The 134,468-nt window shown below is 37.1% G+C and overlaps 25 protein-coding genes and 4 long non-coding RNA genes across 58 annotated transcripts in view; 12 read left to right on the top strand and 17 right to left on the bottom strand.

The window, feature by feature from the left end:
* The window catches only part of LOC128887837 (rho guanine nucleotide exchange factor 12), a 38,338-nt gene extending 21,882 nt beyond the window's left edge, over positions 1-16,456 (top strand). For 4 of the 5 annotated variants that reach the window (XM_054144213.1, XM_054144218.1, XM_054144216.1 and 1 more), the window contains 11 exons: positions 1,958-2,093; positions 2,482-2,563; positions 2,796-2,848; positions 12,245-12,516; positions 12,667-13,968; positions 14,067-14,183; positions 14,335-14,511; positions 14,733-14,953; positions 15,093-15,240; positions 15,356-15,402; positions 15,640-16,456. In XM_054144213.1, the coding sequence (XP_054000188.1) occupies positions 1,958-2,093; positions 2,482-2,563; positions 2,796-2,848; positions 12,245-12,516; positions 12,667-13,968; positions 14,067-14,183; positions 14,335-14,511; positions 14,733-14,953; positions 15,093-15,240; positions 15,356-15,402; positions 15,640-15,738 (2,654 nt within the window). In that variant the 3' untranslated portion in view covers positions 15,739-16,456. The remainder of the gene's footprint in view (positions 1-1,957; positions 2,094-2,481; positions 2,564-2,795; positions 2,849-12,244; positions 12,517-12,666; positions 13,969-14,066; positions 14,184-14,334; positions 14,512-14,732; positions 14,954-15,092; positions 15,241-15,355; positions 15,403-15,639) is intronic. The other variant, XM_054144214.1, reaches the window with a different exon arrangement.
* LOC128887848 (uncharacterized) lies at positions 3,796-10,511 on the top strand. The gene is made up of 3 exons (XR_008460109.1): positions 3,796-5,036; positions 6,674-7,239; positions 9,676-10,511. It is a non-coding gene; the product is annotated as an uncharacterized LOC128887848 (long non-coding RNA).
* Positions 16,457-18,489: 2,033 nt separating the features above from the next.
* Positions 18,490-19,730, top strand: LOC128887847 (uncharacterized). The gene is made up of 4 exons (XM_054144235.1): positions 18,490-18,715; positions 18,838-18,916; positions 18,980-19,108; positions 19,382-19,730. The coding sequence occupies exons 1-4, from the start codon at positions 18,644-18,646 to the stop codon at positions 19,606-19,608; spliced, it is 507 nt and encodes a 168-aa protein (XP_054000210.1). The 5' UTR covers positions 18,490-18,643; the 3' UTR covers positions 19,609-19,730.
* Positions 19,731-20,235: 505 nt separating this feature from the next.
* On the bottom strand, positions 20,236-25,522 carry LOC128887845 (DNA fragmentation factor subunit alpha-like). Its single transcript, XM_054144231.1, has 4 exons — positions 25,381-25,522; positions 21,896-22,077; positions 21,472-21,784; positions 20,236-21,384 (listed from the first exon to the last, which is right to left on the bottom strand). The coding sequence occupies exons 1-4, from the start codon at positions 25,473-25,475 to the stop codon at positions 21,264-21,266; spliced, it is 711 nt and encodes a 236-aa protein (XP_054000206.1). The 5' UTR covers positions 25,476-25,522; the 3' UTR covers positions 20,236-21,263.
* On the top strand, positions 23,098-25,127 carry LOC128887844 (D-beta-hydroxybutyrate dehydrogenase, mitochondrial). The gene is made up of 6 exons (XM_054144230.1): positions 23,098-23,669; positions 23,864-23,947; positions 24,030-24,204; positions 24,284-24,405; positions 24,467-24,571; positions 24,646-25,127. Exons 1-6 carry the CDS (start codon positions 23,454-23,456, stop codon positions 25,042-25,044), a joined length of 1,101 nt encoding a protein of 366 aa, XP_054000205.1. The 5' UTR covers positions 23,098-23,453; the 3' UTR covers positions 25,045-25,127.
* A 492-nt stretch (positions 25,523-26,014) lies between the features above and the next one.
* LOC128887842 (SH2B adapter protein 1) lies at positions 26,015-29,574 on the top strand. Of its 4 annotated transcripts, XR_008460108.1 has the most exons (6): positions 26,015-26,379; positions 26,647-27,524; positions 27,601-27,800; positions 27,884-28,219; positions 28,306-28,355; positions 29,250-29,390. XR_008460108.1 is itself a non-coding variant. In XM_054144224.1 (5 exons), exons 1-5 carry the CDS (start codon positions 26,024-26,026, stop codon positions 29,385-29,387), a joined length of 1,824 nt encoding a protein of 607 aa, XP_054000199.1. In that variant the 5' UTR covers positions 26,015-26,023; the 3' UTR covers positions 29,388-29,574. The 4 variants fall into 4 exon arrangements, 3 of the variants coding, with proteins under 3 accessions (XP_054000199.1, XP_054000201.1, XP_054000202.1); XM_054144224.1 differs by lacking the exon at positions 28,306-28,355 and having other exon boundaries at positions 27,884-28,135; positions 29,250-29,574; XM_054144226.1 differs by lacking the exon at positions 28,306-28,355 and having other exon boundaries at positions 29,250-29,392.
* A 2,160-nt stretch (positions 29,575-31,734) lies between these two features.
* LOC128887843 (POC1 centriolar protein homolog A) lies at positions 31,735-34,331 on the bottom strand. 2 transcript variants are annotated; one of them, XM_054144229.1, is made up of 6 exons: positions 33,781-34,331; positions 33,193-33,544; positions 32,921-33,131; positions 32,630-32,829; positions 32,285-32,563; positions 31,735-32,199 (listed from the first exon to the last, which is right to left on the bottom strand). In XM_054144229.1, exons 2-6 carry the CDS (start codon positions 33,538-33,540, stop codon positions 31,894-31,896), a joined length of 1,344 nt encoding a protein of 447 aa, XP_054000204.1. In that variant the 5' UTR covers positions 33,541-33,544; positions 33,781-34,331; the 3' UTR covers positions 31,735-31,893. The 2 variants fall into 2 exon arrangements, with proteins under 2 accessions (XP_054000204.1, XP_054000203.1); XM_054144228.1 differs by having other exon boundaries at positions 33,193-33,589.
* A 148-nt stretch (positions 34,332-34,479) lies between these two features.
* On the bottom strand, positions 34,480-38,895 carry LOC128887841 (caprin homolog). The gene is made up of 6 exons (XM_054144223.1): positions 38,738-38,895; positions 37,798-38,016; positions 37,366-37,713; positions 36,554-37,285; positions 36,199-36,478; positions 34,480-36,115 (listed from the first exon to the last, which is right to left on the bottom strand). Exons 1-6 carry the CDS (start codon positions 38,849-38,851, stop codon positions 35,898-35,900), a joined length of 1,911 nt encoding a protein of 636 aa, XP_054000198.1. The 5' UTR covers positions 38,852-38,895; the 3' UTR covers positions 34,480-35,897.
* A 148-nt stretch (positions 38,896-39,043) lies between these two features.
* Positions 39,044-48,810, bottom strand: LOC128887839 (uncharacterized). Of its 4 annotated transcripts, XM_054144222.1 has the most exons (11): positions 48,014-48,810; positions 47,282-47,577; positions 43,988-47,212; positions 43,505-43,911; positions 43,403-43,429; positions 43,104-43,241; positions 42,924-43,045; positions 42,728-42,852; positions 42,350-42,633; positions 42,101-42,283; positions 39,044-42,011 (listed from the first exon to the last, which is right to left on the bottom strand). In XM_054144222.1, the coding sequence occupies exons 2-11, from the start codon at positions 47,328-47,330 to the stop codon at positions 41,760-41,762; spliced, it is 4,812 nt and encodes a 1,603-aa protein (XP_054000197.1). In that variant the 5' UTR covers positions 47,331-47,577; positions 48,014-48,810; the 3' UTR covers positions 39,044-41,759. The 4 variants fall into 4 exon arrangements, with proteins under 4 accessions (XP_054000197.1, XP_054000195.1, XP_054000194.1 ...); XM_054144220.1 differs by having other exon boundaries at positions 43,988-47,572; XM_054144219.1 differs by having other exon boundaries at positions 43,988-47,577.
* Positions 48,811-49,006: 196 nt separating this feature from the next.
* On the bottom strand, positions 49,007-53,839 carry LOC128888236 (general transcription factor IIH subunit 1). Its single transcript, XM_054144937.1, has 8 exons — positions 53,469-53,839; positions 52,401-52,603; positions 51,882-52,083; positions 51,659-51,815; positions 51,051-51,584; positions 50,642-50,969; positions 50,375-50,550; positions 49,007-50,311 (listed from the first exon to the last, which is right to left on the bottom strand). Exons 2-8 carry the CDS (start codon positions 52,552-52,554, stop codon positions 50,189-50,191), a joined length of 1,674 nt encoding a protein of 557 aa, XP_054000912.1. The 5' UTR covers positions 52,555-52,603; positions 53,469-53,839; the 3' UTR covers positions 49,007-50,188.
* Positions 52,565-55,451, top strand: LOC128888237 (uncharacterized). The gene is made up of 6 exons (XM_054144938.1): positions 52,565-52,624; positions 54,019-54,089; positions 54,457-54,638; positions 54,724-54,917; positions 54,991-55,243; positions 55,323-55,451. The coding sequence occupies exons 2-6, from the start codon at positions 54,080-54,082 to the stop codon at positions 55,449-55,451; spliced, it is 768 nt and encodes a 255-aa protein (XP_054000913.1). The 5' UTR covers positions 52,565-52,624; positions 54,019-54,079.
* Positions 55,452-55,787: 336 nt separating this feature from the next.
* Positions 55,788-62,719, bottom strand: LOC128888235 (C2 domain-containing protein 3-like). The gene is made up of 11 exons (XM_054144936.1): positions 62,284-62,719; positions 61,239-62,119; positions 61,067-61,168; positions 60,851-60,988; positions 60,493-60,768; positions 60,157-60,425; positions 59,913-60,062; positions 59,647-59,829; positions 58,573-59,577; positions 58,316-58,507; positions 55,788-58,246 (listed from the first exon to the last, which is right to left on the bottom strand). The coding sequence occupies exons 1-11, from the start codon at positions 62,448-62,450 to the stop codon at positions 56,525-56,527; spliced, it is 5,085 nt and encodes a 1,694-aa protein (XP_054000911.1). The 5' UTR covers positions 62,451-62,719; the 3' UTR covers positions 55,788-56,524.
* Positions 62,720-62,965: 246 nt separating this feature from the next.
* On the top strand, positions 62,966-68,182 carry LOC128887605 (protein arginine methyltransferase NDUFAF7, mitochondrial). Of its 4 annotated transcripts, none has more exons than XM_054143685.1 (6): positions 62,966-63,107; positions 63,419-63,625; positions 63,706-63,813; positions 63,879-64,160; positions 64,232-64,345; positions 64,418-65,043. In XM_054143685.1, the coding sequence occupies exons 1-6, from the start codon at positions 63,051-63,053 to the stop codon at positions 64,910-64,912; spliced, it is 1,263 nt and encodes a 420-aa protein (XP_053999660.1). In that variant the 5' UTR covers positions 62,966-63,050; the 3' UTR covers positions 64,913-65,043. The 4 variants fall into 4 exon arrangements, with proteins under 4 accessions (XP_053999660.1, XP_053999661.1, XP_053999659.1 ...); XM_054143686.1 differs by having other exon boundaries at positions 63,036-63,053; XM_054143684.1 differs by lacking the exon at positions 62,966-63,107 and adding an exon at positions 68,091-68,182 and having other exon boundaries at positions 63,128-63,625; positions 64,418-64,914.
* On the bottom strand, positions 64,919-67,954 carry LOC128887600 (CWF19-like protein 2). The gene is made up of 10 exons (XM_054143675.1): positions 67,695-67,954; positions 67,195-67,602; positions 66,636-67,133; positions 66,436-66,556; positions 66,224-66,363; positions 66,085-66,150; positions 65,713-66,018; positions 65,490-65,645; positions 65,241-65,423; positions 64,919-65,165 (listed from the first exon to the last, which is right to left on the bottom strand). The coding sequence occupies exons 1-10, from the start codon at positions 67,803-67,805 to the stop codon at positions 65,022-65,024; spliced, it is 2,133 nt and encodes a 710-aa protein (XP_053999650.1). The 5' UTR covers positions 67,806-67,954; the 3' UTR covers positions 64,919-65,021.
* LOC128887603 (DNA ligase 1-like) lies at positions 68,073-71,435 on the top strand. 3 transcript variants are annotated; one of them, XR_008460067.1, is made up of 5 exons: positions 68,380-68,492; positions 68,930-70,111; positions 70,196-70,448; positions 70,530-70,737; positions 71,096-71,435. XR_008460067.1 is itself a non-coding variant. In XM_054143681.1 (4 exons), the coding sequence occupies exons 2-4, from the start codon at positions 68,933-68,935 to the stop codon at positions 70,655-70,657; spliced, it is 1,560 nt and encodes a 519-aa protein (XP_053999656.1). In that variant the 5' UTR covers positions 68,073-68,186; positions 68,930-68,932; the 3' UTR covers positions 70,658-71,435. The 3 variants fall into 3 exon arrangements, 2 of the variants coding, with proteins under 2 accessions (XP_053999656.1, XP_053999655.1); XM_054143681.1 differs by lacking the exon at positions 68,380-68,492 and adding an exon at positions 68,073-68,186 and having other exon boundaries at positions 70,530-71,435; XM_054143680.1 differs by having other exon boundaries at positions 70,530-71,435.
* Positions 70,832-74,866, bottom strand: LOC128887597 (uncharacterized). Of its 2 annotated transcripts, none has more exons than XM_054143662.1 (5): positions 74,618-74,866; positions 74,070-74,271; positions 73,705-73,994; positions 72,134-73,633; positions 70,832-72,061 (listed from the first exon to the last, which is right to left on the bottom strand). In XM_054143662.1, exons 1-5 carry the CDS (start codon positions 74,681-74,683, stop codon positions 71,702-71,704), a joined length of 2,418 nt encoding a protein of 805 aa, XP_053999637.1. In that variant the 5' UTR covers positions 74,684-74,866; the 3' UTR covers positions 70,832-71,701. The 2 variants fall into 2 exon arrangements, with proteins under 2 accessions (XP_053999637.1, XP_053999639.1); XM_054143664.1 differs by having other exon boundaries at positions 74,070-74,284.
* A 16-nt stretch (positions 74,867-74,882) lies between these two features.
* LOC128887602 (probable ATP-dependent RNA helicase DDX55 homolog) lies at positions 74,883-77,783 on the bottom strand. The gene is made up of 7 exons (XM_054143679.1): positions 77,508-77,783; positions 77,238-77,345; positions 76,887-77,159; positions 76,444-76,802; positions 76,177-76,374; positions 75,410-76,100; positions 74,883-75,335 (listed from the first exon to the last, which is right to left on the bottom strand). The coding sequence occupies exons 1-7, from the start codon at positions 77,604-77,606 to the stop codon at positions 75,297-75,299; spliced, it is 1,767 nt and encodes a 588-aa protein (XP_053999654.1). The 5' UTR covers positions 77,607-77,783; the 3' UTR covers positions 74,883-75,296.
* Positions 77,784-77,928: 145 nt separating this feature from the next.
* Positions 77,929-85,067, bottom strand: LOC128887596 (ataxin-2-like protein). Of its 2 annotated transcripts, none has more exons than XM_054143661.1 (9): positions 83,536-85,067; positions 83,079-83,187; positions 82,617-82,943; positions 82,302-82,538; positions 81,893-82,220; positions 81,513-81,817; positions 80,924-81,430; positions 80,675-80,843; positions 77,929-80,356 (listed from the first exon to the last, which is right to left on the bottom strand). In XM_054143661.1, the coding sequence occupies exons 1-9, from the start codon at positions 83,571-83,573 to the stop codon at positions 79,818-79,820; spliced, it is 2,559 nt and encodes an 852-aa protein (XP_053999636.1). In that variant the 5' UTR covers positions 83,574-85,067; the 3' UTR covers positions 77,929-79,817. The 2 variants fall into 2 exon arrangements, with proteins under 2 accessions (XP_053999636.1, XP_053999635.1); XM_054143660.1 differs by having other exon boundaries at positions 80,663-80,843.
* A 1,386-nt stretch (positions 85,068-86,453) lies between these two features.
* On the bottom strand, positions 86,454-87,443 carry LOC128887621 (uncharacterized). Its single transcript, XM_054143714.1, has 2 exons — positions 87,125-87,443; positions 86,454-86,922 (listed from the first exon to the last, which is right to left on the bottom strand). The coding sequence occupies exons 1-2, from the start codon at positions 87,392-87,394 to the stop codon at positions 86,611-86,613; spliced, it is 582 nt and encodes a 193-aa protein (XP_053999689.1). The 5' UTR covers positions 87,395-87,443; the 3' UTR covers positions 86,454-86,610.
* A 119-nt stretch (positions 87,444-87,562) lies between these two features.
* On the top strand, positions 87,563-88,420 carry LOC128887628 (uncharacterized). 2 transcript variants are annotated; one of them, XR_008460075.1, is made up of 3 exons: positions 87,563-87,694; positions 87,960-88,023; positions 88,151-88,420. It is a non-coding gene; the product is annotated as an uncharacterized LOC128887628 (long non-coding RNA). The 2 variants fall into 2 exon arrangements; XR_008460074.1 differs by having other exon boundaries at positions 87,582-88,023.
* A 363-nt stretch (positions 88,421-88,783) lies between these two features.
* Positions 88,784-94,530, bottom strand: LOC128887593 (sialidase-like). Of its 9 annotated transcripts, none has more exons than XM_054143645.1 (6): positions 94,303-94,530; positions 94,142-94,216; positions 93,191-94,073; positions 90,126-93,064; positions 89,859-90,017; positions 88,784-89,497 (listed from the first exon to the last, which is right to left on the bottom strand). In XM_054143645.1, the coding sequence occupies exons 1-4, from the start codon at positions 94,495-94,497 to the stop codon at positions 91,260-91,262; spliced, it is 2,958 nt and encodes a 985-aa protein (XP_053999620.1). In that variant the 5' UTR covers positions 94,498-94,530; the 3' UTR covers positions 88,784-89,497; positions 89,859-90,017; positions 90,126-91,259. The 9 variants fall into 9 exon arrangements, with proteins under 9 accessions (XP_053999620.1, XP_053999618.1, XP_053999617.1 ...); XM_054143643.1 differs by having other exon boundaries at positions 90,126-93,073; XM_054143642.1 differs by having other exon boundaries at positions 90,126-93,118.
* A 382-nt stretch (positions 94,531-94,912) lies between these two features.
* LOC128887616 (uncharacterized) lies at positions 94,913-96,011 on the bottom strand. Its single transcript, XM_054143710.1, has 3 exons — positions 95,633-96,011; positions 95,210-95,484; positions 94,913-95,128 (listed from the first exon to the last, which is right to left on the bottom strand). Exons 1-3 carry the CDS (start codon positions 95,942-95,944, stop codon positions 95,008-95,010), a joined length of 708 nt encoding a protein of 235 aa, XP_053999685.1. The 5' UTR covers positions 95,945-96,011; the 3' UTR covers positions 94,913-95,007.
* Positions 96,012-96,949: 938 nt separating this feature from the next.
* LOC128887624 (uncharacterized) lies at positions 96,950-99,080 on the bottom strand. The gene is made up of 5 exons (XM_054143726.1): positions 98,929-99,080; positions 98,500-98,860; positions 97,843-98,420; positions 97,377-97,761; positions 96,950-97,282 (listed from the first exon to the last, which is right to left on the bottom strand). The coding sequence occupies exons 1-5, from the start codon at positions 99,029-99,031 to the stop codon at positions 97,048-97,050; spliced, it is 1,662 nt and encodes a 553-aa protein (XP_053999701.1). The 5' UTR covers positions 99,032-99,080; the 3' UTR covers positions 96,950-97,047.
* Positions 99,081-99,470: 390 nt separating this feature from the next.
* Positions 99,471-101,530, bottom strand: LOC128887604 (splicing factor ESS-2 homolog). Its single transcript, XM_054143682.1, has 3 exons — positions 101,325-101,530; positions 100,010-101,168; positions 99,471-99,933 (listed from the first exon to the last, which is right to left on the bottom strand). Exons 2-3 carry the CDS (start codon positions 101,158-101,160, stop codon positions 99,639-99,641), a joined length of 1,446 nt encoding a protein of 481 aa, XP_053999657.1. The 5' UTR covers positions 101,161-101,168; positions 101,325-101,530; the 3' UTR covers positions 99,471-99,638.
* LOC128887627 (uncharacterized) lies at positions 101,502-103,881 on the top strand. Of its 3 annotated transcripts, none has more exons than XR_008460072.1 (5): positions 101,502-101,627; positions 101,714-102,711; positions 102,874-102,987; positions 103,316-103,431; positions 103,610-103,881. It is a non-coding gene; the product is annotated as an uncharacterized LOC128887627 (long non-coding RNA). The 3 variants fall into 3 exon arrangements; XR_008460073.1 differs by having other exon boundaries at positions 102,884-102,987; XR_008460071.1 differs by having other exon boundaries at positions 101,714-102,987.
* Positions 103,882-104,024: 143 nt separating this feature from the next.
* Positions 104,025-115,036, bottom strand: LOC128887607 (T-box transcription factor TBX10). The gene is made up of 4 exons (XM_054143687.1): positions 112,156-115,036; positions 111,696-112,033; positions 111,221-111,472; positions 104,025-108,048 (listed from the first exon to the last, which is right to left on the bottom strand). The coding sequence occupies exons 1-4, from the start codon at positions 112,286-112,288 to the stop codon at positions 107,539-107,541; spliced, it is 1,233 nt and encodes a 410-aa protein (XP_053999662.1). The 5' UTR covers positions 112,289-115,036; the 3' UTR covers positions 104,025-107,538.
* Positions 111,296-112,298, top strand: LOC128887629 (uncharacterized). The gene is made up of 4 exons (XR_008460076.1): positions 111,296-111,436; positions 111,504-111,702; positions 111,774-111,982; positions 112,133-112,298. It is a non-coding gene; the product is annotated as an uncharacterized LOC128887629 (long non-coding RNA).
* Positions 115,037-115,842: 806 nt separating the features above from the next.
* On the bottom strand, positions 115,843-118,284 carry LOC128887611 (serine/threonine-protein phosphatase alpha-2 isoform). The gene is made up of 5 exons (XM_054143698.1): positions 118,049-118,284; positions 117,136-117,267; positions 116,823-117,053; positions 116,405-116,733; positions 115,843-116,288 (listed from the first exon to the last, which is right to left on the bottom strand). The coding sequence occupies exons 1-5, from the start codon at positions 118,101-118,103 to the stop codon at positions 116,049-116,051; spliced, it is 987 nt and encodes a 328-aa protein (XP_053999673.1). The 5' UTR covers positions 118,104-118,284; the 3' UTR covers positions 115,843-116,048.
* A 12,024-nt stretch (positions 118,285-130,308) lies between these two features.
* The window catches only part of LOC128887623 (uncharacterized), a 4,960-nt gene continuing 800 nt past the window's right edge, over positions 130,309-134,468 (top strand). The window contains exon 1 of the mRNA XM_054143724.1: positions 130,309-131,230. Within this exon, the coding sequence (XP_053999699.1) occupies positions 130,945-131,230 (286 nt within the window). The 5' untranslated portion in view covers positions 130,309-130,944. The remainder of the gene's footprint in view (positions 131,231-134,468) is intronic.

A 134,468-nucleotide genomic window follows, 5' to 3' on the forward strand; every position in this document is an offset into this window, starting at 1 on the left:
CCCTCGGCATACCTACCCCCGGTTGATCTATAACTATCTGTCTGCTTACGGGGTTCAAAAGCGCCAACTTTTTCGCCGCGGTATTTTTAGGTGGTAGGGAAACTCCATTGGATATTTATTCAGCCATTTAAGCTGTACGAGTCCAGGAAAACGCTGACACCTTGTTTTTCAGCGAATCCGTGAACCGTTTGATCGGCTTACTCGTCACCTACGCGAAGCTTCTTGTACAGAGTTCAATGCGAATGACGTCCAGACTGTTTCTGGACTGTATACAATTAATTTTAGGTTAAATTAAAGGTGAAAGATCATGCGAACAAATATTGTTCTACATTTTTAATTTATTTTTGCACGAAGAATAAAATACTTCTTGGTTGTACTGTAATACTGTATTGACGCACCCTGTATATGAATGCATGATATTCGCTCATTTTTTGTGTTATTAAGCAGAAGTTATCGACAAACTTGAAATGAACAATTAACATAGGTACATTGGTTCGAACAAGAATAGTAACGTTAGAAATTTCGTCTGGCTTAGCTGCGTATTACCTCCGTAACTAGGAAATTGTTCCGTTAGTACGTTTTCATTGATTTAGAAGGATATCGATGTTATAAATCAAGTTTGATCTGAATGTTTGTCTAACTAAAGATTAATGTAGCAACCCTATCCACGCGCACTCTCGCGATCTGCTTTTACCCTGAGCCGCATTCCTTACCTGATAAGCCTCCACATAGGACTGGATACTTGGAGAAATGCCAGACACCGCGGTCCGTGTTAATTCGATGCTGGTGCGCATTAAATAGACGAGCGAAATTGAAATATTCGTTTGAGTTTCGTTATCTCGATGATACGGTGCAACTATCGTTCGTGATTTTCAAACAAAACCCGATTCGCTTATTATGTGCCGTTTGGTGCTGTACTTTTTACCAAATGATACAGTTGAGAGAAGTTGTTTCGAAAATTGGTAATTTCCGAGCGATTTGTTATGACTAGACGGCGGATCTTTACGCAAAATAAAATCTTGGCGAACGTGCCTACAAGAATTGAACCTAAATAGGAATTTGTTTAGGAACGCTTTATTTGTTCGTTAGCTGCAGTTCTTCCGTTCGATTCCTTTAATTCGTTCAAAATTTCGATTCTCGTTTCAAATTCCACGAATCTTTATTTTATTTCTATGGGAAATAAACTCGTAGAGCGATACAACGAATGATCGACTGGGTTCTATATGGAAAAATAAATCGAGAAAGTAAAACAAAAATTTTGTATACGGGCTATAGAGCATCGAACAGCCATGCACCCTGTTATAGTATCGAAAATCGATGGCTTCGCTTAAAACGTATCTGCGATGGCCTTTTTGTGGTGCATCGGTGCGAATCAAAATAATTTAATTGTGCCGTGTCAAAGACTCTATCGCGCCATTATTGTTTTTCCTATTAGATTCTTTTATTCACCGGCAGAAAGGAGATATAGAACGACGTGCAGCAAAAGTGCCATTCAATTCACGCGTACAGATCAATATTTATACTACACTGAAACTGAAATACAGAGTATTCTACGAAACTTTATTGTCGAAATGTTTGCAGACCAAAGAAGCGTGTATTAATGAAATTTTGTCTGTATCTGAATTCGGAATAATAAAATAATTCATTATTGAATTATTCGCTCATTAAAACTCTCACAAGACCAAAACTTTGGTTACAGGTAAAATATTATTCTCTGTACGAATAAAATTTTGTCTACGTTTAATAACAGAATAATTGATCGATAACGAATCGATACATAGTATTACACACAAATAATGAACGCCGCTAGTAATTTACTAAATAATCTAATCTACTTAAATGTTTTATCGAATGACGGCCAACTCGACCGTGTACTAGCAAATTACTTGAATGAGTATTAGAGTGGTGCGGGTATGGAAACAATTAATGAATGCGTTCGTTTGTTTCATGTTTTCAGGAGAACTTCGCGGGGGCGGTGTAGCCGGAAACGCGCGTAGTAGTAGCGAAAGAGGACGCATTTCCGCTTACAGCGGAGCCTCCGATCACGCCGATAGCATGGACAATCCTTCCTCGCGAGAAGATATTTCTGAAATGTATGTTTTTCGTATTTCTGTGATATCACTGGAAAGAATTTATTTTTATTTTTTTTTTTTTTTTTATTTTTTTTATGATGCACTCCGACTTACTTTAATAATTCATTTATATCCGGTTACATTGGAACCTTAAGAAAGAGTCGCACAGTTTCAACATTATCAGTTGAACTGATTTAATCAAAGTACATTTAAACGTGCAAAATCCTTCGGACACATTAGTTACATATTCGTTAGAAATAACGAAAGACTTGTGTTTATAAATATACTTACAATTAGTATCGTAGCTAGCACTGTCTCCGCTTTCTTTCTTTTTTTTTTTCATTTGCAGTCGCTTAGCTCGTTTCTGTTATAGATATTAATTTACGCTTAATTAATTACGATTACTTAGGGTGCAGCAAAATATTTCCAGTAAGCCAAAGACGTCAAACATAAACAGGTCTGAAAGTTACAAGGAGCGGATACATCACAAGGTGAGAATTCAAAATTTCTATCGTAATTATTTTTCTCAAGTTACATTCCGTTGCGTAAAAATAGTTTATTTCGTCGACGAATTGGAATCGTTAGATACAAAGCGGGTTAGTCGAGTTTCGCGAAAATTATTTTCTTATTTCCATTGAAACGAAATTCCGATTCGAGTGATACAATCTAAGATGTACGATTAGTATGTGGTTCTAAGTATCGCTGTAACTATTTTCATTGCAGCGACAGTTGCGGGAAAAGAGGAAGACCAGCGATCCAAACCTCTCCAAAACAAAGTGAGTAATATCTTAACTATTTTCTAATCGTACAAATAGATACATATATGTGTTGGGTTCGGAGCAACCTAATACCTTACTTGATACAAATTTCCATGTTTTCATAAAGTTTTCGGAGTTTGACGAAATGCCAAGCTGTTCTAACAATTTTTAAATTTGTGGAAAATGCTAGAATATTCGTATAATTTGTTGTAATCGAATAATCTTTAGCATATAAATTGCACATAGATACGGCGATTGTAAAATAACAAGTACTCTCCTTTTCGTTTATCAAAAGATGGATTTTAATTTCTTTTCTCGTATTTTTATTTATAGACAGCGTTACATGCGTAAAATTCAACATATACAACCATTTAATCGAGGTCTGAACAGTTTACACTCAAACGTTTACTCTTTGTTAACGCTAGTTTTGCGGTACGCGCAGTTACGTTGTTTGAAGTAACATCAACACGTGTACTCTTCGAAAGTCAATAATTTATCCGAAAGAGCTGCGTAATTTTTTCTTCGGCAAAACACTCGCACTTTTATATACATACCAGGAACAAATCATTTATCAAAGTACTCCAACCGCTCCGTCAAACTGTCACTGCTACTTTCTTGCGCAATTGTGTAATTGCCAAAATAGAAACGTTACGAAAAGCGGGGCTATTTCGAACGAATTTGGATTTCGAATTGACATTTATACGGCGCTATGAATAAGGATTATTCTTGAAACGATCAATGGTTCATTTGTACACAGTTTCGTTGTGCGGAAATCTGAAGTCTGATCTATAATTGAGAAATAGGATTAATTACTGGAATTTCTGTAATTTGTATTTTTAAAAGGTGAATTCAATTTCAAACAATTTCAAAAGTTCGGTACCAAATCTGAAACATTGGTAACAATCAAATAAAGGAGAACTCTAAAATTGTATCTACAAATTAAATTATGAAATCGAATAAAATAATTAAAGTCGAATAGCTGACAGTTCTATAATGACTATTTCTTATCGATTTCAACAAATTTCAAGAAATATTAAAAGTTCGCTACTGAAACAACGTTGCTATTTTTGGAGCTCGAATAACAATAACAACTCGATTAAAGAGAAGTTAGATTGTTCGAGTTTCGATTTTACCTTCAAAAGAATGATATCGATTTTGAGAAATCTTCTTTCGAAAACTGCTGATGCGCAAGTTTGCGCAGTTTTTTTAGTAAGAACATCACATCGATGGAATCGCACGTGTACGTTGCATTCCGGCAACCTTGAGGCACCATCATTTTGCGTTTTAGCTTTTCCGTGACTGGCTGGAACGAATAAACACGAAATGTGTCTAAACAGTTCTAGGGCCACGTGATCCAGGAATTCGAATAGTATTAATATCTTCATTGATATTCGTACTTAATTTAGCGGGAATTATGTTCCTTGCAGATAACTGTTAACACTAAAACTACTAAGGTCAACTTACATGCATTCTATATTTTACTCTATACACAACTCCGTTTTTGTAATTAGAGAACTTGTACGATTGGATCGTGCTCAATGGCCGTGGTCTTCAGCGTCTCCGATTGTTTTATTTGCGCGAGGAATTAATGCCCCGCTCGGTGGCTCCGCGGGACGGTCTCGTTACCGAAATCAAACGGAATGTACTATTCCCAGCTTTTACCCGGCCCTGGAATTTTTCCGACACACCGTGTATAGATTTTTGGCAGAGTCCTCCGCTTCTTCTTCTTCTTCTTCTTCCCAAGCGACTTTTCGTTTCTTGACGCTCTAGATCCCCGTCCACGTGCAAACGGCGCAGACTCGACTCCGTTCTCTCTTCCTGTGGCGAAGGTGTGTTTGCCAGCCAGAAGGCCTTCAGTCTGACGTTAAACGTTCAATTCCGCGGATGGCTGTTGCGCGGCTTCGACAGTACGAAACACCCACGCGTCCGCCCGTTACGTTTTCCCCCTAAACGTTTTCGATTTCGATCGGCGATCCCGCGTCCGCAATTTCCTCTCGACGGCCGTCTTTGTCCGTTTCGTCGCGCGTATCGTGCGCCAGTGACGATTTCGACTCGTTCGGATATCGATCAATTCCATCCCTCGCAGACTCACCTTCCGAGACGCGTGACACCTTTTGCGCCACTGTCTTTCGATCGAACGTATCACGAACATGTATTCGGAGAAGTGATTCATTGCTATGGCGAACCTTTAACTTCGTTCGCTTATGTAATTTTTTTCTTTTTTCACGATTTATTTAACCGTTGTTACGTACAATTTATGACAACCGACTACGTAACTGTAGTAAACATTGCGAAATATCGATTGTTATAAGCGATCGTTGGGATTAGGACTATAAAATTGTTTTAGCATTTTATCTATGGGGATATTTATAGGATTTTTGAGTACAGTATTTATCTTCGGAGATTTATTAACCGTGCCGACTGTCTATTTACAATGTCCAACTTTTGAGCTGTTCTATTTCGAAATGGGTAGTTGAAATGTTATATAGAGGATTTAAGGGATTCTTTGGTTTATCAGGCAGCGATGAGGTAGTTTATTTACCATCCTTTCTGGTGTTAGATAAATTACAGAATCTATAGCTTCTGTATTCCTAGTTCAATCGTTTATCTTGAGCAAAATAAAGATCCATTCGACATTTTGTAAAACGGTTTTCTATCTAAACGAATTTGTTTAAGGATCGAGTTTCATCATCATGCACCCTCTATGTACGCTTCAACACGAATCTCGCTCTAATCGACGATGAGTTGTGAAAACGGCGATTTTATAGGGAAGAAAAGATGTGTCGCGATGACAAATGAAGGTATTAAGTCGGCCGGAAGGTTCGTGTCATTTTAGAAATGGTGACTTTAATGCCTTCGCGCGTCGGTAATAAATGTTCGAAACGCTTGGAAAAACAGCGTCTATTCGTCGGACGCACTTCAAAGCCGTTCTCTATGCAAGTCGATCGCGTGTTCGTCGTATCGTTGAAAAGTGATACGAACGCGAGAAAAAGTCAAGTTCAGAAGTTTATTTCCGGAATATGAAGTCGAAGGAAAAGGAAGTGCGAAGAAACGTGCACACGCAGAAAATAGATTTGATAAAAACGAGACACGCTTAGAACGTCCAAAGTGAACGATGATATTAATTTTGTTTTAGTCGAGCTAAATTGTGTTTTGGATCTAGCAGGATTTGTACTTAATGACGCGTCGGTCGTTAGACGTAATTACGTTTGCCAAAATCAACGCTTATTATAGTTCAGGAATATTTCGAAAAATGTTACGGATGCCCATCGGAGCATCTGGTTATCGCGCGTTTCAACCGAACGCGACCTGCTAGATTACGTGATGACATCCACCTCGTTTGGTTTTAATTTGCTTAAACGCTATTTAAATGATTCTTTCTGGGAACGCTTAGTAATGCGAGACGAAAAGCGTGGATCCTTTTCGATATTCGTAAACGAAAACGAGATCTGTTTTAAAGACAATATTCTGACTGGGTTAATAAAAAAAAAAAAAAAAAATTGTACACAATTATTTGGTCCTCGGCGCTAGAAAATATTCATCGCTCGTTGAATTCAGAATTCTTTTACGTTAAACTTGAATGTTAATAAATGGAACAATTGACTGTACTCTTTATTTTGCTCAGGAATATCGTTGTATCCTTGTATACATAATAATTTATTTAGAAACGTCAAACCCATCATTTCGTTTAGACAAATTTCTTCGATAGACATAGAGTACAAATGCTTATAGGACTGGCCTATGATTCGCGTTCAATCCATAAAAAAAAAAAGAAAAAAAGAGAGAGACCGATCAACATCGTATCCAAAAAAACCAGAAAATTCAGAAAAGTTTTGCTACAAGAATTATAGTTCACCTGTCGCGATGATCAATTTTCGCTCGGCCTGCTCACCGCGATGCTCTTTCCAAGTTCCATTCTTCCATTTTATAACGTCGAAGTGTGCCGCGCGGAATATAGGGATACCCCAACGAGTCGGGCTGTTCATTTCGCCAGACATTCATCAACAAGTTCGTGAATTCGCGTGTGAAACCAGTTATCGTCGTGGCAATAGTTTACTGTGAAGGGATGAAAAGGGTGTTACCTAAAAATTGAACGGCGCGCCTCGAGTCCCGTCGATTTCCACGTGCGCCTTAAAATCGTTGGTGTATTCGAATTGTTTTCGGAAAAGAAAAGATACATGGGATTATTGACCTCGTCGAGAACAACTACAGTGTTCACTTTTACTTGACGGAGCATGAAAAGCACGTCGTGGCTTTTGAGTCGAGGCTCGATAAATAAATAACCCGTTGGCGGTGGTGTCTTCGTCATTGTGCGTTTATTACTGGATTTAACGAAACGACGCTAATTCGTGATATCGTTCATATCGAGCCACTAACACGGATACGTTTGCTTCTTAAAAATACAACAGGTTTGTTGATGAATTAAAGCCGATGACGTAGCGAGCTCGCTGCGAAATAACGGAGGTGCCTCGACGGTCTGCGTCGGAAATAGGAATGTTATAAGTCTTCTCGAGACGAAGAGCGACCGAAAAGGAACAATTTTTACGCGCATAGTACGCACTGTTGACATCGACGAGCCAATTTTCATTTTATACCGTGCCGATGTAATTTTCTTTACTTCTCTTATTTTGTACCCTCGGGCAAGCAACCCCGAGGTACCGGGGCTAGAGTCAGAGTTATGTGAATCAAAGTAATGTCGAGAAGAATGTAAATAATTGTACTATTATATATGAATTCAGTGCAATAACTAAATTTATAGTTACGCACTTAAATAAACAAAGCTAGCTTCTTTTTCATTGTAAATTTAAAGTTTGGGAGATACGTGATGAGACTAAGTGAACGTGATCGTAATTTTATAGTAGATGGTATTGGTTTTATTCGAACAGACTTCATTTTCAATACGAACATACTGTGATTGAGTTCATTCGATTTAAGTTGATTGATTTAATTCAAAGTTTATTTTGGAACAACGTCTAAACGGCAAATTCAGAAAGACATTTTTATGGTTGTTCGATACAACATGCAGACGAACATGCTGGATCCTAATTCAAGCGAAGTACATTATGGTTAATTACTTTCTTTTACGGCTTTCTCTTCCGTCAACAATGGTACGATATCTTTCGTTTTTTATCGCTGCGTCCTTTTCTTCTTTATCGTCCTGAAACACTTGATTACATTAACCCAACATGGGGTTAACTGTGTATTCAATTAGCATCTCTTTATTAAAACAAATTTTATTGCATCGGGAGATTCAATCGCGCTGCAATTATTGACCGTTCTTGCCGCTATACCGTTAGTAAAAATAGACACTGGCATTGGATGAAATTAGAAATTCTTTCGCGAAATAATTGGATATACGTTCGATATTCGTAAAAGAAACAAATTTGAGACGCAGCTGAAGCTCGCGACACGCGAAATCGATACGAAGACTATTAGTTCAATGAAAATTATTAAGTCAGAAGGAACGCGCTCCACGTAATGGAAGGATAGGTTTCTGCGAAGAGCAACGCGATATACGGGTCACCCACCGTCGTAATTAAAATCAATTGGTAGCGATTAGAAAACGTACACGATCAATTTCGCTCTATTCCAAATATTATTCATTTCTACTCTAAACAAGTTTCCACCCAGCGCAATTAATTCTACAATTCCAAAGAATTCTAGATTTTCCTCTAATTTCCCAGTACAAAGTGACATTTCGTCATCGAAAAGATTCGCATTCCTGAAAGGATTCCAATTGTAATGCAACGGAGCCGAGGATTTATTTTTCAATCCCTCGGGTATTTTTAGTACAGCCCTATTAATATTTCCCAGTCGTCAGTTGGTTTTACTAATGTATCTGCTTTATTATTATTATTATTATTATTATTAAAAAAAAAAAAAAAATATCGATGCGTGTAAATTGCATGGAAACGGAATGTTTTATACCGTAAAGATTTCATTTCGCCTTTGTTAGCTTGTTCAGGCGCGGTAATGTTTCTCGAAGCACTTAATATAATCCAAGATTGTTGTTTCACTTTGCAACGCACAAAGGAAAAATGATATTCCGTCGCGAGCGTGTTACGCCCTCGTGGGACTGGAAACGCCGTGGGATTTATTTTTAACGTTAAGAGCATATTTAACAGAGTTTCGTTGATATCTCACGGCTATTAGTACGATTCGCGGGAATTAGCCGGCTAATGCGTCTGGCTTTAAAAAAAGATCGATTGCGTACAAATGGGGAGGAAGAAGAAAGCGATCCGTTTCTATCGATCCGGTCATGGTACGTGTGCACGCCGGTAAACGGGGGCCAAAGTGATACCAGGCCAGAGATAGATGTCTTGGCCTTTATTTTTGAAGCAATCGATACTTTCGAATCAATACCATCGGCCGTAGGCTCAGCTTCTTGCAGACTCCTTGCCCTACAGGACCCCGATTCTCCGCGCGAGTCTCTGCCGTTCTGTAATTCAATTGTTTAACAGTTGTTTCTTTTCAAATCTTAAATGCCCTGAACAGAGACTCTTTACAACGTTCAGTGCATTACAGGATGTTCGATCCTGTGGTTTAATTAATAAAATTCACGCGTCTCATCGCAGAAACTCTAAAAATTGATTTATTAATTGAAGTATAAAGATAATATTTCCGTTTCGGAAATTTGTGCCATACACAAAATATTCCTTTGGTTAAGTAACGGTTAAATATTCGAAGGATTCCAGAACGATTTTAATTAGATGGGTCTGTCGGGGTAGAAATCGATGGTAAACCGTACGTGATTAATGCGGACAGAATGTTTCTGGTTGACAAAAAACGACAGTTCTTTTTGCAGCTGTTACTAGAAACATTCATTGAGCAAACGTTTGTTAAAGGAGGTGTCGGTGTACGAGACAGAGAGCTACGTCGATTTTACTCTTTGGAAGAATACAGGTACCATTGATGTCTACGTACGACTGTATGCACAAGGCAGCGTATCACCCGCACTCGATGTCGCTTCTATATCTAGGGGGTTGATTAAAGTGATGAAGGAGCGGCTTCGATAAGGCTTAGCTTGATCGACGTCGATTAAGTTCTCGTTTATACTCGGTACACCTTGCCAGCCACTATTCGATTACTTCGGATAAATGAAAAACCTGGACAGATCCAGCTGAAATTTTCCCGATCGTTACAGATGCGAAAGTGGGACACCGATCGACGGGAAAATTGAATCACGGGAAATCTAATGCGATAATGAACTTATTGGTCCGTAATCGGAAAATGTTTATACGAACGAATACATGAAAAGAATAATTGAAAATTGGAACGGTGATTTTCAAACAAGATCTAAATTAAAATTAAAAGGAATGCTTGTATCGAAATATTAAATAAATGATTACGCTTTGCATCGTCGGGAGTTAAATTAAAAGTTCATCGGAGTACACGTACACACACCGAAAAGCAGTTCATGGAGCGAATAATAAAGATCGGGTAATAGAGGAGTGGCGCCGATTACGTTAAACTGTGACGACAATTTAATGGAAAACTAAGTAAAGCGTACGAAAACCTACATCACAGCTATTTCCGAAACACCTTGTACATTGAAATCTCTACTCAAATTTAACCATTTACAGAGCTCTCTTATAGAAGTCATTGTGCACGTTCTCGATGTTCATATCGTTTTAAGAAAATTTTTAGTTATCGTTATCCGATCGCCTCGCACAAAAATTATAAGAATACAAATTTTCGTAGGGACTCCTCGCCCTTTTAGTGCTCGTGTTGTAACAGCATAAAGGGGTGCGTGTAATGGCATAACGGCGACAAGTCAGTCAAAATGCCAATGCACTGCTAACCGACTTTCAACGGGAACAGAACGCGTAACCTTTAAGCAGATACGATCCTTTTATTTTGCTACTCTTAGGGCTCCAGGTGATTCAGTTAGAAATTTAATTGTCAGGAAAATTTTAGCCTTGAAACGAATTCATAGAACAGAATGTAAAAAAAATTTTACGTTTCCGTGAGATAATGGATAGCGCAGTAACATAATTATTATTCGGGAGATTCTGTGTTAGTATTTGAGAAAACAATTTTTCTTGTTGATATACGTTATCATCGAGTACAGGTTTTAATTACCCTTTCTTACAACAGTTATAATCGTTTAGTTTTGCATTGTACTCGGATCCTTTTGATTGCAGTTAATTGTGTGTATAAATTAAATAATAAAATAGAAAAACAGGATTATGTAACTGAACTCTCATTGGGCACTTTCGTGGGACAATTTTTAATTAAACCAGGACTTACTTCGCACAATGACGAAAAATAAATTAAATACTATTTACGAACAACGCGAGGCAGACGTGTATCTCGGGCTGAAACGCGATACTCGAGGCTTGAAATTGTCCCAATCGAGAAACGTGCCCGTGAGATTTCATCGGTGTTGCGACTTGAACATGTTAAACGAAAACGATCATGCCATTTTCGTGACTCGGCGGCGCTGAGGTATTACCGACCTCGAGGGTAAAAAAGAAATTCAGCGCAGCGTATTCTCGACGTGACGTTTTCGCGCTTGTTTGCAGCAAAAAGACACGAGAAGTGTGCCCTCGCGTACCGTCGCGTTCGCAGTAGAAGGCGGCTCATGCCAGTCAGCTTTACCCCATCGCGGAAGCCCTTTAGGGCTAAGGAGATATAAGAGATGAGACAACGTGGTTCTCGACGCGTCCGTCCTCGACCCAATTCTCGCGGCAACGAAAACCTAACTAGTCCAATATCGTGCACGGAACCGTCTTCTCCCTTCGATCAGTCGAACGATATCTCGCCAGGGTGCTCGAACGTCGAGGACCGACTCTCTCAAGTCCCGAACGACGTCTCCAATCACGAGAGCATCGGTGTTAATGAACGCCGTACGAGATCCGAGAGGTACACATCCGCCACGTTACTTTCCTGTGAATCTATTAAAGAATTATTAAAGAATACTAGGTACTAATAATATTAACGTACTGGGTAATGTATAACTAATTGATATTAATAATAGAAGACAAATTAATTTTTCGAGCACTTAACAGGCTCATACTTAGCAAATTAAGTTCGACGGAGCAGTGCGCCATTCTTTTATTTTCCCATGTCTTTTAACACAATTTCGTATCGATAAAGGTGCGTAGTGTTTCGCACTTTCATAGTACGTATATTTCATGCTGTAATCGTTGGTTCTATGTACCGTTACGCAAACAATTCTAAAATTTGGAATAATTAGAGGATCGTGTAATCGAATCATTTCAGACCTCGATGAAAGTATCTAATATTCGAAATAAGAAAATTCAATTGTAGCACGGTCAACAATGACGCGCGAATGTCACGTAAATCGTATCAGGGATGAACTTCTAAGCATTGAAAAGGTTTCGAGTGGCTGAACCGGCCGGGGTACAGTTTAAACGTAGAATGCCATAATTCGCTAACGATTGACTATAGGGCTGGTTTCAGTGACTGCGAACATACCGGGACATTCCCTGGGAACTCCGCTGGCAGTTCGTCGAACAGCAGCTTGTCGACGAGAAGTCTGGACAGCCCAAGTACCAGCCTGGAGCAGGTGCACCCCTCTACCTCGGCGACGAACACATCGACCTCGTGGGACAGCGATGTTGATGTCGAGCCGGATACACCGGACTGGAGCCAAGGAGTCGCCGAGGATCTGCTCGCGCGTCTCAGCAATGCCGAGAAGAAGCGACAGGAAGTCATTAATGGTTGGTATCGGATATATATATTATTATTATTATTGATATTTTATATATTGTATACACAATTCTCATAGATTTTCTTATACTACTCTACTACTATTTACCTAAAATGGTAAAACATATTCCTAACAGAATGTTCGCCATGCTCTGTTTCAGAACTCTTCCATACCGAGAGGTCGCACGTGCGGGCGTTGAAAGTATTGTCGCACGTCTTCCACAAGCCGCTTCTGGAATCTCAAGTACTTCCATTAGACCAAATACAATTACTATTTTCCAATTTAGACGAGATGGTAACGATTCATTCGCGCTTCAATCAAGCAATGAAACGTAAGAAAAAAGAAAACCCGTGCATGGGAGACGTTGGCGATCTGCTCCTGGACATGTTCGACGGTGAGAACGGCGAGGCATTCGAGAAGGCTGCGTCGACATACTGCGCGAAACAGCAGGTAGCCCTCGACGCTCTGCGTGATCGTCGTCGCAAAGATCCCAAATTGAATTCCTTTTTGAACGAGATCGAATCAAATCCCCTCTGTCGGAGGCTACAGCTCAAAGATCATATCCTGACGGGGATGCTTAGATTGACCAAGTATCCCCTGCTGTTCGAGAATTTGGCCAAGTACACGCCGGAGAGCAGCGAGAAAGAGAGAGCCGCCGTGCTGAGAAGCCTCGATAGAAGCAAGGAGATCGTAAGTCGCGTTAACCAGGCGGTGCGCGAGGCCGAGGATTATCAAAGGCTGGCAGAGATCCAGCGCACCATTGATAGATCCGCTTTCGACAAGTTCGACCATCCGACCGTTCAGGAATTCAAGAATTTAGACATCACCAAGCGTAAACTGATTTACGAAGGCCCGTTGCAGTGGCGCAGAACCGAGCAGAACCGTGCTAAACCCGTCGATTTGCACGTCGTGTTGCTCGACGACACGATATTTCTATTGCATCGGCAAGATGAAAAGTACCTGCTAAAGTTTATCAACACGAATCAAGCGAATTCCGTGTTGAGCCCCATCGTCAAGGTATCCACTGTTCTCGTCAGGCACAACGCCGTGGACAAGAATTCCCTCTACCTTGTCAATACGTCGCAGAACGGAGCGCAGATTTACGATTTAGTAGCAGCCTCGCCCGCGGAGCGTAAACAATGGTGTAAACATATATCAGAGGCGGCCGAAGCGTACAAGGCTCGTGATAAACAAGGTAGAAGACCTACTCCACCCACTACACTGCCAGAAGAACCTGGACCTACGGTCGAAGACACCTCCTCGACTGAACAAGACAATATTCCCGATAAAACGGATCAGGAACAGGAACAAGAAACAGAACCGAAGGATCCTGTTCAAGATACGAGCATTGAACATGAAGGAGAAGCACCTAATACCTCTGGACCTGATCCTTCAACGACTGAACAAACGAAACAACAACAGCAGCCGCAACAACAACATCCAGTCGAATCTTCTGCATCAGGTTCAACTATTATCTTGTGTTATAACGTAGAGACAATAATTACAGAGTATATCCATGTATTTATATTTTTTAATTCGAGATATATTTGTCTGATTTAGGTATAGGAGAACCTCTGCGAATGGTTACTTGTACGCAAGTATCATTAATAGATCCGCTCGAAGTGCACGTAGAGGTACCACCTGTACATGTTGCAGAACCGGTACTTACACCCATAGGTATATTATTTATTTATTATATAATGTAGTCAATATTTCCGGTTGAATGTTTTGTATCTCTTCGCTCTATCTCTAAGCATCGTGATATGATTTACAGAACAAAAAAAAAAAACAGGATTTATACTAAGGAATAAAATTTGTTATTTTTCAGAATGTCTCAGAAGAAAGGACGAAATAATTAAGCAAGCTTTGGTAGAAAAACAATTGTTGGTAGCAGATATCTTAAATATCCCAAAAGAAGATTTTGAGCATGTAGCAGACATGGCGTCCGAGCCATCGAGCATCGAAAAAGAACCTGCTGAGCTTATACTCGCTGCTATTAGTCAAGGTACTTTTCTTTGCGCAATAATAATCACATAGTTTTCTAGAATTATTAATTCTTTCCCGGACAGATGATAAGGATACAAGAAAATATTTTTTGGTCACACACTTTTTTTTTTTATCGAAGCACTATCTATAGAGTAAGAATCGAGAAAGAAAAGAAAATAATAACGAGGTACACAAAAAGCATGCACGTTCCGATTATGGTACTTCGTTTTATATTTTTAGCGAATCAACTAGTAGGAATGCTAAATTCCGCGTTAAACGTAAGCGAAACGGAAACTGTTCTTGCATCGCGTGGTACATCGGCACTAACAACGACACCAAGCTGCGAGGCGACTGGTTGTCCATCGCCACGAGTGCATCCTTATCCTCAGCAACCGATGGTGTCAGTCGCAAGTTTGCAGCCAGTATGCCACTCTCTCACATCTCAGTTGTCACAATTACTGGTGAGTATTGTATACATTTATATACATAGTTTAATAAAATAATGTACAAGGAAGTAGACCCAATAGTTCACAGATTATAGTTGAGAAACAAAATTGGTTACTCTTTTTTTTTTACCGAAAACTGTCCTACGTATTATAGGAAATTATAAAAGAGAGAGAAGAGGAGCGAGAAAGGTTAAGAAAAGAACTACGTAGAAGCAGAGAACGTCTTCACGCTCTGGATGCAGATATACAACGTCGTGACTTTTCTGAAACTTGCACATCAAGCCAAACGCAAACGGAACCCGGTTAGTTCCTCATTTTTTGAATTTTTCAGAACTTAGATTGATAATGTTCGTTGCATACTTCATACATTTTTTGAATGAATAAAAGTAATAAATTAACTTTTTCCTCCGTTCGCAGATGACATTTTAAACAAGGAAAGCAGTATTGACGATACCACTCGAGATGTAAGAAACCCAGTTTAATAATATATCTTATTATATGTTGCTAAATTCCTAAATTTTAATCTAAAATAATTCTAGAAATGTGTTTTTTCTTATTTTTGTGATATTTTCCTTCATATCATACTATTTGCAAATATTCGATTCAGCCAGAAAATTTCTTCAGATAAATTTTTCTCAGGCAGATTGACCTTCAAATGTTAATCTTATATCGTTAATTCAATTTTGTTTTCGTGATATCAGGAATTTGTAGATGCACACGGCGGATCAGAAGTGAACGAAGAATCAGAACACACAAAGCACGAGACAGAGACGGAAGTAATGGGGGATAGTGTCGGTTGACACAACACCAACGTGTTATATTAAATGTCAACTTGGTGCATTTCACGAGCAAGATCGTTTCCGAATGCTCATACTGGAAGAAATCAAAATTATGTAAAAAAAAAAAATACAACAAATGGCGAGTAGCTGTTTATGGAATACAATAATATTATATACATATTTACAGAATCATGGGTCAATGATTAATCATGCCTTTGCCAAAGATTTTATGTAACCGGATTTACCTGACGTAGCGTTCTGCACGTCATATCGCGTCAATGACTAAAAATTATACATAAATTTTAGATAAAGAATAGTATAGCAATGTAGATGTTCTGAAGTGATAAACGAAGGTTATGTTCTTTGGAGAGTTGAAAGGGATCCCCAAGCTGATTGCTAAATCCATTGAAGACTCTATCCCACTACGTTAACAAACCGCGCAACGACCCTCTCACTGTCTAAGGAGAGTTTCCCTCGTTATGCATTGTTTTAAAATTTATATTGCTATACTCCTCTTAACGATACCTATTATATAGAAATTGTTACACCGTGTCTCGAAAGACAGCGATTTCTATCAAATTATTTTATATATAACATCAATTTATATACTTACATTTTTTCCTTGAGATGCTTTTAGGAAAATATGGTCAACGCTCTACAAGTTACTTCGGAACATTTAATTGTTAGCGCATTTTATACAAAAACATTTACACGAATACATCGTACGCGTTTAGAACGATTTAGTTGTTCACTTAAAAAAAAAATATACATTTTGTGATTTACTATGATACATCGTGTATTTGGAACCAACTGTGTTGTCATTATAATGGTTCGATAATCGCGAAACATAAATTGCATTTATACAGAGAACATAACCGCGAAATGTGTCGACGTGAACAAAAAAAGAATGCAAAGCACGTTATATTAGTACTATATAAAGTTTAAGCTTTACTTTTTCTTTTTGTAAAAATATTGCTTTGTTCGTAAACACTGCAAAGTAACAATTTTCGACGCAGTATTATTAATACGCTTCTAGTGCGTTTATCTTACATACTTTCTTATATTCAGTGACCAAATGTTCAGGATATTAAATCCAGAGGCGGCAAATGTCGATTGGTTTCCAAATTATTCAGAGTAACTAATAATGAATCTTACAATTACAATTTTGTATTGATATTCTGCAACATATTAATATAGTGTATTAGTTACTATTTTTATTGTTCTATTTAATACTTCTTCATTTAATTCCTGTTTCTTCCAGTCTTTCTAACTTTAATTTCGTTTAAATATAATCTTTGAAAAAAGTTAAAAATTGCATAAATAAAAATTGTAGACATATTACTTGGTGAAAATTAAACAAGAGCATGTGTGAAGACCATTTCAAACCAACTTGTATTGCAACTAAGACAATCGTGAAAGATTAAAAAAATAATGGTATTTTAATTTGCTATCAATAGATTTTTAATTTTGAAATTATTTTACTTTTTCTTGAAACAAATATGTTTTCTCTAAATTCTAAACGTAAGCCTCAAGAAAAAATCCACTACTGATGAAATTATTAAACTTGAGGAATTTTAATCTGTACAAAAACAGTTGATTATGAACTTTTTAAAGTCAATGTTTATGCTGCAGGTACAATCAATAACAATATTTTATTGTTATATGAAATTTTATGAAACTGTAGAATATAAAATAGTCTAATGAAATTTAATAAATTTGAATAATTACAAGTAATAAATACCATCAGAAATGTAATTACTGCATGAAATACTGAATTTTTGTATTCATCCTGATACATATTTTCTACAAACGGCATTTGCTCTCAAATTTATTATTTGCCTCTTGGTGCTGTACTTGCCTAAGTGAACAAAAAAAGTTCCTTTTTTCAAGTATAATGAAACATATAAATAGAAGCATAAGTAAATGAAACAAAAATTTCTATATATATTACTTATGAAATCCTGAACATGCCTGGTAACTTGAAAATTATCAATATGCATAGATAAGAAGAACAATAGCCAATATAAGATACTCTCACAAATAATATTTGTAAGAAGATAAATATTTATAATCGTACATACAAACAACATACTGTAAGAAATATTCTATTGCTGTTTAATTAATACCAATGCTGTTTTGTTACATCTCCACTTAAAACACACAGTTGGAATAAAAAAATCTACTACTCTTTGTAACAAAGGACTGATAGTGCAAAAAAGACTTACCTGTTTACATAAAATCTTTGCTACTTTTAAACACTAATAATTCCCTAATGGTAAAACACGAATTATTATAATTACTATGTACATGTATAAAATATTTAATAACATTATTAGTTGATATTATTAATTATTATAATAATTATTATTATTATATTATTGCATTAAAATACTTATTAAATTGTAAATTACCTCGTATTTTTTTAACATTCTTTTCAAGTATACCTGAAGAACCAAATCATAACATTACTAAAAACTATTGAGTAATTAGTATTATCATATCAAGTGCTATCTATCATAATTGAATGAAATGGCTACAAAAACATGGCAGAGTGGGGACTCCCCCCGCTCCCCGCCAATGCTTTCGAAACAGTGGCACCATCAGTGGGAAAACGTCCAAGTTGGTAGTAACGTTAGTTCCCACTTTTCACGCTAGATGGCGCCATCTAGCGTCAAGAATAGAACTAACATTACTACAAACTTGGACGTTTTCCCACTGATGGCGTCACTGTTTCGAAAGCATTGACGGGGAGCGGGGGGAGTCCCCACTCTGCCAGACCCACAGTCACGTGGTTTTATTTACGTTTTCAGCTTATTAGCGAACGAAAGAAATGTATACAATGCAAAATATTAATTGACTTTATTGGGCTTGTTGTCTTTTATTGAGCTAACTGTCACTTCCAGAATTTCAAAATTACATTCTTAATATGGATTTGAAGGCTGTTGTTGTTTCTGGAGAAGCTCCAGAATCTGATGATGACAATACGAACATTACCACTGTATGTCACTTCTATCATAAAACAAATTTATCAAATTCTTCACACCTTCCTACTTATCTCATCATTTATAATACACACTAGAATTACAAACAAATCTTGCAGACAAATTATTATTCACACAGGGTATAGGATTTCCTTCTGTGCGGAGTCCCAATCACTGTGGCACTATCATTTCTGGTGAGGCTCCAGAATCTGATGATGGTAAGATTGAACATTTTATTATATAATTACAATTTCTTTCCAATTTAATTTCATCTTTGATAGATGGAACAAGTTTGAGCAGTATCAGTGGAGCAGTCGATGCTATGGCTTGTATGCCTTACGCTGATATCAAAATACCAAAGTCTAAGAAATATTCCATAAAGTACAACAGTTTGTTGCATAAAAAGTTACGTAAGTAAAAATATTCTTATTTTTATTAACATCATTTTATTAATTCTGTAGTAGTACAATACGCATAGCTATTGCTAGAGTATCATCTATTAATTCTGACACAGAAAAATATGTAATAACATAATTATCTGAATAATGTCGATTTCTACCAGATTCAGGTAGTTTTAATCTCACCTAAAACTGTAATTATTTAGAAGCATTCTGCATTTTGAGTATTTTACATATATTTTTTATAAACCACTTAATATGCCCGAGCAAGTAATATTTGAACAGATGAATGCAACGAAACATTGGACAAAGATCTCATGCAAATGACCGAGGAAACGATTGGTACTGCCGTTCAAGAATTATCAAGCATTAATCGCCAACTGCTAAGAAGTGAACTTATTCTTCAAGAGGCTGTCTGTCACTTACGCAGCGCCGGTAATCGAACAAAGGATGCTTCAAGCATCTTGCATCAGCTCGTAGATGCCAACTTTCTACATTCCATTAAAACATAATTTATGTATATACATAAGTATATGTATAAGATAATATGTATGTATATGTATAAGATACTTGTTAGAATATGTTATGGACGTAATATTTCGATTATAATAATAACTGTAATAATAATACAGAATCAGTGTCAATATATTAAATACCAGTATCGATTAAAATAAAAAAAAAATCAGTAAAAAAACGAACTATTTTTAAAGGATTTAATGGGTAGGATATTATTGAGCATTAGTTGTTCTCTTTAATTGGCAGTTCTATTAAATGTATCGACTGTTTCCTAGCACGTCTTAAAATTACAGTAAAATATTACTCGTTTTAATGCGTCGTAAAGAAAGACCATTAGAAATTACATACAGAACGAATATATGATTACTGACGCAGCTTGGTTGCTACTAATTATCAAGTATACATATACTGATCGTTGCATTTTAAATATCCAAATGACAATAAATGTAAATGTTATTTTGTAATATACAGATGTTAAGGTATATATCAAAGAATGTCACGATATTCTGTTAAGAGTGTTTCTGCAAAGAATAAACATTAGCGTTGAACTTGCTGCATTTAAAATCCAAAGTAAATATCATTGCAGAGATGTTAAAGGTTAGGTTAATATTTTAGAATATTAAGTTGGCTTCTATCTATAACGAGTACAGATACAATTATACAAATACTTTAATGCAACATTTGTATGCATATGCGTAATCTTTACAGAAACACTGGCGCATTTTCTTCTTCCTCTGCAGCTTTTTTTTTTTATCAAATGCATAACTTTGGTATCAAAGGCTGATATTGTTTTTTTTTCCTATTACAACGCTAAATTTAGTGTACAATGAATTGGTGATCATAATGGGGATGCATTCTTTCTCTATAAATTCAGTCTTAAACATTTCATCGATCTTCGTTGAACTAAAACTTGGTATAATATATCTACATACAAAAGTTCATAAACCAAATGTGTCGTCTTTTTGCTAATACTGATATGACAACATCGTGACGGAATGTTTTCTTTGACATGATATTTCTATATAGTTTTTTGTTTATGTAGTACACTCAGATTATTCAACGGCTAAATTGCATGTACGCAATAATTGTATTTGGAATCTCATTTTGCAGGAAAGCAATTCCTTATGCCACTTTCTACGAAAAGGAATAACGCTAAAGCGTACTCGTGCCATCGATTTGCACAAAATTAAAAATACTAAAAAATAACTGACTATTAACAAAAAAATAAAACTACATATCGTTATAGTATTAACTTATAATATGGACAAGCATCAACTTTCAATGCGGTTCTCTTTTGCTAATAAATTTCTGTGTTCACATATTTAGTAAATACTTGCAATACTTCAGAAATGATTTTTGACCATCTGTCAAAAATGGGAACTTATCAGTTCCTGTACGTGTTTCTTCACCATTGGATCTTTTCAAATTCTGCATAGAAGAATTTCCAGATTTTCACTGACAATGGAAACATTCAATTTTCATGAATAGTATGATGGTAATAGATGGCGCGATAGATCGTTGCGCTATAAATGTAATGGGCTCAATTCCAGAAAAGGATTAAAGTTTGTTGTAGTTGGCGACCTTTATAAAATATGCGACGTCGAACTCGATACATATTAGCCAATGTGAGGGCGCCCACCCCCCACATGGCCTACGCTCGCTCCATCTCTCCACCACTTGCATACATCTGAAGAAGAGCCATCGACTCCTGTGCTTGTCGCTTCTCAGCCAGAAATCTACCTGAGGCTTCTTTTAATTGTTCCAGGAAAATTCTGAAATAATTCATAAAACATTAATATATGTTTCATTATTCTAAGCTAGCAAGAATTCTCTTGTAACTTTTAAATTTAACTGTGTACCTGTCAGGCACTATATCGGCTAAGCTATCTGGATCCATATCACTGAGTAATTCTAAATCGTTACCACTAAGTAACGATATATGCGATGGATCTCCATGCAACGACGAAACCAATGGTTCTATTGGTGGCCGACGCCTTCTGATTTCATCTCCCCTTGATCCACCTTCTATGTTATCTACATCATCTACAACAATGTAACGAGAAGCAGCTTTACTACTTCCCGCTGCCACCCATTTTTGATCTCCGTGTAGCACCATTAAATTAGTGTTCCTTTCTAATGTTGCAAAATAATCTTCGTCGTCTACTTCGGTGCCTATTAGAAAAATTCCACGTTATAGATTAAGTTACTCGCACATTACTGTAAAAAGGCAATTCATTAAAACGAAAGAACATCTATTTCATTAGTTAAAAAATGTTACTTTACCGTCTTGCTCTAAAACAATCGTAAGTTCAGCATCCAAAGGCAAAGACAGCCGACTTCGTGCGATGCTAGTCAATTCTTTCAGAGATGAAGCAGTAATCCCCTTTCGTTTTTCTCTGGCGTGATCGACAATTTTGTAAGGATTGCCCAATCCTTGCGATATTCCCGCTGTTTCTGACATATTGCTTCAAATTGTAAATGAAAACACAATTTGAAAAAATCCTCGTGAAAAGTCTAGACTTCAATGATTCGATCAACCGTGTGAAATTTATGTCATCAAATGTTTACTTTCTGGACAAGAATCGACTGCACTGAGACCTGATTATCGTCGCACATTGATTTAACGATGCTTACTGTTATCCTCGATCAAAATCGCAACACGAAACACGTCGTCAACTCGACACTGACAATCTTTATTTAAATTACGTTAGAAAAACGTTTGCAACAATACTTAAAACACTAGGTAGACGTCGATGATTCGGGTATAAAGTTGTGTGGTTGGGACGTAAGTAAGAAAGGGCAGTGTTTTGGATTGCATTGGATCGTTGGTTCTTAAAGGGATTTTACTACAATTTTTAACAAGTCACAATATACGAATAAAAAACTTGAAAGGCTTAGACGAGTTACGCCCGAGTGAGTGAACTGACCGTATGTCAACTCAACACTGGGTCAATGGTGCAACTACCCCTCCTATTTATATTCTCTGTAGACTACTGCGTATGGTACGACCAAGAGACACCCACTATGGTATTCCCTCCCAACATGGCACCCACACAGAAATCAATAACTTACCCCACTCCAGTATCATCTTTTTATTACCGCCAGACGAATTGTTTACGTTACTCAACGATAATGACCTCGATGTTAATCCGATGATAAAACACGAGTAAAAATAAATTGATCCCCCGTTCATTTATTTTTACACCGCATATTATTACTTCTTATTACATTTGTATAGAATGTTAGAATTAACAAACTATAATTTTGAATGGATTTTATTTATAATTGTATATCAAAAAGGAAATGAAAAATAATTCTTTTGGAACAGACATGAATGTTATAATACATTTTTATAGGAAAAGAGGCATGGAGTATTCAACTACCTTTATGCCAGGGCTTTACTCTTTCTTCCTAAAGCTTGTTTATAAATAACACTTATTTTCTTCACTTTAAATAATTTAATATTAACATATCATAAATGAAATAATATTTTTTTCGTATACAAGACTCATTTTCTTGCCATTTATGTACTTTAACACATGCAATGTGTACATGCATTTTTACAATAATAATTGTATGAGTATAATTGTAGTTTAATAAAGATTTGAAAAAACTTTAGGATGATTCACCTATACTCCTGAGATAAGACATACAATTTTACTAGGATCTCTGAACTTAAGCCACAGCACTGCAGTTAAATTTAGATCGACGAGACTAGATACTGTTTTAAGTTTAAAGTTAGCTCAGAGTTAGCCCAGTTGGGGCTCTTAGCCGAGCCACAAGTCTAGTTTGAATGGAATCGATCAAATTTGTATAAAATATTAATAAAGCTGCACCAGAAATGCCTTTGCCAAGTGGATATAAAGAACCAGATGACAGTCAGACATGGGAATTAGCAGAAAGATGTCTCCTTCCAATTGCATTCTCGCATGCAATTGCAGTCATCCTAGCAACTGTATTAAATACTTTGGGTATATCGCAAACATCTAGTTTTGTTCTATTCCTGTTGTTATTGGTCATATCCATAGGGTCTACGTTATTCTACCACAATCTAAAGGTATGTTATTTACTTGAATCAATTTTTTTGTCAATCTGTATGCCTAATATTTGCTTGGAGAAAAGCTTGAAAACCCTATAACATATCTTAGAGTAAAAATAAACTTTAACTTTAACTTAACCCCAATGCAAATAACATGCTGGTACAAATAAATATTTTTATAATGTTAGTACATACAGATGTAAATGGTACAGGTAACTGCTGCAGGGAAAGCAGTTCTTATTACAGGATGTGATTCCAGAGTTGGATATACTTTGAGTAAACAATTAGATGAATTGGTAATAATGAAGTTTTATGTACTGTTACAACATGTAATATTATCTATTCGTACTTTTATATACATAAGATTTATTTGTTAAGGGATTTACAGTGTTTGCTGGATTTGGTAGCAAAGCAGAAAATGAAGAGGCAATGCAAAAATTGAAACAAGAGGGTTCTGGCAGATTACATGTGTTACAATTGGATGTTACCAGCGAACATGATATTCATTCAACTTTTCTTTATGTAAATGAAAACTTGCCGGATGGTGCACCAGGTTTGAAATTACATTTTTTTTTTTTTGAACATTCAATGTCATTTATAACTGAAATTATATTACATACATTTTACATTAGGTTTATGGGCATTAGTGCATGCTGCAGCTTGGGTGACCTTAGGTGAATGCGAATGGGTGCCTTCTTCTGTATTGAAACGTAGCATAGACATAAATTTCATTGGTCTTGCTCGATTAACTCAGGTAAGCATAACTTAAGGCACAGTAACTGTATATTACAAACTGATAATATTTTTATTCCAAGGTTTTTCTACCTCTAATTAGAAGATCAAAAGGTCGTGTTGTATTAGTCAGCAGTCTCTTAGCTCGTATACCAAGCCCTGTTCGAGGCATTTATTGCGCAGTAAAGGTAAATTATTTTATGAAATTGACAATACCTTGTAAAAATACAAACATAAAAAATACCTTATATATTTGTAATAGGCTGCAGTTGAAGCATGGGGAGCCTGTCTTAGATTAGAAATGAGAAGATGGGGAGTAGATGTAGTTATTGTTGAAACAGGTGAATACATATCTGGGAATGCATGGTTAAAAGACAACAGTTCATTGTTGGAACAGGCTAGAGACATGTGGACTCAATTAGATCCTCAGACTCGTAAAGAATATGGCCAAGAGTTATTTCAGAAGGAAATGTTGGCTCTTGAAAAATATACTCAAGGTCCAGAAGCAGATTTAACACCAGTGACAAGAGCTTTAACGGATGGAGTTATAAAAACCTTTCCAGTCAGAAGGTACACACCAGTTTTGCGTAAAGAAAGAATACAAGCTTTATGTAGTGATTATCTTCCAAAACCAGTTTACGACATATTATATACAAATTAATCAGAAGTGAAAGTATGATCAGATACAAATAAAAATGTCATAATGTCATCTAGGATTTAATAAACACTGCCTATTGACAATAATAGTTTATGTATCATTACAAATAATAAGACTATTGTGTTTAATTTATTACAATGTATCGGATTACACGCATACAATTATTTATAAATTATTCTAGTCAACAAAGAAAAGTAACAATCGAAATAAGATGTGATATAGTGTACGAAAGAACTTTTCAATAGAAAAGTAAAAAAAACAAAAAAAAAACACGTATTAATTCCACCTAAGCCATTTATTTACAAATAAAAATTACAATAAAACATTCACTTTCTTTACCTCCATTTATCAGCTTTCCAATTCACCAGTTTACAACTTTCAAGTGAAACTGCCATCTTTGTTGATATTATTCCACTATAATTTTTCGAATCCATTTATAACGAACGCAAGACAGATCGCGCTAGTGGTTTCATCGGTTCCGTATTTCACAATGTCGGTAAAAATATTTCCGCAAAACAAAGATTTTGTTACATGAAATTGAGGAAAATAACAATATGGTCGACTCATCGACTCGTTTTCTACACCGTTAGAGGTTAAAGCGAAAATGTATTAATCGTTTCTAACTCGTACGAATAATTGTCGATTGTTTTTCTCGTCGAACTACTCTTCTCAACGAAATATTCAACCACGCGATACAGGGTAAAGTCAATTCATACAGGAAATATTACCTGTTCGTTCTCTCTTAAAAGGGAATGAGTTCGATTACTGCTATCGGTAATTAATACCAAACAATAGCAATATCCGCTACTACGTTGCTTATTTTTATTGAAACGTATATACCAGACGAAGTTCAATACATGCGTGCATGTCTATGCGCTTGTGTGCACTCCACACATAGATTTACGGTTGTGTAAAGATTTCGTGGTGGCTGTACAGTGGCAGGGGGAGGTCTTTAGCCCCCTTCGCGAGGTAGACGCCGGTAATGAGTTCTTATACTATAACCGCGGCGACACCGACAACAAGCACAATATCAACCATAACAACAACGGGGACGACGGCAGCGGCAGCAGCGGTTACAGCGACGACGACGGCTACGTCGGCAACAACAACGGCGCCGGCGGTTGCCGTGTCGCCCGAAGCTGCACCTGGTTGGATAGAATTCTGTGAGAGACACGCCCGCGCTTCAGCTTCTGATTTCGCCAAGGCTTTCTGTACCTATGTCAGTTTAAACCTACCCGAAAGCGCCAGATCCAATCTCTCTCACCGTGACTTTTTAAGAAAATTCGTCGAGAGCTTCTGCGAACACTTCGAGAGCGAATACCTCCGTCGCACAGTCAGGTCTGTTGGAATCCTAATAAACATCCTCTTCATGAGTTTCTTTACTAAAATTTATTAGACGTATACTTGAGTTTTTTTCTTTGTTTTCTTGCAAATTGTTACCTTACTCCAGTCTTTAAAGACGAGACTGAAACTTTCGCATACAACTACAATTAATACATTCCAGCTTTATGTTGTTGTTCATAGAAGAATGAAGTACATACAACATTAGACCTAGATCAAAGTATACGAAACTCCATAACTTACTCCATTTATTCTCCTTTACAGGTCCCCATCTTTGTACAACACAAGGCACATTGCTAACGATAGAGACATCAATGTCATAAGTCAAAATAATAATGCTCCCATTCGTGCTTCATCACATGAAGAATTCAGTGATTACTTTGAACACGATGGAGATGCTATATCTCCGAAGCCTGCTCACAAACCCTTCTTCCGTCGTCTGTCTTTTAAAGGACTTAAAAAGGGTAAAGGTTTCTTTCATAAACAACAAAGCGACGAGGTGGAATTATCTCATAGCGAGCATCGTAGGGATAAACATTCGAAAACTAAGCTTTCAAAGATTGTGGTCGAATGTAGAAAAGAAGGTATTGTTAACTCCTTAATGGGAGAGAATATCGATGGTACGCAGAAATGGGAGAAGTCTAGACTTGCCTTGATAAAAGCGATTGGTGGATATATGTTAGAATTCTATTCTCCTCCGAAAGCGGTGAAACCGCGTAGCGGTGTATTCTGTTCTGCGATAACCGAAGCTAGAGAAACAACTGCTCTGGAGATGCCAGATCATGAAAATACGTTTGTATTGAAGACGCAGAATATGGAATTTGTAATAGAAGCTCATGACTCAAAGGACATGAGGTCGTGGCTAGCCACTATTAAATATTGTATGCGCACAGTACAACAGAGTTCCATGAATCCAAGTTCTGGAGCAGATGCTACAGGAGATTCTATAGGGCATGGTTTGTTAGCTATTGGAAGCGACGGAGATCGATTGAGGGCAAATTCTGCGAGTAAGGGTACTCGATCGGTGATGCAAGAACACGGAGACGAGGCACCCGGTAATCCACCAGAAATACCTCCGAGACTTCGTACAAGAAGTAACAGTAATTTGGAGCTATGTTCGTCGCAGCAAGATATCGAACAAAGTAAGATAATTTTATATATAAGAAGCATGTAAAATTACGTAATTTACAGATTAGAGAGAACTAAACTTCGTTTCAGTGGCTACTAACGACGGTGAAATGGATTTATCGACCAGCTTAAGAGAGTATCCATGGTTCCATGGAACTCTACCTAGGTCGGATGCAGCGCAGCTTGTTTTGCATAGTGCCGCTAATGGTCATGGAGTATTTCTCGTTCGTCAAAGTGAAACCAGAAAAGGAGAATTTGTATTAACTTTTAATTTTCAAGGCAGGGCAAAGGTAAGATTATTTTTTAGTCAAATTATATTAAATTGGCTTAAAATTTTATAAAATAATTCAGATTTTTTTCACCTTTATTGCAGCATTTACGCATGACATTAAATGATCAGGGTCACTGTCGAGTTCAGCATCTTTGCTTTCCTGCCATATATGATATGCTTGAACATTTTCGTCAAAATGCCATACCTCTTGAATCCGGTGGAACTGCGGATGTAACCTTGACAGAGTTTGTCGTGGCAAATCGTGCTACACGGTCAAATCATCACAACGTAACGGGAACAAACCAACAACAGTTACAAGAAAGAAGACCTCCAGCAGCCCCGGAGCCCAGAGAAGTAAGAGTCAGCAGTGGAAGTCTAACTCCTCTTGAGTGAACGCGAGTGGCCAACACCCACAGTCTGAAGTCTAATCTACAGACAGTGAGTAAATAACCAACTAAAGTGATGCACCCATTTTTCGTGCGGCTGGAAATACATGCTAAATTAATATTTGTGTGTCCGCAAAGGTTTCATTGGTTCCTTAGTAGTTCATGTAGTGCCATATTCGGATTATTTTGTAAGTATTCAAACACTATTATTTCTTTTGTTTAAATTGTGAATTGGTTTATATAATTGATACACCGTTCATATATTGCCAATGTTTCCTTTTTATTCATCTATGACGCTAAATGTTAATTACTTAATAAATGATGCAGTTTTACACAAATATGTTATTCTTTTAATAAGTATTGATGTATTCTCGAATATCATCAATTATTCGGTTGAAATTATACAATACTTTGCATTTTTATATTCAAACATAATTTTATACATATTATGTTTTACTTTCTTTATTAATAATTTATTCTAAAAAAAAAACTGTAATTCATGTATTTTCGTTTTCAAATAAATTTATATAAATTTTTGCATACTCAAAATGTTATTATTCTGTAGAAAACAATTATTTTTTTAATATTTTTACCACTCTTTTATTTTCGAATAGTTTTACATCAAGTGTATGTACTCATAAATTTTAAATCCGAATGTGGAAACTTGATAGAATGTAATCGATATTTGTGTATATGTAACTGGTATTATGGCAGGAGTAGTTGTTAAAAATATAACATGCCTCATGTCAAATGTGTGACAACTCTTAGTATTGAAGAACTTTTTGGATATTATGAGAAACAATGGTGCTCTACAAGTATGACCGTGGGGCAAGGAGCTCGCTTTTGTAAATAAAATATTCTTAAAATTTCTGGTTTCCTCTATTTAATAACTCTAATATCATTTTCTACTCTCCTATTAAAGCATCCATCAACGTTTAAATAATACGAATTAATCGGGAAGGAGATCAGCTCACTCATTATTGTTTATTATTATTATTTAATCCAGAAAATTTAAGAAAAATTTCGGTTACTTTAATCGACGAAATTTTAAATTAATAATCGCCTGTTTGTTAATAATATAGGTGCACACATATGGAGGTTCTATAAGAACACGTGTAGAATCACTGGAAAGACTGGAGCAACAAAACAACATTGTGGAACAACAAAGTTCATCATCATCTAGTGGTAGAGCTATTCAAAACACTTACAGCTTTCTTTGACGATGGATTCATAATACTCTGCCATCCAGCTATAACCCAGTTAGACCTCTAGATTAAGTACTTTCCCCGTTAACTCATTCTAAAAAAAAAGGCAGAGCCTTTAAGCTGGGCTTATTACTATTATCCTAAAGGGCTACTCAAAAGTGTATTACTCCACTTACATAAATAATATATTTTCTCAAATTGACTGCTTCCAATTTTTCCAATCTTGCAAGAAACATTTCCAAGAAATGTATTCATTAAAATGTTTTTATCAAATTTTGCAAATACAATGTAAGTTTTCGTATGTGATAGTTCGATGGATTTAATCTTTAAAGTGATATGCACAAATTATTTCAGAATGTATATGTAGGATTTGAAACATAATTTTTACAGGTGTTCCTTTATGCATGTTCAGATATACCAGCTCCTGTTTTCATAAATCATAGCCATTTGTCTTTTTTCAAGCGATTCGAAAAATATTTTAAGACTACAAAGAATAATCCCTTATGATAATTAATTCACTTAAGCGTATGTACTTACACACAATGATAAATGTAAAAAAAACATGTATGTAAATGTACATGCGACTCAGTCTTCTCGTATATGTAAATTTATTGCAGGAAATAATTTTTCAAGTGTGATTCTCTCATTTTTCCTCTAAACTGCAAAACATATGATTAGAAATCAATGTTGATAAACACGATAATCCTGTTAAACTTTATTCTAAGGAAAGTTTCAAGTGTATCAAACTAGTCCCGATATTACAAATAATATTAATCTTGTTATACACCCTTATAAAAATAGATTGATTTGTTACAAGTATAATTTGACTATAATACTAAATGTAAATAAAAGTAAAACAGTAAGTACAATTCTATATTATTCTACACTAAGGTTCTATATTTCATGATATATTGAGTGACCAAAGTATTAATAGAAATTAGTGTATAAGAATTATTCGTAATATTATAAACCTATACGACTGAACGTGCAAAATTAAGATACATATAAATGTGCTAACAATATAGACATTACAGGATATAATTAAAGTGGTTCTTTCTCAACTGTAGTAGTCAAAACAAAACTGAAATACAGAAAGTATTAATAACGATATATTTTCTATAATAAATTTCAAAATTATTATTTGATTATGATTTTAAATAAAAGACAATTGTAATTGATACAATTACAGTTGCAATTAGTTTTTCAAGTATTATTTTATTCTCCTAGTGCAATCGAGTACGCGGCAACTTCGAGATGACAAAAAGCCCACAATGGGTTGCCGCATACTAGGGGCATCCTTGTACCTACGAGATGGCAACCGTACCGACAACCGGCTAGCATTGGTTGCTGCATGAAAGGGGCACATCTGCGCCTACGAATTGATAACCGAATCGACAAGCAGCTTATATATCTAGGGAAATGTTTGATTTCAATATGAACGACGACATCCGTCCTTTAACCTCTCTATCTGTAATTGCAAAGTGTAGTGCATGTACTGAATAATAATATATTACATTTTTGCGACAGTACATGTACATGCACATGTACATTTTTTACTTGACTGCAAAAGATTAATGCTTCTATTAATTATAACATCGACCATTCATAGACATGGTTCATGTTTAAGAAAAAACAATATCAGCCATTTTTGTAAATATGTGACCAAAAACGATTAAATCTAAAATTACTCGTTGAACAATAAATGTGTATTATCGTTTTAAAAAATTAGATAAGAGTTATATCTGGTTCAATTGCAAGTATTCTTCCAGACTTGTCATACAATACACAGTTGCAAAGTGCCACGTCAAATCGTCGAATACATACGGTTATCAGTATGGCATCTCAGGTAATGAAACTTTGAGTATGGTGTAAAATTAAAATGTTTACTAAATAATATAAATTTAAGGTGTACGAATTCAATGTAGAAATGACATGTGAGGGATGTTCCAATGCTGTAACAAATGTACTTAATAAAAACGAAGGTACTGATTATTGTTTGTTATATAGACATGATATTTTTACAACATTAGTTTAATAATTAAATTTACGTTTTATTTCAGTTCAAAAGAGAATTGTATATTTTAATTTCAATTAAATAGTATTATATATATATATATTTATATATATAGTTATTTAAAATATTTGAAAATATTTAAAGTATCTAAAAAATATTGGTCCTTATAAGTACATGTTTTAATCCTACTTAAATTAATTCGTAGGTGTTACTGGTGTACAAATTGATTTAGAAAGAAAGAAGGTATTTGTAACATCCATGCTTCCTTCCGAGGAGCTATTACAAGTCATTAAGAAAACTGGGAAACCATGCCAATTTGTAGGTGTAAAAAAATAGATGTAGTATAGATCCAATTAAACAAGATCATTGAAATAAATACTGCTTTGTGTATACAAATTTTATGACTTAAATATTAAAGAACTTGTTTTCTCTCTGTCACATCTTAAAATATTTCATAATTACAAAAATAAAATAATCATTCAATTTTATAAGTAAAATGTATTTTACTTATTTCCTCAATTCTTCTTCTAATACTGTTAAGCGCTGTTCTAAAACAGTGACAACATCGCGTAATGATTGTACTTGTTCGTTAAGCGCATCCACTACATTACTTGAATGCACAGAAAATTGTTGATCGGGCGAGTCTTTGGATAAATACGATATATTCGTAGCACAACTTTTCTCGCTAGGCCTCTGAATTTTTACATTAATTATTTTCTGTTCTATACTATCTTTCAAACCTGTAAGCTCAGGTACTTTGCAATGACTTCTATTGTTTTGTAAATTTATATTATCAAGTTTTGTATGTATCAACTAAAATAATAAAAGCTTGTAAGTTATATCTAAAATAAATCGTGTAAAAGTTCAACATTAATATATAAAATCGTATAATAATTACGTCCTCTTCGTCCTCTTCTAGGAATATATCACCAATTTTATGTAATTCTTCATCTTTAATGGTAGATGTAGCTTTTTTAGTGGATAAAACTAATTGTCTGGGAATTTTGCGAGCGATATCATCTTTATCAAAATTAGTTTTCCACATTAATAATTGACGATCTGCTCCGCCAGAAGCAAAAAACTCTCCATTGGAAGAGAATGTTATCGACGTTACACTTGTACCATTTGCGTGTCCCTTAAGCGTATAAATTGGACGACCCTCTAATAAATCTAAAACCTATTTCACAATTTCAAAGACATTCGATATAGACAAATATATAACATATAACAACCATATATCTACCTTCATTGTAGAATCAGTAGATGCAGTTAACATAAAATTTCCTTTAGGATGAAATTTTACCATGTTAACAGGACCTTTATGAGTTGCATAATGTTGATACAAAGAAGAAGAACGTAGGTCGTATAATTTTATACTACCAGCCATATTTGCAGATCCGATAACAGAGCCACTTGGGTGAAATTCCACGTATGTGTTATAAGCTAACAAAAGTATTTATGTCGCGTGACAGATTCTAGCGAGTTACTTTTGTGAAAATAAAAATAAAATTGTAAATGAAAGCATACTTTATACCTTTTACATCATTAAAAGTTCTGACACATTGTCCACTATTAACATCCCACAATTTTATTGTTTTGTCATCGCTACAAGAGACTATAAACCTACCATCCAAAGAAAATCTAGCACACCTCACCCAACTTGTATGGCTTATAAAAGACATTAAAAATTTTCTTTCACATACCATCCATAATTTAATGCTTTTATCGTCTGATGCAGTAAGTATCTGTATATTGGTGTATTCGTTAATTTAAATAATTTACAAATGTTAAATTAAATACTAATACCTTTTCTCCATCTGGACTAAAATCTATCGATCTAATAGCCCCTGAATGTGCTTTGAATTCTAGACATTGACCTGTTACTTTAGGGACCCAAATTCTGACAGATCTATCTCTAGAAACACTAGCTATAACTTCCCCTGATGGTGCATAGGTAACATCATTAATAGCATCTTTATGTCCTAGAAATCTATAAGCCCTTACAGACTCCTTAAGATTCCATAATATTATAGTCTTATCCAAACTACTTGATATAAGCTGAGTAGTCTCAGGATGAAAGCATAAACTTGTGATAACATTATCGTGGCCTTTAAAATGCCTTTCAATTGTAGGATCACAAGCGGTTTCAATCATTGTCCTGATATAACAAATAAGTTGAATAAACTTACAATGAAATGCTTTCCTAGATTGAAGACAGAATATATGTACATATTTAATACATATAATATTCTTAACCTAATAATAATTATTAGTGTTGCAAGTTCACGAATTATTGTATATTTTGGAATTGCATTGATAATATATACAATATAAGTATAATTGATTTTATGTAAATGAATCTAAATTTAAAGAAAATATAAACTGTTTAATTACCTTTATCTCATTACAATGATCGTTACTGTGAATTTATTATAATTACTTTTACGAGGATATGAGTGACTGTTATACGAACAGTAAATTGTATGTATATACTGTTTTCTTTGAAATATTACAATATAATCTTTGATGTTAACCGTGTCTTTATTAGAAGCACCATTGAGTTTTAAACAGTTTTAAAATTGTTTTCATATAATTCAAAACAGTATTTGACTACGGTAGTCAACTGATGAACTGATTTCACGATCTGCGAAAACACCAACGTCCATAACCAATGTTACGAACGTCAAATGATTCTTTTAAAGCATTCTTTACAAAGTGAAAGCTTTCTAACTTTCTTAAAGTTTCTAATGCGTCGATGCAACATCCAATTTAAACATCAATTTAACTCATGTTACAAAGTAGAATGTTGCTTACAAAAGAACCAAAACAATGAACTTATTGATAGAAATCATTTGTTACGTTCTGCATTGAAAGGATTAAATAATTTATTTACCTACATCCTTAATTGAAATATATTTGACCATAATCAAATAATATATTTAATTTTATAAAAATACAAAGCGAAAAGTAGGCACTAGCATCTAAATACGATTAATCAAGCACTTTATTCAATCTTCTTTTATTTGAGAACAAGCTGAAGAGTGAATCGTTGCTTCTCAAATGAACAGTGAGTACAATAGATAGGCTAGTTAGCAGGGTTTGAATTAGATCTTTATTTGGAAGATACATAGGTATTGATAGGATATTCGAACATAACTGTAGATGGAGGTGATTAAACACAAATGTACAAACGAAATACAATACGGTACTCCTTTATCACGTGTTTGGCGGTGAGCGTGGCTTTTTTTGTCAGTGGCGTAGTATTCAAACACGCCTTGTCTGGCTCTAGTCAGAAATTGTACACTCAACTTACATGCTAAAGCTCCGCACTATCGCTTCTTTTCTTTTAAAAATAATCATATATATTTTGCGATAAAAAAAATCAGGTAATGTTGCTTCATAAACTTGACATTGCACTGCAATCTCTTTTACTTGACCAACTGCGTGAGCGACCGTGAAGAATTTTGAAATCACACAGAAAAACAGAAGAGGGAGCGACAATTCATAGCAAACAAAACGTTTTTTTCATAAATAACGCTTTTAGAGATTTTTGCGTAATACACAAACTTTTCGTTCCTTTTGACTACTAAATCTCGATAACTTTTTAACTCCCTAAACGCTTCGCAAATTCATAGACCAAAGATGGAATATGAAGTTAAGAAGATATATAGCGTTAGAAGGCATTGCTCACTGTATCCTCTTTTTTCTGACATCTTAAAAAATTCTCTAGAACGATACGCCGCAAGACAAAGAGATGGTCGTGCAGATCATCTATTCGTGTAATCGTTTTAATGTTATTCTTTAAATACATCCTTGTGTCTTTGTGTGAAATGCTTTGTTGTGGGTTCTCATTTTTTTTTGTATTTTTTTTATAATAAAATTATATTTCTAATCTTTGTTGATCAGCTGTTGTTGCCCTGTGAAAACTGCCTTCTGTCACAACACAATAATACTTGCATGGTGGGTTCACACTTCTGAATTTGGTTGATCTCTTCTTGTATCACAATGCATAATCATTTCGTTAATATTAATAGGATCTTTTCCCTGACAATCGCAGATACCAAATTCAAATGCAAAATTTCGATTATTCAATGCCTTATTTAAGAAATATCCTAAGCCGCAGGAAAGTATAGCAAATGTGTCTTTCTTTTCGTATTAATTTGTTCTCATCTTTCGCATCGGAACGATTAAATGCAACGTTTTTAGGTGAAAAATCACGCAATATCACCATTTTCATTTTTTCTTTGTTCAATGTAACGCACATAAAGACACAATTAATAGTCGTTTACGTTCTTTCGTATATTTGACAAAACTATCGGTTAACAATCTTAAACGTTAAAGTTGCTACTTATATATTAAAACACGTATACGACTTACGAGCAATATTTACTTTGCTCAAGCTTTACTCGTGCTGAAAATACGACTTAGGTTCTTTCATAAATAGACCATTGAATTATGATCTTACAGCATTATTATAATGTTTCATTGTGCATTGCTCTATCGCATCTTTATTACTGTTGCGTGTGAGGTTTACCACGAGTTGCATAACTCCCGCGGTTTCCTCCCCTTTGGCCACGAAACTGTCCTCGGCCACCTCGGGGGCCTCCGCCTCTCAGTAAACCACCACCCCTCTTATAGCCGGAGTTGTAACCACTGTTTCCGTCGTTATTTCCCCAAGAACGTTGTTGATAGCCATTTTGATAATTACTGTCATTACGATAATATGTCCCTGAAAAAAAAAATTATTTAATTCAACTATATAATATATGGAATCTTGAAAAGATTAGTAATATATGTTTTTATATTTTTCACCTTGCCCGCCACGTCCATTTTGTTGATAACCACCGCCCCTACCCCTTCCATTGTATCCATTGGAACCGCTTCTTCTCCCACCTCTACCCCTGTATCCACTACGTTGTTGATCGCCCCAAGCCTGTTGAGTCGGTTGTGAATCTTGAGTAGATGGCTGCGATGGTTCCGGTTGATTCCAGTCGTTGGATTCGGTCATCTTACACCAATCCACAGTTTCATTTGGTTGTTCCAATTCTGGTTCAGGTGGCGCCGTTTCTTCTTGAATTTCTTCAGCTTTTTCCTAAAGAACATTTCAACATTAGTCATTATAATACATACAGGAATAATATATATATACCGATTTAATTAAATTTACCTCTGCAGGTTGCTGCTGATTCTCTTGTTGATGTTCAAAATTCTGCGTCTGTGGCGAAGGAGTTTGTTGTGGTTGCTGTTGAAAGTTTGCAGGATGCTGTGGACTATATTGTATATTTGGTTGTTGATGAGAGGGTGGCATTGGAATAGGCGGAGGTGGATTAGGATTAGCGAATCCGGGAATGTGGGACATATCCTGTGGTGGTTGATGTTGATATATCACCTGTTGTGCTACTACTGGTGCATTTGCAAAGTTTTGATTTGTAAATGTTTGCGAGGGAATAGGTGCATTTACAGCAGCAGGAATGTGTGAAACAATGGGTGCCTGTGATGCGACATCGGGTGAATCGAGCTCAGATTCTTGCAGAAAAAAGAAATTCGGTGTACCTATAACATCGTTAATTCTAGGAGCCTGTGGTGGCTGTGGCTGAGTTTGAGATTGCTGTGTTTGTTGTGGCTGTGGTTGAGGAACGAATCCTGTAGCGTTTGTGTAGTAAGATGTTTCGACTGGTGCAGCTGGATGCGGTGGAATGGGTTGCGCCACTACGGGAATAGGACCCGAAACCGCAGTAGTGCCAGAAACAACAGGAATAGGAGTAACTTGTACTGGAAAATTAGGAATAGGAATCATAGACTCGGGTGGAATGTGTCTGTCGCTACTATTGTATTCTTCATTGACTTGTTCTTGTATAGGAGTTGCGGATACTTGTGTCTCTGTGACTACTTCTGTAACCTGATAAGAAAAATATAATAAATTTTTTGTATAATATTTTGTTTTTTTTCCGTATTTAAATATACAATATTGCAACTTACTTCCTCTGTTGCAGCTTCAGTTTCATGAACTTGATCAAAGTAGCCACACTGGTTAATGGAAGAGATAATTTCTTTTAATTTATTGTAAGTTGTACCAACAACTTCTCTCTGTTTTCCTTCGATAATGGCCACATAATGTTCTGCTATTTTTTGTACTTGCTGGAGAAATGTTGGTTCTCCTTCATCTCGATTATGCTTCATCATAACTTCATTATATAGACTATCCAAGTACTTTAATTCCTCTTCTGATAATTTCACAGCACCATTTTTTCCAGCAAGGAAATCTTCTCTAACACACTCTGATCCCATATTCATGAGAGCATCCTGAATAAGAAGAACCTCCCTCACCTATATCAACAACATGCATGCACAATATATCAGAGATACATCCTATATTATGTCCAGATTATAAGAATAGACTCTTAAATTTACTTTTGCAATATCCTGTTGCATTCTCTCAATAGCTTCCTTTCTCGCCAATTTTTTCTGTTGCTTGACCGCATCGTGTGCAATCCCAACAATTTGTTTGTATAATTCCCGTGTAATGTCCAATGTTTGTAAAACTTCGTCATACTTAGCCACCGCTGTTTTTTGATCTGCATTTAGTTCCCTACCATTTTTCTGCAGATCCCTGTAGGACTCTAATTTCACCTAAATATAACATACATCATTAATATTACAAATGCATTTCCTGTACATTAAAAGATATAATACAAATGTATATAATTCATATAAATGTACATGTACTTTCATCCATTTATGTACTGCGAAATAAAATATTAAAATTACAGAAGAGGTGGCTTTATTACCACATTTTCAATAAACTTTATGTACATGAATGGGTATTTAATGATTTCTACGAGAAAGTAATACACTACACGATCTTTTAACGGATTTTCGAAAACAGTGCTCACGGAAATTCTAAATAGAGGCCAGACGAAGAACTATCTACCAATGAATGATAATAGTACTCGAATGTGCGTACTTTTTAATTAGATCGTTAACGTCCTAAAAAGCAAGACGTACTATTACACAATTTCATTTGCCGGTAACGGCTCGAAAGCGTGTCACGTAAAGTTTTGTGCACATCTTTGGAAGATACCGCCATGACACGAGGTTCACAATAGGAAATTTCGGCATTTGAACGTTCGAAGAATTGTAACGTCGCTATAAATCAATTTCGGTAAAAGGAATCCAATAAGAAAGTATCACGATGAGGGTTAGTTGATTTTAGTATAATCATTAGATACGTACGAATTCTCAAGCGTGAGCACATGGCGTATCCAATCATGGCGGATCACACCGTGAAAGCCATCCAACTGACAGATAGTTTTCTCAGCCTTATTTGCGTACGTATCATTCGAATACTCACCTTACGCTTTTCGAGATTCCGTATCTTATGTTCGACAACGATGATCGCTTGGCGTATGGGATCTACGGTCTCCGTAGAGGCCTGTTTCTCTAGTTTAGGGTTGGCAGAAGGCATCCTTCACGGGCAACAAACGCGAACTGGAAATCAGAATAGAACGGTGCCGCGGGGTACAGGGAGCAGGGAGGTGATCGCGGTTAAAGCGCATGCTCATTACGGTGTTGTGCCTAACCTCTACATCAGTGCCGTAACAATGTACATTCAGAACATTTTTTCTTCATATACAAATTACAAATCGAGACAATCACAAATCTTTACGTTATTAACATCGTATCTGTATTAAAAAATAAAAAAAACTCATATTATCGTATCATACAAATTCCAAGAATTCAAACTCTATTTTTCAGTCTTTCTTTTGTTAGAAATGAAGCAATTTTGTTTCCTTGTTACATCTTAAGCTAACGCACACTTTGTCATATTTACGAAGGACTTATAATTCCTATACATGTTAAAATAACATCGAAACAGATAAAACAGTAATATTAAAGGAGTTTCATAAAATTTTCAATTTTATTGAAAAAGATTCATAAAAACATAAATTACGAGTAATATTCGACTATAATATGTATATTTCTATCGTATCTTTTTTTTTTAAATCGTAATCATAAAAATACTGTAACTTCTTCGTGCGGGTAAAAAACTTTATACTCAATCTCTATTATGTTCAAGAAAGCAATAAGGAGTTTATGATTAAACAAATAAATGTACGCTTTTCTGTTTTCAAAGTAAATACAATATAACAATAATATTAATTTCTAGAATTATGATATTAACGATTTTATTGTAAGCTAGTGCTATATATAATACTTCAACTCGTAACTTTTCGACGCATTTACTATTTCAAATTAAAACAAATGACTGATAAAGTGATAACGGACTTCCGATTAAAATGGAATCGAAGATCACAATTTAATTAAAAGATTCGGAAGATGAATTGATATATGTATAAAAGCACCAACTCTTTATCGATATGAAATATTGCATGGCACATATACTAAAAAAAATCTTTTGTAACTGCATACTTTCCTTTATTGTTACTGCGTCAGTATCCAAATGCCCGCATTTTTAGGTTTCAAGTTAATAGTTTCCTCCAATAATTTATTATACAATTCGGGTAAATCCGACAATAATCACTAATACAATAATTTCAATTCATTATAGGCTATGAAAGATGTCTAAAGCCCTATGGCTTTGTTGTAGCAGTCACCTGTCCTTATTATTATATTTTTACAATTTACAAATATAATTTGATATATCGTCTTCGAAAAATACATTCGCGCCACACACGCATATCACCACTCTCGTCTTTAGAGAATATCTTTTTTTCTTAACAAATCTAAAAACAGATCAAAAACTTAAACGATTTACGACTTAAACAATGATAATAATAATCGTAATGAAGATGATAATAATTATTTTAATATAATAATATTAATATGATTTGAAGTATAGTATATAATGTACAATGATTGTTAGTGAAAATTATTCTATCATTAGGTATTTATTACCTACTGAAAAGAAAGCATTCGTAAAAATGTTCGTAGCGAGATAAAATTCTTTTTAAACTTACATCATTTCAATATTGCGATTACCGAGTAGAATGAAAATGTATTAAAATATAATAAACAACCTTTAGGTTCTGATGTGTGTTCAAATAGTCCAACAAATAGTTAAAATTATAAGTTTGGACGATAAAATTAAAAATATCAGAATCAACGAAGTTATCAGTATTTGTATGAAAATACATTTCTTAATGCGACATCCACTCATACTTCATAATTTTTTGTTTAAAATAAATGATTTAAAATTACGTTAATACGTTATTTATATTTTGTAAAATGCGAATGCAGGATTTGCATGTTAAGAATTATTTTAAGATGGAAGAATTCAAAAATTAGTTAACAGTTTGAATTGAAAAGGTACTGCAATGGAAGAAATAATGCATGTAGTTAAAATTATATGTTGAGTCACGAACGAAAGGTTGTACAGAAGGAAATATTCCTAATCTTATTAAAAGTACCTTTATGTACAAATGTTCTACAAGATGTCTAAAGTGTTTTTTTTTTTTTAACAATAAAAGAATGCATATTTTCAAAATATTGCATTTACTATAAATCATTTCGTTAAAAGAATAAAATCTTAAATTCATCACTGGATATCTTGAACGTATTTTATACGCATCAATTTCATGGTTGTATGACTTGCTTATATACAAAGTAACATGAAGATAAATACCGTTTACATTGGTTAAATCATTAAAAAAACGTTAAAGGTAAGTTATTTCGTAAAAAAATGCACAATAATTCAAAAATTACAATTAGAGGAACGAACAGTATAACAGTTTTTTGCTTTTTACAGAGGATAGACCTTCGTGGTTGCAAAGAGTGATGTATCTAAATATGTTACAGAAGGTCACGGCGTTCTATACACCATATCACTTTGTATGTTTTACCCTAAAATCATTTGTCTTTCGTATTTTTTGTCAGATCTTAACACTTCAGACCTTGATATTACATAAGATTATCACGATACAAATGCTAAAACTAAATGTCTATATTCACACAAATATCCGTATATCTCTATTATTATGCTATTACAATGGCAAAGTTTGGGCTCATGTCTAATTCTTATGCGGGGATGAATATTTTACATATGTCTGTTATGTATTTTACATATAGCGTTTATGCGCGATCTTTTTTCTTACTTACCCCGCTGTATACTATTCCTTATCACTATCACTGTAACTATAACCATAGTTTCTTGATTACACATTAATATTTAATTTCACCATTCGTCACAGCGTGTAGTATTAACTTGAATTAAATATTTACCATCCTCAAAATACAATATTTAATTGTTTGGTCTCGAGACTGGTGTTAAGTTTACACCCATAAAATCGATTTATCACTAAACTCGATCTCGTGGCATTTAGAGTTAAACAGAACCAATGATTATCATAGCACCACTAAGATGGTATACTGCTCATTTGCACATTGCAAGACACTGTTTCGGAATTGTCTTCAGTTTTTTGTGTAGGCACCTGTGAATCGGAAATTTTAGCAGTAATTTCAGTTTTTTGCGTTAGTGAAACATTTTCAGCCATTCCTCCCACATTATACACTGAAGAGGATGAAGTAGATTTTGAACACGACTTTGCTTTTACTTGTTGTTCCAAATTATCTATTTCTGCCCAGATCGCTCTAACTTCTTTAAATAGCTAAAAAAAAATGTTATATTTTCCATTATTTATTTTCATTGTAAATGCTTACCAGCATGGATAATTCAAAGAATGTATGTATTACTTACCTGGTTTAACCACGGTTCGTCCGCTAATAATTCATTTAATATAATCGTAGTATCTTTATTAGGATCTGCTACTCTTTTATCAGCTACTCTTCTTGCACACTCCAAAAACATCAAATATTTCTGATGAGCCACTTTATTGAACAGAGCTACCTTTGCTTGACATACTCGGCATAATAAAAAATCCTAAAAATCAAATGGTAAATTCGATCATAGAAATACTCAGTAAAATAATAGTAATAAAAATAGTACCTTTTCTTGAGGTATTCTTGGGTCAGGCGGAGAACCTTCCAACGTAGTCGCATTATATGGTTGACCATATAATAAAACCCTTGCATGAATTTTCGACTGCTGGCAACCAGCACACGATTTTCCTTTGTACTCTATGGATGGTAAATCCTTGAGAACATTGAGACATGGCCAGGTTGATATTGCATTTATAACGTTTGTTCGCCATTTCGTTGTCGACAGAAGACGACGTTTTCTCTCTTCCGTTACTTCATCGACAGTTTTGACGTTTGATAGAAAATAATCATCTATGTAGAACAAGGAAGAAAGATACTTTGTTAGTGAAAATTATGTAAAAAATATTATATCCCTTGTTTACGTAAAAGTAAATGGTAATCGTACCTTGTTCTTGAAATATTTCCGTAAGGAAATTAGAATCCAAAGCTTGAGAAATCAATGTTTGTATATATACTTCAAAATTATCTTGATATTTTTCAGTTTCCTTCATGGATTTATCGATACTTTCGCTAAAATGCCGAAAAAGGAACGTGAATCTTCTTAAATATACCTAATTAAATGATTTTAAAATAAAATCTACCTATCATCAACGATCATTTCATTTCTCAAAAATTCTACCACAGTTTCTGTCTTGCCTTGCTGCCAAAACTTCACCGGAACTTGTTGATATATGTGGCGGTTTTGCGGTGCCCAACCCGAATACTATAAAAGTAATCATGTATGAATGTGAAAACTCGATGAAAAATGATCTATTTCTTACCGTGGATATGTTTCTGTATAAGGTCTTCCCATTGGATTTAAATGGCTCATATTTTTGGAGTAACGTTTTGCCATCTATTCTCCACAGCGGAGGATATTCTTCGTTTAAATCTGCCTTAATTACAACAAATTCTCCAGACTGCAAAAAATGTCCAAGCTTGAAATTATATTAAGAATAAATTCCTTTGGAAATGAACAATTATTAAAGAAAAAGGTATGTAATTTTAATTTTTTATTATTTATTTTTTTATTATTATTATTTAATTAAATTACTTTAATATATTCGTAAGAAAAATTTACCGCATCTTCTGAAATATCCACAATGCGCTGCATGCAACATATGAATATACATTTTTATGTACATATACGTATCAATAGAAATTACTATACTAAAATACATACCTTAAATGGTGAAATATCGATATCTTCATCGCTAACTGACGCTATAAGTTTTTCATCTATCTTACAAGACACCTTTCCCGCGACACTTCCAGTTTTCGAATGTGCTTCGTGCTTCCTCCTGCTCGACTTCTTCGAAACATCAGCAAGAGGGTAGTCATCTTCATCTAAGACTTTCCTGCTCTTTTTGCTTATAACAGGTCTCGTGCGTTTTTTCTTCTTTTCTTCTTCATCTCCAACCAATTTTACAGCAGGCGTCCAAGCAGGATCGGAATCAGAATCACCCTGTTCTTCATCATTATCGAAGTAATCTATACCCTGTTGCCGATCTAAAAACTGTTTTACCGAAGTTTTTTCTTTCGCTTTTCTCCGAGATGTTTCTCGTCTCGGAGGTAAGAGTAGAGGATCCACTGTTAACAAAAATATTCAATTAAGACATATAACACTTCATCGTAATATACGAAAAAGTAATAGTACGTGTATTACCTTCTTCATGCTTTTTCGACGCTTTTCCAGACGACGAAATTGTCGTTGCTTCTGTTTTTGCTGCTCTTCTTTTTCTCTCTGTTGGCCCTCCAGGTTTAGCTGTTTTTCCCTTCTTAGATTTTCCTTCGGGTTTTATAGTCACTATCTCTGTTGTATTAGATGAACTTGTGTTTGTTACTTTTTTGTCAGGTTTTTTAGGAGGAAACAGAAAATCATCATCGCTAGTAAAACCATCGTCGCTTGAATCAAAATTATCTTTCTTCCTCTCTTTTGGTAATGGAAAATATCGGGGATCGTTTGCGTAATCAATTGCCGGTGTTTCTTTAGGTGGTGGTGGCTTTTCTGTTTTTACTGTTTCCCCATTTGTAGAACTTCCAACTGGTTTATTAGGTTCGACAGGAATATAAGGTTTCGACCTATTCCAAGTTGCTTTTCTTCCACCGCGAACTGCAGGTGGAGGCGAGGGTTCCCTCTCACCTTGTAAGAATTTTAAATAACTTGTCATGAATCCTGAGTTAGGATCTTTACTGGACCGTTTGAAGTCTTTGTTTATTACGCTCACAGTTTGAATAGGTTGCTGATTTTGCTGTAGAAAACCTAATTCTTCTTCAATATTAGGAACAATTACTTTAGGCTGATCGTCTCTGACTTCTTGACTATAATTAACATTTTGATTTACTGTATTTTCACCGAAACCAATAGGCGTAATTTCAATGGAAGACTGAAATTCATGTGGGTGGTGATGGCTTGGAGGGATGTGAAAAGCGGGAAAGTATGGTATAGGGGGTGGAGCATGGTGATGAGGAACCATCAGAGACTGGTGTTGATGCGCTGGTGTACCAACGAAATTACTTGAATGATGTAAAGTTGATTGCGAACTGAAAGCCCCAGACGTACCAGGAAACATTTTTGTAGGTGGTGGAGGTAGATTCCATCTTTCAAAATCAAAGTAGCCATTTTGTTGTTGTTGATTTGTATTATGATGCGCGGGTGGTGGTATTCTACTTAAATATTCCGTTACTGTTGCTGTTCCGCTTATCTCATTCAAAGAGCTGTGTCCAGCCTTTTCTAAACTCTTCCTTTTTTTATTGGCAGTATCTACTTTGCGACGTTCTTCTACTTGTTTCTGTTGTTCGGTTGGAGTGACAGAAACAGTAGTTTGTTGTTGTACTTGACAAGAACCTTGTTGTAGCGTCTGCAAATTCTTTACTATACTCATAGGATCTCCTCTACAGCTACTCAAGTCTTGCAGAGTTACCTGATTAGATTCAAAATACGTCTGTTGTCTATCCGCAACATTTATTACTCGTTGTACTTGTTGTTGAACTGGCAGAGTCTGAGGATTTATTTCAGCGTTTCCACCAGTATATAAAGCAACGGAAAATTTTCTATTATTGTTCGATTGCCGATTATCGTTCTCCCAGCAGACTTGTTTTGGTGTTTGCGAGAAGTCTTGTTGTCTATCGTAATTTTTACTATCCGTATTGTACGTTGTTTTATTTTCAGTAGCACCTAAAGCTCTTGTAATAACTGACGAATATACAACTTGGCCTTGCGATGCGGGTCGCGGCACGGTAACGTCTAGCGGTGAAGGAGGTGTAACTTGCTGTTGTACATTTCCTTTATACGGTGGTCCACTTGTACATTGATTTCCATTATTTTCTGCGTGTTGCTGTAACGGCGAAGGAGACGATATCGTAGCCATTGGACTGTTATACATGGGATAAGCAGGACTTGGGACATGTCCTAATGGACTTGCTTGCGAATGCGCTTGCAACGGACTCGGTCTTCGTGGTACAACAACATTACAATCAGGTCCATTTTGAGAGGAATTATTGGACGAGTAAACAGAATCGGTAGAAGTTGCAGACTTCGATCTGCCTGGATGATGATATTCCGAATCAGATCCTGCTAAGTAATGCCTATACGACGTCTGTTGTTGCTGCTGTTGTTGCTGTTGACTTAAAACATGAAATTGTTGCTGTTGCGATTGCTGAGGATGGGTCTGCAAGTTATTGTTCGACGGAGTTCTTTGATTACCGAGTTTTCCACCAGTATTTGTACAATTTGTACTATTTCCAGCTGTGTAATTTAAACTTCGCGAGTCCATAATAGAAAAACTGATAGGGGACGATTGCGTATTATCTTGAGATGTTTGTTCATTTCGCCTATGTTCGCTGTGTGCACTTAATTCTGGATATATCTTTGTCTGTGCTTTCGTTTGAATGCTTTGTTGAGACGTAGAAGTTGCTTTATTCGGCGGCGAAGCGAAATTACTATTTCGCGTCGATTGTTTATCTTGAACTTGCGAAGACACAGATCTGACAGAGGTATTTAAAAATATAGTCGTCGATGCAACTGATCTAGCAGGTGGTTGAGGAATTCTATACTCTTTGCCAGCTGTATTATTCGGAGTTGAAACAATGCACGATTGTTGATGCTGAAGGGAAGGCTGTACTTTCCCATTCGAAGTTTGATTTCCATTACCAGCAGAATAATTATTCGTTAATGTTTCGGAACTAAAGGTAGTAGGTACTTGTTGAAAAAATGTTTGATTGTTATTTGCTTGCGACGTGGAAACCGCCGATTTGATGTTTACCGTTGGCGACTGAGGCCTAACGCTTACTGCTTTTTTACTATCTGGGTAACTCGACGATTTAAATTCAGCAGCGGAAACAGATGATGTAGACAGCTGAGAATTGATATTATTTATAGTTTGAGTTGTAGCAAAATGGGAATTAAATGTATTTTCGTAAATTCCACTAGTTGCTTTAGTGGTAGATGGTCCTGGAGACGATGGAACCACGCTTTCGTGCGGTAAAATACCAAATGGGCTCGGTAACTGTGCATTATTCTGATGCGTCCAAGCCAACGTAGATGTGGGTGACGTAGCTGCACCTTGATGTTCGAAAAATGTTGGTTGATGCGCCGAACTATAATTCTCCCTTAGCGCTGGGATATCAGGCTCTGTTGTGGTATTCTGTTTTCCTACCGACACTACTTGTGCTTGAGCAAGAGCTTGCCTATGTTGCGTAACATAATGCGCTTGTTTAGGATTAGGATGATGAAACAAAGGTGAGAAGACATCGTATCCCACAGGGGGTGGAGACAAAAACCCCCCTGGGTTAAACGGTGATGGTTGACCCGCCAGAGTTGCTGTTGTATGGGCTGCTTGCAAAAGTAACTGCGACGTTGTCGATGGAACTACTTGTGTAGCAGCCGTTGCTAAGTGATGAGATACAAAGTCACTGCTTGTGCTAGAAGTCGTCGATTGAAATGTGTTGGTTGCACTACCTGTGGTAAGACGATTATACGATGTATACCATGGACCAACGGGGTCCATTACCCAAGCTTGGCACGGTAGTGCCTAGCCTGCTTGGTCCACGTATAGCAGGCTTTCGTGCGTATGAATGTTACACATATACTTTGTGATATTCATAACATAACTTCTTGTCAAAACTTTTGTACGTCCATTTTTTGTGTATTTGTAAAAAACTATACTGAAAACTCTTTCACTGTATACATAGTCTTTGAACTTTCATCCAATAATTAGGGCTGACAATATGATACAATGGCTCCTCCATCCTATTCTGGAAAAATAGATATTTTCATGTATAATTCAGGAACGAACATTGCAAAAATAATGAAACAAACAGCAGAAATAAAAATGCTCAATTGTGATTAATGTATAAATATTTATCTTGTGAATTTAGAAAGCCAATAAAATACCATTATCGATTAAGAATAATTCTTTAACTCACAGAAGATAATTATTTACAAGACGAATTAAAAAAGTAACTAAACGAAAATGTTATGAAATAATATACAGTACATATATATAGGGCCGTTTAGATGTCATTTACCGAGCAGAATGTCAAAGTGTGTATGACAACAATACATATTGTCAAGGGTCTCATTACAAGTTTCGTTTCTTTATTTATATCGCAATTGACATAATTAAATCATAAATTGATAAAACCAAATCACCGTGAACAGCACAAAAGTTTACAAATAACAAAGACTCACGTTTTTCGTAAAATCTTTAATGCACCACAACAACACAATGTGTGCTACCAAGAGCAGCAATGGAACCAGCGTTCTTCGATGTATTGCACGAGTTGGACCGTTCGAAAATTGTAGAAACAGCAGTTTATATAAAAAGAAACTAATAACAGATGTGCGCCGTTTTTTAAGAAACGAATAAAACCCAGTGTAACGTCTTTTCATGTCCTAATGTAAGGGGGTCCTCAGACGTTTCGTAGGTGCATAATCGGTCTTTAGTAGAGGCAACGAGATCGCCACGCTTATTACCAACAACAAATGCTGAAGCAATGATTTCACCTTCAGCATTAAACAGCCATATGTTTGGACACCGATTACATTTGCCGGTGTACAACAAGATACAACGTCTCGCCGAATAACACAATAAATATGGCTACACAAACTTCGCCAGCGCACGACACACGATCGGCTGGCACCGTGATTACGCTCACATGATTCGATCATCTAAAGAAAAGTGTACATTCCGGGTACACCCTAGACCCGGTACTCACGCACACAACGCGGCGAGTTAACGTCGTACGGGCTCATTTATCGCGGGGAATCAAACAATGTTCACCCACAGTACCCATTATAGGCCGCCATTTTGAATCGAATCAACAATAGACCGCGCCATCTACCGATCGCGAAATAGAGAAAGGAATCAACAGGCGGGATTTTTCAAGAAAATCAGGAGCAAGCATTTTTATCCTCGATCAACGACACCCCTACTTTTCTACAACAATATTCAGTAGTATCCTACAGACAAAAAAAGACATATATTATAAGTTATTTGTTTATAATACGCGAAGCTAAGTTTCTGCTCTATCTGAAACACTTAGTTGGTATAAATTTGAACACAACGAAATTAAAACTTTTAAATTAATACATCTACAAGATACAATTTATGTTACAAAAGAATAAAATAAGATTGAATTAGAATCAATTTTAAAAACGTTATTATATTTCTTATCGATACAAAGAAAATCGATCATAATTTATTAGGATATTAATTAAATACTGGTATTCACAATAATAACATTTATTATAATGATAATGTAAGAATATATTTATAATCGTTATCATAATAATAACCATAGCGTAACTCGCGACTATGATTCGTTTCGTTACTGATTGAAATAGGTATCACCCATCTTAATAACTGCCAAATTATTGCTACTATAGGAAAAGTGAGCAGGCAGTTAATGAAATCTCATGTTGCAAATTTGCCTTACTCAATATTATTAAAAAAAAAATAGGATTCAACAATTAAGACACTTAGTTGAGTATATCGCAGATATCTTGAAAAGTATACTGATGCCACTGTGTCGGAAAGATTTATGCAATTTTCGAATAACGAAATTCGTGACTTTCGTTTTACGCACGAATTGCATTACATACATTACTCGTTTACGTGTTACATAAAATATATTCTCGATTTTTGATTACGCTGTTACGAGCGAAAGATCGTATAGTAATTCTAATTCTATTGCTATACGTACAAAATATTTTTTTAATTAAAATAAAAAAAGCGAAGTAATGCAAAGCGGTGAAATCTATTGATAAGTTTAGTGGTACAGTGACGGTATCACAGCTACTTTGATATCATACAATATTTAAATGTTTTTGTACACACATTTGTCTAAGTGGTTGCATTTACAAATCCTAAACGTCCCACACGCATAGTTCTTTTTCTTACTTTTTTTTTTTTTTAGAAAACTTATAAATATCAGCTTTATTCCACGTATGAGTTTTCTTTATATTTATGAATTTAAATCCTTCAAATTTTGTTAAAATATTAACATGATATAATCGATAATTCGACACAAAATAAGCAACATGATACATAATGCTCTACAAAAAGTAAATAAATAATCTACATACTAAATTACGAAAATATTAATGAAGTATTTCTTGCGAATGAATCGAAGTAACACACTAATGAAAATTTTTAAACAATAATAAACATGATTATGTAAGAATAAATAAACAATATGTGGCAGCACAGGATGCATGACACGATTCAGCTTTGGTTTCTGTGAAATACACCCTTATTAATCCCTAATTACGGTAACATTACAAAATGCAATATATATAAGATGGCCAATATTGCTCTGTTTTATTCACGTTGCGATTTTATTTGTACGACATATGATTCAACGGCTACCTCATTTGCATTTTACGTTGTTGCCATACTGCGAACTTCCTATATGCTGTGTTCAGTAATTGATTTAAATGACTCGTCAGATGTTGACTAACAGCAGAAAAGTCTCGTTGAACACGATCCTAAAAGAACGAAAGCTTTAGATATTACTAAATAAACGTAGAATTTACAAAATTAGAACGTACTTCAAAGGGTTTAAGTTTAGCAGAATGAAATCTATGTAAGGCTTCATGCATTCTAATTGCTTTTTCTTCGAGTTGCGGAGTGGTAGGTGGAAAACTGCGCCAAAAGTGCCTTAGAAGTTCACACATACACACATAAACATTACGTAACTCTTTTTCTAAATCCTTTGGTATTAATTCTACAATTAAAAAAATCCAATGTATTACATATATCTCAGATATTTGTTTTATATTTTAATCAGTCTTATGACTTTAATAAAATATACTTACGACCAAGACTTTCTTCTCTAAAACCTTTCATTAAAGAGCCACCTGGAGTTAATTCTCCTAAAGCCGAAACCGCTGCAGCTGGACTAACTAATGATGTTGCCAACTGTCTCGGTATACTGTTTCCTGTCAGCCAACTATTTGCTTCTTTTTTTAATTGATTTAACGTCATAAAAAGCTCTTCAGATGTTGGCTCCGTAGTGCCATACCCAGGTACAGGACCATGTAAATATCTGTCTACATGCGTCAAATTTAACGGTGCACTATTATTTGTGTTTGCGTCGCAGCTGGTATCGAGATCATCGTAAATTAATTTTTCTTGTATTCTAAGCTAAAAGTAGAAAAATATATAAGTTTTATTCGAGAGGTCCCTACTTTTTGCGTAAACATAAGACGTATATTATGAATTTACTTTTTTTGTTTTTGGTTCTTCATCCAACTGAGAGGATGTCGTAATTTTGCTTGGTGATGGAGTTGAACCATTTAATTGTGGTTGTGCAGATTGTTTGGCAGTGCTGGCTTTTAAAACCATAATGCTGTGTTGATTAAATCTTTTGATCATACTTTGATGTACAATATTCCCTGAAACTTTATCGGATTTGCTAGGTCCGTTCCCATAATTCTCATCCAGTGTTTGATCTTCAAAAGAAGTTATGTCCACCAATGGATCATTGATACCCGATTGTATATCTTTCTTCAGTTCTTGATCATCTATTTTGGCACATTCGGTAAAAAGATCCTTGGTCCCTGCATTGATACGATCTCGATGAAAATAGTGTGACTGGAAGAACTTTGTCCAAAAATCGGATTCTGACATTTTATGAGGCACATTTTCTTCGTGTTTTCTTTTTACTGCTGGGTAAGTCTTAAATATACAATCTATTATATCGATAGTTAAATTATACTTCAACCCATTACATCCATCGGTTTGTGGCTTGATGTCAGCCTGGAAATAATATATTCAAATATTAAATTTGTTCGTAATTAGTAACTTATACTCGAATAACAAAGAGCTCTTACCAAAAAAGCACTATTAACACCTATTTCTTGACGTTGACTCTTTTTAGCTTGAGTATATTCTGCAGCATGTTGCGACCAAAATTCTTCAGATGTAATAACTTGTGTAATAACTAGATCTCTGTATAATTGAAGTAGTCCTGGATTTTCCTGGAGCATTCTGATAAATAATGTTTATTGTAATATTTGAATGCAATAGAATCTCATTACATTGTCCAAATCTCACCTATTCTTCTCTTCTAATTCTTTATTTACTTTTCTTTTAAATTTTGGTAGTAGCTGTTGAAGTAATTCTTTTACATCATCACGGTCCTTAATTTGTGCTTCTTGGCCGTTTCTGTTAACAAAGTGAAATGTAGATGATGCACCATCATGCAATACAACTTGCAGTTGTATTTTTGACTTTCCTTCTGGTGATATCTTTTGCACTAAAAAGAAAAATACTATGATGTATACATTAAAGTATAAAGTAACAGTTTATTTCTGTAGATATAATTGTTTCTTTTACTTTACCAATTATAAATATAAATGAAAGTTAAATTATAAACAAAATGATATATACATATCTTGTTTAATACAAATTAACAAAAATGTTTAATAAATGTTTAATAAAAATGTAAAAATATATATGATTAAAATAACATACATTACATAAAAAATATATGTAGTGAATTTATAGCAATATGATTTTTTGTAATATTTCTTTTATTAAACAATGCTTTGGTCATTACACGAATTTTCTTACATTTAATGTCAGCATATTTATGACTGACAGATACAGTATCTCTATTATCAAGCATCCAAGCTATTCGTTCATTCATGACATATAAAGTGCCATCTCCTTTTTTATAACGAACTTGTCCTACTTGCATCAGAACATCTTCCGATGATGTAGTCATGGCGGATATAATGTATTGTACAATTCTTCTATAAATAATAGATACAGTCCTAAAAAAAGTATATCACAAAGTAAGTACAATCTTTACAGCTTTATGTGATTTAATTAATTAAAAGTCATCAAATCAATAACTACTCTATGTAAAAAAAAAAATAAAAATCTAAAAAAAAAAAGGTTTCTTTTCTATGGATCTTTAAACAAACTGAATACTTATTAGATAATTGTACACCAAAAAACTATTTCTGGAAAACTATTAGCACTGTGTCATCAAATGACAAATATTATCAGAAATAATGACTAATATACTTTACCATATTACATCATGTAACAAAAATTTTAACAACTCAACAAGGTATCGAAAAAACTAATTACGATATATTATTATCCATACAAACATTCAACATTAAGCATGATTTCACTCAACGAAAGTTACACATATCAAAAAAATTGTTTTTCCATCAAAATCTATATTCCATTACGAACAAAAAATTCTTGACAATCACCTCGGCGTATTTGTAAAAATGTTCCCAATAAACTATGAGAAAACGTTGAAATCATACAATTTTAAGAAAAGTATATCACTATATAGAAATTATAGTTTGTCACTGTGCGTCCTTGAATGCACAGTGGAATATAATAAATTTTCGAAAAAAGAAACCTTTTATAGCTCGTGATACAAAGTTGAGGAGAAATCTATTAAGTTCGATAAACAATGAAATTCCTAAAGACGAGAAAGAAATCCCAAGTCCACGGTTACGGACTAAACACTGATGCGATATTGCCCGCCGTGATACACTTTTCGATTCATTAATTATGGTTATCGACGGAAAAATCGTTTTTCGTATCGTTCAACGCGCATAACGCGTGTTTTTTAATCGTGGCAGTGGGAATTCTAACGATAATAGGTTCATTTACCGGTGACAAAGTGCGAAAAACCGTGGAACAATGCAGAAGCCCGTCGGGCGGCACGGCCATGTGCAGAAACACACATCGGTGGACGCATCGCGAAGCAAAGACGGCTACGAACGGACCGTCGGTACGAACAGCACCATCGACCTGCTGAGACTACCGCACTCTGTTGTTCGACTCAACTTCCATCCAGTTTCCTGTGGTTAAAGCCTTTCTTTCTTCTGTTTTCCTCCTTCGATCCTACAATTAAACTCTCGATTATATTCTATATTAATATATACAACTCTACGATTTCTACCACAAAACCACGCAGCAAAAAACAATAATATTTCGGACGAAAGTTGTGAATTTGACTATAACAGCGTAACTTATATTTCTACGATACGATACAAGCATGCGTAGTTACAAGGGCGCTGAGACGCGCGAGATTTTAATAGATAATGTGTTAATTTTAATAAGCGAATAATTATAAACACGGAAATTTGATATGTGTCATTACTAAGACTATAAGGAAATATCATTTGAAACATGAAGTAATATATTATTCTGTTTTAAGTTGCAGCTACAAAAATCATGTGACTCTTGAATACAAATTTATTCACGTAGTTGTAAATTACATGATACGTAGTAAGTACAAACATGATCAATTCTAGTTCGTTATTGATTTGAAGTTGCTATGAAATGGTTAGACTTCAGAGAGTAGATTTATGAAATCTAAGAAATCGTTTATCGATAAAAATTTTGTTTCATTAGTAAAAACAGACGATTTGGACGATTACGAAATTTAAATATAATGGAAGGTCTCACTTTCTCTCCAAGATTGATTTTGCTTATTATAATTTCATTATATTTTACACTTATAAATTAAAACTGAATTTGATATTTCAAATATTAACTGTTTGAAAGAGATATAAAAATTTGTACCTTTATCATTTTAATATACGTATTATTTTAAGATACATTTTAGACTAAAATTCTTTTCATTTATAAATAGGATTTAAGTATATTATACAAAAGCAAGAGCAGCATAAAATATGCTTTGGATCTGGATGTCCTCGTGACACATCTAAAAAGGGTATGAGCCCATTTATGAGGTATTATACTTTAGAGGATTATCCAAATGTAGCACCAAATTTATATAATGCCCTACAATCGTTTAAAGCAATTACAAGAAAGGTATAAATATAATTCTAGTCAATGGTACTTTCAAAATATCTTAAAATAAAAACGATATACATTTAAATAATATATTTGTTGTCAGCCTTGTTCTCACAGTATTAGTAAAAAAGGTTACAGTGGTATTGCCAGATATAGCAAACATATTGTATTAAAAAATGATTACCCATCGTCAACAGATTACAATACTTCCTCATTTCCTAAACAAATACCTAAATCAAAGTACCCATTTGATTCCAACAGCAAGAGGCAGACATTTGTTACCAATACAAATCCAGGGTATACAAAAAGATTATTAAAATAGTTAGAATAATTACTTGGATCGAATGAATTAATATTAAACATAATCTAGTCCAGGATTATATGTTAGTGCTAAAAGAGAAGGGATTACATTTGAGCACAGTTTCGGTGGTAGGGTGAAAATGAAACTTGGTGTGGATCTGAAATGTTGCAGTAAAAATACAGATGTTTGCCAAATATGTGGTAAAAGACTAAATGATGACTATTGGCATTTAGAAAATGAAATATTTTTATGTCGACTATGCATGAATACAGAATATGAGAAACAGACGAATTATAAAAAAACGGAATTAAAACTATTTCGTGTAAGATTCTATACATGTTACGATAAATTATAATTACTACATAAATATACATGCATACAAATGTTATACAATATTTTAGAAAATACGAGATTGTTCGATTGTACATCAACACGAAGGAACAACTGCAAAAATATGGTTAATGCATCCTAAAATTGTGGCACAATGGATACAAAGAGAAGCTTACCTTTCCACCTACTTAAAAGGGTAAATACCATTAATTACGATTGGTACTCGAACAAAATTTACTGCATAACGACGTAGCAAAACAAAATTTAATTTCAATATTTATTCTTTTGAATACTTTAATGCAAATACTAAATTTCTTATACTGATTTCACCTGTTCCAATTTCGATCAACATCAATTTCAATTCATACAATTCGTTACAATAAATTTATAGTTGTTTAAATATGATATATACAAACATTATATAAAAAAATAGTGAGATTATGTATTTATATATAATGTACGCGTGTTGTGTGTCTGTGTGTATACAGCAAATACATTAAGTAGTATAATTGCTTAAGTTTAATATCAGTAATAAATTCTATTTGATAATATATATTTTTGCACTGATGTTATTATTACGTATACATGGTAATCAGTCCACACGAAAGGAAAACTACCGATTAATATCAGGTATTACCTTTGTGTTAATATGCGTGTGTGTACGCGTATAAGTGGCAACAGTGATATCCTTTAAAGTTTGTCGTTAGTAAAATTATATTGTGAAAGAATCAATATCACGAAAAAGCAATGTAGACAGTGCTACTTTAAATATTTTTTAAAACTATTATGTTGAACAATTTTTTACGAATAAATCAATATTTCATCTACGACTTTTCGCTACTTTTAGTTCGAACTAGAGCCATGCTTATATAGATTAATAATATATTTAATTGTTTTTTTTTACTCTGTTCATTAAGAATGCCGAGATCACGTCAAGCATAAGGGACCTTTTTTGTCACAATGCCTATATTTTTAAGACTATTACGTATTTTCGTATAAACAAATGTATATAACTCAATAAAATATGTATCAACGACCGTGCAAAGTTTCAAAGAAACATCTGAAATAGTTATCATTTTATAAAATTCTAAAAATGCCCTAATTTTTACATATTCAGGCTAAAATACCTTAATGAAATGTAGTTCCAAATTCACAGAATTTTGTTTTTGTATATACTGCGTGCAATCGGGAAATAATTGCTATTATAGTTAAGTTATATGCTTACGAATATACATCATAATATTAATTATTGACTTAATAATTCCATTGCATATCAATTAGAACTACTCGATGATGAATCTTGCGCTTCATCTTTCTGTTGCCCAGTCAACGGTTTTGTGGCATCTTCTATAGGGTTACCGCCATCGGGAGCTTGCCTCGACAATACAAGAACAGACGTTTGAGAGGAAGTAGGATAATTATTTTCAGTCGTATCTGTGTCGATTGATTTTATCGAAGTTTTTTCAGGCGATATAGTTGCAGTTGATTCTGTACTATTACTCGATAGTAGATCATTGTAACTGGATTTATGGAGAACAGTTAAATCAATCTTATCGTCAATATTTCCCGATACTCCAGATGGTGTCATTCTAAACTGTTCAGCATTTTCTGGAAACGATCCATCGATCTCCATTAAATTCTGCACTTTATTGAGTCTAGTATCTATCGACGTACTAAAAGCTTTAGTATAGCGATTATCTAATTGTTCAATGGCCTCTTCCTCTGGTGATGTATTTGAGTAATGTAAGTCTGGCACTAAATGCTGATATAAAAGTGGACTAAAAATATTATTTAAATCCATATGACGAATGTTCGAGGCTACCAGATAAGTTGTTAATTCGTCACATTTCGATGTATCATTATTTTCCTCGGCAACTAGTTCTTCACGGATTACTGTAGACATTTTGTTAGTGACTTGTGATTGTGCAGATACTTCAGGTGAATTTCTATTAATACATGCATCATCTCCATTAGTGAAACGATTTATTAGTTGGCCTTTGAAAGCTGGGATATTCTGCTGATCTAAATCGTCCGTTTGGGTAGGTACCGTGCATACTCTGAGTTCTTGACTACATTTATTACTACCTTGTGAACTGTTATCTTGTGGTAAATTTTTCGATAAACCTGTAGTATTTTTCCTTATCGGTATAGTTGTAGTCGAACGTGATTGTGGGGGAAATTGTAAAGACAACTTGTCAAGTAAATAATTTATATGAGTTTTTGTTCCTCGTTCTGGATAATCAGCAAAGTTATTATCTAAAGTTTTAATATTTTGCATTAAATGTTCGCTTCGATGTTGTATTTGGCAATTATCATTCGATAAACTTTGTTTACTATAACTCGACATTGTAGAGGCACCAGGTTTAATTTGTTCATAACTAACTGTCGCGTTATGACTAATATAGGGTTCAGACGAGCGTTTTCTAATTTCGTTTCCACTCGACACAATTTGATTTCCGTTCTCTATGATATCTCTATTATGCAATAATTTTTTATCTGACTTAGGTAATTGACATATTTTATTAGTATAATTAGCTGCCGTGGCAGACATCATGCTATCTGCATTTTTATAATCGTTATTTTCATTATCACTATTTGGTTCATTTAAATCAAATTCATTTTCAAAGTCATCTTCGAAAGCTGTATTCGTAACATCGCGTAGTCGCAATTCTAGACGTTTCGTAATTTCATCTAATTCAGTTAATTTTGTCTTCAAGGATAAAGATAAGAATGACATAGACACATCTTCAAGGCCAACATGCGATACAGGATCGGTAAACTGATTTTCACTATGTATTGATTTATCTTCTTCTTGTGCAGATGTTAATATAGCGTAATTGGTATTATTTCTTTCTGTATCATCAGAGTGCATCTCAGAGGTATGTGATGGAAACCAATTTAAGTGCAATGCATTACATGTTGGAATTCGCGTTGTACTTAATGTTGATGTTGGTTTTCCAAACAATGATAAATTATCCAGTGGTGTTATAGATACCTGAAATATATTTAGTAAAATATATACTAATAAATATGACAATAAATATAAATATAATCTAAAGAGTACTTTAATTTGTCCATTGCATTTTCCAGTGAAGTCCATTATATGAAACCATCCAGATACTATAGGAAAACCACTAATTAAGACAGAAAGGTCAATAGCGGAAAATCCAATAACGATATCTCTTTCTAAGTTTATTTGTGTACTAGTGTCTGCATCGAATATACGCCAAATTTTTAAAATCAATCTTTTTTCATCCTAAAAAAAAACATTATGTAATAAAAAGAAATAAATTATTTATGGACTTTTAAAAAATCACATACGTGTAAAAGCAATTCTGTTGGCAGTTTTGCGTCACATTTCCAGTTCCATTTAGGATTGCAACTATGTGGGAAAATATTGGTAATCATGTACGAATTTAAATGTTTTGAAGGATCAGATTTATTGGCCTGAAAAGATACATATGTACTAGGCTCAATGGTTTCGTTAGTTTTTTCTATTTTTGGTAAATGCATTGCACATTCGATCTCTATAACAGCTCGAAACATTGTTTGGTCATGCACCGAATCCGTTGATTTCTTTTCTGTATGAATTGCAATTGGCAAATCAAATGTTGTATTGTCATAACCAATGTTTGGTTGGTGATCTATTCCTTCATTATATTCTGCACCAACACCAACACTTCTATACGTTTCTGTAGGTAAATGAAAATTGTGTCTAGTGCTACTACTATCACTGTCATCGGAACTGTTATTTAAATTCAATCCGTTTATACACATATGTTCTTCTACATCTACGTGCTGTTTTTCATCCAAACTTATTTCAGTTTGCGCTACTTGATCTACGTTTGTTTTGTTAACATTTAAAACTTCTGTTAAACGACCAACTAAAGTATGTAACACTGAATGTTCCGAAGTTGGAGTTTCTTCTTCTGTTTCTATATTAAACTTAAATTCTTTGACAGTCGATATATCTGTCTGGCACTCTTGCGTTTTTGAATTTATAGAGCGCATTTCTCTTTCAGTTTTATCGGTAACATAAAATTGAGCATCGTTTTGCGAAAATGTTTCCATATGTGGTTGCAATTCGTAAGTGGTATATTTTATGGACTGTTGCGCGTTCTGTGGATACTTTACGGATTCAGGAACATTTTCTGAACAATTTATCGTTTGCGATGGGATATTGATATTCCGTAAGCCTCTTGAGATTTCTAACAATGCGATCTGTTCTGCAGTTCCAAGAGCTACTAATGCAAGTAACTGACCACAGGATTGACCAGTGACAGGATCAACAACTGGTACCCATCCATCCACACTGACAACAGGGTACTACAATAGGAAATTATAAAAAATTGTATGAATGAATTAGGGTAGAATTATCTTAATCAGAAGTTATACCTTAGAAAGTAACAAGTGAGGTATTACACGCGGATCTCTGTATGCAACGTACAGTTGGTGTACAGGCAATTTTGCCAATCCTAATAGATTATCTATGTTGTTATTTCTATAATAAACTTCAATGATTATGTAATTGTCTTTAATGCGATCTAGTAATTCGGTGTCATGAATAAGAGGTACTAACTGTAATATAAAAAGCATCTATAAGTATTTAAATATATTTGTATACAAAATACCAACAGAAAGGAAACAAATAAAATACTTACTTGACAGAACCGATAAAATGGATTTTTTGTGTTGTTACAGATTTGACTCCTACTTTTATCCTCCTTCCAAAATGCTCTACATATTAAATACGTATTTAATTCTGGCAAATCTTTTCCTTCAGCTATATGTATTAAACCCTGAAGTAAAACCTGTAAAATAATCATACTTTGAATGAGAATAGCCAATCGATTATAGACCAATAGTCATTGAAAGGTACTACTCATGTAAATTATATTTTTATACCATGTCCTTAACATTATTTTCCTGATCTTTAGCATCAACTTTTTTACTGTCCATATTTTCTGTCTTATGCCATGTTGAATCTTTTGTAGCAAGTAAGTGATTATCAGCAGTAATAAAGTCAACATCTTTTGTTGAAAGGGAGGACATTTGACTACTTGTCTTTGATTGAGCTTCTGTTGCACTTCTACTTCTTTTATTGTTTCTTTCTTGGCTTAACGATCGTTGTATCTCCAGAATAGGAATATTTTCTTTGGAAGACATTATACCATCTAAAAAGGTATAATATATATGTAAAATTTGAATACCAACATTTTTTCTCCATTAAAATGTGCTTACCAATATACTGCTTTCCAAAATGAATAGAATTTGAACCTAATTCCGCAATTACACTTAACTCGCCAACTTTTATTCCTTTATTAAGAATAATCAAACGTTGTGCAATGCTCCAATTTTCGCTTTTTATAATATCATTAATGTGCATAATACCAGTGCCTAATTCGGTTAATGATTTTTTATTAAAATGTTGGATAAATATTTTGTATTTTATAAAATACTCTGTGTATGGTTTTAATTTTGATATTCCATATATACCACCATGGTTAAAATAAATTACTGCAAAAAGTGTGTTTAATTAATACAAATATATGTATATATAATATAAGCATTGCAATAGACAACACTGCAATGAATATACCTTGTTTTGTTTCCATTTTGGAACATATTCTGATAGGTTTACTTTTCTTCACTGATTTTTTTCCTGTTTCCTTATTATGATCAAATGTCATATCATATTGAACAAAATATGTTGCAGATAAGAAGGTATTATCATTATCTAAAAAGAAATGTAATTATTTTATAAGGGAAAATGTATGTACTTTAACTACTCTTTAGATTCAGAAAATGTACATACGTGATAAACAAGAGGATTTAACACGCCTATAACCAGCAGGACTTAATTTAAATGATTCCACAAAAATTCTAATACAATCTACATGATCCAACAATAGAGTTTCTGGAATATAACATGTTACAAGTTAATTTGTACTATCAAATTGTACTTATCTTTTACTTAAATGTTTTACCTTTTGACTTGCTATCAAGTTTTTCTTCTGATATTTCTTCCATTGAAAATTCTTGTTCAACAGATACATTATTTGATATAATTTCCTCCTTATCATTTTTATAGTCTTTAAAACTGTTAGATGCAATATGTATCAAACTTGGAGTTGGAGATGTTGATCTTAAAGTATATAATGCTTTTTGTTCATCAAAAGGAGTCATGTCTTTACCCAAAAAATATTCACATAATTTTACTTCATCTTCAAGTTGTAAACCTTCATTTAATGAATTATCATTAAAAGTAAGAATATCCTCATTATGAGTTTCTCTCAATATTGCTCCCCTGAGCTTTTGTGCCCTTTCAACAACCTGTGCAACAAGTTTATCTGTTACCTCATTATTACATTTTTTCAAAGGTTCTTGAAATTCCATTCTTCTTGACTTCAAAATAGATTTGTAAATTTCACTTTCTTCAAGTTTCAATTTTCTGCATGCACTGTATGTATCATCTACTATGTCTTTTGGACACTTAAAGCTATTAACAGCTGAAAGCTTGATATTATCAACACCTTGTTTATTTTCATAGTTATGTGTTTTCAATTGCATGTTTGGAGATTTTGTAATATGCTCTAATTTCATAGAAACATGTATTTCTCCTATTTTATTTCCAGAATCATTTATCATTGGAACATATTTAAAGCATGGTTTTCCTTCAAAGATCTCTAATAAATCTGCGATTTTAGATATTCCTACAACTATGTTAGTTTCCTCAGAAATAATTGCTAATTCTATACACTCACAATTTTTAACATACTCTTCAAAGAGACTTAGACTGGTACGAATAACATAAATTTCAGTAGTGTCTTGTTCTGATCTTACAATATTTTTTGTAATGTCTGCTGGTCTGAAAAGAAAGTGCGTATTATACATTTAAAAATCCAAATCATGAAAATAATAATATGAAAGAATTACTACTATAACTAAGATATTAAATCTCACATTACTGTTTGTTTTGATAATGTTAAATATACTTTTAAAAAACTTCTGAGAATGTCACAAATATTTTACCTAAATTCAGCACTTTCAGTCTCACCCCACCAAGATGCAAATATTTTAATTTCTCCTGGACTTCTGTTAGACCAAATGACTTCATCAATAACAAGTTTTAAATAACCATGAATTTTGCCTTCGACTAACGGCGGTAGAGATTTGTGAGATTTCATCCCCGTATCCATTTATTTCTTTTAATACAGTCCATTATTAAATTTTTACGTTCCTTTATATCTGTCACTGATTTAGGTTAACATTACAACAAGCACAACAATTAAACGCTACCGGTTCTTAATTGCAATTTAATAATGTAAACGCACAGTAATTGTAAAAACAATGGTTAACACCAGTTAACACTGACACTTTTATTTTGCCCTTTTATCTTTGAACTAATAATTATAAAATCAATGTATAGTTCGTCATCTTCAATCTAATTTCGAGTCACAATTACAAAAACGGCGTATGTGCTGCCACCTTTTTAAAATGTACGTAGCTTTGCTCAAAGAAAATATCTGTGCGGTTTCTCGTAGGTTAGGTGCATTCAAAGTGACGCCATCGATGGAGAAACGCCCAAGTTTGTAGAGAGAATAGTCCCCACTGATTCCATAAGATGAAGACACTAACTAAAGATAGATTATTGATGCATTAATAACAATAATAGTGTTTAAATAATATATTAAATTAGTATATTGTAGTGTTATAAAGCAAAGAATTGTATTAATTATGTACTTATGAAAAATAAGGAATAACTTATTATAAGGTGTCGCTGGCCCCATCTTACGGAAATGGTAGGAACTATTTTCACTACGAACTTGGACGTTTTGCCACCGATGGCGCCACTGGTACCAAGCCCAATATTAATATATTTTATATCTTCACACTTACATAAATAAATGAATAAATAAATATATTAGTATATTTCAATAATTAGCTACTACTAGAGAGCGAACGCTTATTATAAGCTATAGCTTTTCAACCCAACTAACTGTAACCTATATATTTCAATCGAGTTTTTGAGTATCATGAACATCAAAGAATGAACATGACCCAAACGTTTCAAATATGCAAGAAATATATGAGAAATTATAAATTTCTCGATGTAAAAATGATATTAAATTGTCGAAAAATAAACAGATTGTTTTATTCGTCTCAGGATTCTTTACGTGCGAACGAAGGAAAGTCTCGAAACCTTTATCAGCATTTATACTCAAGAATTCTAGCATGTGGTCCTATTACTGTTGCTGATTATATGAAAGAAATTTTAACTCATCCAAGTGCAGGCTACTACATTAATAAAGATGTTTTTGGAGAGAGAGGTGATTTTACAACATCTCCAGAGATCACTCAATTATTTGGCGAAGTATGTTATTATTGTTTTAAGATTTGTAAGTGAATATATATACTTGAGGTCTATCTATATCTTGACTGTATATTTTTTAGATGATAGCAGTATGGATATTATACGAAAAGACGAAAATTTCGAAAGGTCCTTTTCAAATTATAGAATTGGGTCCAGGTAGAGGAACATTAATTAAAGATATACTGCGGGTATGTTTCTAATGTTAGAAAAAAAAATTAATAACTCATTGTATAAGTATCAATTTATCATGTAGGTGTTTAAGCAGTTACACATTCTAAATGACATATCTGTTCATTTGGTGGAGATCAGTCCTGCTCTTTCCTTAATTCAAGCAAAAAATTTATGTAAAACTATTAAGGAACATGACACTAAAACAAACGAATCTGAACAGAATTCTATTACTTATTATAGAGAAGGTGTTACAGAAGATGGTGTGAATATATATTGGTATCATTCTATTATGGATGTACCTAGAAAATTTAGTATATTCCTAGCAAATGAATTCTTTGATGCATTACCAATACATAAATTTCAGGTATATGAATTACAGTTATATTTAATGGAAGATTATTAATATATATATTATGCAAGCGATTTGAACCTTAGAAAACTGACAGAGGATGGAATGAAGTTCTGGTGGATATAATTGAAGGAAGCAGTGAAGAAAAATTTCGTTATGTGCTATCTAATAAACCAAGCCCTGCTACTCTTTATATATCTGTAAGAATAGATATGCATTCCTGCTTTTAAATTAAAGTAATAAACAAAATTAAGTAAATAAACATTTTGTAGGATGATGAGAAAAGGGATCATGTAGAAATCAGTCCACAAAGTTTATTGGTTGTGGATTATATAGCTCAATATTTATCAGAATGCGGTGGATGTGCTTTAATTAGCGACTATGGTCACAATGGCGATAAAACTGATACTTTCCGTGCATTTTCTCAACATAAAATGCATGATCCATTGTCACGTCCGGGAACTGCAGATTTGACGGCAGATGTCGACTTTGCAGCTTTGATGAAAATCGCAATAAAAAACAATTATGTAATAACATTTGGACCCGTGACACAATCAAATTTTTTGAAAAGTCTTGGAATTGATGTAAGATTAAAACTGCTTTTAAAGAATGCTTCAAAAGAACAAAGAGAACGCTTGGAATCTGAATATCGAATGATTATGGATGAAGATAAAATGGGAACACGTTTTAAATTTTTATCATTATTTCCATCTATCTTGAAAAATCATCTTCAGAGACTACCAGTCACGGGATTCAGTAGTAAATAAAAGTAAAAAATAAAAGTAATGTTAATGAAATTATATCTATCTTAACTATCGTAACACGATAACTTTAAAAGTTGTATTTGTATGTACAAATTCATTTATTAAAATTATATTAAGCACAATTCGTAATCCCACAGTCATAATTTTTCCATATTTCTAAAAATTTGAGTACTTTCTGTCGTTGCTGGTCAAAAGTTTCTTTTTTTGGCTTTCGCCATACATCGTGATCTAAGTCTAACATTCCACCAATAACTTCCTGCGATAAATCAAGTAAAATTGCTTTATTAAAAAGTAAGGTTATGTTTTAATAATTTTTTCTAGAAAAAGTTACCTCTGCAAAATTGTTTGGGAACATCTGTTCATCTTCAATAACATGTGCATAACCTTTATCTGTTTCAAATTCCACCATGAAATAAGATAAACCATTGGGAACGGATCGACGAACGTCTTTGTGTTCAAGATCGATAATTTTTTTATTCATCGACCATTCCGTTTCACACTCCAATAAAGCTTTCTATACCAAGAACATTCAATACAAAGATTAATATTATTATAAATTATTTACTACTAATATATTTACCTTGAAATACATTGGTGCTGATTCACCAATTTCTTTTGGTAAAGGAACACATTCTAATTGCATATGTGAAAACTTGTGACGAATTTTATAAATTTCATAAAAGACTGGATATTGGTTTAGGTCTACAAACATCTTGTATAAAGCTCGTTTCAATACCTGCAAATAAGACAATTGTAAAGAAAAAAAATGTATGCTTATAAAAAATATTAAACGTGTCGTGTACCTTCAGCTTTTCCCAAACATTTTCGTCTAATTGTAATTGAGAAGCAACATGCTGTATAGGTGTTATTATACAATGTCCTTCAGTCAAAGAAATATAATTAGGAAGACTCAGACAAATTTCAGAATCCATTGCAACAATCATATGTTTCAACATGTATTTTGAATCAATACACCAACGACAATTATCCAGACTTTTTGATAGCCGTTTGTGTTCCTTGATGGCAAGCGAACGATCTCTCTCATCTTGTTTTGCATCTGATTTAACATGTGTAATTTTTTCTTCAAATATGTCATCCATATCCATATTCTGTAAAGTAGTTTATACATTTATTGGTTGGCATTATCGTTTTAAAATAAATATTTCGTTACACACCTTAGAAGCAAGTTTAACAAATGCTGCATCATCTTCATTTACAGATCTTCCTTTTTCACGTTGGAACTAAACAAAATTGATTATAACATTTGCATCCAGTATTATTAATTACGATTATTTATTTCAGTAGAATACTTACTAATTGTTGCAAAGAATATTTATCGTCATCGAAATAATGCCGCACTCTTTTTCCGGATTCGTGTGTTTGTTGAGGTTTGTGTTTTGTTCTTTTTGTAGATTCTGTAGACTGACTTCTGGACTCCAACGGCCTTGTGTTACCTTTTATGTAGAGTCAATTGTTAACAAATCATTTACTTTATGTGCAATGATTTTTACATATTTAATGCATACCCTTAACATCAGTTTGTGTAAGAATTACATTTTGAACTGTTTCTGTTTCATCTGACTGCATAGTTTTTGTAGCAAGTTCTGTTGCTTTTTTCAATTGAATTTTTAATTCATCAGCAAGTTTCTATAAAAAGGAAATGCATGAATTTTATGATTTACTACTATTTTTACACCTGTGATATAAATATCCAATACACACGTACAGTATTACCCATTATTTCAGCTTTAACAATCTTTGCTCCTAACTTATTCATTTCTGCTTTTGTTAGAGATTTAGTTTCCTCGGATTCTGAATAATTTATATTGCTATTGTTTTGAGTATCAATTGCTTTTATTTCAGATGCATTTGAATCTAATTCATTTTTTTCAATTTTATCTGACATTTTCGGTCTTTGCCACTTCTTTATAGCAGAACTATGTGTCTTATGTGAGGTGCTAACAACACAATCATCATCAATGGGTTTTTTATATTTCTGCTTTGGCCATTTTTCATACTTCAAATCATCATGTGATCTGTATTCATTTCTATGCTCATTTCTGTCTTGACTTTTAGATGTAGATCTAAAATCTCTGTATCTTTCATTTTGTCTCAAATGGCTTTGAGACTTAAATCTTTTATTATTATATGCAATATTTTCTGATATCTGTTTTTCTGACCCTCTTTCTGCTTCAGATATCATTGATTGTATAACTTCCAAGGACTAAAGAAAAATTTGATATTAACATTATTTTTATATTTTAAAAATAATAAAACATACTTACACCCCATCTTTCAGCTGCAATCTCTTGAAGACTTCTACCCTCATGTTCTGCTTGTTCTTGTGCTCGTTTAAGACTTTTCCTTAACCAATCTACAGATGCTGTTTGTTTTATATTTGTTTTTATTGAACTACTACTAGGTAGGCCATTGCCACCATGTCTCCAATAAGGATTTAATTCTCTGTCACTTTGACCCAATTTATCCAAATCAGGTTTACCAGCATTTTTATTTATGGTAGAGGATGATGGTTTATCCTTATTAAATACACATGGAAATACACTTTTTATATTCATCCAATCTTCTCTTTCGCAAGGTTCTTTTTGTGTTGTTGGAATAGGTATATTTTTCTCTGTAGATACAGATTGTGATACTGACTTTTCCACCCATTCTTGTTCATCCTCGCTACCTATCTAAAATTGTGTTAATTTTGTAATTAATAGTAGAATAGATATAATAATATTTTAAAAGGTTAAACAAATATAAGAGCAAATTAAATATTTACACTACTTGAACTCGATTCATTGTACTTCTTTTGCTTCCTATGCTTTTTATTTTTCTTCCCTGACTTATGTTTTTCATGTTTAGATTTGCTTTTCTCTTTCTTGTGTTTCATTGTCACTGTTTATCACTTGAAAAACTCTGCTAATAAATATTACACAGTTACGCACCATAAACCTGATAACAGGTTCCTGCAGGTTTCGTTTTACCTTCAGAATACGCTCCTGTATATTCAGTTGTTGATTGGAGTGTCAGATGACGCTAATTGAACTTTCTAATCTAATTTAATAAAATATCCAAAGTATTGGTTTCATTAATTAAGTATTTTTCTTATTAAATACAGGAAAGATTATTTAAGGAAGGCCGCTTACCAAAGTAACTGCTTTGTATTTATTTACAGCTCTGGCAAGTCACATGGTTTTGTTACCAAAGCATATCAAAGTGTGTTCTGTATTGTTCTGACAAACGATGACAAAATCTACATTGGAATATTGTTGTAAGTGTTGAAGCTTCTAAAATAAAGACTACTATTATAAAAAAATAGTTATTTATAAAAATCCTACTATTTGAAGCATAGTCCCCTTTCGTTTGTATTTGTAATCACGTGATCTTGTTTACAGTGGTCCTTCTTTGAATCAAATGCAGTATAGCTTCTTCATAATTTACGTTAAAACTGTACTATAGATGATTTGACCAACCAATAGCGACTACGTAGTTACCGCGTCGTAGATTTTGCCGCGCAAACGTTGCGATCATCGTTCGTGAGATAATTAACCGAATATTGCTTGCCATTTGTGACTTTGTAAGTTAATTGTTATTTTCCATTGTTTCGATAATTTTTTCTTTGCAATTTCGATACATTGTATCTCGTAATGTTACACGTTTGACAGTTTTAGAATAAATGTTTACTAATACTATACAATTTGTTGATATGTTGATTTATCGTTCATAAATCTCTAAAACAGGGCTATGTTTGTAATAGCAGTAAGCAATAATCTTAATGATCATTTCAAGAAATGATTGTTTCCACTAATATACTTAATTTTTAAGAACGTTTGTTATTATAACGATTAATAAACAGAATTTAAGTTCAGTATACAGTTCCACGTAATTATTTGAATTATTTTTTATCAACATTTATTGTAAAATATGTTAGGAATTATTTTTCGTAAAGCAAATGTCGTTAATTAGTTTTCCAATATTGTGATGTTTATATTTTGTTTTCATATGAATCCATAGAAAATGCCTGAATCTGACCAAAGTGATAAAGAAACACAGGATGAAATTCCTACTTTGGAAGTTTCTAATGAATCCAGAGATTCCAATGAACATGTACAAAAAAGAATGCGGGAAGAATCATCAGAGGATGAAGCATCACGTTCATCTTCTAAAAAATTCTGTTCTATTGATAAAACCACATCTGAAGAACATGAAACAGAACATACACCAGAAGTTAATGGTACTCTTGAAGACAAAAAGGATTGTGCAACTATAAATGCTTCTGATAATAAAGAAGATACAAAATGTATATCTGGAGTAGAAGAAAGTGTAGGTAGCGATACGAAAGATTCATATGATTTAAACTTTGAAAATAAAAATGAAGAAGCATCTAATACTGATACAGAAAATAAAACAGTAGCAAAGACTGAGATTTCAATGGATGATCAAAAGGATAATATGTCCACAAAATCTGAAACAAATGTTGATACAAAAGATGCAGTAAAGAAGGAAGAAACGAAAGAAGGGGAAGATGATGTTAAAGGGAAAAAGAAACATGGTAAATCACAAGTCACAGATGCTGAAGTAGTAGAAGGTTTGGAACTTTCTGTAGAATGTGCTAGTGACAAAGAATCTTCAAGTACTTCTGAAAGTGAAGATGAGAAAGACAAAAAACCTAAGACAAAAACTATAATTGTTAAAGCTAAACCTAATGATTCTGAACTTGATGTTAGTTCTTCTGAAGTTGAGAAATCAGATTCACAGGATGCATCTGAAGTCAAGTCCAAAGAAAGTGTTAAAAAGGGGAAAAAAAGGGGCAGAACATCTTTTAGTAAAGCAAAAGGTACAGATTCAGAAGAAAATGACAATGTCTCAGATGAAGATTACAGCCCAAGAACTAAAAGGAAACTTAAGAAAACATTAATGAATAAAAAAGTTACAAAATCACCTTCAGAGTCAAAGAGGGGACGTGGTAGAGGAAGAAAAATAGCTGAAAAAATGGTTGCAAAGGAGGAGGAGGAGGATGAGGAAGAAGAAGAAGAGAAGGAGGAGAAAAAGAAGAAGGAAGATGAAAATTCCGATATAGTGGATGATAAGAAAGCAGAAGAAAGTCTATCTGATGCAGAGTCATCGAAAAGTCAGAATGAAAGTGAAAGCGGCAGTGAAAATGCTTCTAAAGATACAAAAGGAAGAAATAGCATGGTAAGTTTTCAGGACATTTCAATACCAATAATTGTATCTCTTATAAACATACAATTATGAACTAATTTGCTTATATTATTGTAGAAACATGATAATAATAAGAAAATACAAACTCTAAAAAAATACATTAGAGCTGCTGGAATACATGTAAAATCCTATAATGATATATGGGTTGGGTGTAAATCAAATAAAGCAAAAATAACATGCCTCCAAAACTTATTAGAGAAAAATGGAGTTAGTGGAAGACCAACTCTAGAAAAGTGTAAGAAAGCTAAACACAGAAATGAAAAGCTAAAGGATGTTGCTGAATTAAATACAAGCAATATTATATCAGAAGGTTTGTAATTACATACACTTCATCAAAAATTGCAGAAGTATGTTAATAATAATTAACACTTGCAATGTGTATTACTTTTAGGACGCGTCACACGTGCCCAGAGAAATAAGGATTCAAACAAGGAATCAGCAAGAACTCCTGTGAAACAACGTGAAGCACGTAATACATATAAAAGAGTTTTAAGGGTTGTTGATAGTGATTCAGAATGAAACGTGATAAACTTTGAAAGAAATGTTCGAATAATGTTTATATATTACAGTTACATTAATTGTTTACTTATCTGAATGTGGTAAGTATATATTTCATCATTCTATGTAAAAAATTACATGTTATATATGTTCAACATTTTCATGCATAAAAAAAACTGGAACTAGCTAAGTTAAAGGTGGAAATAAGGTATTATATTAAAAGATATCTCGTGTAGCTATATTTTGAAATATGTATAACATAAGTCAAATTTACTTAAATTTATTTTTCAACTTACGAATAACTTACCGTGTAATGAAAGTGTTCAATGGTAAAAATCAGTTTATGTATTTTTAATATATTTACGTATTAATTCGAAGTATAATCAAAGTAACGGTTTTTTGATCTGTGTTGTTTTTGGCTTATGCAAAATTTGTTTGTAATAAGTATATTATTTACAGGTCGTTAATTGCGAATTGTTTATGTTTTGAAATATGATATTTTCTATTTTCAAAATTGTTTTAATTTTGTGTGATCGGAATGTTGGACCATTTATTTCTAATTCTAAAGTAAGGTTAAAAATAATTATTACATATAATTTGCTGAACCAACGGAGGAAGATGACTATAATTAACTTCTATAAATTTTGAAAGTATTTTATATAATATGACTGTATTACGTTTTCTGAGAGCAATTTAAATTACATATATTGTAGCAAGTTTTTACATAAATACTATAAATATTTAGTAATAGAACATTCTAATATGATTATATTTAATGAAATAAAATTTGTACACCTTATTATTTTTTAATCAATATATTTATAAATGATGACAATGTTCTAAACGTGAAGATTAATATTGATATTTGTTAAGGAGATGCTTAAACATTAGGTAGAAAATATATTTCTTTACACAAAATTGTGTAAAGTCTTTGTTTTTTTATCGACATGAATTTCCCACTACTGTGAACCTACATAATACACTGTTTCATAACAAAATATAGAAGTGAAAAAAAAATGGAATAAATATAAAGATATGACGATACAATTACATCATAACCTAATATTAAATTTGCATATGTTGGAATTTTGAAATGCATTCTTTACTGCAGAATATCTTTTTCTCCTTAACTGCTATTCTGCCGTTTAATAAATTTCTCTTACAAATAAAACAACAAAAACAAGATTCTGTTGCGTGAAAATGTAAATCTTTTACTGGAACACCTTGTTGATCGGCAGCGATTACTTTTTCGCACGCGTTACACGTTTTTGCATACGATTTTTGATAACAAGGAAGACATAAGGGGCGATCATTCTCTGTAATATATTTTTTTCCAGCTAGAGGAATGTCGCAATCCCAACAACAAAAGTGTTTTATGTGATAGTTATGCCCTTCTGCGACAGTATACTCTCTAACAAAAATAAGCTGAAAAAAAACGAATAAAATTTGTATTATAAAACATGAAATGTTTAACACTGTTACACAAGAAATGATTACCTCGTCACAAGCAAAACATCTAGGAATTCCTAGGAATGTTGATAAATCTCGGCCACAATATAATTTGTTTTTATAATAAAAGTATACTAAATCTGCTAATAATTCGTTGCATATACTGCAAACAAAGCAACCAGGATGCCACATTGCATGTTTAGCTTTTTCTGTAATTACGGCAACATCACCAACGCGTATTACTTCTTCGCATTTATGGCACTTTTGTGGTTTAATAGCATCCATTGTTAGTTCTTCCATGCCACCGTTTAATTGTTCTATATGCGGTAAATTTTGTACATGGCTCGCTCCACCAACAATTTCGTAAGGGAATATTTGATTTTGCAATTTTTCAGAATAAATAATAGTGGAAGGTGCCGTAAGATTACTTAGTTTTTCTTGATGATTACCAGCATTAGAAACTTCTAGACTCGTTTGTGGTAATAAACATGATCTTCCGTTTAATTTTGAAGGGATTAGCGATGTATTCTGTTGTACTTTGTCTTTCTCATTTGTAGTAACAATTAACGTGGAATCAAGAGGAATTGATTGAACTACTTGTGAATTAGGCTTTATTACTTCTTTCTCTGCCTTTATTAACTTAGGTTCGACAGTATTCCTTTCTATTTTTTTAATTCTATCTTCTGATAGAGTCGATATTCCAGAAGGATTCTTCATAGTAGCAGTAATAGTTGTTTTGTCAGTTCCTTTATCAATGCTTACATTTTGCAATCCACTGTTATTATTTTTTAACAATAAATCAACAGAATCTAAATTTTTGGCAAAACTGGGAACATTATGTGATAACTGATTTTCTTGGTTGCTATATTTATTTGTAAGTTTTTCTCGTATAAACATTAGACCCTTCGAATCCAATGTACTACCAATTATGTCATTTGCGTGTACTGTGCTAGGAGGAAGAAATGCATCTGCTAATATACTTTCCGCGATAGAGGTATCATTGTTAACTGGTTTTGAGTGTAGAAGAGGAGAGGATGGATTTTTTAATGCATCTCTATATGCTTCTTTGCAATATTCCGAAGGATTTGGAAACAGTGTAACTTCCGAATCAACATTTGCAATTGATAAGGAATTCGAAAACTTTAAATGCTCAGTACTTGGAATGTCTTTGTTTATAAAATCTTGACGATTGTCATCGGCTCTTGAATAATTAATCGAATTAATACCCTTATTATAAAGCCCAGTCTTAACTGGTTCCGATTTTACAATCGTACTATTGTTACTGTTTATGTTATACTTTTCGAGAACTGCTATTTTGTCAGTATTATTAATATCAGTTAATGCTTCTAAATTAGCAGATGTATCGTGTTTGTTCAACATCTCGTGAAAGTCTTTTTTATATGAATTTTTTAGAGTAAAACTACTTGGTGTACGTAATTGAACCATACTCGATTGTACAGTAGCTTTATGTTGTGGACTGAAGCGTTGCATGTCTGTTGCATTAGCGGGTGTCATTAATGATCGTTCAAATGGGCGAGCACCAAGTATCTGTATATGTAAAAAATATTACTCGTAAGTTAATTCAATGATGGAATCGAGTTTTTATTACAATAATTTACCTTTGTCACTGTTCCTTGACCTACATATTTTTTTATACTATCTAAATATTTCTCAAACTCTTTCTTTTCCTGTTCGCTCAATTTATCACAAACTTTGTGATCTATATCATGAAGTGGCAACTGCTTTTGTAATAACTGTCTTCTCAGAGCTGCACCAGTCGATCCTTTAATGGGCAATTTTTCAATGGGAAAGGCTTTCATATAATCTATAGCAAGTTCTTTTGTTGTATCTGGTGGTATCCACTCAAATGCTTCTTCTGCATATTCTTTTTCATTGTGTATGTGTAACACTAAAACAGTTAAAAATAAACAATTATTATGATAATGTAATATATACATTTTATTTTAATTCTGATGATATTTACATGTGGGCTTTTTCTTATATTTTCTGGAGGATCCAAATAATAAATCAAATTGTGGAAAATCTTCATCGTTAACATCATGATCATCCTTACTGCATTTACAATTTTTACAAGTCTTTCTCCAAAAGTGCAGGTCTAAGCCTGGGCATGTTGCTTTACAAATAACACAAGGTGCTCCTGCTCCAGCTTCATGTGCCAATCGAGGCTAAACAAAATAACTAAAAAATAATCCTAATCTCTTCAAAATAGTATTCATAATATTAATGTATATAATATAGTAATAATTTTAAATATTATAAGTGTTTATACAATTTGTTTCATTTATGATAGCATAAATATATATTGTACAAATGATCTGATTCACTGAAGTATGATAAGATAATTTGTATTGCAATAGATTCCATCATGCTGTACAAGTTAGATGTTCAGTACAAATATTATGGTATTAAATACATAGAATTTCTTTATATTCTCATACTTCGAATAAATAATAACAAAGTAAACAAAATATATTTGTTATTAATAAGATTTTTAAATCTTACAAAGCTTACCTTTCTCTTTCTATTTTCTAGTTCTAACAACCATTTCGGGCGATCGTTTGTCTCTGTGTCGTTCATTTCTAGATAGTTTCTTTTGGTTCTGATATTATTATATTGTTTCTTTTTGTACAAAAGTACAAACTCGTTTAGCTGCTTGACACTTCTCAAACGCGTGACTCACCGCTATGGCTCACAGAATCTGTCCTTATACTTTCCCCTTCTACCGCACTCGACTTAAGTGGGGACCACTCACAGATGAAACTCTTCAAAAGGACCCACACGTATGCATATACTATCCATATTATACAGTACGTATACTAATGATGCTTGGTTTTCAAGAAGAAAGTATTATGATAAAGAGTTTTTTAACGCGTAAAACTTTGAAGTATAAATTACACCATTAAATTAAATATATAGTCCGATTTTAACGATTTATTTTTATTCACTCCGTATTTGTATACCAGATAAGGATATAGATACGAGGATAAGATTCTTATCTGTATAATAGATAAGGGCGCAAATACGATGAATGGGATTGTTCAAAGGAAGTCGTGATGTCTATAGGATCTCACATTATAATATCTTTATGCGATTGTTTACCTTATCACTATACTCGATGATAATATTTTGTATATACAAATGTACAAAAACATATTAAGTAATAGCATATATTTCATATGCCGTATTTCGATTACTTCTCGAAAGCTTCGTCAAATTCTTCTTGAGAAATCTAAAACAATTATTGCGGATTAAAAATGAATGGAAATGATTGTTCACTTCCAAAATTTTATTCTTTAAATGTACCTTTTTCTTCTTCAATTTTTTAATTAACGCTATATCCTTTGCTAGTTCTTCGATATCTTGTTCGTTTATTTTCCTTTTTTGTTTTTTTATCGGGTTCGTTGACATTTTCTGTTTCATTTTCTTCTCCTTTCGTTGCTTACGATTCTCTTGTCTGTCCAGTTTCTTCTTTTTTGCTTCAGACCAAGGTTCGGTTTCTTTGTGTTTGCGTTTGTGTCTTGTAGGCCACACTCCGCTATCTTGGAAGATCTTCAGTTTTTCTAAACGATTTTGTTCCTTTTGTTTATTTGAATAGGGAATTGAATTAGTATCGATGTCTTCTTGTTCGAAAGACGACGTATCTCTTCCTTTAAGTTCGGGCATTCGAGGCATTCGTAGGAGACCAAAGCTCATTGCAAGTTTTCCTAAATCGATATCTTTCAATCTTAGTATTAAATTACATTCGTGTTTATTGTACGCTTGCACGTAAGATACGAACGCTCTGTTTGCTTTATCAAGAATAAGTCGATCCTGTTTTTGTAATTTTCTCATACATTTTATACATTTTTCGTACGAAATCATAGATGGTTCCAAGATCATATTTTGTAAATCTACCTTTTGATTTCTTTTAATAAAATTTATATATGCATCTTCTGTTTCTAAAAGGAATAATAGTGCATTTCCTTCATTGCCAATTCTAGCAGTCCTGCCACATCTAGAAGAATAAATTATTCTATACATTATATTTAACCCGAAAAACGAGATTGCATATTATAATATTAATATTTCACCTGTGCACAAAACTACTAGCTGAACAAGGGGGATCGTACTGTAATACCCAATCTACTTCCGAAATATCAACACCACGAGCCATTACATCCGTGCAAATCAAAATACCGCTTTTGATATTTCGAAAATCATTAAATACTTTGTACCTCTTGCCCTTCATTTTGCCGTGTATTGCAAGGATTTGAACTGAAGGCAGCATTCTAAAAATGAAGTACATTGTAAGACACATTTACATAAACGTAACGTAAATACTTCGCAATAATACTCACGCTTGTATAACGTGACTGAAATAATCAACACATGCACAGGTAGATAAAAAGATCATATATTTCGAATTAGTTCCTTCTCGTCTAATAAAGTCTATCATTACAGATAATTTGTATTCTGGATCCACAATAGTGTAATGGTTTTTCAAGTTTGATGGTGTAGAAATATTTGCTTTCTCTTTAACAGATACCAAGGCTGGATTTCTTAATCCTGCTCTGATAAGCTGCTGCAATTCTTTTGTCTGTGTTGCAGAGAATAACCCTGTTCTTCTAAGACGTGGTAAATAATTTAATATTGTGTCCAATGTTGCAGAAAAACCTAAATCTAATAATCTGTCAGCTTCATCTAAGATTAATATTTCCTAAAAGTTTAATGATCAGAACTTAACTGAAGAAACACACCTGTGTCATAATTATTATGAGCTTGATATTTTAGAATGAATTACCAATGATTTCACACGTGCTGCTAAATTTATACTCTTACAGTTGCACAATATATCTTCTAATCTACCAGGTGTTGCCACAATGATGTTCACAGCTGCTTTAAGCTTTTCTGCATCTTCTGCAATTGTTCCACCTCCAACAAGTAATATTTGTTTTAAATGTGGGATATTGTTTAAAAACTTTTGTAGAACTTCATTTATTTGTACAGCTAGCTCTCTTGTAGGACTGATTATTATTGCTCCAATTTCTGTAGGCTTCCATTTTTCTTTTCGTTTCTGTTTTATATGCAAAAAGTTTATTTAGTGCCTATTCTTTCTTTATATAAATTCTTGATATGTTTTTTATTTAAATACCTGTAAAATTTCTAGTAAAGGAACTATGAAAGCAAGAGTCTTTCCACTACCTGTTACTGCTTCTGCAGCAACATCTTTACCTTTCAATAATAGTGGAATACAAGCCGCCTATACATAAATAAAAAATATCTATATTAATTGGTTATTAATTACTGTCTATCATTAATTAATTGTTGTTTTAATACTAATACGAGTGCAGAGAGAAATTTTAGTTGAAAAAACGTAAATAAAACCTCTAAATAAATTAATGATGTTTATTGTAAATTTTACCTGTACTGGTGTCATATTAAGGAAGTTTAATTCCTCGATAGTTTTCAATACAGGTTCGCTTAAAGGCACTTCTAATTCTTTCCAATTTTGTGTCTTCATTGTGATTTCAAAATTTTTACACGTTATTTGAATTGAGATATTAAAAATCACGTGTTTGTAACATAGCGACTGATTTGTTTAGGTTATGTTCAAGAATACATCGTATTATATATATAGTAAATATGTCAATCTTATTTATTTTTGATTTACTGAATATTTGATTTTCATTGGGAAAATATCGAATTAGTTTTACATAAACAATGTTAAATTTGTAAAAGCAGTATATGTAGCTAAACATGTACTAGATACGTGTTTCTTGTATGATTGTCGTTTAAAATGGGTTGGAAATAGCATGAAGAATAAATTATCATATACAAGTTGGCTTTTAACGCATTGACTTTATTTTGATGTTTTTTTTAAATCTCTTCGATATAAAATTTGTGTCTAACGATGCCACACACTCAACTATCTCTCAGGTAAGGATCATCCTTGCCTCCTTTTCTCTTATATACACGACTAGGTCTAAGGCCGTAATTCAACTTGTCTTTTTCAATGTCACAGCATCTGACAGTATTCGTTTACACGTTAAGAGGTACATAATTAATTCAAGTGTTTCAAGAACAATTTTGAGTATTCAACGCAATGCATTCTTCTCAATCTATTCAGCAATAAAATATTCATATGTTACAATTGTTACAAATTTCTTTAATTTTTTTTTCTAATTTGTAACATGAACTATTTATAAGGAAAAAAATTTGTTTATAAAAGTCTTACATAGATCATACACTGTCTATGTGTGTAAATCATGCATGGCTTTTAAATATTCTACTACTGAGTTGCCAACTCAATTGACCAAATGAAGTATGGCTAAAGCTGTTTTCTTTTATAATATTATTTTTAGCGTAACATCTTTGTTCTTTTATCTATTTAAACGATGACCTAAAATCTGTATACGTTACTATGGATATATTAGCGTGTAACATCGGAATCATATGCCCTGAGTCACTGAACAAAAAGTAATATAATTTTTAGTACAGGACATTTGTACCCCTTTACATACACACAGATGCTTTCTTGTCACGACATCACCTGGTTGTTTTTAACGACATTGTATGTCGGATCCTTGTTTTTTTTAATACGACATTTTTCCTAATTCGACTTAGTCTCTGCTTCGAGGATCTTATGTATCAGCATCTCATAACAAAACCCATCGTCAACAAACTGCAAAATTTGGAACTGTGTCTGAATCCTTTCGTCACCGTCTTTCGACTTCGCACAATCGTATGTAATTTGATCAAATTTAGAAGAGTTACATCGATCTATTTCTATGCTTTCTGTTCATTGCAGTGAAACATCATGTATGAAAGCGCGAGCAGAATCGTTCCAATAATTACTTCGTGTAAAAAAAAAGAGTTTTTACTCGCGTAACATACTCGCAATTTTTCTGCTTTTTTCAGTACTTGGATCTTCAAAGGTACACGCATCATCAGCCTATCAGATAGCTCCCTGCATCAAATCTGCAGGTTGGATTTTGGCTTAATAAATGTTTACAAAGTAGTGCGAACTACTATAATCGAGATTGAAACGTTTTTAAATTTCGTAATAGCCACAGTCCCTCCTTATTTTTTTTCTTTTTCGCTTTCTAAGATATTGTATAGGCACGACCTATCAATATACGATTTCAAAGTATATTTTTGGTTGCCGATTTACTTTTTACATTCCGTCTTTTACTATAAATGAATCTTTAAAATTATGTTTTTTTTCCAGGTATAATATTTAAATTAATAAATTGCATGGTTGTAAACTGCATATTGAAATCTGCTGCGCGTGATAAAAAATTGAAACATAATATTTGAGGGACTATACGTTTATCGAGGATCGTTCGCAATTAGCTGATCCACTCAAAGAAGTCACTTTCAAGATGATCAGCACTTTGCTTCACATTAATGCAACTTTATCTATTTATAAAACACCTTCCACCTATAAAGATTGCTGTTTATTACTTGAATTAGTTTAAAAGATGCATTACTTTTTTTATGGAATGATATTACTATTATCAAGAAAAAAACAAACAATGTTTAGACAATAAGGCAAAACAAGATGGAACTTACACAGCTGCTTATCGGTGTATCAATATAAGATTACAAGCAATAAGTGAAAGCCTCTTCAAGTGCCTAATGCCATCGTGAAAGTAACTTGAATTTGTAAATCTTATTCTATCTCTGCAGAATACTAGTAGTTCCTTCTCTCTTCATCCATTTTTGATCGCAGCTACTGATTGTGCGGCAAAATCACTGGTATAGTTTGCTGCGCTCCAGGGGGTGGTTGCGGCGGTAGGTATTGCATGTGCTGCGGTGGTATCGGTATATGAGGAGGAATTATAGGACACATTATTGGATAACTTGGTGCATGGCCTTGAGGAGGTGGTGGAGGATATGTGGGTTGTGGAGTACCAGGAGGATTGTAAGTGCCTGGTGTGTGTGGTGGATTGGGATTAGCTGGAGAGGGTGTCTGACTTGGTGGTTGTTGGGCAACATGTGGGTGAGGATGCGTATGTGGACCCATATACTGAATGCCAGGAGCCTGTGGTCCTGGCGAGTCATGATGATGATAGGGTGTAGCCATATGTGGCGGTGGGGGTGGTGCCTGAACCATGCGTACCATCTGTTGATATGTCGGTTGGCCAGGATAAGGCACCTGGAATGGTGGATGGAGCGGGGCCGGTGCCATTAAAGGCTGCCCAGTTGCCGCTACCACTTGCATTTGAGACGCTATATCTTGCGCGCGATGTTGGGCATGCATCACCGGCACTGAAATAATCAGAATAAGGTATTATTTATATTAATAATAAACTGACAAGTTTGGCCATATAAGCAATCGATCAAATATTACTTTATTTTTTCATAAATTCATCAGTTATGTGTCAATGAATAAACGATTACTTTTGTAACCAAAATTGTCAGTTTATATAAAAAATTTAGCAAGCATTAAAATATTTTAATTTTTATATTACTAATATTGCGAGAAAGAGAATCTTTGCGTTTTTTAATACGGCACGAGGAACCTTTATTAACACAGAAAATTGTATTAGAATATTGGAAACAAGATGCGGATACCTAGATACTGACCCTTCCGGAACCTTGTCACAGGTTGAGCTGGCGGTTGACTGAATGCAGTTGGTGGTTGGCTAGTCATGACATACGCTGGCATGACTACAGTTGCAGGCATTGTTGCGCCAGTGTACTGTGGTGTTTGTGGTGTGTGCGGTCTACTAGGTGTTGGTGTACTTGGCGATCGCTAAAAATAAGGTTATATTATAATCCAATTATGATTTAAATTAAGCACAACGAATTACAATTTTAAAATAATTAACTTACCGGTGTGAAAGGCTTGGTATTTGGATTAAATTCTTTAGCATTTGGATTTAGTGTTGACTTTTTGAAAGCCGTCGTAATTTTGTCAACAGCAGATTCTTGTGGTGGTTGTGGTACAGTGACTGTGTTGGTTGTAGTTTGTTGCTGCTGTGGTTGTGGTTGAGGTGGACTCGTGGCCCTTGCAGGTAATGGTCCCGGCGGTGGTTTACTGGTAACCACAGTTTCTTCTTGAACTGTTTGATTCTGATGTTGTTGCGACTGCTGTGTATTTGGATGATGTTGCTGTTGAGGTGGCTGCTGTTGCGTTTGTTGCGGCGTTGTGTGTTGATGGGGTGATTGGTGATGTGTTTGAGTAATTTGTGTCGATGAATGAGAATCTTGTTGATGTTGGTGCTGCTGTTTTCTTGTTACTGGCGGTGCGTCTTGTGCTTGTGTGTCTGTTAATTTGAAATCTGTGGCAAACTGTCTGAGTTCTGAATGCTGTTCTTCCCTACTGCGTGGTGTTGGAACCTTGAACAATATATAAATATCTCGTAATTATTTCGTAAAAATGAATGTTTCAAAACATCATTTATAAATAATATTTAATTACCTTTCTATGATCCGATTTGTGCGGTACTATCTCACACCGTTGTCCCTCTACCGAAGCTTGCTGTTGTACCTGACTATGTTGTTGATGTGATGATTGCTGCTGTTGGTGGGATGTAGTGACGTTCGTCTGAGGGAATGGTGCTGGTGGAGCTTTATCAGCTTGATACACTTGCTGCCTGCCAGGACGTTCCCGTTTCTCGGTGTTTATTTTAGTCGACGGAGTTTGCTGTTGTTGCGGTGGAAAGTTCACTTGCGGTATTGAAGGAGTAGCTTGAGATTGCGGTTGTGTTTGTTGCATCACAGGTACTATAAATATCATACAAGTAACCAGTAAACATTTTAAATCAAATTAGTATTATTATAAATGTTAATTCTTAATACCTGGTGGTGGTGGTTGCGTTGCTGGTGGAGGTACAAACGGCGGTGGAGGATTATTATATGTAACTACCACTCCACTAGGTGGCATTCCCATATTTAAAGATACTGGATGTTGTACAGAAGGATGAGCGCTTTGCATTCCTATAGGGAGGTTAGACGATGGGGGAACGTTGATGTTTACATTGGACGGAGGTTGTTGATTGAAAACGTTTTTATTGGTAGCTGTAGGTCCTGGCGAAGGTGGGGGTTCATTAGATCTCATTAATTTCCCACTGTTTCCATTCTTCTTCTTCAGCGGGGGTGGAATATATTTTCCCTCGTTCGGCCTCACCTAAAATTATGTTAATAATTAAGAAAAGACAGCTAATTCCACGCGTTATTACACAATTATGACAATAGCAATAAACTGCACCACAGCTGCGAATCTCTCCTCTTCGTCGCCATTTTCCAGTTCTAATCTCGCCTTGTGATTTGGTTGTGATTCTATTTCGTTTGCTATTTCTGCAGCTTTTTGTTCTTGTTCCTTGTAATCCTTCGTATCCTTCCTTTGAAGCGGCAAAGTGTAAGCCGCCAGAGTTGGTTCGTATGTCGTTTGGACTCCGTACTTTTGTTCATTTTTACGAAACATATCATTAGCATCCCACCCATTCTGTAAACAGTTTACATTCAAGCTTGAACCCATTATTCATATGTTTATAGACATACATCGTCTTAAAGAAATACTTACAGTAGTACCATCTAATTCTAAATCATCCCCATTCATAGTAGCAGGAGGAGCATCCCAAGGCTCCAACTCTTTCTCACCGATTACACCATTGTATTTACTAATAGCAGTGTCTGTTTGGAAAGTGTCTCGTATAGCATAATCTAAATCAACATCCTTTGCAGACATTGTAATGATATCTTGTGGCTTAAAAATCAATTTTTCTACTATACTATCCACGCTTATCTTTCCTGAACCTTCTACGCGATGTGCCATTTCTAAGACAACATCGAATTGGCTGGAGAACGTGCGAAAAATACCTTCGTATACCGAACCATTCAATGTCTGAATCTATTATAAAAATAAGAAGAGTGTAATATGTATTAAAAGTAGAGGAATAGTAAAAAAGTAAAGATCATTTATTTTATTTTTTATTTTAACCTTATTAAATAATAGCATGATCTTTAATGAAACAAATTCCAGTACCTGTACAATGTTACCAACATGACTGGTTATCGCATGCATGAAATGAGCATTTTTATATACACCTTCGGCAGCAACACATCTTTCTTGCGGACCACGAGCACGAGGAGATCTAAAAATTAGGTAATACTTGTAATTTTATTAAAAATTAAGTTATACAAATTCTGTTGTAGATGAAATCAAGAGAAAACAGTACAAAAACAGAGAGAGAAGTGATATGAACTCCTTGACTAGAAATGGCTCACACATGTGTGTCCTAAGGAATTGTTTCTGGAGATAGAGTCTCATGTATCTTTTGAAAAAGCTGTTTCTTTGGTGAAATTGTGGCATTAAAATTGATACAATGTATGAATAGAACATTTATGAAACGAGAAAGTTTGAAATTTCTAAGACTTGTCTTGGGGTAAAAAATCGAAGTAGTGGATTAAAGAATTTGTTCTAAAATGGAACAAAGAGGTACCTGTTGGTATTCGAACGATTCTTTCTTTTGCTATTCATTTTGCCACCCGACGAGGACTCTTCGCCAGTGGTTGGTGGATTTCTGCCGCCGGTTTGTTGCGGGCCTTCTCGTTTCTTAGTGGGGACCGGAATTTTGACTAATTTCCCGGTGACTGCTCAACGTCAAGAATATATTTTCGATCGAACGTCCCGATACGGGAGGATATTGTGAATCGTTGTTTCGCGGGCTCCTCGTTAGATACGGGAGAATTCGATTCGAAATCTTGCTCGACCCCGAAACGATTGACAGGAGGCCGTATTGGCCGTAACAACTATCAACATTCACGATCGCGTTTCAGTCACGATCGTTTGTAGGTTATGCGCCAATGGTACTGTTACCTAAACACTCTTTCGCGAAAGTCTAGCGCGTGCGTGACTTTCGAGTTTAGACAGATAGAGGAGTGCGAGTAAAGAAAGCAGGAACACTTGGTATTCGAGGAGACGTACGGGGGAACACGGTGTCTGCCCGCCACGACACACACGATATCTTGCTGGTGCGTGACGTAACTCCGTTCTCTTTACGCAGGAAATCACGCTTGTGGAATTTCGCGTCGGAGGAGTTTAGAAAGGAACGATGGTAGCCCCCGGACAATGATTTTGGCCACGATATTGTATTTCTACTTAATTAATCAACATGTGGTAAACGATAAAACTTAGCACAAGTCGCCCGATCAGCCTGATCCCGGTGACTGTCGGTTACAGTCGCCACCTAGCGAGAAATGAATGGACCACGCGATAAAGATCATCCGCAATTCCCTGCCAAAGAACTTGTTTTCATTGAGCGTCATCCCTCCTTACACTTTCTTTCCTAATGGAAATCCATCTTAACTTTGTTCATTCTTTGTACTAACCCCTTTTATTAACCAATTACTATTACTCAACTAATTCTTCTCATTTAATCAACACTCTATGGATTGTTCTTCAAAATTTAATCACTAGAAAATTAATCGTAATATACGTTAGTTGATTAGTAAAATTCATCGACGATTTACGGTTGAATCATTTGAACATATTTTCGAGCGTTAGATAAATCAAGCGCATCGTTCGGTATATATTTATCCAGATAACGAATGGCGAATACGAATGTAACGATTAGCGATTCATCTAGATAATAACGTTTTCAAATAACGTTGAGGGATGAATAAAAACTAAAACTTCATCTTCATTGTTTTTTGGGGACTTTCGAAATATAGAAATATATTCTTAAGTAGTTGAATTTTGTGAACTTTCGATGTTTTCGATTTGATCGTTATGATTGACGATTAACTTAAATATCGATAGTCATGCACGGTTACCGATTAACATAGTCGTAAATCAATTTAATGGCTCACTACTCACTGCTCCATAAAGCCGTCTAGATTTAGGTAAGTTCACATAAATCCAAAGATAATGAGAATGTATTACAACAAAATATAAAATAAACGTACTCCTACATTAGTACTTTATTTGTAACTAAAATTCTTGGTTTCATGGCAAGCAATTGTAGAAAGTCCATCATTTAAGAGACCGTTTGCGTCGATTAGAATTTCTGTGCGCATCTCCTTCGTCCTCGTTATAAATCGTGTGCAATTTTCGAACAAGATTCTTCGTCCTATCTGTGATAAAATTATCCACTTGACCTAGGATATTGACGCACTGAATCATCCACTCGAATCTCTTGTCTATTTTTTTCAATTTCTCAATATGAGCAGACGATCCATCCGAGACAGCATTTGAAAGTTTTTCCAGTATGTCTTTCCGTTTCTTCGCGTACTCTTCTTCAGCGTACGTCATCGTCATCTGACGAAAATTCAATAATGATATGATTTCAGGTTGTAAACAGAGGCTGAGAAGGAAAGAAAGAAAATCATTTGACTCACCACAGATGTCGCGATAAACAGCAACAATAAAATCTTCATTTTTCTCGAGAAGCAGCTTTCACATTCAGGTATTTTTTGAAATAAAACTACAATTTAGGTAACGATCGTCGAATTTTATACATCGTATGTTTCACGACACTATCGCGAACGGAGGGACAGATCGCTACATTACCGGTTTTCGATCATTTGAGAGGTTCGCTTACGTCCGCCGACAAATATATTTCTTTCGTTTGAAATGCTTTAATGTGTTTCAGAGAAACGGTATTCGCTGACGATGATCAATTCATGACACGGTTAACTGTAGAACATTAAACATTCTTAAAGATTGAGCAATTCGTTTAGCAAAGGTAAACATTTAAATTGCTATTTCATAACGAATAATGGAATTTTTGCGAAGGGAAGCTAAATGATACCGTTCTCCTAACTTTGACCCTATTGCGCTCGTATCGTGTCGAAACACCATGCATACATACAGTCAGCCCCATAAATATTCGTGTCCTCTATGTTTATTAACTCTCTTCTCCTACGGTCGGATCAAAAGCGATCGACATTTAGTTCCATCATTAGGTTCCATCAAAAGTTACAAATAAATATTAATTTGGTTTTAATGAATAATACCACTATTCGTACGTGATAAATGCGTTTTTAGGTGAAAAATGGTCTAGAAATATAGCAAGGTCGGATCTCCGATCCAACCGTAGTAAATGTGTGATCAGAAACCACCGTCGAAGAGAAGGGTTCAAGAAATTTGACTCAGATGAGAGGTTTCATGTTTTCAAATAATAGGCCCGACTGCATACACCAGCGTCCTTTTTTTTTTATTGGCATACTATATTCGACAGTAAATGAAAACAACAGTCACGTTGAGTCGATCGCGTAGGACGTATCTCGAATACAAACATACCAAACGTTGGTATTGGTTCGCATTACAGGCCTCGCAACGCATATTCAAGGGTCTTTAGAGTTACTGTAAGACGTCGTACGTTCGGTGGATGAAACAATTGAGCAGAGAAACGATAAATTCGGATCAATTATGTTTAATATTCATTTAACTGATAAATATAATACAGAATCCGATAACAAAATCGTGAAACGTCTTCATAGAATTCGGAAAAGAATACTTGTTCAGAACGCGATCGGTGATCCTCCGAGTACGAGGAATTCACGGACGAATTCGTTTAGTTGTGCTGAGCCGCGACTTGCTGAAGATTGTTGTTCAGGTTCTGCGTTGCCTGGACTGCGAGATCGACCGCCTGTTTGGTGAACTTGGCAAGGTCCTCCTGCATCTTTTCAGAGTGTTGGCTCAAAGATTTCGCGGCCTTGTCCGATTCCTTGAGCATCACTTGAACTCCTTGCTGAAACTTGGCCTGTAAATCGGCAACCTGTTGCTGAGCGTTCGGGATTCCGCTGCTGATATCATCCACGGCCTTGCTCAGCTTGGTCTTGAAGTCGTTCCACATATTTTCCAACTCGGGGCTCCTCTCTTTCACCTGAAGCACGGAAATGTCTCGTTAACGGAGAAGGAGAAGGCTAGTTAAATCTTGTAAGTCTTAAATTTACACGAAGGAGATAATTAAGAGATTAGGAGCGAATGGTTTGAGATTGAAAGCGAAAAGAGCTTTATTTACGACCTATTGAAAACAAAGATGGGTACGTTGAGTAGCGTTGAAATAAAATTTGGAGACTACTTGCCTCTGCAGTGACGTTCGTCATATACTGTTGGATATTGGTTACGAATTGGCTGCTTTGCTCCTTCACGGTTTTAACGATGGTCTCTTGATCGGGTAGGTTCAACTGTTCCTGAATTTGTTTGCCCAGATTGTTGATGCTCGTTTGAGCTTGGCTGATCAAATCGCTTAATTGAAGCTCTGGAGATGCTGGAGTATTAGCGCTGGTGGCTGGTGCAACTTTGGCCTCGCACACAAGCGCTAAGGCTGCGACGAATGCGACGATACTCTTCATTTTTCTTGAATTCTTCGCGGAACAACTAGAAAGTGACTGGTGTGCCAGCTGCGCGAGCTTCTACTCTTATAGGCGATTCTTATCGAGGGTGCACGAGGGCACACAGTGCCGGCTATCTTTCCACGACGATGATTGCATCCCTCTTAAAATGACACGACAAAGAGAATTTTCCACAGTTGTCTTTCCTCAGTGACAATCCGCGTTCACCAGGTGATGAGGAATTCTATATACTCGGATACGTTTGAGCTGGAGAGTTGGTAAAAAGTTGATAAAACGCGTACCTTTCAGGCTAAATTGGTCGTACGTGTCCAACGTTTAATGATTACACCAAGTTCGGCTTTAAATTATCTGTGACTTATGAATTCTACCCTGGAACAGTGTTTTTTTGTTCAAACTTGACCCTACAGGCCTGAGAATATAAAATTAAAAGCGTTGAATTTCGTTGGTTTCCTATGTCTTAGTTTGAACTTGTTCCATGTTATTTACTTAGATAATATATATGACACTTTTTGCAATTTATTAAATACTGGTCTAGTATCGTATCTCATTAATTCGTTCGTTGCAGATAATTTCGACAACTAAGCATACATCGTCGATTTCAGATCGATACTCGAAAGTCAGAGGTCGAGGTAAGATCAAAATTATCGTTAATTCTAATTTACTTCTGTCCTGTTATACTAAAGACAGAATCTTAGATCATCCTAATGTTTTTACATTGAAACCCTTGTAAACATTAACGAAAAATTTTATTCGTAGAAATTGGAGCTGAATATACGAGAGGACATTTCAGCGAATCAGCAACTTCGATCACGTTTTTTGTGTTTAAAAATACTCGGTAAAAATATGTGTATGTGTAGATTCTCATAGAAAGCCACGTCAAGGGGGCAAGGTCCTACGGATAAAACTATATCGATCCGCTTGTTGATTCTAGTATCGTTGCACATGCACGTGCGATCTTCAAAGTCCATATGGGACAGTTCTGTATTTTTTTAGATACATATATGTATACATAATTATAGTCGCGAACGTGTGCTGTTAGTCAATAGAAATCTCAATCCATGACCATTTCAATTTTACAACTTCGACTCCGTGTCGGTACACTTTCACCCGATAAGAGCCGAGATAGTAGGGAATCTCTTATCTTGCTGTGGTCAGATTTTGTACAAGCTCTTGTCGCTATTACTCTACCGAACACGATTATTTTTGGGAGGCTATTTTCAGCAACTAAATGCTAATAATAAGAAATCGAAATTGTTACTTACAAAAGATGAAACGATTTCGCATGATAGAACGTAGGTCTAGGATTAGGCAGATAAGATTCATTCGAGAATTAAGTTGGTGTGCTATATATATACCATTGTGAAATAACGAGTTGGACGAATAAACAAATTTCGTGACGTATCTTTGCACTTTATTTACAGAATCTTTCAATACTACGAATACATTACGCAACGTTGTTCGCCGAATAATCGCCCGATGAGCAATGTCAGCTCCGATATATTGAATGTCGTATTTTTTACGTCAACATCCGTGTCAAAGTTGACACTATTTTTCAAGGAACGTGTAAGTACTCGTACATGTAGAGAAACGACAAGAATTACGCAACGTTCTTCACGGCGTTTGAAAAATCATAACAAGCGTACTAAGTCTAAAACCATTCGTGGAATCGTTTGAAAGCTTTGCTAAACTACTCGTGCATTATTCCTGCATGTACTTGAAGCACACCGTCACCGCTAATTGATATTGTAATATATTCAGAGTATAGTTACGCCTATGCTTAGGACTCCTGGATAAAGATAATCGTAAGAAGCGTGGCTTTTATTTCGCGTTACATGTACGTGGAAAATCGAGCAGTTAGTCCTGAACCCTCTCGCTGATTTTCTCGGCCTCTCTACGGATGCTTTCGCCAGCTTGGTTTATGAATGATTTCACTTTGTCCATGGCTTCGTTCAAGTTGGTTTCGTTCAACCATGAGCCCATTCTCTCGTGTAATGTATCCGCTGCTCCGTTCCATGCTTTCTTCACTTGATCAGCAATGTTGTCTAAATTGTTCTGTTGCGACTCCTGCTGCTGCTGCTGCGCATCTTGGGGCATGGGAGAAGCCTAAAAACGATACGAACGTGTCAATTAAAATTCATGCTTGGTTTTCCTTAATAATAAATGAAATCTAGCGTTGGTCACTGTTATGATTATTTATTTCTGTTGCAGTCTAGGTTGTTGTCACTAAGGTGAACCGAAGCTACGCGTCGAAAACGAATAAACTTTATGCTTGTCGAACCGTGGACAATTTTATTTGAAGTTACAATTTAGGTAAGGTTTTATAAATGTATCGTAACGCCTGAAGAGGGCCTCCTACGCTAGATCATCATAACAAATACGATCGGTGTGATATAAAAGAAGCGATTGTGCGAAGATCGTTTATGAAAAACGAAGAAATTATGTAATTCTTGATATGTTTAATTACCTGGAACAAGTAAAACAGGGAAACCAGAAGAATAGCGGCGAAAATATATCGGGCCATAGTGTAATCAGTGGTCCTCGTATTGTTCTTAAATATATGTGATAGTTTCTGTCAGAGGGTCGACCGTACACTGCTTTAACCAGAAGCCTCGCACGAAGAACGCTACAACGATAAGAGGAGGAATTAAGATCAAAGATCACACTAATAACCACTTAAAGTCTCTATGTATACTTGTACGTAATACTCGATTCTCGATTGTCGACGACTCACAGTGTTCGCTGCTACCGTTCCCGCTTCTTTGTATCGAATTGAAATGAATTGCTCGCCGTTGGAATTCTGTATTTTGATCCATCCAATTGCATATTTCGCATCGCGTCATGAGTTGCATTTTTTGTTACAATCGGCTGTCTCTGTTCACCGGAAATTGTGTAATTCCTTTATCTCCGTTTCCACGTGTTTTATCGAATACGGAGAAGCCGACCTCGAGTATACGGTAAAAATATCCGACGCGCATAAACATTTCTCGTTTAAGGAAACTCGATTTATTTATTAATTTATTCCATAAACAACTAGAAGCATCGAATTTCCCACATTCTCGAGTAGAAATTTGAGAATCACTGCCTTATCTCGCCGTTAATGAATCACATAAGCGTACGGAAACCTATCGCTAGTTTCAAGACGTTTCCTAATCTCTTCCTTAATTTTCCTAGCAACTTAAAGCTCTCGTTCACTTCCATTGATATTCCAATTAGCTGACTTCGGTCATTAATTTCTTCCTGAAATATGCAGAACCGTCCCAGCCGTACGGAAAATACCGTGAATCAATTTCGAAATCGGCCCTTGGTCTCGTCTTCTTTCGATTCTTTTCCTTGGTGGAATTTCTATCGATTCTTCGGAACTCGAGGTATCCTCGGCGCGAGAACAATTCTGGAGAACCAGTAGGAGGATCGCAAAGTAAACTATAATAAAGTTGGTCTTCATACCGGATCCGTGGCCGCAATAACACTGTAAAACCATTTCGTCCTGACAATCTCGTTTGCCGCGGGCCACAGAAATTTTTATTCGCGTCGTCAGCAAACACTTAAATTCCTCGCTGTTCTGCTACCGCGGTAAATCGCGATGTTTTTCTATTAAAACAAAAGGTCTTAATATAGACTGGATGATACACTTAATAACAAGAGGATTTTAGGAACGTATTATTTTATTCATATTTTTTTTTCATACATTATAAAACTTGGATCGTTAGTAAATAAATAATATTTCAATAAATAGATCGCGCTTTCATGTCGCGCATATAAGTTAATAAAATAGTGTACAATAGGTATCTAAGTACAATAGAGACGTATTATGTGGACGATATACTGCGATTACTATAACAACGCGACATACGATTACATCTCGCAATTATTCGTAACCTTGGGAAAGTGATTCCAATAGCTGTCTGCACGCTGAATTGTGAAAATCTCTGGATCGAAGATGCCAAATTTTAACGTCGTTGGGATTACCTATATGAATCGGTTTCAACTTGTACACGTTGAACCTAACAGGATCGTCGCTGGCGATGCGCCCTATCAGCCCTAGGTCTTCCTTAGGCAAAATAACAATTATATCGCCAGAAGACAGACCAACGTTGTCCAACGGACACTCTATATCGCTCTTGTTAAGCTGCAAGTGACTTTGCGAGGGCGTAACTCCGTTCAAAGGATGATTCAGCTTCGATCGAGAGGACAAGACGACCCACGTACCGCAAGTACCAGAACTAATCAGCGAGGATATCGATGGGGACATGTTAGACCTGTACATATCCAAAATTTTCCTGAAAACGTTTATCTTCGACGATTGTTCCAATCCTGGCGTACTCTGTCGCTGATCAAGGTATTTGTACAAAGAGTCGGTATTCCCCAGATTGTTAACATAATCTTGAGACGGTTGATCGCTTGACTCTGAGCTCGATGATCCGTTTTGCGGTGGGAACATGGAAGTCAAGGGACTCGAAGATTCGCTGCAGTTGTTCCTGATATTTCTCTGAGGTTCTGAGTATCCTGGCAGGGAGTCGAGCAACTTTGCGAAGGAAGACAAAGGATTTTGTGTAGGGTAATCAGAGGTACTGGTTTGAGATGAGGATGGCGAATGTGGAAGGTTGCCATCTTGCTGAACGTTCGGTGATGAGTGAGAAACGATATGGTTTAAGGAAGGTTTATCCACTGGTGGTCCAGTGGAAGATGAAGAGCCAGATGGCGGAAAATAGTTTAAAGAATCGGTATAGGGAGCTGTTCCTGCTGGTAGGTTCGAAAATGGTGGTAGCAATGGGATGTAACTGTGAGGTAGAGTCGATCGCGGATCATCTTCGTTCACAGGTGTAACAGGCTCCGCAGAAGAGGATTCAGACTGAGGAGCGTAAGTGGAAGACCCATTTTCATTTACGATTGGTCGAAATTGTTGCAGGAACGGAAGTAACGAATAATGTGGTCTGTTACCATTCTGCTGCATATTCGACGCGGAAGATAAAGCATCGTCGCTTCCAGCTGGCGTTGCAGCCGATGAGGACTTGAATTGCAAAGAACTGCTCGTGTCGTCATCTCCAGGAGTTACCGTTGGACCAGAGAATGTAGATTCTAAAGGACTGCTGGGAGTACTGCTCGGTGAAGCCCCTAGGAACATCTGGAAATCTTCAGGCGACGTGGGATCGTGGCGGTTGGTGTGAATCGAATTTCCATCAGGCGTCGACGTGCTGGATTCGCTTGAATCGGTGTTTCCAAAGTTGAACATTGGTAAATTGTAAATAGAAAATGGGAAGCGAGTAGACGATGCACGAGACTTTGCAGGCTTGTCCTGCTTTAGAGAATTTGGTGTAATCCTTGATGGGAGACTCGAGAGAAATTTAGACAGTTCCGATTGGTCTTGAGCATCGTTTGATTTGTCCGAAAGGCCCTGAGAAAGGGGCACTACCACTGGTTTAGGAGCTGACGTTTCGCTTTCGGGATCCATTTGTTTCATACCCAACGAAGGTACAGGAAACCGATTGAAAGGAGAGTCGTTTGATTGTGAACAGTCGCATCCATGGTCTGTAGTACCTGGAATTCCTGGAATTCCTGGGATGCTTGGAATTCCTGGGGTGCTTGGAATGCCTGGAATGCCTGGAATGCCTGGAATGCCTGGAATATCTGGAATGCCTGGAATGTTTGGAATGTTTGGAGTACCTGGAATACCTGGAATACCTGGAATACCTGGAATACTTGGAATACTTGGAATACCTGGAATACCTGGAATGTTTGGAATATCTGGAATGCCTGGAATGTTTGGAATAGCTGGAATACCTGGAATACTTGGAATACCTGGAATACCTGGAATGTTTGGAAATCCTCCATTTTGGTCATCCCAATCAATTCCAGGAATATGGACAATGCCTGGCAGGAAATTTCGTAGAAAAGCCAAAATCAAGTTCTGCAGCGTAGTAATTATAGCTTCGAAAAATCCAGAAGGGGATTGTGCTTGTACAGATTCGATGAAGGTTACGAAGAATCCCTTTAAATTGACGAAGAATCGATAAAACAGGTCTTGAGGAGAAAACTTCTCGAAGAACGATTGTATCAACGTAAGCCCTTTCCACACTTGCTTCACCACTCCTTTAACAAATTTCGGTATGTTTCCGTCGAATAGATACAATGCGTTCTCTTTTGCATCGAATATCTCGTCCGTTATTTCCTTGAAGATGTCGATATTTGGTTCAAGGATCCCGAGGAGTCCTTGGAAATGAATGAAGAATTTATTGATAGCGTTCTTCAATCTGGTCAAAGTGGCACGGATCTCAGTTACGGGAATATACTTTTCGATGATTTCGGGCAGCATCTTCAGGTTCTCAGGGTTGTCGAAGAACATCTCCAAACGCGCTATGCTGTCCTCGATAATTTTAAAGAGATTCCCACTGAACAGTAGTTCGATCAGTGAACTCGAGCTACCTCCATTTTCTTCGCTATTTATCAGTAGGTGTAACGGAAGATCGTACTGTATAGTTTCTTCAACGATTAAAAAGTAGTGGAAAAGTCTCCTCAATTCGCAGAAAATTTCGTGCGCGATGATTCTGGACGTGTGCTTATGGCCAAATAGTTTCGCCTCCTCCTCGCAGGAACAAATTTTCTTGTCGTTTCCAGAAAGTTCGTCCAACAGCGAATTTAACACGTTGCGCTTCAACAATTTGCTCCATTCGTCTGTAACGTGCTAAAAGTGTTTCGCAGATTTGAATAAATAATTCTACATTTGTCCATACAATTAACAGCGAATCTTACCTGTCTTCCATTCATTATTTGTTTTGACAGCGACAACAGACTCTTCGTCGCCTCGTCTGTGAAATTTCTGGACACCTATGGGAATGCAACAAGAAAGTAACTGTCAATTTGTATATTTTGCAGAGATTGATCGAAAACGAAGAGGAGTAATGAAGAATTACCGGAAGTGCTTCCATGATCTCATCGTCGCTATCTGGAGCATTGGTCGAATCTTCCTGATGCGCAGGAAGTTCAGACGAAGAACTTCCTGTCTTTCCATCGTCGATTTTTGTTTCGTTTCTTTGATCTGCATTAGTGGTAACGAATACCAGGCAGAAGAAAAGAATCGTTATGTACTTGTTCTTCATCGTTCCCATCGGAGAAGACCCGATGGTTTCGGTCAAGTATGGTGCTTCATATACTCGCAGGATTCTTATCTCGTTTCAAAAGACATCACGCAGATCGTGAGCAACACCGGCAACAATACAGATTACTAATTTGACACGAGTCAAATTTTACGCGATAGCGTCGATTAAAGGAAGATTTTAGTTGTCTTGATTATGTTAAGGTATCCGTGTCGATCCACGTTGATTCGCCGCGAGACACGTTTCTTTTAGCGATTACATGTTTGTACGCGTAAATATAAACGCGGGAATTTGAGGACCGCATCGAAACAACAAACAAACGAGGAATTTATTGGATCGATAAAGCAAATAAACTACGTTGACGTAAGAGGAATATCTAATCGAGAATAATTGAACTTGTTTTCGTAAATAATGAATGAAGAATGCAGGAAACGATATATTATTATTCGTTCGATTGATTTTATTAGCCTGTATTACATCATGCTTCTTGTATTTACAGAAATTTCATATTCCTCAAGTAGCTTAACATTCGTAAGATGGCTGAACCTCGCAAGCAGGAACAAGCACTGTATCGATACGAGTTCTGAGTCCCTTCAATCGTTGATGAAACATTCCTTCGGATTGCTCGTTGCCTTGAGGAATACTACAGAAAAGGAACATGGAAAATTAGATTTATAAACACGGAACTTTGAAGGTATAGCAAAAATAATTTAGTAAAATTTACTCAATGTTCCGAACTGTCTCGTCAATTACGAAGTTATAATGTTTGGAGGCTGGCGGTGCCTCGACAGCAGGAGGAACGTGAGTATTGTACGTGTAAAATGTTCCTCGCGATGTATCGTCTATAATGACACTGTCTGATTGCGATTTAATAGAAGTAGAAGGCACATCTATTGTTATCGAGTATTCGTCGCGACGTGGTTGCACATACATATCCGAAACAACTCTAAAATTCAACGACACAGGTATCTTCTCGTCCTCTACGGGTGGTTTAGGTCCCTGGAAAATGATTTCATTACCAAATGATACATCTGTTGTGTAACATCTTTGTTGCAACTAAACAGATTGTTTTCTACGTGTTCGAAGAACAAAGCACGTCGATTCAAATTGTTAGCTTAATGGGCATTAATTTGTTGCGCATACATACCTCGATCTTGATTGGTAATTGGCGTGTCGCGATGCAAGGATCGCCGTATGTAACTATCTTAGGTCTGTCGTGGCTGTAACAACATTCGAAATTGAAGATCGAATGAAAAGCGATAAGAATCCAGAACGCGGTTCCCGTATTCATGACCGTATCTGAAAATCGATACTGCGATTCAGCTGTAGGCGGTATGCTCGCATTCTTAATATACGGATTCGTGAAAAACAATATCACTTCCTGTTTATCATCGAACGTATCAATTTTTATGTGGCGCAATTTATACGTATACGTAAATAAAAACGGAAGGAAACTCATCGTTTTTCCATTTAAAAGTTTTACAGCTCCCGAACGTGCCCGAGTAGGCGGAAGCGAGCGAACTTCATCCGCGGAAGTTACAAGCCTCGAACGTGTTTATGAAAAAGGAGATGAAACGCACGTATCGCTGCAAGTTTTAAAACATGTAAGTGAAAACCATTTTTCATGCAGACCACTGTATAAAATCGTAACGTGCTATTACAGAGTTGTAGTGTTCGTAAATTAAAACGTACGTAAACCCAAAAGCGCGCGGTTAACGCCGTCTTCGATAACACTTCCTTTCGATAGCTAACAATAACATATTCAAGATAACGACGCTGAGCAAAATGTTTGATCCAAGCTTGAGAGAAATATGTTCGGGGATGAGTGGATCAAAAATTAAAACTATACACATGGCTCGGAGAGGTATTTTTAAAAAAGAAACGCGGTGTTTTTAAATATATATTAGGCAAGTACCGCGTTATCTAGAGAAGAAGAGTTATTTAAATAATGAATCGAATAAAGGAGAACTATTTTGTTATTTATTTATTAGTTAAATTTGATCTAATAGAATATCCCAAGCCCTATTCATCTTTGCATTTCGATATTCTGTTAATCTCAGAAAGTATTCCAAGTTCTATCTCAGGAGTTTTAGTGTCTTCTAAGATCCGCCTGCCCTACCAGTCTCCTCTGCCATGTGTTGCTCATACCAAAAATTGCTTTTACCCCGCTCGAAAGACCGTTTCACGATGCGTTGACAGGATCGCTTAAACCTCGGAAGTCGAAGTCACAGGAACATCGTAAATCTCCGTACCCAGCGAAGGCGTAACAGAAACTAACAAATACTATTCTCTCTTTCTTTTTCTAAGTTATACACCAGTAAGAAAAAGTGTAATTTTATTGATTTGTTAAATTTCTTGAAGTCTTGACGAAGTCGTAACAAAATATTTTCCTTTGCTTATTTTATTTTATACTAAATCTAAATGTCCTATTAATCCAGGGGATAAAAGTGGAGAAGGTTTAAAGTTTCATTGAAAACGTTTTATTTCTCAAAAAATATGTACAGGATAACGATTTCTAATGGTCTACAACCAAAAGAATTGACTATTTTATTGTTTAATCAATCATTGTGGACACGGAGGATTTGTTGGATGTATCTCGATATTTCCAGGATTTCCAAAATTATCTTCGATGACCGTTTCCTGAACTATGACTTTGCCTGGAATATAATCTGGTATTGGTGGACCTAAGGGACCACATGGTTCTTCTGCACTATCATTAATTTCTCCATTGATTATTCCATGATTGTGTTTTCTTGATTTCATATATACTGAACCCACAGGTGCGTAACCCAGATCTCTGAGAATGGTTAACATATTAGTTAGCAAATATTTATATTATATAGAGTTCAACTCCTGCTTTATAAATTTTAATCTGTAAATAAAAAACTTACTTATAAGTGAGAAGGCTCTCTGACATTTGATCTGCAGATTCTTCTTGCGTTATACTTTCACGTTCAATCGCTTCAAGTTCCGCGAGTTTCGCTTCTTCTTGTTCATCGTATGAACCAATAACCACAGTTCTCGGGGGCGCTAGTTTTAATTCTACGACAGGTTTCTCAACCATCACAAGTTTCTCTTCCGGAATATCAAGAGTCTTCTTGTCATTTTTCGATTCATTTGGCACCGTTCGATGACCAAACGATAATTTATCTTCCGGTATAAATTGTTTTCCTTGTCTATAAATTACATTTGGAGCGCGAAGGTTTTTGTACGCGAGAGTAAGAGAGACTGCGTCTGCTGGCATCTCCGGATACGAATGATCTACTACAGTTTCATCTGAAAAATATGTTCTGTATTATTTAACGTAACTCTGAGTTTTGACAAAGATAGATTTAGAGTACATATTTCCTGTCACACCTGTGTCATCATCAAAACAATTTGAAGTGCTGCCAGTTATAGAGAATTGTTTTTGTCCAATAGCACGTGCTGGAGGTATATTGTACATTCCGAAGCTGGGTTGGCTTAATCCAAAGTGTGGATGTCCATACATCCTTGACCTTGATCTACTAAATGTTCCCAAATTTATATTTGGGAGCAAACTTGGCCTGGATCCACTATATGTTTTAGGATACAAATTTCCAAACAATCCTAATCTGTTTGCGGTAGGTGCCCCAGGTAGTGTACCAGTAGTAACTCCATTTCCTCCAGATGTTGATATACCAGGTACAGGAGAATTTGGTTTTGCAAATATCGTTGGACTGGATCCACTTGTTGTACCCAAAGTGCCGGTTTCGATTATTCTGGTTGTAGTCTCGCCAGTGAGCACGTTCATACAAATCTCATAAGGAAGTTGGTTGGGTGATGGGTTAGTACAGCTGCTGCATATGATTTTACCAGGATAAGCTGGAGTTACTTTTGTTTTCTCTATCAGTAGTAGTTTTCCACTGCGGGGGTCGACTGGAAGCGGGTAACATAAATCGCCAATTGGTGGAAAACTGTAAATAAAACAAATATGTTTGCAGTCTTGTTCTAACAATTTATAAAATTCGTAAAAAAGTAGAGATTTTCAAATACCTGGGTACAATTTTGCCACTATTACTGGTTGGAATTATTGAATCACCAGTTTGTGTTTCTGATGTTTGTTTGGCACAACCACAGCCGGAGTTACTTCTGCTTGAACTTTCAGAAGGAACAGGTATAACGTCTGTTTGAGGAACAGGCAATAGAGAAGAACCGCTGCTACTACGTATCGTAGAATCACTCTCACTGATGGTGTATGTAACAGGAGTAGAAATACTTTGCGAATCAGACTGACTATTTTGACTGTTACGTGCAGCTGCCGCATCGTTAATGTCTTGCGGTGATACATAATACGTTGGTTCTGGTAATTTTGCAGCTGTCACAACGGAATCGGTACAGGTGCAAGGATTTGTACCTGTAATTAATAGTGTTAAATTAAAGTGACACATCATATAGTAAAATTATCTTTTTTCAATCGTGTACCTGGTCCTAAATTTCCACATTTACACTCTTGGTGAGTTGCCTGAACCATCAATGAATATGCTACTGCAAGGATGAAGAGAGTGCTCAGAGTCAGAGACTTCATATTGACGAAGATCTTTCTCTTTTGTCTTGTCCCCCATTCTGATTGCCTTATATACGTGAAAAAGTTATGAATTCGAAAAAGAATTGCACAATCCACCAGTATCAATTTTATTTCCTGTTACGTTCGAATATGCCCCCGAAACTTCCTGTATTCGTATACTGTAGACGAGACATTATTTCTTCATAGCAGATACATTTATTTAAATTTTGATGCAAACATAAATGAATCATTTAAAACTTACATCCCGGTATAACGTCGCATTTTGAATGAATCAAACTTCGTGACCGTCCGCTATTTCCGCATACTTCCGTATTATTGTTTATACACGCAGTAAGGTCAAACGGAAGCGAACACGTTAACGCTCTATAATCGTTATCTACATTTTTGAAGTCTGATTTAATTCTATCAACATTTGAAGTCAAATATCGTCTGAGTTATAGAGAGATCATTTTTGTTTTTTAAGTATTTTATTATAAAATATTAATTTTATGATATAAACAGTCGGTAATTACAATATAAGTTAATATTTTTCGTTCAGAATTATAGCAATATATTTACAATATTATACAATACACAGTGTTGAAAATGTAATACATCTTTATGTGTTTCATTTATTAAAAAAATCCGACGCTCTTTGTCTCTGGAGAGGCAAATTGAGTAGATTATCGGTGAGAACAGGACCTTCGCATCGCATACTATTTTCGGAATCAAGGAGATTTTCCGGTTTTGATGGTGTATTTATTCGCGGAGTGCTCGGTGTTCTGATACCTATCAATGGTGTCCTCGAAGATGGAACTCTTCGTGGGGTTGGTGTACTCGCAATTCGAAGTTTCTGTGTAGCTAATCTTCTAGCTGCTGGAGACATGGTACTCAAACGATCTATAGTTGATCTTGGTGATGGCCTATAATAGAATAGATTTTAAACATTAATATAGGTATGCTAATTGTAAACGTTATAAATGACACGGGAATACTTACGTCGCTAATGATTTTCTAGCTGCTTGCAAGGCTTTAGTTTTTCTGTCTCTGTGCCTTTCACCAGCTTTCTCTGCCAATTGTAATGCCAACTGTTCTCTTTTTGGAGGTTCTGCCATTCTAAATGATGGTCCTTGACTTGTCCTCAATAAAGGAGTATCTCCACCATCCAATCTGAATGGTGTACCTTCAATCTGACCCCAGGTCATCAAAGGACTTTCACATTCTCCGGGTCTTGGACTCGGGGTTGCTACAAAACTAAATCCATTTACTCTAGGTGTTGGATTTCTAACAATTTCTTTGCCATCGACTCCAATTTTTCCATCGTTAGCCTTTGACTGATTCTTTGCCAATTCATTAATGGTTTCCTTATTCTGTTGCTCATTGAAGGGATTTGATCTGAGTCTTGTATTTTCGTGTACTACTAATTGTCGTTTTTTAGCTAGGTCTATCCTTTCATCTGGAGTTAATTCAACTCCATCAGGAACATACATAATGTAATTTTTATTTTTATAACTCCAACTGTCTAATCTATTAAGTTTCTCATCTCCATTCTCGATAGCTAATGTGTCCGATGCTTTCCCATTGGTCAGTGCCAATGATTTTTCTTCAGCTTCATAAAGCCAAGCATACTTAAGCTTGAGTTTCTTTTCTGCCTCCACCATCATTTCTTCGAAACTTGCATTGTCTTCACTTGTGTGCATACTCAAATATGCATCTAATCCAGTTTTAGTTTCTGGTTTATCCTTTTGTTTCGTGCTTGTGGCCACAGGCGTATCTGTTGGAGTTTTTGATGCTTTCAACTGTTCATCTTCTGATTCAGTTTTATTCATTGGTGTCTCAAATGTTGCTGGACTGGCTGGCCTTTCAGTTGTCGGTCGTCCTGAACTATATTTTTCATAGAGTTCTCTCATCCTTTTCACGTCATTTTGCTCTAATGCATCTAAATATTGATTCTGTGCTTGAAGTCTGTCTAAGTGTGGAAAGAAATCTCTCTGTATAATTTCTCCCATTTTCTTTATGTATGCGTCTTCATCCAAAATTTTTGGCTGCATTCTTTTGTGCCTCTTAGCAACACCTATCGGTTTTTTAAATACAGCCAAGTCTGTCATATTTTTGGCTGCCTCTAGGGCTTGAGATCCTGGAGAGTTCATCGTCAAATCTGTAAAAACCACAATGCAGTGTTTACACGAAAGCAAAGACAATGTCCACAAAAACAATCCAAAATGACAGCTGCAAGTGTGGACGAAAATGTATTCGACGTATACGTATCACAACAGTTATAAACTTTCTGAAAGTCAAAATGATTCGTATTTACGTTTTGAAAGAAGTAAGGTTATGCGCAGAGATTCTTCTTAAATGCGTCTGCCCGTGCATCAATGTTTTATTTTTACTTCTCATTCATACTTATATGTACGTGATACAACTGAACATTTTTGCAGCTTTTTCATCGTTATTGGAATTAAAAGCTGATGGAATATATACACTAGTGCGTAAAACGAAACACCACTCGCAAACAAATATTAAACCTAACCAACAAAGGATAATGTGTGCTATGTAGAACTATCGCTGTCAGTGTCATGTGGCGTCATTGTGCGTCCATTGCATGAACTTTGGCAAGGTAAATAATTTACATCTCTAATTAAAATGGGTACATTTTTCACAAAACCCGCAATATAAATAAATCTGTACATAATTTATTTATAGATTTAATACAGTAAATAACTACAAGACTCGAGGACGTACCAAGAAATAAGGAAAAAACGAGCGAGAATGTTTCAAACATTATATAAAATGTGTTTTGTTAAGTATGCTTTTGAGTAGAGTAATGCTTAAACTTATTTTTATTGAAAAGATCTCGTCAATCCATGGATGATACTCTCATAAAGATAAAGAAATATATATTGCGTTAGTGGTCACTATATATTTGAAAACAAACAAACTATACGTTTGGAAAATTCGAAAATAATGGAGTAGTATAGTACAGTGTAAGGATGAAATTAACGAAAGTACAATTCGAATTCGATGGGGTAGATCGGTAGATCGTTGTATCGCGCCGTGCAAAGACGGCCCTGGCTTTGGCCACTCGGTAAGTAGTCGAAGCGATATTTTGGTCGAGCTGAGACAGTGGGATGGGATACGATTGCCTTCTCGTATTGCCGTGGCTCGAGGCACGGACTCTCGGAAGAAAAGAGGAAGAGAGACCGAGCAAAATGATTCGGGAGGCTCCGAGGTGTTGGAAAGGCACGATGAAAGACATATGAGGATTCCAGCGGCGAGATAGGATATGCCTGCCGACTATGTTACAGCGAAAATCTTTTGAGGTCCACCTTACGCGCGTTGCTTCTCTTTTCCTTCAGGTTTTTCGCAGAGTTTGTGTATGTTGAATTTTGCCGAAAGCGTGGCCGTCGAATGTATCGTTTATTAATTTAAACATTGTTACTCTAACTTAATTAAAGGGCATTCTTTGATATAAGTCAGTGGTTATCAAACCACATAAAGGGAGCCCCTTAATTGTTTTGACTGATGTCGATTGAATGTTCTATTTATTGAGCATAGAGAATGATTTAAATGACATGGTTATCGAATTTTTTTAGATGGAAAAGATCCCCTTTTGGATTGTAAAGCGCCGCCTCTGGGGAGTCGCCATCTTTACTTTGGAGAATACTAGTGCCAGTGAAGGAACATGTAAATGTATAAAAAATGTGAGGAACAAAGCATTTAACGAAATCAAAGATAATTTAAATTGACGTCGATATTGAATCGTTAATAATTTTTATCATTTGAACTTTAAACGATCACATGGGATTGACGAGCGTTTTTTCGAACGTTGCAAATAAATGTAACAACGTGAAATTTATTCCAAGATTCTCGAAGGTTTGCGTTACGCGGAGCACGTGTCAGTGTCAACCGACACCGAGAGCAAGAGGAGTCAAGAAAGACGTCCCATCCCGTCCCGTCCCCTCTATTTACGACATAAGGTAAACTTCTTTTAGGTCTCGTGGTTCACGGTCAGTGTCTGTCTTCGGATACTTGGCTTGCTTGGACAGTTTTCATGGCGCTAACAGACATGTCCGTCTTTCTCTCCTTCTTCTTCCTACTATACGCGTTTACAATCAATTAAATCTTCGGATTTAAGAATCAAAGAATCAAAGAGAATGGTATCGCCAGCTTCGTAAAAATGAATCGTGGACACGGTCCAGGAAGTAGCATGCATCTGGGGGCAGAGAAAAATAGGGACATTTGCCATTTTGGCACGAAGTTAAATTTACGATGCTTAATCCAATTTTAAATCATATTTGTTCCAAGTCACCTGTCGCCGTGCAATTAAGGAGGATGAGTCGACAGGCGCTAACCCGTGGTCATTTTGTTGTTGCTAATAAGGCTGGAAATACGAATAACGACGATGCTTGTTACTTGGTGAGGTAAATTATGTTGGTCATTTACGATTTCACCTACGAACGTATCCTTTTAGTTTTTAGGTTTACCGCACGCGGTGTATATATTTTTGAACTAGTTCGATATCGCGTTTAATTTTGTTTTAAATGTTGAAATGAATTAACCAGCTGCGTGGTCGTTAACGTTGGTACCCTTCGACTGCAGGTTTCGTGACAAATCGACGTTTAAATAAAACGCAAGTCACACGAAGCGAAGAGGAGGATGATGACGACGATGATGACGGCGACGAAGAAGTTTAAGAAGTAGACAGAGAGGAAGGTTGCGGACGTAAAGTATAAACAGTCGAGGTGCGATTTGACGCGCACTCCGGCCATCCAAGGCACATCTCGCTCGTTGAACGTACGCTTTAAGAATCCCGAAGAAGCGACCAGCCCCGATGGCTGGAATCTGTAAATCTGTCATTGCAGCCATATTCGTGCGGCTGGTACCGCAGGATATGAACTTCTGCTCGTCGTATGCGCCACCGACGTACGAGACCCTCTAGATCTGCCCGCTCGTCTTCTTTCGAGAACTTTGCACCAAAACGGAAGCCTCTCCCCGTCTCTCGAAATAACAAATGTTTTCTTTTTTTTTTTTTACAAAAACGTTACCGATTCTGGAAAGCTGTTCGTTTCTCCTACCGGGTCAGGAAATTGACAATTCTTTTAACGACGCTGCGAAATGGCGGTTGCTTCGTTTCTTTATAACTCATACTTCGTATCTACGTACCCGATTCTCTCGTTCTTTAAACCGTTGCGTTTAAACCGTTCCGTTCATCTCATTTGTTCGCCATTTGAAAAGTTGAAATCCGTGGTGTACAGTAATTCTTTTCAAGTTTTCAAGAGATATCGATGTTTAACTCGGACGAGAAACATTTATGACACATTTATCGGAACGTTTCGTGGAGAAAAACGAATGACAACTCGAGAAACATTGCTGTACGCCGTTTCGATCGGTGAGAAGAAGGTGTTCTGGTCGAAGGTTCAAAAACCGTTTGGTTGTATCAAACAGCGTGAAAACTATAAAAGCTCCAGCAGTCGTCGCACCGTATACCCAGCGGTATTTCCTCTGGTAGCTAGCGATGACGGATTCATGGTCCGTGGGATAACGCAACACTTTACCCTCCACATCCCCCGAAATGTTTCGGTTTACGGATGCACGCACGGTCGCTTGCACTTTCCTTCTTTTTCCTCCATTTCTCTTCACGGTTTTTTTCCTTTCATCTACCGAGCGATTCATTTGTCGGTCTTTGATCCGCGACCAACGAGCCACTACCGGAAAATTAGAGAGATTTATCGAGCGCTTGTCTTTCTTGGAACGCCATCTATCATTTTATTTCTCCTCGCTTCCGATTTCACTGGCCGTTTAATGCGACCTACGTTGTACTTATCGTTGTTAGATTATTCGAACTCGATAATAAAACCGGCACGTTTGTCTTCGTGGAACTTTTTCCGAGAGACATCGAATTTTTAATGGCCAAAAGAATGCGTGGAACGACGAAAAAGTGACCGAAATTTGTCACTTCTTTGGAGGTCCTCGGACCCCCCAAAGATTTCACAGCGAATGCAAGGTCGAAACGTATGGTTATTTAGTGAGACCCCACTGTCTTCTCGCGCCGAATGAGACCACTTGAAAAGGTTTTCCCAGGCACGTTTCAGGCCCTCGATCTCTCAATAAACACAGTTTATTCTCGACCAGTATCTGGATCTTTGGAAGGGAGCGATCGAGCAATCGAACGTTCCGTCAGTTGGCTTGTACGCGATATACATACATCGTAACGCCGTCGGTGTTCCATTTATCGAGAAAATGGGTCTTCGGAGGTTTTAAAGAGTTGGCTTTGAGGGCAGCTGGTTCTCGCGAACAGAATTGCCACCAGCAGCGCGGGGTCACCTAACCCTGTCGAGGGTTGACTTCTACAGGGCTGAGCCTGCCTGGCACCTACGAGGAAGATGAAAGAATGAGCGAAGATAGGCCGACGGTCGCTTTTTATTGCCGGCGCCGTCACGCGTCACCGATAAGCGCGGTCTCTCTGTAGACGAAAAGTCTGCACTCGCACCGGTTCTCTCGAAACACGAGATTTCTTATTCTTTCTCTTTTTCCTCTTCGCTTCTTCTATCCCTGGCATTTCTTTGTATCTTTTCACGAACCCCCTTAATAGAAAGAATTTTTAAAGGGTCCCTATTGATTTCTATCAAGCCTTGTATAAAATCAGGAGGTATCGAGGAGACGGAAGCTAGGACAATGTACTCCGTACAGAAACAGAGCCTTTAACTGATAAGTATCGAATAGATTAGGCATTGCATTCGCCCGCATTTTAAACATCAATTATTCGTCCACGATTCGCTTTGTTTAAACTCGTGTTGGGAGTCGCGAGACCGTACCGAAATAAGCGCAAATCTAATTTAAACGTGTACGGTCATTTTAATCGCTTTGATCCAAGCGTTTCCTTTTTTGTTATTTCCGTTGTTTGCGACATCGGGCGTAGCTCACTCACTCGCGACTACAAAACGTTTCGGTGGATGCAAGTGGGAGATATTCACCGAGAGTCATTAAGGATACGTTTGTAATATGTTTACACAACGGGTTGCTTCGCATGGCCATCAATCACGGGCCACGTCGGTCCATCCGTTTTTCTATGCGTGGAAACCGACAGCGTCGTGTCGCCTTGCGTCGCGTCAGACGCTCGCGTTCCGTGTCGCTTCGTTGGCATTAGCGTGTCGTTTTTAACAGTATCGGTGTTAAACCACCGCGCGCGCCGTGCTCGTCTACCAAAATGTTGTTCGACGATTTGGCGTATGCACTCCGTGACGTTTTCTGCCAACGACTTCGCCGACTTAGAGTATACGTAGAAGTTAAACGGAAAAGCTTTTGGATTTTTGTATGAAATATGACTAAATGTAGGGGTAGAATTGAAGATAAAGGAAAGAGGAGGTCGCGAGAAGCGGTAAAAGAAATGGTCTTGAACTCGAGTGCTCGATGTCACGTTGACATTTATTTCATACACTTCTCTTTTTTTTTTCGAATACGTACAGGACCGTTGCGCACGCAGAGCGCTCTTGAGTTTCTTAATATTAGCGGATTCTCGAGGAAAGAGAACATTCGAGGGGGAAAAAAATTTCGAGATACAATGGCACACGATACTTGGAGAATAATTTATTAAGGCACTTAGCGACCAAGCTCTCTCATGGGTTGTCACGGTGCGTTTACTTTCCCGACTTGGCTCGAGAGCGTTTTAGGCCCGTTTGGCATTTCAGACACCCTGTATAAATAGATGCACTTTGCTCCTACAAAAGGCACTTTCTTTTTCGACCGTCGAGCTACGGACCTACGACACCAACAACCGATTTGTATCGCGTGGTTCGATCGTCGCGAACAGCGACGGTACTAATCACGCCAGGAATCGGCGGAATTTTTATCTAGGCCGACGCTCGAGATATCGAAATTATATCGAATCGAATTACATATTTTATTCTCTTTCACCTTTTCAAGATCCTTCGGTAAATTATCATTTAATAAATATGTTTTCGATGAACGTCACCGGTACCTTGTTTACGAGTACGATGATTTATTAAGAATAAATGATTTTTGAATAAATACTACACGCTACGAAGGCAGAGTAACAGTTCACCGAAAGATCTTAGGAAAAATTGATCAAAGTAGATCATCGATTGCGTTATCGTTACATTTGGCTCGCTGCTTCTTTTTATCTTACGTATGTATAAAGACACTGGATACGAATATAATTCAAGTTACTGTATATTACATACTTAAAGCTAGTACTATCTTTGGTATAGTTTTCACAAACTTTCTCTGCAATTACTCTCTCGATAAGGCACGATTCGCGACACTCGTTCATCGCACGTTCTACGATATGCTGCTGGAAAGAACGTTTGCTTAGTCCACCGTACAACTTCCATTCTTTCCAAACAATCAACAATGAGTTTTCCAATTCCTACACCTGTTGATGTACTCAAGGGTAGTCTTCTCTAATACGCATATCAAAATATGTTTAATATTTTTCAGTGCTCTACAATCTGCAGAATATAAAAAAGATCGCTGTGTTCATTTCGAATGACGTTCCTCGCAACTCCGAATTATCGTGGCCCGTACAACGACGCTCCCGAGGGATGCGCATGATGAGGATGCGTTGGATAATGAACAGAATTCATATGCGCCGCAGGTTGACCATGGTGCGCGGGATAAGCCCAAGGTCCAGCAGCGGCAGCTCCGTAAAATTGATGATGATCCTGACTAGATATACCAGGGATCTGGACCGTTGGTATCGCGTTCACGTAACTACTCGACGAGAGTACGCCGGTGCTTCCGGTCGCGGGCCTCTTCGCAGGATTCTGCATACTGGAAACTGTAACGGAGTCGCACTCGTCCGATTCGCAGTCTCTGAACCCTTTGGCGAACGGATTGCTGGCGATCTTCAGTTGCGTGATGCGATGATTCTGGTAGGCGGTTACAGCGGTGAATCTCGTCTCGGGGAAGGTGAAGGTTTTGAAGTTCTCCGTGCGAGGATCGGGGCCAGAACCTGGCGGCGAGGGCGCGACCACCACGTGGCACCTTGGTTGGTACCGATGCATAGAGTTTAAGATTATCTGAAACGCGAAGAAGGTACTAAAGAATCGTCTACTGTAGTCGATACAGAGCTAGGAGTCTGAGAGGGGCTATGAATGTCTAGTTTCATAAAAATCGTGTTTTCTTCTTGCTTTGTGGAAGACTGAGCATTCCAATGTTTCAGGATCATCTGTTGGAATCGTTATCGGAAGACGACGGTGATCCGAAGGAGTAAGAGAAGTCCCGAGGAAGGGAAATGCAAGAGGAAAAAAACACACGTGAGGACCTTTCTATGTTTCGAAGGAAGAGCCACCGCAGGGGGGCGGTCACAATGTTTGACAGCCACGAGAGACTCGGTGACTAATTAGTGTAAAAACTAACCCCCGACCCACTCCGGCAACACGACACCCTCGTCCTTCCTCTTGCGCACACTTTTCTACGAGCATATGCCGGGGCATGTGTCTCTTTGAATACACGAAAAGAACAGAACCACAGGGCCGGTGGGGAGGAAGAAGAGAAGAAGAAAAGTCATCCTCGCGAAGAGCCAAGTGTGTGTGTGTGTGGCCTTCCGACACGGTCTACCAGAATCTTTGAATACGCGATTTTCTTCCTCTCATCTCCTTCTCACCCCCGCCAATTGCTATATTCTATTTTTTTTATCGTTTCCATGCCAGAGATAGACAAAATATTAATCAAGATTCATTACAATAAATTACATTCCAAAGCTAGACTACTTAATGTTTACACATTTTGCAACAAGAAGGCTCCGAGTACAAAGGGTTAATATTAATATTCTCAAGGATCATACGCGTAAAACAAGCATCATAATGTATCGAATTTCGTCGCGTTTCTCAACCGTGAACGCTCCACGACGCAAAGCCCCAATTAAGAAACCGGAATCGTTGAGCGTTTTAGCGCCGAATTCTGACCCGACTGATTTTTTACAAAGCCCGGTGGCGTGCCTCTCTAAGCGCAATTAAAGGAACAAACTGCTCGATGGCACGTGAAAGAAGGGCCCGACAACCACGAGTCAAAATTCTTTCCACGCGTTAAGTAATAAATCCTCGAATGGAACGCGAGCCAACGCCACGAGTCGTTCGGCTTCGAAGCGCGCGCGTCCAGAAAATTCGTTTGAACAAAACAGTCGAACCGATATGGTTTGCTTCCGTGCTTGTTCATACATTCTTATATTCCTCTGAATAAACTTCACCCGATAGTCATTCCAAAACTCAAAGTCTTAGTTTTCGGACAACGAAATAAAAACGATTAAACTCGTACCAGTAATTTGCCTCGCTTTCACAGTCCTGTATCGAAATTGGACGAGTCATCGAGCGAGTTTGTCGGCAAAAGTGGCTGTCTCGCGTTTATAATAATCGACGACACGTCGAACGAGAACGTAGTTGTTCAGATTTTGGAAAAGATAGATCAGGACCAGGACGAGCCAGATGAAAAGCAACCCCAAGAAAAGGAATTGTGACATTGTCCTAGAACAGTTTTCGAGCGATTAAAGAGCAATGGTAAAGGATAATAAATAATGAATGTAGGATTAGGAATCAGACTGAATAATGAAACAGTCCTGTCCTGAAACAGGTCTGGTGTCGGAGGGTCGCGCTCTGTCCTCTCTTTGACTCACGACTGACCAATGCAACCGACGTCTGAATCGAAGCAAATTCGAAACATTAATCGGTATGCCAATACGTCTCGGTGCCGAACCGCTTGATTTGCAATGGTGCCTGACACGCTGAATTTGGCACGGATACGTAGGGACGATTATTTTTGGCGCAACCGCAGGTGCATTAGGACACAATGAAGAGTAACGGAATCGAGAGGTTCTCGAAGTTCGACGCGCGAAGTAGAGCGTAACAAACATTGTTTATTAAAACAAACTACTCGATTCTATCATAGTTATTTGTAATCTTCTAAAAACTCGTAGGATGAAATTTTTAAGCGGACGATCATCTCGAATAATGTATCAGAAATAAATACCGCGGTTTTAGACTATTCGATACTCTTTCCGTTTGTAATTTCCAGCCACTACCAAAGGAATTCTTTTGAAAACCGTAAACACGTCCTCCAAGGCTTCGCTGTCTTTCCCAGGCTTCCAGAGCTTCGTTTACACTACACATGTTTACGCTACTTGCGTTAGGCTCGCGGTTGAGTTTCTATCGCCGTTCCATCCTGGTGACAGGACTGTGGGATTAATAAGGCGCGGACAACGGAAGATTCAAAAAATTTACAAACTGTGAGTAGGCTCGCTTTACGATATACTCAGTCGAACCATTCCAAGTGGAATCAGATACTTTTTGGAGTGACTTGACTTTGTACAGAGTATAATTAGGTTTGTACTCTCACTTTTCAAATGTTGCATCGAATTAATCAATCCATGAATTATGTTTCAGATAAAACAAGAACAAAGGTGCACAGGAAAATACGGTGCAAACTTTACCCTGTAATGTAGTCATTGACTCATTCAGTAGGCGATTAAATTTCTACGATCAGCAGGGCATAAATCTGAAGATCGTAACGTGTTAAAACAATTATTGCTACTAATTACTCGTAAGACGATAATAGCTTCTAATAGAACCATGCCTCATTGTCGTATTTTGTCGTAGACTGCAGTCTATGCACAGCTGAACGGCCAAGTAAATCGTTTCGTGGAGAAGAAAGAAAAAATGAAAAAATTGACGGGACGTCCTGGGGGACAAGGGAATCGTCCCGTAAAAATGTTACCGCGCGTCTCTCGCGGTCTTATAATTTCTCGCGAAGGATAGGCTCGTATCTCAGGTCAATTAAGGGGAACTCGTTCGTAAACGACAAACACGTGGAACGCGACACCGACGCGGCGCGTCCCGATGCGAAGCTTTACTTCCCTGCATCCCCTCGTTCTACTTTATTGCGTAGGTGTTTCTCTTTTGCGTCGCATTCGGAATGAATTACGCTACGCAACGTCGTTCGCACGACTAAATTTCTTTTACGTGGAAGACAAAGCCTCGAGAATGATCGTTAATCGTTTAACCCCGCTGTCATCGCTACGGCGACGTTAATTCTACTAGCTTGGTGCATAAATAATCTCGTCCTTCAGTTGTTGACTTGAAGAATACAAGAATTACTTTTGCACCAACCTAACATCAGAGATGGTCAAAGTTTTATTCGAATAGTGCCATCAGAAATTAGAGTAACTCAAAGGGAAACATGTTCGATGTTATCGCTTACGTGTCCGTTGTCGTCGAGTTGATTGTTCGTGAGCTTCAGTTTGTCGAACGAAACGGGTTGCTTCATCCAATGAGCGCCACTCGCAGGACTGTCAGGATGCACGTGAATCCTCGGAGGCGAGATTGGATCCGCGCGACCAGCCACTACCCAGGCGCTGCTGTGAAAAGCGTATCGATACCTCTTGTCGTCGCAGGGTACGAAGTCCATCACCAGCAGGTAATCCGTGTTGGGGTCTAACCCAAAAAAACGACACTGCAAATTGATCAGAATTCCGTTCTTTCAGATTCGACGATGGGAAAATGCATAAGTGACACGAGAACATTTCCTGCCACTCCAAATCGCTCGTAAACAAGGGGTTGTAAACGGCTTCCACATGGAGAGTCAAGAAATGCTTGTAACGTTCGAAACAACGAATTACTTTGTTTTCCACGAAATTTTGAAAATTAAGAATGAGTCATTAAGACATAGCAATGACCTGGAAGGTAGGGAACATTCTTCTTCCAGCTTTTGTGACGATCATTTCTGTTCCTAATTGATGGAATTCTTCCCATAGTGGTTTCGCTTCGAGAGCAGCGCCGGCACCAACCAGAGCGGAATGTAGAGGCCTCTTGGAGCCAGATTCTTCCGTCAAACTCGCGCCATTCTCTCTGGGATGGTGGTCACCGTAATGACGATTGTTGTTGTTGCTATCGTTGCGAGATTCTGTGGGAGTTGTCGTGGAAATCGACGAATTAGCGACGCGCTGTGTTAGCGAGGTTTTCGGTAAGTTGGGGCTACGGGATCGTTTCACCCTTCCCGCGGTCTGCAAACACGCTGAAATGATAATTATACGGCTTTTACGGTTTCTTAGTTTACTAAACCTTTTTTTTTGTAATAAACATCACGAAAACATGTTTATATAAAATTTTCTAGCGGTGAAATGTAGTGGTACCTACCTTCCATCTGTTGCATTGGGGATGGAACGCTCGTCATGGGCTGAGCAGAATGGTGAGTCTGATGATGGGGAGCCCATTGCTGATAGCAGCAATCAGCGGTGATATCGTGCCGTGGCTCGTGTTGCTGTTGCATCCTTACTGGTCCTCTGGCAACATCGACAACCGAATCACTTTCTTTTTTCTCACAAATTCACCATATACCTTTGAACTTGAACACTCTTTATCATTCACTCCAAAGCACAACTTGAACCGAAACTGAAGGGTAAATTTAATACGATCCTTCGTAAAAATTCGACTCGATTCTCTGCAGTCTTCAGAACCAAATCGCAATCACCACTGTTTCGTGCATAATGCAACCGTATTGTACAATGTAAGGCTTCCTTTGAAAATTTCGATCGATTCCACCCTTCGATCACAGTCACCGTCACGTTTAACAACAAGAAACACACGTTACAGCCTGGCACTTGATTCTCTGCTTTCTGTTTAATCTTTTTTCCGTCTCGTCGAAAATTTGGTCCGCAAAAAACAATCGGTGGATGTCACGCGGAAACTGGGACAAGGTTTGTCGACGTTGAAACAGAAGGAAAAAGAAATTGGCGAGCATGTCCCGAAGGACGGTTATCTTTCGTGGCTGGTCGTTAAGCGGTTCGAGGCAATCAACGAGATTCGAGATCCTGGGGCGACTATCAGAGGATGCTCGACATCGTCGACGGGCTCTCACACCTCTCGTCAACAGGACTTGTCTTCACCTCGAGATCCGGACGCTGACAAGGGCTTAAAGTCGTCGGCGGCGTGAACGCGACATCGGATGAATCAGAAAGAACTCCCCCGAGTCGACTACACCTCGCGGCTTATCATCGAGACATCATTCTCCGATGTATTCCCTCCCTCTCTCTTTTTACGGAAATCTCCTCCTCTTCTTTCCTGAGGTTTCCTCTCCACCGAGGTGACCGATCGAGAAACATTGGAGAGGAGGATCGAGAGGAAGGGAAACCTTTCACGAGGAAGGAGGGGTTTCACGAAGATCCTCCTACGCGGACACCCACGCTCGGCTAACTTGGGTTCACGGGATGCTAACTGCATCCTCTTCCTTTGGGTCCCGTGCCAAAAGGCGGAGTCTTCTCGGACGGGTAACAAACACTTGGGAGTAGCGTGATGCGTTCCTCAGGGACGAGGCTCGTGTCTCGTGTACCTCGTCGCTAGACCGCCGAGCTTAATTGATTAAAAGGAGGTGTTGATTACGCGATAACCCGCGACCATCGTCGGAATTAATTTCCTTCGAGCGTGAAACCAACGTCGTTCCCGAACCACTAAATACCCGTGTCTCTTCCTGGGTCTCCCAGGAATCTTACTGTACTTGTTGCACACCACTTACATTAGCGTCCGTAACGACTTTAAAGTATCGTAACATTTTTTTCATTTCTTTCAAAGGAAGACCTGTATTTTCATTTTAAAATGGTTGAAGAAAATGATATATATATGTATATACATATTTTTATATTTATATAATATATGTTTTCGCTTAATATCACTACCTACCATTAATTAACCATAACTTGAAGAACAACGATTCAGAGGAACGACTTTATTTATTAATAAAAAGTTCTTCACTCCTTCCATACATTTAGCCAAGTCGGTTGGAAGAATGTTACAAGTATAAACATCTATTCCGAAGTCATTACATTCCCAATTCCTTTGTAATTATTTACAATTAGTAATTACGCGAGTCTTACCGTTCGTGTTTAAAAACCTACGTTTCGTTTAAAAATCTACTACGAGTATGAATTACAGGACGTGGAACTCGTACAATATGCAATAGTGCCGGCAATAAATTCAAATTTTCGAAATTTCATCGTTTGTTTCCTCTATCATGACAAAACGAATGCTAAATATTGCGGAACTACGTACTAAATCCGGATCGTCGGATATTTAAATACTTCGTAATGCGTACACGAGTTTCCAGACGTTCGTAACTATCTAACGATTAAATTCTAAACGGAACTATGTCTGTTTCTTCACCGTGGACTTCTGTTTCAACCTAATCCACGCTCGTGTAAGCCGCTAAAATATTTACTCGAAAAATAGTCGAAACGAGCGTTTCGTGAAAAAGTGAACAAATATGTATAATGAAAGATTATGAATTTATTGTTCTATATTATACGCAATAGCATTATCAATAGTACCAGTGATTTTTATATGTACGTACGTATGTGTACATACTAGAGATCGATGAGATCGTTCGACAAGATGATTCGATTAAAAAACCAGTACTAAACGAATATCGTCGTTGCGGAGCGTCGGGGACGTGACGAATACTTATCAAACGTGAATGAAAACAAAAAAAAAGAATGGATGAATGTTTTTCGTGAGTTTTATTTATAAAATAGAAATTAATGTACAAGTACAAGGGAGGCAAACATGAATCGGTGTTTGTTGCGAGTTTGTTGGCGCGTCGATTTTTACTGAACGACGCTTAATGATTTTCTTTTGTATGCGATTATCATCGGAAAATGGATTCTGCGATCTACATGGTGCGCGAAGAAGAGCGTGGTGGAGAAATGAACAAAATTAATAGTAGCGTGTAAATGTTAATGAGACTAAGAAAATTATTTTTCGATCCGTGTGGGATCGTTATCATTCGTACGATGAAATCCTTAGAAATCGGGGTTTCTTTTTATGTTTCTCGCCCGTTCGTGATCGTATGTGTATTGCATATTCGCATAATTTCGCTACTTGCGTTATACACATTTACAGCTTGATTTTTTTTTTGTTATGTTAGATCTATTATTACGATTTCCTTCTGTAAGTTTCGCGATCGTAATAACGTCGAGCAAAATCCAGAGAAGCTTCGCGGATACATAATCGACGTTCTTGATTAGAGATAAACGCGAGATGTACAACACTGTCTTTTTTTTTGTTTCTATCCTTTTCCTCTAAAAGAAAAATATGTCGCTCGAAATTTATTGGCGTTTCACCAAACAGCTCGTACATCGTATCCTTTATGACCTGTATAAATTTAAATATAAAAACGTTGCACACGCTACAAAAAACGTTTTCTTCTAGAAAGTTATATCTGTATGTTTACAAATTTTGTGCATTTACAGAAATATAACGAAGCCAAGATTGCGTACCGCATCTGGGATATCTGTCGTTGAAAATGTCTACATACGGCGACGATATTATGTATCGATAACCTAAATGACAAAGTAATATAGGTATACCAACAGAAGCAACGGTTAGCGTAATAAACTTATCTCTGGCGTTATATCAATAGTATCGTATTATACTAAATATTATAGCTCACTTGTACTTTTGTATCGTATCATGTTTTTTCAATCAGTGTTGCGAATGGTTTTTGAATTATTCGAGTTATGAAAGAACGAAAATAATATTAGCGAAAATTCAAGAATGAATATGATGTTAACCATTCTTGTCGTTTATCGTCTTTTTTAAGAATCTTATAGTAGCCGTCGAGAATTTTTAATCTAATCTTGAGTAATCGAACTTGGCTTTAACTTTCTTTTACGGACACACACATTCGATAACATTTTTCTTTTTTCAATTAACTTTCAACTGTCTTATTAATAAAGAACTTGTCCGGTTTTTGTTTGTTGTTTTTACTTAACGAGCAATGCCCCTCCGGATTTTTCCATTACTTAATGTGTCATTATAAACGGCTTATCGAAATTTACGATAAATTCGTGTATAATATGGGAATAGATGACAATAATAGTAGCGATATTAGGTAAAATAATAACAATAACAATAACATCTTTGCTCTTACAAAAACTTAATGTTTTAAAAGATGATGGGTATTCGAGGAAGTTGTTCCGAAGTTATAAGCTTTGCGTTCAAATAAGGGGGGAAGGGGTGAAAAAACAAATCTAAGGATTTCACTTCTTCTTGCTTTTGTTATTTCCACCTCGCGGGGGCGTCACTGGTCTACCTGCGTTCAGGCCACCGTACGTTAATTTCTTTTTGTCAGCTGGCTTTAGAATTTGGAAACTGCACATGAGAGTATCATCCACGGACATCATGGCTCCAGCATTGTCGAATTCGCCACAGTAATTTGGTGCCGAAAATAGAGTGACTAATTGCCTTTTCGCGAAGAATTCATAGCCATCTTCTACCACCTGAAATTTTCGAGAGAATTACGATTGATTCTATAAAAAGTCACGTACGCAACGCAAAGCATTAAATAGATAATGCGCTAAAATTAACGATAGCGTATGTATCGTGACATACATACCTGATGAGCGCGACATATGAGGTCAAAGTCGTGCTTATGTAAAAATTTGGCAACAACTTCGGCTCCGAATGTAAACGATACACCACGATCATTTTCTCCCCAACCCATCGTGTCTTTGTCTGGATCCGACCACAATAAATCGCATAATAAACCTTGATCAGGTACATCCGTTGGTCGCATAATACGTCTGATTTGTTCCATGCTTTGGAGATCCGGACTGAGACCACCGTGACAACAAAATATTTTTTCGTCAACTATAGCGGCAACGGGTAAACAGTTGAAACAGTCCGTAAATGTTTTCCATAGTTTGATATTGTATCGACGTTTACCTATGCAACGCGAAAGTAATAATTTTAATATTCGATATTTTTAAGATCCAAAAATGAAAGTAAAAACAATTTGCTATAAGATTTCTTACATTCATCATAAAATCCATATATCCTGTTGATGGATGCGCATTCATGATTTCCACGAAGTAGAAAAAAGTTTTCAGGATACTTGATTTTATAGGCAAGCAGAAGACAAATTGTTTCCAAGGACTGTTTCCCTCTATCGACATAGTCTCCTAGAAAAAGATAATTGCTATCCGGTGGAAACCCACCGTATTCGAATAGCCGCAGTAAATCATAGTATTGTCCATGAATATCACCTTAAAAGAAAAAAAATATATCTTGTTTTGCTCTCTGGATAATAAAAAAAGGGTGGTACAAAAATGATTTCCACTAACTTACCACATATTTTAAGCGGTGCCTCAAGCTCTAATAGAATAGGTTGAGATAAAAAAATTTCGCGTGACTTTAGACAGAGCCCTCTTATTTCTCCTTCTGTCAACTGTACATTTTTGCCTGGCCTGGCTCCCCGCACTGGAAGATTAAATTATCTCCATTTATATACAATTAGAACTTTACAAATTTTACAAATTCGATTAGTTACTCATGAATGAATGCTAGAATCAAAGACTAACATAGAAAGTGTTCTACAGAACAATGTACCCTCGAAATATAAATCTACATTGATATTACGACTCTGATTCTAAAATTGAATTTCTCTGTCGTTCCAAAAAAAAAAGTCTAAGCGTTAGACTATGTCTATCCCCCTCCCCCCATTTTTAGCGGGAAACCGTGCTTTTCTCGCATAGTCACCAAACAGTGAATATTCTCCTACGACTCAGTTTCATCTATTAATAAATTTAAATAAATTCAAAGAATAAACGACGCTGGATGTTGAGAGCCGCATTGAAATGACCACGTACGACGCAGTGGCGATCATCGTGTCCACGGACAGAAGCCTCGCCCAAGGGACCAAGATTTCAGTTACGCACTGTCAATCTTGTTTCGCGTAAACAAACGGACATCGACGACTCGTCTATAGCATTTAAGATCGGTTGTATTTAAAGAGAGTTGCGTAATCGATGAAAGAAAACAGAGGCAGGGAAGGAGGAGAAAGAGGAGAAGGAGGAAAAATAAAAGGCAAGGCACGATAAATTTATTGAGAGTTATGGGATCGCTCCGAATTCATCCAGGTTCCAGAAAAACATTAACGTGGAGGAAGTTTAACAAAGGGTGACGCGGCGGCCGACAAGTTCGTCTCACGTACCCCCCCCCCCCCTTTGAAGGAGGGCAAACAGGGCAGAGGCAGCTTTACCTTCCAAGAGCCGAGCTATGATGTTGTCAATATTCAGTTTGTCGGATTCAGCCATCGGGCCGGGGTTTTGTGCGCGTCCCGGGCTTCGCACGTATCACCTTCCTCTCGGGACGATTTTTGATTTTCTTGGATTTCACTCGTCTGACACACAGCACTCAATTGCATTCGCGGTTTCGCACAATGTACCCGCAATGGCCGCCCCGGACAACCGCGCACTCCACTCCCTTTTACCCCCTCCCCGAATACCAGCTCTTCTTGCTCGATAGAGTTCGAGCGATCGATTTATCGAGCATGCTCCGTGTAACGTTTACCCGAGGATCTTGGAAACTTCCACGACTGTAAATCCCCACGACTTCGAGTCACGTACCAGATAATAATTAATAAGAGATTGCATTTATTTTAGAGATAAATTAATTAGTATGTCGACGAATTTTGAAAGTAGATAGGAAGAAGATTGGGAGTATGACGTACTTGCTTTCACAAAATAGGGGAATAAGTTTGTATACAGGAAATAATGTTGGCAATGTTCGTTCAAGAAGAAGATGAACTCTAGTAACAGCATAGTGCTTTGGAAACGAATTTTATTCGTTCGTAGCATTTTTGTCCATGTCGGATTAAGCAAATATGTAAAAATATGATAGAAGGAATCATTCCCATTAGTTATATATATATATCAATTTAGACTACTAGAGATCTATATACAAATTGCCATCCTCCATATCTTAGATACCTTTAATAAGAAGTATAGTTTATAAATTATGTAAGACTAGGACATCCCAGCAGCGCACTGGGCAGACATAGATCCAATAGAAGTTATATAAGTTACTATTTACGTATAATAGTCATAGGTTTTAAGTGAAAATGTATATAAACATATAAAATAAAGTATTGCAACTCAAATTTACGCGCGCTTTTCTTCATCGCCATAGCCATCTAGAGGTGGAAACAACGAACTAATTTTCGTAGTTTGGTCAGCGCCTCTATCGGGAAAACGCTCAAGTTAGTCGCCGAATAGTTCCTATGCGCACTGCTAGATGGCGCCATTTGTTCAATTACCGACATGTCGGTAAATTGATTGGATAAACGGCGCCATCTAGCGTTGCCCGTAGGAACTAGTCGACGACCAGCTTGAGCGTTTTCCCGATAGAGGGCGCCGTTTGTTCCATCAATTTACCGACATGTCGATAATTTGTAGGGATTCTACATAAAAGAATAACGATCACGAACATAAAACCGAACTTTATCAACAAGATGATTTATTTTAACAAAAACAATAAATTAAGATTAACAATTTGAATTCAAGGAGCTGATTGAAAATACGTCTGAACTTAATAGTGGTTATTAAGGCAATGTTAAAAATAATTGCTACTAACTGAAAAATGAACTACGTGATAAAAGAAAACGCACTTAAAATCTGCTATGTTCAAACCCAATTACAAACAATTCAATGTGAATTATAGTACATGTAAAAAATCGATAAATAACTCTACAAATTTGAACAAATGGCCCCATCTAGCAGTGCATATAGGAACTATTCGGCGACAAACTTGAGCGTTTTACCGATAGAGGCGCTGTCCAAACTTCGAATATTAATTCAGCCTGTTCACCGCGAGATGGCGATCCATTTCGCGGTGTCCATGATACGCGGGAATTCAAAATTTACTTGCAACAGAAATTGTTGATTCATTTATTTATTCGTGAAAAGGTATCCGTCTAATAACTCTTTAGTTTCGTCACTGATTGACGCATTTAATTAGGCAATTGTTGCACACCGTACACGGCACCGTTGCTGCCGTTACACCGCATCAGTGGTTGGATGCGTTGCACATGTTTTTTGGAAATTAAGAGTTCAAAGAGAAACGGTCCACCGAGTTGTTGCTCGGCGAAATCACTTTGAACGCTCGTTAACAGGTTTTATCGCCGGTGTGCATGCATGAGAGTACAGGAAAGCACAGGTGAAGCATGTACACGGGGGAGTTGTTCCGCTTTCAGCAATCGTAAAGCGCAGGTGCGCGTCGTTGCACAATGAACAATGCACGAAACGCGTCGCGCGATCGCCGTTCCTGTAACGGTCAAAGACGACAAATTCGATGAAAAAGGAACAAGAGAAAGGAAAAGCAACATCTAGAAACGACGCGATAACGCGTAGTGCGAAGGGATGTCAGACGAACAGGTAGATTTAACGATACGTAACGACAATACGAATTATATTTAAATAAAACGACTAGGGAACTCCACGAATCGGTGAATTACGACGCGTATTAATATTGAACGTCACGAGTCGGCGAATCGAGGGGCTAATTGTAACGCGTTGACGGCTACAACGTTGTATAAAATTAAATTGAGCAAAACAATCGCGCTGGATTTGAATGCGAATCGCGCGGTAGATCGCGATCGGGAATTTAAAATCGCTGTGACCGAAACACTCGACGGGTTTGAAACCTGAATATTATTCGGAGAAGGGTGGCGAGACTGTGAGAGAGAGGGCGAATAAAAAAAAAATTGGTGCCCAGAGACACGACGCCATTTCCCATGAAGCCGGCGAAGCGCGGACGGAGAACCGATCGCGCGTGCAAAGTTTAAATTTCGTGAATTCGATAGCTCGATCAAGCATCGAGAACGCGTGCATCGCCGGCCACGTGGACCATATGCTTCACGTGCCCCCAGCATGGAAGTAATGGGTCACGATTACACAAAGAAGACCCTGTCGAAGGATGGACGCGTCACCGGCCGTGGCCTCAAGTTTTTCGACGATACAGTAGACGAAACCAGACGATTACAACCATTTCCCTTTCTTTCTTTCTTTCACGTTCCTTCTCGACGAATGTTTAAACTAAATCAAAATATTCAAGTTCTATGTTAAAACTGTCATACTTGAATTCGGTAAAAAAAATTACATTTCTCCAATCGCCTGTACGTTGCTGATAAAAAAACCGAGCAGCCGAAACCTTTCCGCTGACAGAAGAGACACGTGTCTATCGATCGTCGCTTAATCCGGAAGCGAACGGCGGGAGGACACGCGTTCAAAGGATTCCCAAGACTGTTTTCCGTTGAACGGCTGAATATTGTTCCTCGACGAAAAGAAGAAAGAAATTATCAATTAAAAACAGACTAGGCGGGGTTCATCGGGGATCCCAGCTCCGTTATTTAGTCAACGGCTCGTGCAATTTTAATCTCTTTAATCGTATGCCGCCGTTACACGATTCTAACTTACCTTGAATTGACCGAAATTAAATAATTTAGGCCCGGAGTCGGTTAAGTCTCCCACGCGGTGCTTCGTGCGGCGAACAGAATGGCGAGTGACATTTTCAGAGAATAAGTTAAACTTGAGAATAAATTTATTCTCGTTTATATAGACCATAAATGTTTCATTCGGTTCGACGGATGCTAAAAACTTCCAAAGGATCGCGTAACGGGGGTTCCGACGAATATTTCCAAGCAATTGCTCGTAAACGCCGAGTAACCGATACGAATTCGTCGTGGCGTAGCAGAAAAGTAGCGGGCATAATATAATAGCGTTATCTGATGCGGCTTTCGTTCCGGTAAATTTCATCGGGGATCCCCGCTCGCGTGGTAATACGCGCTCGTAAAGCGTTATTATGAATTTGCATATTCCAGATACGCGCGGACTGCTTCCCTCCTGCAACAAACTCCGCTCCTCGCCTTCGCTCGTTAATTTAACTTCCTCTCGCGTTCCCGGTGACGCGTGTGCGAATGTCCGCGCTATACACGTCGCGTCGGAGACAAACGCATCGGGTAATGTAAACATTTATCGCGTTAAAAATATCGAATATTCGTTTGGAAGTTTGCGAAAGTACGCAGGCTCGGTGGATTTCTGATAGTTATTCTTTAAACGTCGACTTCCGAAATCTCTGGTCGACGTGTACGCGCCGATACAGGAAGTTCGTGTCACGCGTCGAGCAATCGGCGTATTCGTGGCATCCGCTTTTGTTCGTGCATCTTTCGCGACGCATTGTGGCCAACCACTCGTCCGTGTAACTCCAGCAGTGGTCCAGGAAGGGGTTTTGTAACCCTTGAAACGCGTCCTTGGCAGATGGTCGATCAAGAACGAACGATCCGTCAGGACCTCGTCCTACGGATCTCCGCGGGAGGAGACGATTGCAATCGTTGGAAAGTTCGCCGGATGACGATCGAAGGATAAACGTCGAAAGGGTAGCCGTCGCTATCGAGCAGATGTATCGATATCGCTAGATGTTGCCAGCCCACGTTGCGTATTCTTTGGAAAACGTGCTAATAGGTTTTCGGCTGCGTAACGAGCACCCCCGCGAAGCGGTGGTTTCTCGGCAAATTTGGCAAATCGTTGGGACGAAAATTATGGCCGCGGCACAATGGCGAGGGTCACGCTAGGGATCGACAACGAGATCGTTCTGTTTGCCGGTCTCAGCCATTATTCCAACCATTCCAGACGGCAAGGGACGCGTCATTTATTGGAGGACAAACGTTGTCGTCGAAAGGACTCGCAGCGAGTTTGCGCCGATGAATAAAGACGAAATTACTTTGGATTCGAAACGGGCTAAGGAACCAAAATCCGACGTCTGAGTTGTTTCAATGAAAAGCGCAACGATCCATCGTTCGTATCGACGATTGTATTATGCACTCGTTGGGATGTCCGGATGGAGGCAAAACAACTATAGTTGAGAATGACATCGCTTCGCGCGGAAACATCGAGTGCTCGGTGCATCGGACCTATTATTTGCAGTGATATGGTTCGGTAGCCGCACACCGAAATCGTAACGTTGCGGAACTTTTGAAAAGTCACGGATTCGGTGAAATCGGTAGCTGGAAGAGAGAGAGAGAGAAGAAAAATCGGCCGAAACCGTGAATTAGACAGCTGCGAGGAACAATGGCGAGCGTAAAGAGAGCGAAGGGTTGCGTTCGTTTAATACACGGTTAATGTCAATTTTCGTGGGCGCGTGCAACCACATCCTGTGCAATTTTTGTCAAGGTCTTTTCTCTCTCCCTTTGCTTCTTACGTTCTTACGCTCGCGTCGAATGCACGACGGCGACGGAGGTACCAATCGACGATCGCAACCACCCACGGGCCACAGAAATCAAAGGGGAGTCAGGACCAACGCATTATGCGTTGACCGGTGGCTCAAGCTAAACCGCTGTACGCGCGAAACGTTAACAAAGGCCGCACCGTGATCGAGCAAAAATGAGAAATGAAAAATTGCAACGCGGAGGGCCGGCCCAGCGGTGACTTTTGGCATACGCGAATGAAATCCAAGTTGTACGTTGAGAGATGTTGTACGCTAACGTATGCCACTGGGAATGTAAATTTATTAATTATCTCGTTTTAGGAAACAATTCGACGACCCCCGCGACCACCCTTCGCGTTTCGTCACGGTTACACGCCCACCCCAATTATCTTGTTACTTGCCAAACTTCGATACACGTTGCGTCATCCGCGTGACCGTGCGAACCGGAAATTGATTTCAATGGAAACTCGTACAATTCGAAATTTAGGAATAGATGATCGAGAGTGTCGCTGGACGGGAACCTGTTTTCCAGTGCGTGCACGACCGGAAGAAGATCGTATTTCATACCGATTTCGGCTGGAGAACTATCAAACGCTGGACACACCCTCCATTTAGCACCTGGATATCGTATCATGGTCACCAAATGTCGCAATAAACTCCGCGATTAACTGTGTTAATTACTGCACAAGAATGTTCACCATCGTCCGGGAAAACTATGCTCGGAGGGTAGTTTCTACTTCCCGTGGGAACTAGGTGGCAATTAGAGAAAAAAAAAATCTATTATCGACCCGATTTCCGCTTTCCCACGTTCGGCGAACAATCGGTCGCTGACCATCGATTCCTCGACGAACGGGTGGTAAGGAACCGTGAATTTTCAGAGTTATTAAAAATTGCTGTAAATAGTTTTGCGTGGGAAAGGATTTAAAAAAAAAAAAAGTTACCTCTTGGGGGTCCCTTTTACGCGAGGGTTCGAAGCTCGTTAGTTTCACGGTAGGTTTACCTTTGAATTCGTATTACAAGTGAAACAAGAGAAGAGTCAACGAATTATACAGCTTAAAAGCCGTTCGAGTGGCCACGTTATTCGCGAATGGTCATACGGAAAAGGTTGACCGTTATCGACCCAACGTTCCCGATTACCTGAGGCACTCGAATCCTCCTAAACCAAGGAAAGCTTAATCGTTTCGAGAATAGCGAGATTTATGGGATCCGAGAATTCGGAAGAAAGAGTCGAACCGAAGACTGGCATTTAATATATTTTTAAGGAAAATTAATTGCGACGTTTGATGGTTTCGAACGTAGAATCAATGAATTAAGTTTAAATTCAGTAAAGCACGACTCTCTCGCTATTTTACCCAGCTTTTTTCCGCAGGCCACTTTCGCCAATGTTGTCTGAAATGTTTCGAAGGTGTTCAGAATTTATCAGGCAGCATACCTGGCCACCTTAGAACGCGTCAGCTGTTCGAGGGTCGTCCCTTTAAAAGTTTAAAGGTCTTGGAAACCCTATTATGCACCTCGTTCTTCCCTCGCCGGGTTTCCTTTTACGATGCCCTGTGGATCGTAAGCTGCGGGAAAATATCTAAGCAGCACCTTTTTCTAAGACGGCAAGTTCATGGGAAAATAGGGGAGGACGATTTTTCCAAGGTTCTCGTAGCCCGGCAAGTGTTCCTTTCATTGCATTGTACCGCAGCATGGTGCACGCGGTGCACGCGGTGCACGAGAGGTACGGTGCACGCTTCAATTATTAACGGCGAGTCTACCAAGACTTTATGTAAATATTTAGCACGTTCCACCGTGAGAAAAACCAATAACCATATATTCTCGAACGAAACGTTCGATAAACAGTTACCAAGCTCGTAATTGTTTAAGTTTAATTTCACGTCGAGCGTAGGTTCGAACTTGCGTAGATGCTCATTGAAATAGTTTTTGGGTGAATCGGACAGTGATTGAAAGCTCCTCGACCTCTATCGATAATGGTCTAATTTGGATTCGTATCCTGTTTCGTTTCTGGTCAACGGACAGCATCCCGATATCGATAAATCTTGCGGGCCTAAAGGACCAGGCACGCGTGCCAGAAGGATCGGCCACGTGGCCACATCTTCCTTCCAAGAAACGATTTGTGTTTTAACCGAAACTGCTCTTCGGCTAGAGTTTCAGTCGACGCCGAAAGCGTTCGGAGTCGGATGTTTGATGTTTCCATACCGACAGAAATAATTGTCGTGTAACGACAAATAAAAACTCGCGTGAAATTACGCGTTCTTTTATTTTCTTTGTTCGATATCGAGTCAACGTGTCGTTGTTACTCGTCGTTCGATTTCGTTGCTTTCTCTTTCGATCCATTTCACATCGATACGCGTCGAGCACGCAAACGTTATTTATGACGTGGCTACATCCGCTTCGACGAAAAAAGCAGAATTTGAAACACGTTAACCGACAGTTTTGGAGCTTCTAGGCTTCCTGTCCTTCCTTCTTTTTCCTCGTCTCGGCCAGCAGCGTCGTCCGCAAGACGTTTTGGAAGTATGAGGGCGCAGATGGGATTGTGTTTAATGAAGTTTGGCCCGAGTTGCACCTGCCACTTTCGAGGCATCTCGGACCAACGGCCGTTACACTGCCTCGAGCGCACTAAGAAATTGGCGGGAACTCTGTTCCCAACCAGTCTCGAGATTTTACCAGTCTTTCGAAAACGTTTCGACCTTGGACTCCGCGAATCATTTCGATTACGTAGTCGAACGGGATACGTCGGATAAACGACGAGACTAAGTTTTCGAAATTTTCCAAGGATCGAATCTCTTTATATCGGCGAGTGCTTCCGATGTACGGCACGTATCGCTTTTTCTGCTCTCGAACGGATGTGTCCTTCCTGCTTTTCGTCGGACCAAAGAAATACGAGAACCAACCTAATGCCGGATCGAACGGAAGTTCAGTCAGCGATTTAATTGACATCGACATCTGTCCAGGACGCGTAACGTTTAACGATCTTCGCGAATACCAAAACAGTCTCGAAACTACTTAATATCGAGCGTGCATCTGTAAATGAATAATCACGATGGAAAAGTAACAAACAAAACAGACAGTTGGTCTGCGACCAACTTAAATTGAAACTCGTCTCTCGTTCACGTACCGCACGAGAAGCGCAGGATCTAGTTTTCGAAGATGGTAACAGCTCGCGGGCTGCCATCCGTCAAGCAACGTGAAAGGTCCTGCTTCTGTTTGCGGCGATTTAATTACCTTTAGCATCTGGCTATCCTGCGCTTCCTGGGCCAACTTCTTTTTCTCCCTCCGTTCAATCTACGAACTTTAACCGTGAACGAAACCGCATACTCGAAACAAGATCTCGACATTTTTATTTTTATACTGTAATAAACGACGACTCGTGTTTCATATAAATATAAAACTATTCACGGAGCTCTAAACTCGAGTCCATTAGGAGATTGCGAAGCATGGCAAAAGCCCTGCGAGACCGCTCGGACGTCAAAGTTCGGTTTCTATGCGGAGAACAGCTGTTTCACCCCCTCTGGGGCGTCTCTTCGGGAGATCTGCCGGTATACTCGGTCTATCTGAAGAAACTATCGTGCGGAGGAGGTTTCGAAAGGGCAACGGTGAAGGTAGGTACGGGCAGCTGGATCGGTGAAGGCTCGAAAAACACTCTGTCACGCCTTACTCCTGTATTGTTCGTATCTAATACTGCTTCCTTTTGCCTCGAAAAAAGATATATCTCTTTTTCTCTTAGAAGAACCAAACGTTTCGTTCGAAAACGTATTATTTTTGCTAATTCGTCGCAACCCCGAAGAAAGTATAACGTTTGTTGTACGGTTTCGTATTCGATATACAAGAAAAAACCTCGAGAATTAAATTGTTCGTTTTATCTCAATTGTCGAATGAACGGTTAAGACCGGGAAACGAACGAAACCCGACATTGCACGCATAGCAACAAAGTGGAGAGGAACGCATCCTGTGTTAAACGCTTCCTCTTCTCCCTCCGCTTTAGTTTGCTGACACGCACGAATATTTCTGCCAAGGATAAAGTAGCTCGATTGCTCGCAACAGTTCCCATCGAATGCGCCTAATTACACGGTGGTAATGGCGGACGTGCCACTTTTTTGCGTTAAAAGCGTTTCATTGCACGCATATCGAACGTCGCTAGTTGGAAAAGTTTAAGTTCTTTAAAAGACATCATCCAAAAAAGGTAGCCTCCGTTTTATTCGAGAGAGATTCCAGCGATAGGATCGAACGTATCGCGAGTAGTATAGATAAGTAGTATCCGCGTCGTCTCTGCTTACCATCACGACGCGGAGATATCCTTGGTCGAGAGATATCCTTGGTCTAAACAGCTTTCTCGCTCGACAGTTTCTTTGATACATTTATTTTTTCTCCTTGGCGTGTGCCGCCGAAATTCCAGAATGTCGGGAAAGCATCTGCATCCAGGCAGCTGGCCACCCCCTTCGACACTTATCCTCTTGGTCTATGACGCGCGTGATATACAAACGGAGAAATTTCCATCTGGCGAGGGAAAATAGACATCCGCTTAACGGAACCGTGAGTAGGAGGAGAGCCAGGGAGATGAACGTTTCAACTCGAAACGTTCCCCGGGATCAGACGACACGAAGAGAAAGGATTGCAGTTCACGACCACCGTCGATAATCTGGAAAAGTCGTCACGTTCTCGTGAAATAGGGAGGGAAATTTGTCGGAAAGCTTTGAGAATTCTCGAGCACGGATACCAGCCGCGACTCGTGGCACAGCCGGATGACAAAACGCCACGGAATGGATCAAATTTCCATGCAAAGGTGCGTTTACGCTAGGAGTCCGCGCCAAGGATTCTGTTTGTTTGTTTGTCGGCTTCCTTCTGGTAAACGCCCACGTGGAAAGCCAGCTTTGTTTTCTTACGGTCGCCCCGGGACACTCGAGCATACAGGTGATCGCGAACACGTCCTCTTTTGTTTGATCCTCTCTTCTTGGCCCGGTAGTTCGTATCCCCCCCTTTTCTTCTTGAATCAACGCAGTTTGATTAAGCTACGAATAACTTCCGGAGATACGTAAGGTAAATGTACAAGAATAATAAGTTTTGAGCGTTTCGCTGTTTGAAATGGGTTTTTATGAGAAAAAGCACGTGTTTATGTAAAAATTCCGAAACGCTGGTCAGTAATAATCAGATTCTTATCGTTGACTGAACACAATGCGATGCTGCACTCCGCTGCCGCTTTGAAGTTTTGAAAATGCCGATCGGTGTACGTTACACCGATGACGTTAAACGACGTTTCTTGACCCAGGCAGAATTTGCAAAGAAAAAGGAAAAGAACAACGCCGGACAGACCATTCTTCGCGGCAGAGACCTTTCGATTCTTTCGTTCGCTCGGAGCATATGCTGCCAGCTGCTCGGACTGTTTGGGCTAAAGGGTTGAGCCTCGAATTTTCAAATTCCATTTTACGTGACTTTCTTCCATTCTCCTTTCTTGTCTTTGTACGATTTTCTCCCGTGTACCCGTCAGCTTTCGATCGCTCATTTTTTCGAATTCGCAAACTCGAATAGGAAGCCATTGCAAAGGTTCGTTCGTTAAAAGTTAAACGTTCGAGTAACCGTTTTATCTATTACAGTGTTCAGAAGCGTGGAAAGCGATCGGGCTCGGTAATCGTCTTCGGTTCGAGTTTAAGTCGCGAGTATTAACTACATCCTGACGCAGCACCCCTGCGGATCGGTTTCTCTCTAATTTTCGACGATGTACTGACGTCACCGTGTTCCCCGTGTGTGTTCCGGTCTGGGTGCTCGGGACCGGAAGCAACGAACTCGTTGGGGAGCGCGGAGCCTTCGAACTGAAAATCCCCCACGGATATCGATGTTCCCGCGTTTAAACGAGGAACGAGGAGGAAGCCGATATTCCCTCGAGGACCCAACGGTTGCTCTTAAAAAAGAGTGTAAATCGAAATCTGAAAACCGGTCGTCCAAAGTGATCCATCTTCCTCTTTACGCGTAAAGTACAAAAATAAAGAATGTTCGGCATCGAGTCGATGGACAATTTACGTCGATAAAAACGATAACAAGAAAATTGATTTTATTTTATTTCAGCGTCTCTAAATTCCAATAATTTTGGTATTTCTACAAAATGTGCGATCACGACGAAGTCAAAGATAGCAGAAAATGATATTTGGTGTGTTTGAAAGTTGATGAAAAATCTGTTAAAAGAATCGCAAACCTCGGTAATAAGCGTTACAGCGGTTGATCATCGTGACCACGATGTTCACCTGCCTATGCTTTGGTCACACCCGAAGCGGGGCGTCTCACGTATACGATACACATTCGCTCGCGTGCCCATATGATCTACAGTGTATGGTGTTTTTCAGCTTAGTTACTGTAACGGTCGAATTTACCCCTATCGCTCTAGAATCGTAATACAACGAGACACGTTCGAGTCCTTGAGTTGTGGTAATGCAATTTTGGCTTTCTAACGCAAAATTTGAAATTTGTAACGGCTGCTCGCACGCGCCTCTAAAGAATGATTCGCAACCGTTCAATTTAGGATTTTAAGCGCAATGCTTCGTACTAAAATTAAACCCTGACCTTGGATGATTTTGCTCGCCGACATTCACAATGCGCTATAGAAAACACGAACCCCCCTATCGTATTGCGTATCGCAACGTAGCTCAACCACCAAAGTCAAGACGCAAAAACAACACGCGATGACAAAACAAAACTTGCGATCCTCTGCTTGAAAACCGACCGATAATGGTACTATTCTGTTCCATTGCGACAAACTAATTTTCCGATTATTGTTGCGAAAATACCGACGATACCGGTCAATTTTCGAGACGAAACTTGTTTCTACGCCGCGTCTCTCCCTCTTTCGCAGTTTGGTCCACCTGCTTTTAGCCGATCGTTTTTTTCTTCTTCGTCGCAGAGCGCCAGTCTTCTCGCGAAAGCGTATACGCGTACCTGGCGCATATTCGCGACGATCGTTCGAATCATCCCTCGGTTCTGTGTGTCGGTAACACCGTACGACGACTTTTATTTTAATATATCCGTGCATCGAATACAGGCTACTCCAAAAAAAAAAAGTAATTCCTTCTAAATAACGAATCGAAAATGTAAAATTTTGAAAGCGAAAAACGTTCTCCTCTGATCCATGATACACCAAAAAGAATATAATTTCGAGGAGGGAATCACGGAGCACGTTCTTGTATAGGTAGAACACTCGCGCTAGCGATCGTGATCGCTCTATACGCGGTGCTACTTAGAAAAAAAGAAAAGGTTGGTTTTATGGCGCGAGCCTCTTCTTCCCTTCCCTGACCAAAATCGCTTAGCATAATCCGTTGGACGGTTCGTGGCGCAAAAGAGCGCAAGAGAGGCCGGAACGAGGAACGAACGTGTTCTATAGGTTAGAAAAGGCGAGGATACGTACGCACGACGGAGACGAAACGACGGCGAGTGCGCGCCATTTTTACTGCGCATCCATGTCCGCGCACCAATCAGATTTAAATTCGTGAGGCCGATGGAAGGGTCACATCGGACCTCGTGGCTCGACGAAATGGTGGGTTCGAGACCAAGCTTCGCTGCCTCGAAGACTCCAAGATTCAACCAGAAGGAGTCTGGCCGTCGAGCGGTGAAGACCTGAAACTTGAATCCGGTTATCTAGTTCGGTGCTTGTGACTCGGTGACGAATTCTCGAGGAAAGCTGACAGAAAAATTGACGGAAATCAATCGGAGCATCTGAAAAGCGATTCGCCGGGAACCGTCGAACACGAGGAAGCGAAAAAAATCTAGGAACCGCACTTCCGTTCTCGTCTCCAACGTGTTCGAGTATCGTGCGGAGGAAATTCGTCCGCGCCAAGACGACATTTTTCCTGAGAATTTGCTTCTTTTGCCACGTTGCTCGCTCAACTTGACGAAATAGAAGAAGTTTTCGAGATGCTGGCAGCTTCGATCTGTCGCGAAGTTCACTTCACGGTGTTGTCCAGCACGACCATGGCCTCGCGCGTACCACGTTGTCTGTTCGGCAAACCAAACTCCAGGGAGACAGTGGAAATGCTCCAAGAGGCTCTGGACATGGAGAGAAGCAAGTTCGCGAAGAGATGGGGTGTCGATCCGCGTTCCGAGGATAAAGAGAATAATTATCAGAGAAAGCATCACGACAAGCACGAGCCGTCGCCCAAGAAACGAAGCAATCCGTACTCTAGACAGACCAGTATTCACGGTTAGTACATATTTTTATTTTTGCTTTACCGTCGCGAGCGAAATAGCGCCGAGTTCTACGTGAAACCTTAAAAGATAATGGAGCGTTCGGTTTCTCGTCGCATGTGACTCAGCATTACTCGAAAAGCTCGTACCATAGAATTTTTTAAACTCCCTGTGAATGGTAGTAGCTTACAACGAGGGTTATGGAGACCGATATCTTCGTATATCGCATAGTTTTATAGAGAATTTCGTTTTGAGGTTATATCATGGTACGTAATTTTACAAAGATGTAGAGCTCGAAACCGTGATCATGAAGTAATTGTACAGTTTCGAGTAACGGCGAATAAAATAATGGCTCGATAACGAAAATACGGTGAGAGTAGTGGGATTGAAGCAATGCACAAGGTATAAATAAATTTGGTAAACGTAGCGTCGCGATGAAGAACATCGTAGCTTTTTGGCGGGAAAGTAAGAGCGTTTGGCGAGGAAAGGGAAGGCACGTAGGCGCAGGCGCAGCGTAGGTCGGTCGCGTGGCTTCGACCTGTTTTCTTACATTCGTCTAGCCTCGCTCCTTCGCGTTTCTTCCGCCTTGTTTCTTTCTCCCTCTTACTCTGCCCGTTCCCAGCTTCTGGTTTTACGCGGCTATCCAGAAACTTTCGGACGGACCCTCCCTGCTCCGACCACTATCGCTTTCCAAAAGCATAAACCCAACCGGTAGGGTTCTCTTTTCTACGTACATCCACGATACGACGTACGTCCGATATTTTCGATGACTCGGTTAACTTTTGCTAGGATCGAACGAAACGCGAAGCAACATTTTCAGTCGCATAGTTAAGCCTTGACGTAGGAGCTTCGACGACGAACCGACGTGCAACGAGTTGGAAGGTCTACCAAGTGTTCCCATAGGTTGTCGAATGAATCACGCCGATGAGTCATGCGTGTTTGAAGACGGGCGAAATACCTGAAGGGTCCCGTGACTCATCGAAGGGCTCCAGTTATCGTAGAATAGGACGGCCTTACGGACGCGTTTCGGAAATTCCTCGACCCGTACTTGTTCGCACATTTGCGTACCTGAAGAACAAATGTACCCTAACGGTCGCACATATTGCACAATGGATATTACATTACGTCGACCAAGTGTATACTTTTACTGCGACCGTTCGCGAATACTATTTCAATTACCATTAGCGTTGTCGTTGGCTTACGACGGACAACGGAAGGCGCCCTTCTCGATAAAATTATACTTTATTAAGGTAACGTGCATCGGATGTTGTTGCTCGCAAAACTTGTAACCTTTTGCACTTTTCCCAACCTATTATTCTGTTAACTTTAAATGTATTTCTTTGATATGTTTGCATGATCGTAAAACAGTAATCGTTCGGCTACCTTGGGCGAAACGATCATTTGAAATCTACTTTTTACTCTACTAGCTGTTTATGTTTTATTCAAGGAAATGTATGTTATATGCCAAGAAAGTAAAATCGTCAAAAATTGCATCGTATACACCAGCGGAATAACGAATTGTACGCCAAGTACTCATGCTTGACTAACGCAAAAACGAAACGTTTAGTCGGATATATGTATACGTAGCGATAATACATACGCGGCAAAATACCTAGTTGTTCGAGTAGAGGCGTACAGAGATCCATGAAAAGTCAACGAAGCGAGACATCGCGAGCAGCCCTTTTCCACCGACACCTGTCGTTCCCGCTACGAAACTATGAGAACTACGGTGTCTTTTCCCATGATTAAATCAGACGAGCACGCGATACCGTCAACGGGACCTTCCGAAGGTCGTGCACCACCTGTCGCAATAGGTGCTTTCTTATAACCACATTTGCATTTACATCTAACCAGCAGTTTTCTTTGGCCCCTTTGTACCTGTTCGCATTTCACCGCACCAGCGACCCGCATATACCTATCCGCCTAGATACAGATTCGTATTGTAATTGTATTCTCACATTGATCGGCATGAGTAGTTCGGGACGGTAGTAGATTTAAAAGAAAAAGTAATTGAGATAAATAAAAAAAATGGAAATGGAAACTACGGTCTCCTCGACTCTTTATTTGAGTTAGGAATCCTTGAAAATTTGGATTTCTGTTGAGTTTTGGTAAACGTCTGTGCGTTTCGAAATAGAACGAAGGGAGACTCGTATCCTTGGCGTGTGTTCTTTAGAGATTCGAAAAGAAACTGACCTCCTTTCAGACCTCTTGGGTGGAAATCCTTCGTTTGATTGAAAAACGCTTGAAAACGAAGGAGGGGTCTCCGCGATGCTCCACGGACAAAGGTAATCTCGATCTTTGTGCCCGAATCTTGCTCGAAGCATATGGACAGGTAGCATAGACGTCGGACCCCTCGAGCAGACCGACGTTCTCTAGGATATTTTCTGGCGCTGCTAGGCGAGGAAACAGATGTTGACAGACATTCTCGACGGAATTCAAGCCAGCAGGGGTAACCAAAGGACGTTGGTTACGAAAGCTCGGTTTCGCGCGCCATATGGCAAACCAGTGCGAAAAAGGAGAACGAGAGATAAGGAGGAAAGATCGACGCGGCCTCGACATATGGCCGCTACTTGACCGCTTCTGTTTCTCTTCTGATTTGTTTAAGCCTTTGCACTTGTCGTTGTAGCGAATACGGTTCGACGATCTCGAGAACACGCGAGATAAACAAAATGTTAAATGTCGCCTCGACTGTGTCGATGTATGTGCTCCGTTACTCTAGTTTTTTTTTCAATTCCGATCGCTGTTTCGAATCATGTCGCGAGAGTATAGAACAACGTAAACAAATAGTTAGAAAACTGATACCGCTAACGCGAAATAGCACCTGCCGGCCAGAGAAAGGACAAGAGACGGAAAGAAAAAAAAGGAAAGTAACGAGGACACTCAGGTGACTACCTGATAGAAAACAGGGTGTCCGCGAGGCGTTTTGTTCGTCCGTGGCTTTTGTTGTGGAAATTTTGTGTTTCTCGCGTGGCGTGGTTGCCCATACAGGTTAAACTGCGTCGCAATAAGTCCACCCTTAGACTTTTGCAAGTGTTGTCCCACCACCACCTCTTGCTCGATGAAACCGAACGACTCGCTTCTGCGAATAAAGATTTCGGTTAACGGTTTTCCTTGAAATTTCTTCCGCTTTTTCTCGAACTAAATTACCACACGATTCATTGACACAATGAATTACCACAAATTCATTGAAATCGGCGTGTGTCGGTTCGACATGTTCCCTTCTTAGGTTAATTTAATTAAATATCAGATGTGCA

This window comes from Hylaeus anthracinus, unplaced genomic scaffold, assembly GCF_026225885.1.
Source record: "Hylaeus anthracinus isolate JK02 unplaced genomic scaffold, UHH_iyHylAnth1.0_haploid 11989, whole genome shotgun sequence".
In the NCBI taxonomy this organism is placed as follows: Eukaryota; Metazoa; Arthropoda; class Insecta; order Hymenoptera; family Colletidae; genus Hylaeus; species Hylaeus anthracinus.

Coding starts and splice junctions, on each gene's coding strand:
- LOC128888237 (XM_054144938.1), top strand. Junction 54,639..54,723: donor TTAAAGCAATTACAAGAAAG/GTATAAATATAA, acceptor ATTTGTTGTCAG/CCTTGTTCTCACAGTATTAG. Junction 55,244..55,322: donor CGGAATTAAAACTATTTCGT/GTAAGATTCTAT, acceptor ACAATATTTTAG/AAAATACGAGATTGTTCGAT.
- LOC128887839 (XM_054144220.1), bottom strand. CDS start 47,330: ATGGACCCCGTTGGTCCATGGTATACATCGTATAATCGTCTTACCACA. Junction 43,912..43,987: donor GTCGAAAAAGCATGAAGAAG/GTAATACACGTA, acceptor TTTTGTTAACAG/TGGATCCTCTACTCTTACCT. Junction 42,012..42,100: donor ACGAACCGTGGTTAAACCAG/GTAAGTAATACA, acceptor ATTTTTTTTTAG/CTATTTAAAGAAGTTAGAGC.
- LOC128887844 (XM_054144230.1), top strand. CDS start 23,454: ATGCCTTTGCCAAGTGGATATAAAGAACCAGATGACAGTCAGACATGG. Junction 23,670..23,863: donor TATTCTACCACAATCTAAAG/GTATGTTATTTA, acceptor TAAATGGTACAG/GTAACTGCTGCAGGGAAAGC. Junction 23,948..24,029: donor GTAAACAATTAGATGAATTG/GTAATAATGAAG, acceptor TTATTTGTTAAG/GGATTTACAGTGTTTGCTGG.
- LOC128887611 (XM_054143698.1), bottom strand. CDS start 118,103: ATGGCTGAATCCGACAAACTGAATATTGACAACATCATAGCTCGGCTC. Junction 117,268..118,048: donor CATAGCTCGGCTCTTGGAAG/GTAAAGCTGCCT, acceptor TTAATCTTCCAG/TGCGGGGAGCCAGGCCAGGC. Junction 116,734..116,822: donor ATATGGATTTTATGATGAAT/GTAAGAAATCTT, acceptor CGCGTTGCATAG/GTAAACGTCGATACAATATC.
- LOC128887605 (XM_054143684.1), top strand. CDS start 63,302: ATGAACATGACCCAAACGTTTCAAATATGCAAGAAATATATGAGAAAT. Junction 63,814..63,878: donor TAATTAAAGATATACTGCGG/GTATGTTTCTAA, acceptor TTTATCATGTAG/GTGTTTAAGCAGTTACACAT. Junction 64,346..64,417: donor CTGCTACTCTTTATATATCT/GTAAGAATAGAT, acceptor AACATTTTGTAG/GATGATGAGAAAAGGGATCA.
- LOC128887607 (XM_054143687.1), bottom strand. CDS start 112,288: ATGCAACAGCAACACGAGCCACGGCACGATATCACCGCTGATTGCTGC. Junction 111,473..111,695: donor GAATGTTCCCTACCTTCCAG/GTCATTGCTATG, acceptor ATCAATTTGCAG/TGTCGTTTTTTTGGGTTAGA. Junction 108,049..111,220: donor AACTCGACGACAACGGACAC/GTAAGCGATAAC, acceptor TTCGCGTTTCAG/ATAATCTTAAACTCTATGCA.
- LOC128887616 (XM_054143710.1), bottom strand. CDS start 95,944: ATGAGTTTCCTTCCGTTTTTATTTACGTATACGTATAAATTGCGCCAC. Junction 95,485..95,632: donor AATTACCAATCAAGATCGAG/GTATGTATGCGC, acceptor ATCATTTTCCAG/GGACCTAAACCACCCGTAGA. Junction 95,129..95,209: donor GAGACAGTTCGGAACATTGA/GTAAATTTTACT, acceptor CCTTTTCTGTAG/TATTCCTCAAGGCAACGAGC.
- LOC128887621 (XM_054143714.1), bottom strand. CDS start 87,394: ATGAAGAGTATCGTCGCATTCGTCGCAGCCTTAGCGCTTGTGTGCGAG. Junction 86,923..87,124: donor TGACGAACGTCACTGCAGAG/GCAAGTAGTCTC, acceptor TCCGTGCTTCAG/GTGAAAGAGAGGAGCCCCGA.
- LOC128887845 (XM_054144231.1), bottom strand. CDS start 25,475: ATGGATTCGAAAAATTATAGTGGAATAATATCAACAAAGATGGCAGTT. Junction 22,078..25,380: donor TGGAAAGCTGATAAATGGAG/GTAAAGAAAGTG, acceptor TACAATTTGAAG/CAATATGTCAGAAACAGCGG. Junction 21,385..21,471: donor GCCGATATAGTGCCTGACAG/GTACACAGTTAA, acceptor GAATTATTTCAG/AATTTTCCTGGAACAATTAA.
- LOC128887602 (XM_054143679.1), bottom strand. CDS start 77,606: ATGAAGACACAAAATTGGAAAGAATTAGAAGTGCCTTTAAGCGAACCT. Junction 76,803..76,886: donor CAGCACGTGTGAAATCATTG/GTAATTCATTCT, acceptor TTAAACTTTTAG/GAAATATTAATCTTAGATGA. Junction 76,375..76,443: donor TTCAGTCACGTTATACAAGC/GTGAGTATTATT, acceptor CTTCATTTTTAG/AATGCTGCCTTCAGTTCAAA.
- LOC128887603 (XM_054143681.1), top strand. CDS start 68,933: ATGCCTGAATCTGACCAAAGTGATAAAGAAACACAGGATGAAATTCCT. Junction 70,112..70,195: donor CAAAAGGAAGAAATAGCATG/GTAAGTTTTCAG, acceptor ATATTATTGTAG/AAACATGATAATAATAAGAA. Junction 70,449..70,529: donor AAGCAATATTATATCAGAAG/GTTTGTAATTAC, acceptor TATTACTTTTAG/GACGCGTCACACGTGCCCAG.
- LOC128888236 (XM_054144937.1), bottom strand. CDS start 52,554: ATGACTACATCATCGGAAGATGTTCTGATGCAAGTAGGACAAGTTCGT. Junction 50,970..51,050: donor AAGAACCAAAAACAAAAAAA/GTAAATTCATAA, acceptor TTCTACTTTTAG/CTTAGAATACAAGAAAAATT. Junction 50,312..50,374: donor CTAAACTTAAACCCTTTGAA/GTACGTTCTAAT, acceptor TCGTTCTTTTAG/GATCGTGTTCAACGAGACTT.
- LOC128888235 (XM_054144936.1), bottom strand. CDS start 62,450: ATGGATACGGGGATGAAATCTCACAAATCTCTACCGCCGTTAGTCGAA. Junction 60,989..61,066: donor TAAATCCTCTTGTTTATCAC/GTATGTACATTT, acceptor ATTTCTTTTTAG/ATAATGATAATACCTTCTTA. Junction 58,247..58,315: donor AATGCAATGGACAAATTAAA/GTACTCTTTAGA, acceptor AATATATTTCAG/GTATCTATAACACCACTGGA.
- LOC128887847 (XM_054144235.1), top strand. CDS start 18,644: ATGGATTTGAAGGCTGTTGTTGTTTCTGGAGAAGCTCCAGAATCTGAT. Junction 18,917..18,979: donor GGCTCCAGAATCTGATGATG/GTAAGATTGAAC, acceptor CATCTTTGATAG/ATGGAACAAGTTTGAGCAGT. Junction 19,109..19,381: donor TTTGTTGCATAAAAAGTTAC/GTAAGTAAAAAT, acceptor ATATTTGAACAG/ATGAATGCAACGAAACATTG.
- LOC128887600 (XM_054143675.1), bottom strand. CDS start 67,805: ATGAAACACAAGAAAGAGAAAAGCAAATCTAAACATGAAAAACATAAG. Junction 65,646..65,712: donor ATGTTTGGGAAAAGCTGAAG/GTACACGACACG, acceptor TCTTATTTGCAG/GTATTGAAACGAGCTTTATA. Junction 65,424..65,489: donor CAGCACCAATGTATTTCAAG/GTAAATATATTA, acceptor TTCTTGGTATAG/AAAGCTTTATTGGAGTGTGA.
- LOC128887596 (XM_054143660.1), bottom strand. CDS start 83,573: ATGAATAGCAAAAGAAAGAATCGTTCGAATACCAACAG. Junction 82,944..83,078: donor ATGTTGGTAACATTGTACAG/GTACTGGAATTT, acceptor TTTTTATAATAG/ATTCAGACATTGAATGGTTC. Junction 80,357..80,662: donor CCGGAAGGGTCAGTATCTAG/GTATCCGCATCT, acceptor TGATTATTTCAG/TGCCGGTGATGCATGCCCAA.
- LOC128887843 (XM_054144229.1), bottom strand. CDS start 33,540: ATGATTGAAACCGCTTGTGATCCTACAATTGAAAGGCATTTTAAAGGC. Junction 33,132..33,192: donor TTAGTCCAGATGGAGAAAAG/GTATTAGTATTT, acceptor ACCAATATACAG/ATACTTACTGCATCAGACGA. Junction 32,564..32,629: donor CTACTGATTCTACAATGAAG/GTAGATATATGG, acceptor ATTGTGAAATAG/GTTTTAGATTTATTAGAGGG.
- LOC128887841 (XM_054144223.1), bottom strand. CDS start 38,851: ATGCCTTCTGCCAACCCTAAACTAGAGAAACAGGCCTCTACGGAGACC. Junction 38,017..38,737: donor GGAATCTCGAAAAGCGTAAG/GTGAGTATTCGA, acceptor TGTTATATTTAG/GTGAAATTAGAGTCCTACAG. Junction 37,714..37,797: donor TGCAACAGGATATTGCAAAA/GTAAATTTAAGA, acceptor TTGTTGATATAG/GTGAGGGAGGTTCTTCTTAT.
- LOC128887593 (XM_054143636.1), bottom strand. CDS start 94,497: ATGGGAACGATGAAGAACAAGTACATAACGATTCTTTTCTTCTGCCTG. Junction 94,217..94,302: donor AGATCATGGAAGCACTTCCG/GTAATTCTTCAT, acceptor GCATTCCCATAG/GTGTCCAGAAATTTCACAGA. Junction 94,074..94,141: donor AAATAATGAATGGAAGACAG/GTAAGATTCGCT, acceptor AAACACTTTTAG/CACGTTACAGACGAATGGAG.
- LOC128887624 (XM_054143726.1), bottom strand. CDS start 99,031: ATGAAGTCTCTGACTCTGAGCACTCTCTTCATCCTTGCAGTAGCATAT. Junction 98,421..98,499: donor AGTGGCAAAATTGTACCCAG/GTATTTGAAAAT, acceptor TTTTATTTACAG/TTTTCCACCAATTGGCGATT. Junction 97,762..97,842: donor TTGTTTTGATGATGACACAG/GTGTGACAGGAA, acceptor CATATTTTTCAG/ATGAAACTGTAGTAGATCAT.
- LOC128887604 (XM_054143682.1), bottom strand. CDS start 101,160: ATGAACTCTCCAGGATCTCAAGCCCTAGAGGCAGCCAAAAATATGACA. Junction 99,934..100,009: donor GCTAGAAAATCATTAGCGAC/GTAAGTATTCCC, acceptor ATTCTATTATAG/GCCATCACCAAGATCAACTA.
- LOC128887842 (XM_054144224.1), top strand. CDS start 26,024: ATGAGTTCTTATACTATAACCGCGGCGACACCGACAACAAGCACAATA. Junction 27,525..27,600: donor GCAGCAAGATATCGAACAAA/GTAAGATAATTT, acceptor ACTTCGTTTCAG/TGGCTACTAACGACGGTGAA. Junction 27,801..27,883: donor ATTTTCAAGGCAGGGCAAAG/GTAAGATTATTT, acceptor CCTTTATTGCAG/CATTTACGCATGACATTAAA.
- LOC128887597 (XM_054143662.1), bottom strand. CDS start 74,683: ATGAACGACACAGAGACAAACGATCGCCCGAAATGGTTGTTAGAACTA. Junction 73,995..74,069: donor ATATAAGAAAAAGCCCACAT/GTAAATATCATC, acceptor TAACTGTTTTAG/TGTTACACATACACAATGAA. Junction 72,062..72,133: donor GATGTTTTGCTTGTGACGAG/GTAATCATTTCT, acceptor GTTTTTTTTCAG/CTTATTTTTGTTAGAGAGTA.